Genomic DNA, 119799 nt, shown 5'->3' with positions numbered 1-119799 from the left:
TCTTTTGTCCTCCTGCCTGTCACCGATGGCTTCACAGTGGGGTGATGAACACACTCCAAATCTCATTAAAAAGTGAGAGAAGGGGGGAGAGGGCTTTTATGTCTGATGGGTTTGCAGGAAACACTGAACAGCAAGTCCAACTTGGTGCGAGCTTTGTTTAGCTTCAAATGGGTTTTAAAATCAGAATCATGTTTCATAGCTGCATGATACGGTGCTCATGAAACACAATCAGATTATAAAGATAAATCACAAACACACATCCCTTGAAGCGTTATTGATTTCGTGCTGTCGCCACTTTTGTTCATCTGATTTGATTGGGTACAGTGACGTGACACGTCCTGATAGAGAGGTCTCAAACCGAAGAGATAAAACAAGGACAACACTATCACCATCTGCCCTTTTGTTCTGCATTTAGAGCCCGGCAGAGGACACGCTCCTCACTACTAGAGCTGACCGCGGTGAATTCATTTTCTATTACAGTCATTTGTTAGATGATAACAACCCCCAAAATACATGGTAAGCAATCCTAATCTTCAAAACAGGCCTTTCATTATCTAAAGTTAAACCACTCGCTGTAATTGCCAGTGCGAATGGCACAACACCGAGCCCCCTTTGTAAACCCTGCAATTTACCCATTAGGGCTAGAAATTGGTTTGAAATTGCAGGCGATTACTTCTCATCTACAGCAGAAATCTCACGCAGTTGCTCCTCAACTGAAAAAACACCCTTAATGCTCCTCACACTCTCTGCTCTCCGCTGTCGACTTCCTGCAGCCACTTTTAATGAAAGCCTACCGCCACACATTTGCATTCATCTAATGGATTTTGTGTGTGTGTGTGTGTGTGTGTGTGATTGCAGTGATAAAATATTGATGCCCGGCACCTTTAAGAGGCGAACCCGTGTGACCAGACACCTTGGGACGAGTGTGTGGGAGGAAAGGGACAGACAATAAACAAATAGGATAAAACACACAGGAGACCCCGCCTCTGATGTTTGCTTCTGAAAGATCACGGTAAAAATTGTGCAGCTCATACAAAGTAGGGAACTAACGCTACATCTCCCCAGGGTTTCATATCACAGCCCATAAATTCAGGCCAATTTTACTGCTAGATTGTGTGAGTGTGTGTGTGAGTGTGTGCTCTTTATTAAGTGATTGATTTATCAGTGATGACTGTCAATCACATAAATTCATAAAGAGGGCTCCTCATCAGTAAAGAAAAGCAAACTAGTTCTTGATGTTCATGTAAGATATATAAATCAGTTCTCTGATTCTAACATGACATCTTCCTTTGTCATTAACACCATCTCTTACAGAAATGTACGGCATCATTTTGGACAGATGGTGAGAGCCTTGTTAAAACATCCATTAAAAGCAACACCTGTGAGTTCTGCATTAACACAATATCAGTCAGACCACTAGACTAGACCTGTCAGACCAAAGTGGTCTAAGTGAAGGCTGCAGAAAAGAATCAGATGAAAAGGATAAGATAATGTCATGATCTTTCTTTCATCATATCAGCTTCCTTTGTGATCTGCTCTGCTTCTTTTGGCTCTCTCTCCCTCCCCTGTTCTCTTCCTCGCTCTGTCACTGCTGCATGGTGACTCAGACACTGCAGAGATGCTACATCTGAATGATATACCAGATGAGTCACACACTGATCGGCCGCTGTCCGACTTTCAATGTTTTATTTTATTTATTTATTTTTTCACGCATACAAGCACCCACCGGTGGGTTATAACCTCTGGACCACTGCACAGGTTCAAAGTGCAAAGACAGGGAGCTGTCATGATGGACGTACCTGAGAATGCTTGTTTTCAGGCTCTCCTCTGCACCTACGCTCCACACTAAACAAGCAATCTGATTTTAATGGTGTTTCCTTCACACCGCCCTGACTGCTGTTGCAGGAGCAGCATGCACATAGTCGGTAAATCTGTCAATCCTCTGCTCCACAGAGGGGCAAGATTTCTGTTCATCCCTCGCTCTTTCTGTCCATCTGTCAGTCTTTCTCCCGTCTGCTCAAACGGTGAGTCGGCAGACTTGGCATTTAGGGTTTTAAACCACATACAGACTTTATTCTGTGCTCTGACACATAAAACATGAGAAAAAAGTTTTTGCTTTAACAAGTCAGTGAAGTTGAAAAACTCCCAGGAATCTGTCATGCAAAGTAGGGACACTTACTTACTGCACTTCTACTGGTCTCTTTAAGGGTCACCACAGTAGGTCATCTGCCTCCAACTCACCCCATCTCTAACATCCTCCTCTGTCACGCCAAACCTCTACATGTCCTCCTTCACCACATCCATAAATGTCGTCTGTTGTCTCCCTTGTCCAATATATCCACCGTCCTTCATTCAAGCTCATTCAGACCATGTCAGAATTTTTTTCTTTGTATTATTGTAGGGTCTTGCCTTACAGCTTAAAGCACCTTGAGGCACCTGTTGTTGTGATTTGATGCTATATAAATAAAAGTGAAGTAAACTAACTTTGTCTCCAAACTGCTCAATCTGTGCTGTCCCTCTGATGTACTCATCGTTTAAGCACTAAAGCTTCCAGCTCAGCCTCCCGTCTTTATGTCAGTGCCACCATCTCCAAACCATCCTCCATCATAGCAGTTTTTCCACTCAGTCGCCTTGTGACCACTTTTGATACTAAGGTGGTTGCACAGGTCACCTGGTGGAAGGCAACCTGCCTCCAAAACATCGGGTCAAACTTGGACTGACTGGATTCACTCTCAGACAGACTGGCAACACGTTGCAATCAGTCGGACTCAGTCTGAACCAAACTTCAGTCACAATAATTTTGTTTGTTTTGCAGTCTCCAGAGATGAGTGTAGCATTGACCAAACAGTAAGTGAAATTCAAAGTTAACAGCGCAGAAATAATACAAAACTAGTTCCACGTGGGACTTTAACCCATGTCTCCTGGATCAAAATCCCTCACACCACAAATTGAAATGTAGGATTTAAATCTGGGGCACTGAGTAAACTTGTTAGATCACTGCTTGCACATAACCTCTGTTTGAGGCTAGGATCCAGATCTACAAAAAAAAATCATATATTGTATCTGCTTCAGTGTAGCAAGTAATAAAGCAGTATAGCAAGTAGTTCCTACTGCTGATAGAGACTGAAAGAGTTAAGTTGAAGAGTGATCACAGAAAGGGTGAACAGAATTTAAGAGAAAGACATGTCGAACTACTGAAATGGCTCAGGGTCTTTTTTACAACAATAGAAGCAAATTCATTTTGTCAAGGCTTTATAAGCTCCATAAGCCTCAAAGACTGGAGTGATGTCCTATGTCAGTGACATGCACGCCTCATTGATGCTGATATTACATCCGCTGGTGACTAAAGAAGTAAAATCTAATAAAAAAAACCCTGACACTGTGAAACTTTTATTTTCTTATATCACAAAGAAACCATTTGTTAGAGCGGCTTTATGTGAGCTTATGCAAAACCTGAATCATGTGGTGAAAAGCATCCTTGCATTTCTGTTCCTAGGCTGTATTGATTAGCGCGTGGCTACATGTATTATACCTGTATGTCCTTGCCTATTTTGATTTTTTTCCTTTCTGTTTCTTTTGTCCATGTTTCTAAAACTGAGATGAGTTGCTATGGAGACCAGGATACATGTGTAAAAAGGAAGAGGCAAAAGAGCGAAATGTAGTGTTCAGGAGACACTTGAAGGACCATTCAAACTGAGGCTGAAAGAGCGAGCGTACATTGTACGCCCCTCACATTTCTTTTTCTTCGGCTTACTGTCTTCTTTTTGACTCATTATGCTTCAAAAACACAAAGGCACCATTTCATAAATGTGCAAATGATAATAAACAAATCAGCAGCTCTCCTCACGCACCTCTGAGTGTGAGTGACGGTCTGATCTTTCACGTGCTGACAGGGGTTAAGCGACTCGCCAGTGATAATACAGCCATTTCAGGCACTCCATCACTTGATAATTACATTACACCGGTACTCCATTGCTTCCACTCGCTTCCGGTAATCTTGTTAAAATCCCAGTGATTGGAATCGTGGTGACAGAGACAAATGACAGCGGGTTGGCCGCCGGTGGAGCCAAGCCCTCTCCATGTCTGACTGAAGGTTTTGAAGTGCATTAAGCCTTTGTCATGTAACCATGGAGCTGTATAGGCATACAAGCACTGAAAAGCAAAGGCAGACTCTTTAAGTTCTCTATTAAAATAAGTCCATTTGCTAATTTGCACTTTTAGGAAGAAGCATGTATCCACATTTCTTAAATGCGGATACATGGGTTTCCTACACAATGGCTACAGACCATGTCATTAAAAGTAAACATGGCTCCCCCTTTTTTTCCTTTTCACCTACTACCAAGGGCTTGTGATTGAGTTGCTATGCTGCCCTCTGGTGTCCATTTGTTAACACTCCACTGAAACCACTTTGGTGTTTAAGGATCCTGCATGCTGGTTTGCTTCATATGGAGTACAGACCTGTAAAAATGTATAGCTTTTTTTTTTTTTTAGGTTTCATTATTCCCCGCTGTAGACTCAAAGACAAAGTACAGTAATTTCCCAGCCCTGCTTATAGACCTGCTCCACATTTAGATGCTCAGTGTGACAGGTAGCTTAATTAAAGTAAAGGTCTGCCCTGCAGCTATTGACCGCCTGGCCTGCCAGCCTGAGCTGAGTTAACCAGCATTCATCTGTCATCTGCAGCACTGGCTGACATATTTTTTATTAGTCCTTTATATGAACGCCTCACAGCCTAATATCCACAGACAGGCTGTGACACTGAGACAGTATGAGGGTGATTGACATGATTTAAATCAGAGCAAATACCTGTGAGAGAGAAAAACGAGTGACAGACTTCAACATAAAACTTAACATTATGATTGCATTAGAAAAAAGGTGCACGGTCATTTAAAGGAGCTACATTTTCTTGTTTAGTTTGCAAAACTCTAAAAATATTTTATGAGAGCAAATGAAGGTTTTAAAAATTAAACAAAGAAAAAAACAATAAGACAACAATAAAATTGATTTAAAGGCTAATTTAGTTTTAGGAGATTTTTAGGATTTTTTTTTTTCAGGGGAATGTTAAGACCTCAAAATTGCAATCCAAAACACAGCTATCCTTTAAATTATTCAAGGGTGTAAATAATCACTATAAGGTGAATCCAACCATAGAAGACATCACGGAAATGCTTTCATTAGTTGAGAGTTTTACCACAACGAGTATACTGACTCTCCTTTCTTTCAATTTAAATGGCCTATAAAAATATACACAGGTGATGATTTGAATGGGAGGAAAACAGTGCATATGAAGTGAATAAAAAGCCAGTGTATTCATCTCAAATCAGAACAGAAAAAGAGCCATACACAAAAACATCTGCAGGACACACGCAAACAGATGCATTGAGTTATATGAAGGAACCTCATTCCACCTTAAAATGAAATCTGCTTTAATCTGACAGAATGATAAAACACTTGTGAGTCTCTAATAAGTGTGGCCCCATCTGATGGACCCCAGGTCCTTTTGACCCAGGGGACCAATTTGAGTGGTACACAGCACATGGTGCTGGGCTGAATTGTCGACCCCCACCTCCGCCACTAGCTCCACTAGCACCAAAAGGGAGCAGGATTAGGGTTCAGTTGTCTTGGCAACCTAAGATGCCATCTGTCATGTGTGTGCTGATCCACGTCGTGTAGCTGAGACATTGTTTTAATTCAATCATTTTTTCATTGCCAGGCAGACTTGTGTCAGCGTGTATTTAACTAGGGTGGAGTTAAAAGACGGGGTCTGTGTGGAAATCTCAAATGTGAAGCTGTAAGAAAAACAATCCAAGAAAACAAAGAAAGATGTAGAAGAACACGAGGCCAGATTCAGTTAGGGGGTCTTAAGAGAGGAAACAAAAACATGCTGTGAGTAGCTATGTTGTCTGGCTTTGTTTAACAATCCGGGCTGTGCTCCAGATGCTGATCGGAGGACTATTTATTAACTCTGTGGGTGCATCTGAGTCATTGTTAAATTGGTTTAACAGGTCTTTAAAATATCATCAGTAGTTCCGCTCTACTATACAAGCAATTCACAGATTCACACAGCCTCTCTGAAAACAACTGTTGGCTGTTGTAAGAACTACAAAATGGTTTTATATCTAATCTCATATGGGTGTAGCATGAAGTGAGACTAATGCACACCGTACACTCATTAAAATTCAATACAGCAAAGGTCAGCGAATGCTAACCAGTGCAAATGAGCAGAAGGGCAGCAGGGAGGTGTACTTATTGAGGGAAGGGGGAGTGTCTGATAGACGTAGCAACATGAGGGGGTTGTCCCCCTTGGGGCAGACTGCAAATGAACCAGCAGCCACACCTGAGACACACACACACACACACACACACACACACACACACACACACACACACACACACACACACACACACACACACACACACCAAACACACACACACAGTGGGGTTAGCTTGTAGCTACTTCCACCACCTACCTGACTGATTGACACCCCAGAGCTACAACTATTAAAACAAAACATCATCATCTGAGGAAGTGTAATTAACATCCATGCTGTCTTGGCAGCTTTAATTAACATATTATAATAAGAAAAAAATGTGTTACCACTGCAGAGTCCTTAGCAGAAACACTGCTGATGTTCATCTTCTTAACCCAGGTGGCAGAAGGGTAACACAAACAGTTCTAAATGCATATAAAAAAGCATAAATGCATCCAACTGTATGCAGAATCACCATGAATATTATATGCTTTCTATGTGTAAAAAAGAACAACTTATTTCGGTGTTTTGTGTCCTCATATTTATGACCATTTGAACTAAAAGTTTAACATTTTGATTAATCACTCCATACTACCTGGACTATCGAGTGAACTAGACTTTTCAGTCCAGTTCTTGAGTAATTTGGCATAGCTCAGCCATTTTTCTGTTCCCCTTCCTTAACAATTGCTTCTTGACAGTCACCCTTCAACTGAGACCATTTCTGATGAGGGCCAGATTCCTCTGTCAGGTCCTGTGCCAGGTCTTCGCTACACTTTTCTTCCTATTTCTTAAGGAAAAGACTTTTAGATACTGTGCATATGCTGTAGATACATTTTTAGGCCTGCCAGTTTTTCTTTTCTACTTCTCTTGTCCAGTTTCATCAATTTTCTTAAAGTCACATTGCACACTATGCTGAGATATGCCATATTTTTTTGCTAATAACTCACCATGCTGATGGTATTTTATGGCTGTCAAATGCTATTGTATGGCTTTGGTAAATTCAGCTAAAGAAATGGAAGCAAAGTATTTGTTTTTGCAACTGGCCAATGAACACACATGATCCTCTTTTCTGAAACACAGTATGACCAAAATTGACAAAATTACAGATTTTTGTTGTGAATATGACCGAAAATGAGTGACTGAGTCCATAAACTCAGCAGGAAAGTGTTTTCTGAGATGAGAAGACTTATCCATGGACTTATGGAAGCCTTTTTGCAAACACAGGGGACATTCAAAACACTACATTCAAGTCACTTCCTCACATGGCTCCACATTTAACATAAGTGGAAGATACATCCATATTTTATACTGTAGGGGTGCCAGCCTAAAACTAGGACAGCTAACCATTTAGCTAACTTGCATCAGACCAGTCATAAGCAAACGTAAGACTGTCCTCAAACTACAAAGCAGTCTGTAATCTCCACTCTTTAATTCTTTAATTTGACTGATTGTTTTAAGCATACATATCTGCAAGCACACTTAATTAAAACTATGATAGAGAAACAAAACTCCCAACTCTGAGGCGTTGAAAGAAGATGGCAACTTCATGATTCCTTACCCATAATGTCATTTTTAAAAAGGTTTTTGTTATATTAAACTGGAAACAGTCATGCAAACTAGATTTTTTAAAGGATCTTTGTTTTAAGCATTTTTAATATTCAGTATTCGACTGTAATTGTAAATGTGTTGCTATGGGAACCAAGTTTACTCTGTTAACAGCAGGAGGAGGAGAAAAATGTAATTTAATTAAGACACCCTGCTTGAATATATTTCTTTAAACATGGAGGGGGGAAAAAAAATCCCCGACAAAAAACGAGGGAACAACAGTATTTCCTTCTTTTCTCCCACGGTCTAACCTGTCTTCAGCGGTTGTAAGCTGACACCACAAAGTTGCAGGCGTTTAAAAGTGACGGCCCCCTTTATATACTTTAGTGTAAAGGGGGCCGTCACTTTTTACTCACATGTGGCGGACCTGAGGGCGCTGAACATCTGGTCGTGAGTGATGTGTGTACCAGAGGAAAAACACGGGTAAGAAGAAGACTGTGAATAAGAGACATCTGTGGAAGAATCCTACAGTTACTGTGAGCGTTTTGTAAGTATATTTTATATTTATGTGGAATTATTATTATTATTATTATTATTATTATTATTATTATTATTATTATAGCTGTGGTCATAACAATTTATTTCAAGAAAAAGAAAATGTATCAAAATTTACAAATTCAGAGTTGCTTGTGTATTTTACACTCGGGTTTAACACCTACCTCTACATTTATTTAACCATAACTTACCTTTTTTCTTTCAGAAGAAAAGGTGTCTTTAAATGTAAGCTTTGGAAACTTATTTTCACATAAGCACTTACAGAAGTTACTAAATGAACAGGCTGTTCTGAGAAGCTCATTGTTTGAACCAGTGGAAGATTAAAAATGAATATATTGGCACCAGAATTTGATTTGATTGGGTTTTACTGGAGCAAGAGCACGTGTTGTCGAAGGAGCATAAAGAGGTGCAGCAGGCGATAGACCTTCTCATCCTGTGTTGACATGGAGTTTATTTACTCTAGAAGCACCATAGGGTAGGTCGGTGAGTGAGAGCTGAAACCTCTTTTTCATTCAGTAGTTTTACATTACCTCTTCTACTTTCCAACAAGTCAAATGAGATGGACTCAGAGCTGATGGAGTAAGATGCTGCCAGCAGTGCAACTGCCGTCCAATATTTTATGGATAGTAATTTCAAATAGTTGCCACACAGAAAGCATCAGATTTTGTTGGAAGCTGAAGAGATGATTTCTACTTGTTTTAACCCCAAAGTAAACACCAAAGCTGTGCCTGCCATGTAGGAAAGGAATGTATTTGTGTAGGCTTTGATTTCATTTTATAGCAGAGCTGAGCTGAAGGTTGCCAGAATCCCATTCATAAATAACATCTTGTCTTACTTAGACACATTTAAATGAATGCTTTGGCTCAGGTCCATCATAATTCAGGTAGTCAGGTGTGTAACTTTACCAGTTTTCCTCTAATAACTTGTTTAGAAGTGAAGATGTAGGCTTTTATTTTGAAAACACATTAAAGGGTGTGAGATAACAGTGAAGCACATCTCTCTTTGGAAGCATTAAAGTTTGGGCAAAGTAAACAAGGTGTAAATCAGAGCTGCATGCACGGACCTGTGTGTTTGTTTATTCTGCACTGGTGTGTGTGTGTCTTACAGCCTTTACACTCAGCTCTGCAGGAATATAAAGGCTGCTAGTGTCTGAGAGCTGGGCCAGTGGTTGACCTCTGCCTTCCCTTCCCAGCAGAGCTCTCCTGTAGCAGAGGTGTGAATATTGCACCTGGATGTTTTGTTAGAGACAGAGGCTCCCATCTGTCAATCTGTAATCCAGCATCAGACTAGGCAGCCTCCACATATACCTTGCCTCCGTCCCACATCTGCATGAATGTTTAAAAATGATATTTTACACTGTGTCTATTCAGAGTGGTATTTTTACAACTTTCCCACATTCATCTCACACAACCCGAGGCCAGAATTCAGTGCAGCTTTGTCTGACATCTTTTGTGAACATGGTACAAAGGAGCTTGCTGCCAAGAGAAGTCAGCTTTACAGCAAACTACACCTGAACTTGTAGTGCTTATCTGCAACGTGAAGCTACAGGTACTTTGGTAGATAAAACACAGGTGGTATCAAAAAGCCAGCTGTGATCCTACCAATCTGGGTCCCTGACATCTGTCTCTCCAGGTGTGCATTTACTTCACTATTCTACTAAAGGCAATAAATATTGGGAGCGGGATTTCCCAGAGACAAGATTTTTATCAGTTATGTTAGAATCACGGCTCAAAGGACACCAATATTATTTTCTTTTTGTCTGGTGTGAAACAATTGGTATTATTATTATTATTATTAAAAATCTGACAGGTTGTCTAAGCAACACATCAATTTCCTTTGTTAGATGGCTACCACAGCATTTATGAGGGTCTCAGGATCACATACTGTATATAAAAGTGTGACATGGCCAATGTGGCATTACCTACTAGTTTACTGGTTTTGAACTCTGCATTCAATAGTACTGAAGCATAAATATGTGAACAAGCAGATGGTTTGGTAAATTCTTAAAATGCCAGCAATCTTTGTCATCAAGCTCAAACCATTTAGGTGCAACACACAGAAATACATATTTGTCTAATATTGGCAAATAACTGACTAATAAAATTCTAGCTTCAGTCATCATTAACATGAGTACAAACTTCTTGAATGGGCTGCAACACACAGCAGGCATATTTGTAAGGAAACTACATTTAAAAGTTCCTACATTAACAATGGGAACCAATCTCTCATTTGGTTCCTGTGTGACTGGTTTTAGTGGAAGTGAAAACTAGCAGACAGCAATCAGCTACAGCTCTTGGTAAAGTCCTGATGGTTGAGTTGTAAAACAAAAATCACCCGCCCTACACTGGTTATGAAGAGCCACTGGGAGCAAAACTATTTTTTCTGTCAGGCTTTTAATCCTGTAAAACTGTCTACCTTTAATATACAGGCCTACTGGTAGCCTCAGATGGCCACTATATGAGCAGCAGTTTTTGGTATTTCAGCGTTGGCTTAATTTTGTTGCTGCTGTGTCGTGACTTGTAGACTACGCTCAGAGAACCCACACATAAGCATGAATGGGGCTCGTTTCCTGGTGCAGCTGAGGTTGCTGCAGGAATGTGTAGTAAAAAAGATTAAATCTGTCTCTGCGTTTAATGAATGGCAATATATCAGGTTCCGCATTGGGTCAAAGATCTACAATAAGCATATCCTTATTCCAACTGTAATATTTCCACCCTCTGTGACGTGTTTTGGCATTTGAGAAGCCTTAAAATTAAGTGATTTTTTTGCCCATGCTGGACTGCTCAGATCTTATTTTACATCTCATCGGTAGCTTAGAAAAACACCCCCACCATCCAGAATGTTTTCTTGCCTTGTTACTTTATAGTGACACGTTAAAGTCAGTCAACTGGCTCAAAGTAATCATGTCTCTACTATATATCAGTCAGCACACCCACTGACCCACTGTACATGTTGTCATCTTAATTCTAGCTGATTAGCGAGAGCAAGCCTTTACGATCGTGACTGCTCTGGGAACAGGAGAAATGAGCCATGCAGCAGCACCAGGAGACTGGCTCGGGGCTGTGGCTGTACATCTTATTAAACACAAGCTGCCTGCAGTCAGTCAGTTTAATCCCTTTGATTAATGATTGTGTGGATTGTTTGGTTGTGAAAACAGAGTTTGCACATGAACACCAGTGCCGCAGCTTTTGGAGAAGGTTTCAACATGTATTGTTGTTTTTGTACATTCACTTTAAAGAACTTACAAATGTTACCCTTGAAAAACCATTATATTTTAAATTATGTATTTGGCTTTAGATGTATTATAATCTAATTAGATGTTTGCATCTTTACAACATTTAGAATATATAAGTATATGAGTTATTTTAACTGCTATTCATAGTTTTAATATGTCTGGTCTATTTTCACTTTCTTCATGGGTAACAGATATAAAATTAAGGCCCGCAGTTAGAGGAGGGATAGTGGATATATAGGACAGAGGATGTTGAATATGACAGGAGGGAAAGCGGAAGAAAAAAGATTCATTGATGTAGTGAAGGAGGACATGCAGAGGGTTGGTGTGGCAGAAGAGGAGTGAGATGGATCTCATCTGGTGATCCGTAAAGGGAGCAGAGGAAGTTAGGAGGTCAGCTGTGTGAATGTCATACCCTAATTTGAGACAACACTACTCTGCACACTACTGATGAAGAGCAGGTGTGCCTGAAATTACTTACTATCGAGATGCAATAAATGAATAAAAATTGGAGGACTGGAGTCATGTGCGGTCTTAAACTGTCTTCTTTTTAAATCCAGTTTCTCTGGACTAGTGGGATCCATCAAAGATCATTTGGTGCCGAAGCATGGACAGTGAAGTTGGAGCAACGAAAGCCACTCTTGGCAGTCCCATCACCCCGAGGCAGTTGACTGGATTGGGGGTGAATGGCTGTCTCTCACTAAGGTACAGACACTCTGGACCAGGCCTGGCCTGTCCCCAGGAGTACCACCAGTGGCTCCCCTACCGCCACGATGCCAGCCTTCTGCCCATGAAAGAAGACCTGGCCTTCTGGCTCAACACCATGATGGGTGAGACAACTTTTTATTTTGCAATAAACTGTATTGAATAATACTGTTTTTAGCCAATGATGATCAGATCTTGCAGACCTTAGAGACCTACTAGGTTTTTATCCATTAAACATCTCAGTTATATATTTAGGGCCCAAGCTATTTAACTATTTCTAAACAATAACTAATACTTTTTATTCTGTATTTGAATGGAAGCCAAAACAAGTAGCTGAGGATTAGAATATTATGCTCGTTTTTCCTGTTTCTTGCAGCAGAATTCTTAACTAACTGTAATAAAAAGCATTGCAAAAAAATATTGCAGTATTGCATTGCAGTACTCAACTGGATGATCCATAGATAAACTTTCAAAACATGGCTGCAAAAGCTTGAATTTAGTTTGGATTTTTTTCTAATCCACACAGTCACACCCCCAATAAATGTTATGCAAGTTGCACCTCAATCAGCCATCAACAAGCTTCTGGCTTAATTCTGGTTCAATATTTGATATTTGGTCGATATTACACAAATTTTCAATAAGACTGAGGTCTATTGATTTGAGGTGAAGTTGAAGAATTTGGAGGTCATCCTCCAGTCCTTGACAGCTGGTACAGTGTTCTTAAGTTTGAAAGCCTTACTCCTCCAAGCATACCTCTTGCTATTTTAGAAGGTCTCCAGGAGGTATTTGGCTTATCCATGTGAGCAGCTGCAAATTTCAGTCAAGCTTGAAGGCTTCAGTTCTGAGCAGACACTTCTTTCTTGGTCTTTGTTCTCTTAGTCCATTTCAGTGTAAAACTTGCTTCACTGTGGAAAATAATGCTGGTGTTCCTGCAGTTTCCAGTTCATTGCAGGGTTGAACTTTGGTGGTTCCTGAACATCAAAACCAATTTCCTTTCATCTGAGAGTGACGGTTTTGGCAAAGTGGTGACACATCTGAATAACTTGTACTTAAATGCATTATTTAAATTGATGATCTTAAAATGCAGTAGTTTAGAAATGTCTCCAAGAGACCTTCCTATTATGTGTGAATCTATAATCTTTTTAGCTCTTCGCTGAGTTTCTTGGACTTTCCCATTGCTCTGAGTCAATCCAATAAGTGCTGTCAAACAAATCCTTTTATGCTGACAGCGAGAAACTGATGGTTGTAGTCAATCATGATCACAACGTGTTACTAGATCTCGGTGTTGCCAACTTAAAAGAAATGTGTGGATTAGAGAAAACCCAAACTGAATTCAAAGTATTAAAAGATATTATTAACACTATTTACAAAGTGTGAACATATCAGTCATTATGTTTGGAATCAAATACAGTTTTAAACAGACTGCACCTCCTCATATTAAGAGTTGCAGTAGAGATGGAGATTATATTACGTTAATGTTTAGAATTTATATAAATTTGATTAAATTATTATTCTCATTTCAAAGTCACAGAGTCATAATTATAATGTGTAAACGCTGACGGGGTGTTTCTGGTTGTTTTTATATATTTTTTCAAACTCATAAATAATTAGAGGAAATTAGAATTCAAAGGTTAATACAGGAAAAAAAAACAGATGTAATCATGTCATTATTATGTCAAATATTGGTTCACCTATGTTCATTTTCACCGAACTACAGTATAATCCAGAATTATTGATTTCATATTGGATTATTCTGAGTGCATCTCATTGTTAAAGAATCCTTCTTATGAAAACAAATGGATAAGATCCTCTTGGTAAAACCAATAGAGGAACATATTTGATCGACTTCTAAGATCTTGTTTTTTTTTGAGTAAAGCAAAATGCAAAAAGCAAACAATCCTGAGTTACAGTTGTGAAATTTCTTTGTGTCATGTGCCCAGGAGTGGACCTCACAGCAGATAATCTGATGGAGAGTTTGGATAATGGCGTTCTGCTCTGTGAGCTGGCTCAGCTGCTGCAGGACAAGATGATACACAACAACAATGGCAAGGTGATGTGACAACACAAAGCAATGTGCACAATTATTTGCACACAAAAAAGAAAAGAAGATAAGACTAATGCAAAAAAAAAGTAATGTGAGTCATTTTAATAACAACATAATTAAAACAAAACAAATGAAGTCTAACTTATGAACAGTCAGAGTTCAGGTAGAAACTAGGTCAGGTCCTACATTGGCAGTGATAATGTCTGGCATTTCATTCAGTACTTGTCTATGTCTGTTATGTCTATTCATGTTTTCTTTCGGTAAGCCTCTCCTTACTACAGTTGTGTTTTGAAAAGATCTTACCCCTGATATACCCTCCTTGCACACAAAATGCTGGCATAATGCAAGTGGAAAGGAAGTTGTCTCTTCCACTCAGTGTGTTTATGCTCAAACTCACTAAAGAAGGCTTTTCTATTGTTGATCATTGGACAGGATCCATTGTGTACCCTGAAACACTGATCCGGGATAAAGCCAGTCAGTGTGCTTCTGTAGAAATGAGAGCTTATGTTTCCACTGCCTCTCTGTGAATGTGCTTGTTGAAAACAATCAATCACAGGTCTTCACAAGAAGAGTGATCCACTGGCGAGCTGATGCAACTTCTGGATCATTTTTCGCCAGAGACAACACGGCCAACTTCCTCTACTGGTGTCGAAAGATTGGCGTTGATGAGGCTTACCTTTTCGAGTCTGAGGATTTGGGTGAGTTGGGACCGGAGATTGAATTTTCCCTAATGGAGCAGAGAAATTCAGACCTTTGTTTCTTTTAACAATACATGGCTCAAGTGAATCATGCCTCACAGCACTTACAGCACATTACTGATTAAGGGTAAATAAATTTAGATTTAGGACTTATTCTAGTTTTTAGGTTTGTTTTTATCTGCCTAATCATGAGTCTGATGTTTATTCTTTCATAAAGCTCCTCAATCTTGTCATTGTCATTTTCTACTTTTCCGGCACTGGCCCTCTAGCTGTTGCTGAAGACACCTTTTATTTTCTTGATATTCCATGTATTATGGAAGTGTGAGTCCACCGTTGTTGAGGTCATGATGTGCTGCTACTAGCAAAACCTTAAAATTTTCCTTGAAAATACATTAAACCTTTTCTAAACATACAAAAACTCTTGAGCCACCCCTGACCTTCAGAGAGTTCATCTAAGAAACATCCAAGCATTAAAAGGCAACAAACTCAAGGGATGAACCAGTTTTGTGTTGATACACAAGAGACAACTTAACAAAGGAGCAATTTTAAAGAGGAGATTTTATACACTTTGTTACTATCAGCTAGTGGCAAAAATGCATAATTCGTTCCTATTTATTTGGTTGAATCTATTTAAAATATTATAGTAGTATAACTTAGTTTGACAGGCATAAAATAGTATTTTTTGCCTACAAGGTGAATCCCAAAGAGCTATTAGCTGACAACATGATATATCTCAGCATGGTGTGCAGAAGAAGAATGGTGAACAAAAGAAGAAGTGGTAGGCCTAAAAAAAAACTGTACAGCAGATGAACAGTATCTGAAAGTCATGTTCTGACCTTGACCTGACACAGGACCTAAGAGATACATCTGGACCTTTAGTTCCATCTACTGTTCACTGAAGTCATTCTTAAGAAAGGTAAACAGAAGGAAAAGGCTGGACTGAAAATCAAGTATAACAGGTCCTACGGAGTAACAAATCCAAATTTGAAATATTTAGTATGTGAGAGAGAGTTACAACACTGAGAGTCTATGAAACATGATGGAGGCCCAGTGATACTTTGAGGCTTCATTTTAGCCAGCCATGTCAGAGATCTTGTCAAAATTGATAGAATTATAACCACAAAAAAGTCACATCATATTTTGATCCACTATGCACTGAAAAGGTGTCTGACTGGCAATGGCTTCATTTTTCAGTATGATAGTGATCCAAAACACACTGCCAGTGCAGTAAAAGCATACCTCCATAGAGGTACACACAGTGGACACTGTCAGCCATGGACTGGCCTCCTCAGAGCCCAGACGTCAACATTATTGAAGCAGCGTTTGATCATCTTGACAGAGAACCGAACAAAAGGCTTCTACCATCCAAAGACGAGCTTTGAATTTCCTTCAAGAAGCCTGGAGAACTATTCATGAAGACTACTTAAAGAAATTCCAAGAAAGCTTGCTTGAGAGAGTTCAGGCTGTGTTGAAGTGGTCATACCAAATATTGACTTTCAAGCATGTACAAATCCTTTTTTTTGCCTTATATACTGTATGTTTACCCATGAAAGGTGACTATAAACATTTGCACAATACTATAGCAACAGTTGCAAAACTAGTAAACCAATTATTTCAAATTAAACATTAACAGTCCAGCGAGTTGGTGATAAAATATTTGTGACTCAGAAAAAGTGAAGTATACATATCTCACATCTCCCTCCAGTCAAGTCCAATTAAAGTACCAGTTTTAATCAAGTTAAATGCAGTAAGTAAGTCTAAGAAAGAACATTTTGCACATCTTGGATGGGCATGTCTCTGCAAGGTGGCAGATGCGTAGGAATGATAATGTACAGGCTAATCCCCACCAGCAACAATGAGTCTCCCCTGCAGGCAAAGTTACCCATTTCACTTGATTAATTGAGGGAAGTGGGAAAATACAGTTACCACAGTTTGACAGACTTAAGTTTACTTCATCAGTGACACAAAGGGGGGATGATATAAACTTCTTTCTTTTGTCAAAACAGATGAGTCAATAGAAACACAGCTGTTTGCTGATTTTATAACTTTTTTTTGCCATAAGTGAATGCTGTGGATAATGTGATGCTCTTGGACTCAAACGTTTGTCATCTTGACAAATAACAAATTAATAATACTGTTTTCTGACACAAACTGAGTGTAGAGCCATTTTTAAGTAAACCATAATGGACTGACGTGGTTTACTTGTCGATGACTTCATGCCTTCATGCCCTCAGCAGCACATCCAGGGCCCTGAGGAATTCCTGGTTCAAAGAGAGAGACGCACAATAGAGACAGAATACCTCCTGAAACATATCCTCTATGTTCAGGCTGCAGGTCCCGCTTTTTTTGATAAAAACAGAAGCTTATCTCTGGAAAGATCTTTCCTTTCAGATAAGTGACCTTTTTGTTATTCGTACCCCTGCATCCTCTTTGTCTGTACGTCATGCATGTGCTGCCTGAAGTCCTCCACAAACAGCCTCGGGAGGTGTGCCTGTGCCTGATGGAGCTGGGACGGATTGCAGCCAGGTAACTAGGAATAACCAACCGTTCATCCACAGAGCAGCTCCAAAAATAAAACTCTGATTGCATTACACTTAAATGAAATATATTATTTTTCTATAATTGTTTTCATTCTACTGCCAATAGCTGCATGTTTTCCTGTTTTGCTGTAAACTGGAGACCCAGTTTTCACAAAATCAATCATTTTGCTTTGGTATTTAATTTTCTTTTCTATATTTAATTTTCTTGTCATCTCATTTTCTATTTATCCTTTGATTTTCACTGCTATAGCAACTCTTTATTCATTACTTTTCACCTCTTAAGTTTTCATTTCTAGCTGCATTAGGTGCTCACTTTAAAGAAAACTAAGTGATAACTTCTTAAGTATCTCCAAGAGTTTAAGCACCTTGATGGTAAAATCACCATGTTCTCTCTCCTGTGTTGATTTGTTTGTGCAAATGCAAATTTTTTTGTTAAATATCACTTTCAGGTACGGCGTGGAGCCACCGGGGTTGGTTAAGTTGGAGAGCGAGATGCAGAGGGAGGAGGCAGGGAGCTTATCTCCATCATCCCCTCTTTTCATTTTTCCTCCTCGCTCATTGTATTCACCGTCCCAGCCATCCCTGCCACCTGCCCCTTCTCCCCCTCCCCCTGCACCCGCTCCCCTCACTCCAAGCGCAACCAGTCCATCTGAACCCCTCGCTGCTTCGCTTGCCTCTGATCTTCCATCAGCCACAACAAACCCAGTAACTATGTTTTCATCCCCTCCTCAGTCCTCCCTCTCATCCTGTAATCCTTATACAGCCACAGTCTCGACACAAACACCTTTGTTCCCTTCATCCTGCACCACTAACGCATCTGCCTCAACTCCGCTGTCAGCGCCTTCACCAGGCCAAACCCTGGAATCCACCACCAAAGTCTGCCTTACCGCAATAAACACCCGCCCTCCGACAGCTACACCTCCCACTAACTCCCCACCTGCAGCCCTGACTCCTCGTTCATCAAACAAGTCAACCATCAGGAGGAGCTCCTGCACCAGCATTTTGGATGACACTGTGCGTATTTTGTTTCCAGTGAAATTATCAGTGGTACACTGTTTAAAATACACTCTTTTTGAGTTTGTTTTCTCTGTGGAATCTGTAACAGGTAAGAAACATTATTGAAAATCCACCCTGCAGTTGTCCCGTCACCTTCCTGGTTGAGAAACAACCAAAGGGCTGTTACCGTGTTGGGGACAAAGTTCTTTATATACGAGTAAGTATGTTTCCGTTATCCCTTTCTCCTAAAAATTACTTGTATTTTGAAACATTCATGCAGTAACTTTGAGCTCCTCCACTGATCTCTTTAGATAATTTAGCCAACATAATAAAAGCAGTAAATACACTCTCTGACCCTTTGTTACGTACACCTTGCCAGTACTGAGTTGGACCCCCTTTAGTCTCCACAGTTATATTAATTCTTCATGATATAGATTTAACGAGGTGCTGGAAACATTCCTTAAAAATTGTGGTCCATATTGACGTGATAACTTCATGCAGTTGCTGCAGATTTATCAGATCCATGATATGAATCTCCTATTCCACAACATCTCGATCGATTGAGATCCAGTGGCTCTGGAGGCCATTTGAGGACAGTGGTTTTTGGTGACTTTGTGCAAAATATAGCAGCAATTTACTGTTCTTGGCTGACCACATAGCAGTGCCGTGGTACTCTATATAGTTTTCCACTGCTGTGCCTCATCTGCTTCAAGATTCAATGTGTTGCTTGCTCAGAGATGCTCTTCTGCATACCTTGGTTGTAACAAGTGGCTGTTTGAGTTACTGTTGCATTCCTTTCAGGTCAAAGTCTGGTCATTCTCCTCTGACCTCTAACATTAACAAGACTTTTTCACCCAGAAAACTGCTGGTCTCTGAATATTTTGTCTTCTCTGTAAAGATTGTGTGGGAAAATTCTAGTAGATCAACAGTTCCTGAAACACCCAGAGCACCCAGCCTAGCACCAACAACCACGCCACCTTCAAAATCACTTAAATCACCTTTTTATCTCATTCTGCTGCTCAGTGTGAACTCAGTAGGCTGTCTTGACCAAGTCTACATTCCTAAATACACCAAGTTTCTGCCATTTGATTGGCTGATATGTATTAGTGAGCAGGTGAATAGCTGTACCTAATAAAGTGGCTGGTAAGGGTATAAAAACATAATAAACAAATAAGTAGTATGTAAATATATATTTTTAATAGAAGTTTGGTTTACATTGCATTAGTTTGATGACAATGCTTTTAACTCGTTGTTTTTTTAAATAAAATATTAAAGTATGTTCACTACTAGGACATGAGGCTTTGTGATACCAAAAGACACAAATAATAAACCACACCTAATGTAAGCATTTGTCACAGATAACACATAATCACATATGAGGTGTGAATGTTTAATCAAGAGTCGAGTCAGCAACAAGTGCAATGTGTCAGAGGGACTGATTTGCATCACTTGGGATGGAGACGCTGATGTCTTTCAGCCTCCCTCAAACATCCTCCATCTGTATGCATGTGTTTTGAAGGCTCAAGGATGGGGAGGCAGGGTTGCTTGGCAACCAGTGGTCAGGATACGAATGGGCTCACAATGATTGTATTCAGTACATAGACCTTCAGTGAAGAGTTCAAACCTGGAAGAAAAATAAACATGTTTCTTTCAGGGTGATTCTGCAAAGATATGACCCTGGTGTGCATTTTAAATGGCAGCCCACTCGGGAGTGCATGTACGTGGGTACGGTTTTGAATACAAAGATGTACTTCAGTGTCTTTTATACATCCCTCCATCTATAAAAACAGAAAATGTGACCTTGATGCTTACTGTATGTTCTGAGTACACGATATATTGTTTTAACATAAAAATAATCACTGGGAATCTGAAAGCTGAGATCTCGATAAGGTTTCTCACAGGTTGGATCACAGTGTTTGTTCACGAGATGAAATTTATTAGATGCATAAGTTCTGTTGCAACAGTTACATTATGACATTAGTGTCAGATTGCATATTTCTTACTTCCCATTTAGAGAATCATATCTGTCATATCATAACAGATATAACATATGTTGGAACACCACTTCTTAGAAACCTGAGGAAGTACAGATGCATGATAGCCAAATCGTGGGCTGGCTAAATGCATATGCATAAGCAAGATTAAAGCTTTTCTATTCTATCAAAACTGCCTTGTGTGCTCACATTCTTTATGCAGTCTTTCAGATATAATGTCTGTCCTTGAACCTGCATCAAGTCCTCATCCCTAATTATTAGTTTGTAGATAAATTGCACTGCTTCCTTTTTTGCCGGTTGCTGAAAAGCAGACAAACATGAGCTGTTTGAGTAGAGTGATCAGTAAGCCATCCATTACCTTAAAACCCACAGCTGCCTACACGTGTGCGGGGAAACACACCATAAACCTCAATTACCATATACCGTGATAACCCCCGTGCCGCTCCTAGGGGAGTGTCCCCGTCAGTGTGTACAGACCTTTTTAAAGAGCAGATACTATTGATTAACAAGACAAAGTCATTAGTGATGGGTTGAATCAGACAGCTTGTTAATGAGCGGCTGAGCATGACCACCCCTCCTCACGTGTAAACTTTCGCCTCTCTCTCCCCTTCTCTCTCTATTCCCTCTGGACTCTATTCAATCACGCTGGCCCTGGAGTGCTTTGCCATTCTTTGGTGTTAAAAAAGAGGAAGGCTTCTCTTTCTTCTCTCTGCCCAATTAGGCTCTCGTTCAGCTTTGTAGCAGAGACCCCATCTGGCTGTGCTGATGGAAGGAAAAGAGATTTAAAGCACCTCACAATATTAAGACACATCATGCTAATATAGTGATGAACCTAAAAAGCACTCTGTTTTTTCATGATCACATATAGCTGATTAAAATTGTTTTCATAGAAACACTTCATCATCTTCCTTTCTCAAGTGCTCTCGAGAAAGACGTTGACTCAACAGAAGCCATGTGGTCTTTGTTCTATAGCCGACCTTTGACATAACAGTGGAACGGGAAAAAATGATGAACAAGGAACGTGTGAAATATTTATGAAACCTGTACTCAGACCAAATCTTTGTTGTCTTGGTTTTACCTGTTAGTAAGCTCAGATTTAGTAAACATTACAATGTAGCTGAGGCTTATGTGAGCGACGTTAGCTTTGTAGAGGTCAATTTAAGATTATGCAAATCTTCATCACCACAACTGTCCTCCAAATCATGAACGCGTGTCCAATCTGATGAATATCTTTACTGTAGTGGATTTTTCACTACAGGAAAGGTTCGGGGATAACTAAAGTCACTAAGCTTTATCTTCTGGTGAATGAGGAATTATTTTTAGCAAGATATCTCAATTTGACCTTTTAGTGCCATTCAGAATCTGCAATGGTCTAATCAATGTGCTGTCTTATAGGGTCTCTATTATACCGTCTGCACCTAGACATACACCCTGTATTTCATAAAGAGGTTTCACTGATATTGAGATCTCTAGTAAAGAGGAAACCGAGTACAACAGGCGAAACATATCAATGGCATTAGAACCGGTATGGCTCATCAATTTGTGTGTTTGCTGTCAAATTTAAGAACTGAGCGTGCTCACATCATCAAAATCAGCGCTTGTGGCTAAAACCTGCCTCCTACTGGCATGTGTACAGAGGACTCCTTTTCCCTGAGTACACTAATGCATCTTTCAGGAGGAGAAGGGGAGAGAGGGAATCGATGGAGGACACAAGGGAATCCAGACGTTAGTTTATGGGCTGCAGACATAGCAGAGAGGGGGAGGAGGGCGGGAGTTATAGAGACAGAAATAAAGGAGCCTGAAATAACAAAGAGGGCTTTGGTAGATCATCTCCTTCAGAAAGATGCTGATGCTCTATTTTTTGTATTTTCTTCTTAGATGATTAAGTTGGTCTTTTATTTGGCAACATTTGTCCATGTTTGAAAAATTACACCCAGAAAATAGTAGACTGCAGAAGCTATTTATAGTCTACATCAAATAACAAATCTAAGTTGGTCTTTTACTTTATTTAATACGTTTAAGCTTAGACAGTCCATTGTTAAGCATCTGGACTGAAACACGAGGTTTGCTAGTGACAGTAAATGAAGACAAAGAGAAAAACAACTGTGTTTAGACAGTTTTTAAAAAATTTTTTTATTGTGACTGACGTTTTGAGAATGAGCACCAGTCACACTGATATTCCCTGTGTGTGTGACGGGAGAGTGGTTTATTCAGGATGTCAGACTTGACCCCTGTCAACCTCAACATTTTAATCTGCAGGATAACAGCTGAGACGCACCACGTCTGGAGTTTCCTCTAAAGCCGCCCGTGTCTCCCGCCTGCGTGTGTGCGTGTGTCTGTGCTTGTACCATTGATTTTTTTTTCATCCCATACATGTGACACACACACACACACACTTCCATACATAAAGCGAGGAGATCTGCTTGTATTATCGCATTCTTAATGGCCCTGTAATGAAGGCTTTATTGCTGATAAGGCAGGAGGTGGGTGGGGGGGTTGCTGGCGCTGACAGAACAACGGATGGCTTTGCAGGGCCTCTTGGGAATGTTAATGTCTGCTGGGAGTTGAGGGACTGAGCCGAACTCATCTCAATTTCTCCTTCCATTGCTTTTTTTTCTCCAAGGCTCTATATTGTGGCATTAGTTGCCATGGCAGCAGTTGGTTTTCAGCTGTAAGGACGGCTGCCTGTGTACGATTTGTTGATTCAGACACGACTGACCTCACTGTAACTACTGTTAACAGACAGACTGGTAACGCTGTAATTATTATCATTTAAAATAGTTCTGCTAGGTGGCTTGTGCTTCAGATCTGTGTGGGTGCGCCATTGTGCGTCACTGTGTGTGTGTGCTCAGCTGGTTCCACAAGGAGCTGTTTCATTTGGCTTAATGAGATTTTGACAAAGCTTTCCAAGACATCATTTGCCTTTCATAGCCAGTGCTACACACACACACACGTGTGTGTGATTGTGTGTGATTGTGTGTGTGTGTGTGTGTGTGTGTGTGTGTGTGTGTGTGTGTGTGTGTGTGTGTGTGTGTGTGTGAGTGAAGCATTGCTTAACATATATTTGAGAGTTAAAAAACATCCTGGAAATGCATCAGCCAGACAACATATGCAAAGTTTATTACCCAGTATTCCCTCCCATGTCACCTTTGCAGATGCTGAATGAGCGTCACGTGATGGTACGAGTGGGTGGAGGATGGGAGACCTTTATGAGTTACCTGAAGAAACATGACCCCTGCAGAGGAGGGGAAGGAGGAGGAGGAGCAGTGCTGGCAGGTAAATCTGAGGTCAGGCTCTGTAAGGACAAACCAAAGCCACCCAACTTGAACATCTCACCTGACAGTTACATGGTGGTCGGAGCCCATTATCGTGGCAAGAAGTAACTGCCTCCGGCTTCAGGTGGCAGCGGGAACTCTCACCTAATCAGAGCAAAGTGTTCAAGGTCAGTGATTCAACACAGCTGACGTCCATTTTACCTCAAGTTAAAATACAATCCAACCTTTGCTCCTTATACACAGATGTGACTGTTCTTATAGCTGCGTGAAGTACGCAACTGACTGTGATTACAAGCTTACTTAACTCTGCGTATGCCACAGTCGGTTAGGAGGCAAATAACTGGCAACAATTTTATCAATTCACTCGCTTTCACCGCTTCCTGCTGCTTCAATTTGTGCTTCAGCAGCTTTATTTTGAGCTGTAAGAAATTGCAGCATAAATACTTTTGTCAGCGCACCAGCTTTTGGAGGTACTCTATGCAATAATGTGTCTGGTGTAAAGTCATCTGTTTAGATTTGTGCAGTTTCTCAAGCTCACAATGTGTTTATGTTTGTTTGAACTTTTTTTATTTTAGACATCCACATTCCTTAATCATCTGTGTATTTGGGTTTCATTGGATGTTTGCCTGTAATTAAACCTTTTTTTAAAATATATGTTTAAAATAATTGTAATTTTAAAAAAATATATAGACTTGATTGCTATTGTAAGGACTAAATAAAAGATTTCTTAATGCTGCATCATATTTACTTACTTCTCACGTTATTTGTATGTTTTGGGCCTTTTAACTCAGATTTGATCATTCAAGTCTTTTTTTTTTTAAAAGCAAAGACACAAAATGTTAAGTTCTCCCTCTAGGTGGCACCATGTCCTCAGTGACAATAGGCCAACCCCCGCCTTTGTGCTTAGTTGGGGAAGTAATGTGTCAACACTGGCGCTATGATCGTGTCCTACCTTCCTGGACATTCATCTCTTAGCTGGACTGTCTGTTTTCAGTTCAGCTCCAGAAAGCACCTCTACCCTACAGATTCAACACTACAAAACACCTTGCTGCCTCAGACAGACGAGGATGGTCACATATTAAATTTTTCAAGATAAAAGTGCTTTTTTTTGTCTTGCTTTTTAAAAACAGAGCGATTCACAGATAGCTCTGCAACTTTGGAGGGCAGAATTGCAGAATCCCGGCACAAACACAAAGACAGAGAGCAACGACATGTTAATAATTACATGTTTTATTTCAGTAAAATAAACTAATTAAAAATGGACACACTTTTTCATATATTGAAAGAAACTAACTGTAATGAGATCATGCAAGGCTGTAATGTCTGGTTTTTGTTTTTTGTTTTTTTTTTTATCCCCACGTAACATCTGCAGTGGATGGAACCAGTATAAATGTAGAAAATAATAGCTGTGCTACTGAAATGAGAGCCACTCTTAATGGTGGCATTTTCACGGGACATCTCTCATTGCACAGAGTACTTCTCTAAGTTCCTCATGAAAGTTGGATTATACAACAATTTCCAGTATCTTGTTACACGGTGCTCATCCGTCCTCTAACGTTCGTTGTTTTTTTGTAATGCTTTGTAAATCTTGCTACTGTGTGCTACTGTTCTTCTGTTTTGAGTTGATGACAAAACTTCAGCTTCAAAACACAGACACTGCTTTGTGTTGGTGTTCATGGAAATTTACTGTTTGAGACATGGGGGAGGGGTAGCTGTGTGCTTTCAAAATGTATCTTGTATTATGTTTTGACTGCACACGTGCAGTGGTGGCAAAAGTCTCATTCCTTTCCCTCCCACCCCCATAATACGCAAAAAAAGAGTTGTGTGCAGTTGTGCTTCAGTCAGAACAACACATTATACTTGCACCATGTACATATACATTACACTTCACTGCTTACAGTATATTACTGTGTTTCAGTTTAAGTGCAAACTTAAAACTTCATTAAAACACCACACAGCGTCGCATTCTGTCAGTTATCAGTGTAGCGAGCATAGATATAAAAAACTTCCATATTTATAGTATGCCCTACTTTCGGGTGGAAACATCTCCACATTAAGAGCCTCGGCCGATTGACCCTGACCTCCCAACACTGTATAAACGCGGACTCACAACAGGGTGCTTGTTACATGCTCTGATCATCTTTTGCTCCCTCGTGTGACCTTGCAAACAAATATAGTGCCACCTGCTTAAGACTTCAGGTTCACTAACTCATGAAACGCAGCAAAGTGCAAAGATTCAACAAGACACTGGCGATACAGTTTTCTATCATGCCTCAGTTCATTTCCTCATTGATGGTGATGGTGAAATGACTAAACATCACACACAGTGCTGTTAAGACACTATAACACCTTTTTTTTTCTAAGAGAGTTAATTGACATAGCTGATAGAATATCTCATGATTCATCTCAGGCAATCAACACTTATAAAAACATCATGGCTGTAATATTCTTGTATCATGTAGTCATGGATCGTGGAGGTGGTGAGTTTTGTCCTTTTAAAATATATTACCTCTAGTGAATCGGGAACAAAAAATTACAGCGTTACAAAAACCAAATGGCTTTTGGGGGTTATTCTCACCCAGTAGTGTTAACAGGGTGATCGTTTTTCCTTTTATATTTAACAGCTTTAAGTCCTACACTTTATTTTCAGACATTTTTACATTGTCCGACCCATGTTGCACACTGTGGAATATGTCATTTTCCAACTTAATACAGAAAACCTGGTGCATTTCAAATCAAAAATAAGTTTCCAAGAATGCATTCCTTAAATTTTACTTATTATGAATACTTGTCATGTCAAGTTTTCTCAGTGTTGTTATTTTCGATGTGTAAATTAAATAATTGAAGGTGTATTTGCAGTACAGCTTGAGACACATGTCTAGGCATATGTTGCTGTAGGTGCTTTGTTTCAACCTTGGATTTGTAGGTGTAAGACAAAAATGAAGAATTCCTCTGTTCCTCTCACACACAACAATGTGTAGTGTACTGTTTTGTTAGCTAGTACACAGTACATTTGCATTTCACTGGTACAAAATATATTTTTACTAAAATGATCAGTCATTGTGTGAATTTCAAGCATCACTGTCTTCAACGGGATTTTTTTCTACTTATAATTTTGTTGTTGTTGTTGTTTTCTAAAGATTAACATCCATATAAAAAAAATCTGTAAACAACTCTTAAATTCACAATATGCATTTGATTGCTGGACAGTGAGGTCCATCACAGAAATCATCTTTTATTGTGCTCCTTTCCTTATATTAAAACTAACATTGCAAGATATTAAATGATGATAGTTTGGCCTTCCACTAATGTTTGATATAGTCTGTTATTGTACTTAGTACAGATGAGAATTCTGTGTGCAGATTGTGCTTGTATTTTTAGTGGCATCACTGAAGTTGCATTTCTTTCTCTTCTAAAATTGCTTAATTCGCTTCTATTCAGAGAAAAAAAGGACTGGCCAATATGAGGTTAAACAGTGGAGCAACCAAATACTTCCTCCATAGTTTGGTTTAATTTTTCTTGCTGTCAGGTTATGATTCAGCCTTCAGCAAACACACCGGCCTGTCAGATCCATGACAGTGCAGCAGATGCTGTGTTTCTTTTACTCAGATTGACCTGCTTACTTGCATTACTTTCACTTGGTAATCGACTGAACTCTGCCGGCCATCACTGCCTCCGAGCAAACAGAAAACAAACATTCAAAATCTACTTTACACAAACAATGATCTGGATCTACACTGAGATGCATTTGTACATATATAATTGTCAAAGAAGCGTCAAACAATTTGCTCTTGAAGGCAAAAATGTTACTTCTGTGTATTTTATCATACTGACCACACTGCTAGACCCAGTATAGGCTGTAGACGTGTGCCCTGGGGCTCATGTTTGATATCAGTTAGTGTGCTATACTAAAGATAGGCAATGGGCAGTCAGTGCCAATTTTTTTCTTCTTCTTCTCTTTTTTTTCCATTACGAACAATAACACAGCACACTTCACTCGACTGACAGAGGAATGCTGACAGGATGTTCTGGCCTGATGTTTGTTCCTTTTGCTGGATATCTCTCATGATTCATCCATAGTAATTGAGCATGTGTGGAAAGGCTGGTGTGTGTCTGTCTTTGTCTCTGTGTGTGTGTGTGCGTGTATGTGTGTAAGTGTGTCTCTTCTGTGGGATTGTGTGTGGCTTTATGTATTTAAGAGAGCACCATTTTATGACAATTTCTCTTCAGAGAAAACAGTCACCATTAGATCACCATAAAGTCAGCATTTCAAAAATCAAAACCAAAAGAAAAAAAGTCTTATTTGTGCTATTAGAGCCATGCCCCAGTCAAACATTGCTGTGGGTGTCACTCTTGGCCTTACGGAGGTCCCTCGGGGATTTTCAAGATTAGGTGTGTGAAATTTGCCGTTACTTTGTTCCTTCTGTCACAACTCAGGCACACTGAACACTGAAGGGGGATGGCGATGCTGAGGGTGTTGTGAGATGGTGATCAGACAAAAACTGTTTCAGAGTTAAACATCAAGGTTGGAAGGGTGTGTTTGTGCGTTCGGTGGTTCAATCGCTTCACAACGCCCCTGTCACACGGTTCCGTTCTCCTGCCTCGGCTTGTGGATGGTTGTGCGAGCGGCAGGCGTACTCAGGGATGGAGCCAAGGTGCAGAGGAAGCCAGCCAGCAATGTGAGACCGAGGCCTCCCCAGGCACAAAACATGGACCAGCCATAGCCATGGCTAATGTCTTCAGGGAGGCCATACATGTAGCGAGGATAGCGGGATAACTCGAAGTTGATTCCTGCCACACATGTGCACAACGAGATGATGCAGCATGTTCCTGTGTGAGTGGAAGAGAACAGGACTGGTTTAAATGGTTCTCGATTGATTATTGAATTTTTACATGTACTCTGCATCTTACTGCAGCATGAGAATCATGTTACTGCGGGACATTGAACTGTTCTCTCATGTTAACACAAAGGTGCTCTCAAATAAATACAGAAAGTGAATAAAATTGCATGCTTGTGTGTGGATGTGAGCATATGTGCTTTCACAGTACCTCCCATGAGAAAGAGTAGCCCAGCTACATATTGCATGAGGTCATGCTGCTGGCAGCATCCCAGCACTCCGATGATCCATCCGAAAAGAATGATGGACACAGCCATGCCCACAAAGCCAGCTGTCATTCTTCTTAGATCTGCAAGCAGAAACGAAAACTTCACCAAGGGAATCGTAACTTACAGACACTGAATACTAAAGCAAAAGGCTAAAGTATTATTATTACTATTATTGAATTCCTTATGTAAACACGTTGCATCACTGAGAACAAGATCTCTTTTTCAAGACACACCTGTGTGCAATAACATAAGTGTAGACAGACTGCTAGACAGGCAGAAACCTAATACAAAGAGACATTATACATGGTCATAAATTATGAAAAGTATTTCCCAGGGTAGATGTAGACATGTAATGTTTTAAAATCATCCAATTAAACAAAAACAAAACAAAACATTGCTTTAATTGTTTGTTTGTTTATTTTGTTTGGTTGTTGTTGGTGGGGTTTTCCCTTTTTTAGGTAGCAAAGTCTTTCAGTTTTTCCAAACTGTGTGAATGGGAAGTACAGCTAATATTAAAATGTCATCAGACATCGTGCAGTAGAGCCTTGTAAATAAACTTCATACATTGCTGCTCTATTTGCTAGGCAGGAAAATCGCACAGTTAGCTGAAACATACAAGAAATACAGGTGCGTAAGAAAGAAACAACTACGCTGTGATAATAGTTAAGATACGCATGAATCAAGAGGCATGCATAGAAACAATATCACCATAATAGTGTAGACAAAACTATAGATTGTACAATGATGTTACTGGGAATACAAAAGTCGAATGCCTGGTGTTCCACAGCAGTCTTAAAAGTGAGGCTAGCACCTATCCAATCAACAGTTTCATGTAAACTAGGCTACATGCTAACTTAGAAATAAAGTTACAAATGAATGTTTACTTCTTGTATTATCAACGGCAAAGTTGTGACGGAACCAACTGGCTGTCCAGTTTCGTCTTTCAGAGGAACTAATATTGTAGTATGCTATGATATACTTACCCATGTGTCAAGGATTTAACTAATGCCAATAAAACAACTTAATATAGATCAATATAATATTCAAAGAGTTCAAAAATCAGTGAATTCAAAGCTCTACCTGAACTTTATTTTGTGCTAAATTATCTGCTTTTAGACAACTTTTTCTGCTTTTTCGTGTTGAAACAAGCTGCCCTGTTAGAAGAGGAAGTGTGTTAAGACATCATTACGTAGTTTCAATACACAGTTCTTTCTAAGAAATAGTCTTTTTTCCCTTATTTTCTAGATAGATCCACACAGTGAAATCAAATGAGGATCCAGTTGTATACATAAATAAAACTAATTCAATCTGTTAGTTAAAATGATTACATACATGATTAATTCAAAATAATTGTAATGCATTAAAATTATATCACTTTTACAGAAAACCTTTTTAAGCCAGAACCATAAAACAGTTGCCAGAAAATTCTAAACTTTGAAAAATGAAGTGTTCAGTGAGTCTTCTAATAGCTAATGTAAAGATTTAGTACTCGTGCAACAAAATACAACGAGAATAAAAATGTAAAAATATAGCAAGAATAAAAATAACAAGAATAAATGCAAGATAATGTTAATTTGTATCTTACTTAAAGTAAACACGCATTAGAAAAATCACAAAAAGTTCATTTTAAATCCAGGATGTATTTTTAACTCATCTTAACTGAACATCTCTGCATTACCAACACACTGTATCACCCGTACTGAATATAAAGCAGCACACCTACAGGCAATAAGATAAAAGTAGTGGAACATGATACTGGAAATCACTACTGATGGAATCTAAGGTCCGGCAACTCACTATCTCATGTTAACCCAAAGGTGCTCTCGGCTGTCATGAAGAACAGAAATTGAATAAAAGTTTATTTCGTCTGCAGGCTCGTGTGTGGATGTGCTTTCACAGTACCATGATACAAGGATACCAAGAAGTACAGGTCTATTCAAGGGTTTAAAGGAGAGGTTTAAGAAAAGAAGCCCCTGTGTTAATAACACTGATAACTGTGAGGTCAGCATAAGGTCAGCAACACGTTCACTATTGATAGGCAGCTATGTGTTAAAAGTGGTAAATATAGGTATTTTAATTATTCAGAAATGGAGAAGTATGCACTGTGACGGAGCAAGCATCTTGGTAAGGCTTATAGGTTTAAAAAAGACTGCAGGGAATGACAGCACAAGGAGATTATTTCACATAAACGTTTCCAGTAAGACTGAAAAAAGACGTGGATTTTGTAAATGCATTTGAAATAGTGAGGGAGAAAAAAGACAAAAACACATATTTATGTTTAATATTTCCACACTTATATCATCATATCTGTATTGTAAGGTATAAGAACAGTATTTTGATTTTGGTGTTATATGCAGTTGTACATTTTTGCCATTATTTAAATTGCATTTATAGAGTATGGGTACTTGTATGTATAGTTGTACCTTTTAATATTTGATGACATCTAGAAGGCAAATAACAATCACAATAAAATGTATTGACAGAAACAAAAATGTCTATTTTAATTTGTTGTCGAATGAGTTTTCACATAATATTTTAATAAAATCAGCAATTATTTAATAAAAGTTTATAAATAAAATTCACATTAGTCTCTGGAAGTGCTCAAGTTACCTTCATTTGTTAAAACTAATTAATTTTGTCACTGCCTCTCACATGAAAATAGTTTCAGACATGTTTGAGGCTGACAGGGAAGAGAACTGACAGGATGAAAACACTGTTATGTGAACATCTTTCATCTAGTGGATCAATTTTAGTTTAACAAGCAGAACTAATGGCAGTTACAGTAAAACTGTCTGTCGGTACAGTGTAAAGAATAAATAAGAGCACAATACAAAATATGTTTGTCTGTGTCCACCTGCCAAACTTATGTTCAACTTTTATTTCTGGTTTGGGTCTCCTCCACCTCCGGAGGGAAATATCTGGCTGATAAGCTGCTAAATGTTCCACTGCCTGTTCCTATTTTTGTCTGCTATTCAGTGCTGTGCAAGTAAGTCTAAAGTGGGTTCCTTTTTCTCTGAAAACAGTGACACTAAACAAGACAGGAAATGTGTGTTGATTCAAGTAGCAAAACAACGACTAAAACAGGGATAACTTTCATACCTAGCGTGGGTTAGTGGAAGCAGGTTTGCTGCTGTTTCTCTTTTTTTGATTAAATGTGCACACATCCTTTACTTTTTCATGCAGCTCTGATTTTTCATTGGTGTTTCACTGGTCAACAGTTTCAGGACTTAGTAGTAAATATAGCATGCTTGAGCTGTTTTTATGGATTGTATGATTAAGAGCCCGTACGTGATAGTTATGTAGATGCTAAGAGCAGTATGATAAATTCAGAGCACTAATAGTAAGACTAAAGCAATCCTGTTGTACAAACAATAATAAAAACACCACTTTCCCTTACACTACACATCATGTTGAGTATTGATATTCATTAAACAGAAGCAAATGTGATTTAATGTGAGAAAAAAGTTAGAAAGACTTCCAGCAGTTCTTTAACTGGCAACATCTTGTTGTTTTGATTTGGTAATAATAGAGACATTTGTTTGACGAAAAAAAAGACATAGGACCCTACACAGTGCCTTGGTGCACACCAATGTCACTCAAAAACAAAGCCCATTACTGTAAAAAAAGATTGTTATTTAATTTTCTCTTTTTATTTTTTAAATGATCATTAAGCTAGTCTATTAATGCTACGTTCACACTAGGAAAAACAGTGGCTGGAAACTGTGTGCAATAAACTTGCAATCTTCGTGCTTCAAAGATGTAGACTGCATGAGCAAACCACTCGCAGTCACTTGCTATCTTCAGAGTGACTTTGAACAGCAGTACAGTGGAATTAGCCTGCTATCAGATTGCGATTGAATGGGTCCAAATTGGCAACTACATGCAATCTGTTTGTGATAATGCAGCAAATAATTGTGATAAATCAGTTAAAATAACAAATCTGTTTGCATCTACATAAACAGAAATCCACATTAACTCCTTACATTCAGAGTCCAGCCAGAACCTCAGAGATTTAAAACAGAAATTTAGATTCCCTCCAAATAGTGAAATTGTTGCTGTAGACCAGAAATTTCAAGAATATAGCAAGAATGCCACCAGATGACAACCAGCTGAGTCGAGTCTCCAATACAAAGAGACACGTCACAGATGAGATGCACTTATCAGACTTGCTGAGTTTGACTGTAACGTTTTGGCAATCAGTCTGCCTGTATAGATCAGACAGCAATTATTTACAATGCCAAACTCTTGCCAGTCTGACCGAAATTGTTTGTAGAAAAAATACATGTGTATTAATGAATAACTCCAAAAACCAGATAATCAATCACCAAACACAAGCACAGCCAACACCAGCTCCATAAAGACAAAAACTTTAATACTTACGGAGTGCATGCCACTCATCCTGCCGTATAGTCTTTGTGATGTTGATGGGTAAATTTCGCGGTAAGATGGACGAAGAATAGTGATACTTGACTGGGATACATCTCTGAATTATGCCTGGCAGAAGAAAATGGAAACAGTTGTAACTGGAGGACAAATTCCTTTAATTCAAGTAAGTAAGAGGGTAACAAGCAAGAAAATTAAGTAAGAATTGCATTCTGAACCTTCGCCCTACTTCTGGGATTGTAAGATAATGTGTGTATGCAAACATGGTAGAAAAGCTTCTTATTTATTTTCCACCCTCACTGGGTTTTAATTTTCTGAGCTGGCCTTATTAACCTTGTTTTCCCAACCACTCCTACATTGTTATTAAGGGAGGGGATTAGGGAAACAATATGGAATATGGATTATTCCACCGACAGCAACGTAGAGAGCTTAACTGTTCTGCCTTTAAAGTGAATCTATTTCGATTTTTGCATTTGGTTTTGGGAACCCAAGTCTGTAATCCAGATCCTGCTTTTCATATCAGATTTCATATTAAGGAAAATTGTGGATACCTGGCAAACCATTAAATGTCCCACACACCTATTGAAGATTAACATAAATTAATTCAGCTTCATGACTGGAGCTGTGATCAGTGAACCGGACTGTGCTTGACTGACGCCTCCCTGAGTCTCCTGTTTGCTTTGTTGTGAGTTCAAATGGGACAAATCAGACATTTATCACAGCTACGGTACAATGAGTTTGATAATTACTCGTAAGCATATCGGTGCCCGGCTTTAATCTGATAACGCAAGTGAAGGAATCTTTGAAGGTGTCACATATTGTGAAAGTCTAAGTCCAAACATCTATAGGGGTAAAGTCTGTTCCACATATGCTGAAAAACTATGTGAACAACTTAAGATTTTGAACTCCTAATACTCTGTATAGATCTGTAAATGCATTCAGAAATGTTTGCATTAATTAAGAAAATAATCTCCCAGATGAGACACAATCAACTATTAAAATGCTCTGCAGCTTTGATCTTTCTTTTTATCTGATTCCGAGTGCAGTTCTGTAAATTGTCTCACTTAAAATTTGTGCTATTATCATTTATTGTTTGCCTTCAAGCACGCTGACAGAGTTTAATTAAGGTCACTTTAAATCTGACAGACTGGTTGACGTCTGATTGCACAGTAATCACATTTCGGCTGCTTGAGCAGGAAGTAACAACGTTAGCACAATTATGATGTTCAATTACATACATTCGTGAGATCTAAATGTAATAACAGCGTACGAATCTGCGTAATGTTTCTGCTGTATATTCATTGTCACTGTAGTGAACATGCCAATGGCAAAGCAGAGCTACTGCAGCGAAGAAAGACATAGTTTGTTTTTACATGTCATTATTCTCCACATAATGCTGGTGCTTTATAGCCAGTGACCAATATAAATAATCAGTTTTCTTCTATGCCATCTGTACCACTCTTTGCACAAAACATGATAAATGAATGGGAAGCTATAAAACCTGAAGTTAAAGATGATCCTAAGACTCAGACCGGGCTATCTAAATGGAGTAATAAAATCTATTTACTTAGACTGCATACAGTATTTACTTCTGCAGGCGCTTATAGTAAATACTGTAAGTTCTATTATGCTTGAAATTGAGCCAATTCTAATCTGCACCTCCGTTCTTGCTGATAAGAGCTCAGTATGGTAAATATCCCAGAGGCACGGAGGCTAGTAGCAGCAAGAACTTTTAACAGAAGTTAAATGTGTTGTAGTCTGTCAACATGCATAGTGCAAGATGTGGACATGGTATCATGAACACGGCTCACAACCAACATAGTAGTGCTCGTTTAAAACTTAAATGTTTTTAAAAGGCATGCAGTCCAGTTAAATAATAATACAAAGTACAGCCTGAAATAACCACAACACTGAATCACAACCATTCAGAGACAAAATCTGAATAAGCTTCATCAGAGTTACTTGTGCTGCAAAAATTGCATCGCACTAATGTGTTTATGCCATAAAGTCAGCCTTTGCAGGACAATGGGGCAATCAGTGAAACATTAACAGAACACTGAAGTGATGTAAGTGCACTGTTCTTACAATATGATGATTTTTGAGAGCAGAAATGAAAATGCACTGTAAATTATTCATTAGAGAGCCTGAAATCTTGTGTTATTCGTGCAATTAAATGGTTTTTAATTGTAACATAAGTGGCAGTACTTATAGTAGTTTGGGGGGGGGGGAGTGGGAGGTATTATGTAACAGAATTACTGCAAGGTATCTAAAAGGCTGCTAGATTTGGTGTGAACTGATTTCAATACAGCATGCTGTGGCTAAATGAATGTTATTTACTGGTCTGTTTTTGCCATGCTGATCTACTTTTATTGTGACACTAATCAACAACAACAACAACAACAACAAGCACCACAAAAACAACTTCTGTCACTTGCTTTTTCTATAGAGTGACACCTTTTTGTGCATGTCCCCCAGTTTCAGGACCTTACTCTTTTCCAGGTATGGCATCAGGCCTGATACAAAGCTTCTCATTGTTGTTCACTGAAGGAAGGCTGTGCACTGAGTTGTTTCTACTGTAGCCTAATATTTAAAGCATTTGCATTAAAGATTCAGCTTCTGGTGCACACTGAAATTGTTTTATTTATCATATTGACTATTACGAGACCGCTTAGGCTCTTATAGACAAGACTATCCTCTTGTTATAATAACATTATCCGAGAGCGAGAGAGAGAGAGAGAGAGAGAGAGGGAGACTTAGCACCATGGACAGCGAAATTACCCGCTAAATTAAAAGACACAATAGATTCCAAAAGGTCATCTTCATGTTTTATAAAATGTCAAAGGAGAGACATGCTGATGTGAGAGGCCTCTGGATGATATTGTGTGTGTGTGTGTGTGTGTGTGTGTGTGTATGTCAGGCTAGGTGAGCTCATCGCTGAGCATCACGGCCTGGTGGTGCACACAAGAAAAGCCAGGCTCCAGACTGCTCGTGTTTACCTTTGTAAATGAGGTCCTCGGTCTCCGGGTCGAATCCTTCCCGGTGACATTTCCTCCAGAGACCAGAGATAGTGGAGTTAAACTGCCGGCTGCAGTGAGACTCCATGGCAGACGCCCCGGCCAGAAAGTGCCGCTTCCTCCTGAAGACAGGAGCAGCATCTGGGCCGTTACCTTCCCTCTCCAGGCTCTTTGGAGGCATCTGGAGGGGGAGGTTGTGGCTCGAAATGTAGATGTAACCCGGGTCGTTTCGCTTACTGGCATAGTTTTTACACCTCTCTCGATGTCTCCTCGCGTCGGTCTCGTACCAATAATCGGTGCAAATCGCCATGGCGAGCAGCCCCAGCGCGCAGAGAGCCAAGAAGAGCCCCGTGCCCGTTAATATTTTCATAGCGGCCATCTTCCCCACTCGATGGAGAGCCCAAACAGTCGCAAGAAGGTTCCTCCGTGGCCGTGGTGATACCGCGTGAAATAAATCACGACGGCACTCACAACCTCGCGCAGTCCCGCGCTGGGAGCATGGTGCTGAAAGGCCAGTGATGTCCGGACTGGATGCTGCCGTCTATTGTTGTGGTACCCGGTGAATGCAATGTTGTTCCCACCATCTGTTATGGTACAGGAGGAGAGGGGATGGATGGCGACCAACGCTGTGAGGAGGAGGCAGGGGCAGTGATGTAGTTGCGCTCTCTCTCCTCCAGGTTGTTGCGGGATGGGGGAGCAGACAGAAAGCAGCTCTGTTGTGGGGGAGTGCTGGTTTTTAATGCTCGAATGGTCACCTTTTGCACTAAACGTGTAAAACACAGGTGCTGTGCAGTCACAGCTGAGCAGTGTGCAACTGATCCTTCAGACCAAGAATCATCTATTTTTTTTCATGTGTGTATTTATTGTTATTTATCTCCCACAACTGCGTTCCTGAACAGCAGCAGAAACGATGCACAGTGTAGAAATGCTTTTGTGACATGCTTTAAGTGATAATTGTTCTATACTGGGCTTAATAACTCAATGTTCACGAGATGGCTGCCAGCTGAATCACATTTGTGTTTCAGAAGCAAGTTCTAACACAATTAAATTTGTTTCAATATAAAGGTACAAATAGAGCTATAAATATTTGTGTGTCTGTGTATATAGATATGTATACTTGTGTGTATATATATACACAAGTACTGCATTTATGTATAATGGTCCAGCGAGAGTAAATCTGTTAAATATTCATTTACTCTATGTTGGGCCCGTGTTTTGTTACAGAATAGTTTAAAACATTACTTCCCAGGACAAGCACATATGTTAATCTGGGCACCCCAGGAGAAGACATGTCTTAATGACATGATGACTTTGGTAGACTGAACATAGATTGAATTCCCTTAAGACCTTTATGAATAAATATATATAATTTAAGTTGTAAGGCTCATTTTTTTCCCCTCTATGTACATAGCTACACTATAGTGTGCAGTAAGCAGAAACGTCATTTTACATTTTACTACACAACTACCGATAATGTCGCATGTGCATGCCTCTTTTCCCTTCAGAATTCTCTTAATACTTCATGACATAGATTCAGCAAGATGTTGGAGGCATACATCAGAAATTTTGGCTCACATCAACATGATAGTATGACCCAGTTGCTGCACATCCACGAGGCGAATCTCCAGTTCCACCAGGAGGCCATTTGAGTAAACTCATTTTTGAGTTCAAGAAGCTAGTTTGAGATGATTTGAGCTTTGTGACATGTGACTGGAAGCAACCATCAGAAGATGGATGTGGTCATAAAGGCATGGACATGATCAGCAAACAGTATTCATGTAGTCTGTGGAGTTACTCAGTTGGTGCCAAGGGGCCGAAAATGTGCCAAGAAAATATCCCCGACACCATTACATCCCCACCAACAACCTGAACTGCTGACCAGGCAGGATGGATTAGTGCTTTCATGCTGTTTACACTAAATTCTAACCCTGATTTCTAAATGTCACAGCACAGAAATCGAGACTCACCATCATCACCTGAGCAACACTGTCCAATTTGGCGAGCCTGTGTGAACTCCCTTTTCTTAGCTGACAGGTGTGGCATCTGCTATGCTCTAGCTCATCTGCGTCAAGGTTTGATGTGCATTCATAGATGCTCTCACACATGAAACCCTTGGTTCACTGGTTGTTTCAGTTACTGCTGCCTTCCCGTCACTTCGAGGAAGCCTTGGCCATTCTCATCTGACCTCTGACATCAACAAGGCATTTTCACCCAGAGAAACTGCTGCTCACTGGATATTTTCTCTTTTTCAGAGATGTCCCCAGAGACATTCATGTGGGAAAATTTGAGCAGATCAGCAGTTTATGAAACACTTGGACCAGCCCCTCTGTCACTACCAAACACGCCAAGTTGAAAGTCACTTCATTTATTCCTCTGATGCTCAGCTTGAACTTCAGCAGGTCATCTTGACCATGTCTTTTCCTAAATTCTTTGAGTTGCTGCCATGTCACTGTCTAACTGGATACTGTATTAACAAGTAGAACAAGTGTGCCTTACAAAGTGGCTGGTGAGTGGATGCAGAAAAAAAATCTCAGTGTATAAAGTCATGAAATACAAAAGCTTTTGCAGAGCTTCATGTTTTGGTTTGTTTTTTGTTTTTGTTTTTTTAAACACTAAACAGTTAAATCCACTCGGAAAAGTGAAATTATTAAGAGGACGGTGTAAATATCATCAAAAAAATTATGATTAACATCCATCTGTCACATATTCCAACCCCCCAACTCCAGGAAATAAACTCTTGGACTAAACTACGCAAGGATGGGAATAAGAATGAAAGATTTGTTTGTACCATTTGCCAGTGAAACCTCTTCCACTACAGAGTAAACAGTGGTTGTTGGTTGTCCTTCTGTGCTGTGACTTAGGAAGGCTCCCACAGACAATAAGCTGCTCACAGGCTGATGACTAAGGAAGGCAACCCGTGGAGGAGTCGTTATGGCAACAGAAGCTTGCCAAATAGACTGTGTTGAAATTGGACAAGTGTGAACACACAATCAATACCCCCCCACACTGCCATATGACATTTTAGGCAAAGGACCTTTTGCAGTAAAATTATGCTCACGGTGGACAACAAGGTCAGCTGAACACGTCGCGCTGTCTCAGCACCCGCGTACAACTCTATCAGTCAAAATATCCCCTAATCCACTGAATCATGTGTCCCAGTGCTTCCTCTTGTCTGCTAAAGCATGGAGCTTAAAGTTAAAAATAAAATGGCTTCTTTAAACAGAGATGCTGGAAATTTACTGGTGACTTTATTCAGTGGTGGAAACTTTATATTAACAACATGACATGAACATCTGGATGGTTAACTTTCTAAAAATCTGTCTTTAGCATTACAAAACTGTTAGTGAAAACTAAATATTAAACCATACCAATCATCTTCTTCCTCGTGAACTAATTTCAACTTTGTCAGAGTCAAGTATACGGCGCCGGCACAGCTTTGTAACGAGCCCCGACTTCTGCTCGACAAAAGGTGCAGCCTGTGTTGTGTGAGGGAGATAAAAGCATATCGAGTGTACTTTGGTGAGGAGCCGACTCTAAAGCGTTAAACCGTCCTGATTTCTTGGCACTTATTTCTGAACAAGGCAAAATGACAACGTGGTGCACGTCTAATGAATCCGTTTTCTCGTTTTCAATAAATACGCAGCAGCTACATGAGAAACAGAAGATGGGCAGCAGTAACAACACACAAAACATTTAAACAATTTAGCTCTGAATACACTATAAAGAGGGAGGTCCTTGTACAGGGCCGGTAATACTTGTTCTGACCAGGTACGTCAGGCGTACCCGTGTAAAGATACATGTGCAAAACATCATGATTATCTGATCAACGAAAGACAATTTGGTAACAGAACTCCAAACGATCCAAGTACGGCACATTTTAAAGTGTCCACACCATTTGTTCCGTCGACAGTCGTCCATCCGTAAGGTGCCAATCCTCTGTCAGACTTTGTTTTTTTAAGCATCACACAAAAGTTTCTATGAAGATATATGACAGGTAAACGATATGAGGAGAATAGGATGTTGCTCCGCTATTGAGTTTTAGTGTTTGGTAAGGCCAAAAAGGGTGTTTCCGCCATTAGCAGTCGAGAATGGCAGAGAGCAGAGCCATGACAGCCACGCCACAGAAAATGAGCAGTACCTGCATCAGGGAGTGTCTGGAAAAGCAAACAAAAAGATAATAAAAGGTTACACATTGAGACTGATTCGAGCACATTAAAGGAAACCATCTGCCCTTTTTGAAACCACAGAACCAGTTTTACATTCCTTGCTAAGTTTTATTCTACTAAATGATCGGTCACAAACTACACACGGGCTCTTTCAGCCATCTCCAATGGCTCCCCCTGTGGCCTCGAGCAAAAACTAGATTAATATGGAGCATGGGAATAAACAATGGCCATTTCTTTTTAAGGTTGTGCAACCAAAGGACTGATAAGCTCATGCCATGGCAACGAGTCCATTACCCATCATAAGAATGACTACTACTCCTACAATCCTCTATTTTGATTCCTTTGCACAAACACAGGTAGGACTCAAACTGTCCTGCAGAGCTTTATATAGCTGCTTTGTTATAAAGCTAGCCTAACCTCCCCCCAAAAAAGGCTAATAAATGCTTTTCCTTTTACTTCACACTTATAATAAAAATAAAGTCATTTGTTATTTCAGTTCTATAATTTCATAAACGCAACAAAAGCAAGATGTTGCTATAATAAAAATGCTACTGCAACTAAAATCAGTTACGCGTGTCAAAAGATTTCAATATTTAAACCTATTTGTGATGTTGATAGGCTTCTTTATATTAGGCTGAAGCATGTTTTCCATACAGGTTTTTTTTTGGTTAAACAACAAATAAACAAACAAACAAAACCCCACTCTGGCTGCTTTGATAGTAAATGCTGCTGTCCCATGTATTAATTCATCTTGGCTCACATTATTGCCACAGAACACATAAAGATGTTAAAATATACACGTGGTGTGAGTTAAAGCCAGACGTTCTGTTTCCGGCTGTACTAATCACCGCTGAACATCTAGTTGTGAAAACATGCAAATTATTAAAACAGATAAAAATAAACAAACATGTGATTTAAAATAATTATTCTTGTTGAAATCCATTCGACATGCTGGTTAGACCCCAAGAATAATGCCGCTGATTTCCTAAGTAGCAGTAAAAACACTTTAATAAAGGACTTCTTTAATAAACATCCATCATACCTAAAACTGGATTCCTCCAGAAGGTCAGGCACTACATTCACCAGGGCTATATAGAGGAAGCCTCCAGACGTGAAAGGCAATATCCAGCTACTGGCATTTTCTAGGCACAATATGAAAGTCTTGTTACTGAATATGGCGACTGTAAAATGCACTCCAGTTATTAATAATGCGTTTGCTTGTGTGTTGTGTATTGGCCCCATCCTACCTGTGCCTTTTGGTGACTGAGCGCACAGAGCGAAGAAAGCTCCGAGGACCCCAACCAGCGCTGTAGACAGCTGCATGCGAGCAGCACTCCATCTATCAAACCCGGCCCTCAGCAAAATGGCAAAGTCCCCCACCTGCAGATGATGATGTTTCCCACATAAAAAAAAAAAAAGGGTAAACATTCAGCGTGTTTACAAACACTAGAGCACTTCCATTCTTCCGATACGCCTTAAGCAAAGTAAACTGTACAATTTAGCAGCAACTCTGATCCTCACCTCGTGTGGGATTTCATGGAGCAGGATTGCGAAGGTGGTGAGGAACCCAACCTGCAAGAAATGTATCATTAGTGCTGCTTTGTCCTACACAAAGAGCCTAAAGAAAACCACTACTGAGTCAGGAGTATAGCTATGCATCCATTATTTATTGTTTTGTTTTTAGCATAAATTAGGGAAGACAAAATCTTAACAGATCACTATAAGTGAGCTTAAATTTTTTTTAGCCATAGTCAAGGAAAAGAAAACCTGAAAATGTCATGAAACCAAAAATGTAGTTCATACATCAGTAAGGTCAAGTGACAGTGAAGGTAACTTAAGGTGGTTCAGGCTGTAAAAAGCTAAAGTGATAGCAGCAATGACCACCTGCTTTTCAAACAAGACTTCACTGATCTGAGGGAAGCTGACAAATTTATAAAGTCCTGATTATTTAATTCTCAAAATAAACAAAATAAATATTTTTCAAGCACGATCATAGACCAGTGTGAATGAAAAAAATGCTAATTTTACATTGTGCTAAATGCACAACGAGTAAACAGAAGACACTGGTGAGATGTCTTGTATGTGCATGTTTGAAACATCGAGTTAACTTCCTCTCTGGCACACGGATCCATAGTTCACGCTGCTTGCCTTATGTCTCTCCAGCTGGACTCCCATCCCACTGCTACAAATATACAATAACTTACTGAAGCGATACAAATTCATGTTACTGCAGTTTGGAGTGCAGATTTTTTCAATAAGACCGTAATGCACCAAACAGAAATAATGTTTCAAACTCCAAGCTGCTCCCACAAGGCGAGACCGTATATTTCTTCAATTTCAGACACTGTTTTCATAGTTTGGAATAATTATTATTGTACTTTGTATTAAAGTATTTATTATTCAACCTTTTGAAGTGCAAACAACCAAATTTGTATTCACACCTACCCACACTCAGTGGACATTATGTTACTCAGTCTGATGTTTCCTCCTCTGAGGTTGCAGTAACAAACCACTGACATGCACTTACAGTGCTGTGAAAAAGTATTTGCCCCTTTCTGACTTCTTTTTTTTTTGGTGCATTTTTGTCACACTTGCATGTTTGAGATCAGATACATTTGAGAAAGATAAGCTGAGTAAAAACAAAACACTTTGTAGACGATGATTTTATTCATGTAAGTGGGGAAAAAAGCTACGAGGTGGTTGAATTATTTGTGATTATGCACTTAGTTTCACTTGCCATACCTGCAAAGTGAAGCAGGTTAAAAGATCACTAAAAGCAACATATCATACCTCAATCATGTAAGTGCGACACATTAAGAAATCGTGAAGGGGAAAATATTTCAGTGCATTGTATAGTTTGTATAGTATACATTATACTTGTATAGTGTAAAACATAAGGCCCGAGGGCCAGAATCAGCCCAACAAAGACTCCAATCTGGCCCACTGGAAGGAGTGAATAGACTATGATGTTTAAGCTTTTTTCCCCCTACTTATATTAATCACTCAGGAATTAAATGTTTAGTTAAATGTTTTTACACTGACAGAAACTGCACTTTCACTTGTCAGGCCCACTTAAGCTCAAAGCGGGCTTTATGTGGCCCACAATGTAAAATGAATTTGACATCCCTGTTCTGTACAGTTCAATGAAAACAGAGTAAAATGTGTGTCTTCTCACAAATATTGCTTCTTGTTCAAGAAACATAATTTGAGGGGCTGCTACTCGACAGTCAACATTCAAATACAGTATCTGAAAAGCATCAGCTACTGTACTGTATTTACAGTCACCAACTGTCAGTATGTGACTGCAACTTCAGGGAACACCGGCAATTATATTATAAAACCAGGAGTTCTTTCATGAATATGCATGCTGGAGACTAATTGTGAATAATCACACTCTCACAAAACTACTTTGCTGAATCAGTGTGGTTTTGCATTTGCATATTTTCAGCACAAAACTATCCAGATACACTACAACAAGGCGCCGCCACTGTTTTAAAGCACACTTCTGAGACCGCCACAGCTCTGTTGCTATATTGGTTAGCTGGCATAAAGCACACATAGAGCTTCAGTTATTACTGGACCCAAAATATCAACTGCATCTGAAACCAAGAGAAAAATAAAGAGCAAGCACCTGAGCTTGACAAAGCAAAGCTGCTAATATTACATGCAGAGTACTTTAGATGTAGGACAAGCTGTTGGCTTTTGTGTGTAAACTACAAAAGAGGTGTCACCTTATCTTACCTTTTTGCTAACCAGGAAGCTCCCAGATACTGCCAGCCCATGGGTGAAGTTGTCAATGCAGTTGGCCAGTAGGTTTAGGTATCCACTCATCTGTGACACAGAACACATGACAAACATGTCACTGTTAGTCACATTACCGCATATTAGTCAGAACTGAGAAAACAGCAGGAATGGATCACTTCTGTTACAGCACAGCCTCGGCTGAACTCCACCGCAACATTACATCCATGACGTAAAGTGTAGATGTTGCAATTTTAATTACTGAGTCTTTTGATGTTAACGAAGATTGCTTTCAGTTTTTTAAAAAGGCACAACGTCAAATATCAGTTTACTTTGTGGACCACATACAACTAAAAAAAAAACCTATTCTGGAAAACAAAAGTAGTTTCTATTTGACTAAATGCTCGAGACATCTAGAAAATAATTAGCACAATTTCAATGTCTTTAATGTCTCAGTGTTTTTCCACATTTAGTCAGTCTAATCTCATCATAAACAAACATATGAACAGGCCTTGGGTTATGTCCAGATGTCTCCAAATCTGCCTTTGATGAAATTTTTCCATGATGCGACTTATTCTTGCAACACTTTTTTTTAAAACGGTGCAATAAAGCAGATTAAAAAAATCTGGAGCTCTGGCCCACCAAAGTTCAGTCTTATCTAACGCATGTTTGACACCCACGCCACTGCGAACGAAGAAACTAAACATAATAACACATAAAAAGATTTTGGTGATTAACTCTTGATTTTCTCTGCCAACTTTCTTGTTACTGTCTCCAAAATAAACTGTTTATTATGCTGTCACTAAACACTTCCTGGTTCGAAAAACTCAATGTTCCAAGCATGATATGTGGGGAAAGTGGAACAGCTTTGTTTTTTCAGTAAGCTCCTGCTTTGTCTTTTCCAGGATCCCAGTATTTATTTGCACATACACAAATCGTGTGTAAATGCAAAAGCAATGTGGTCCGATTCCCAGCTTGTATACCACCAAACAAACTCTATATACAAAATGGAAAACAACATTGAAAAAAATGAGTTACAAAAAGTTATGACTTCATACTTTTAGCTCAGTTGTGATCAACCCATTTTCACAAATCAGGGTAGGCTAAATATACACACAAAAACAGACAGACAGACAGACAGACAGACACCTCCCCACTGTATTCATCAGACTGGTCATATACTGGTGGAAACCCTTATGTATGGGATCACATTTGATCAGATGTTAAATTGGTGTCACTAACCTTTAATTCATACACATTTTCCTTTAAAATCTTTAATACATATGCTATATGTGTAAACAGCAGCAGAATCTGCTTGGTGTAACTATACAAGCTGCGAATGGCACCACATTGCTTTTGCATTTACGCACAATTTGTGTATGTGCAAATAAATATTTACATCCTTGAAAAGGGTAGAGAAGAATCTTATTGAAAAAGGAAAGAAAAAAAGAAAACTGGTCAACTTTCCCTACGTGTCATTCTTGTTGCATTCAGTTTTTAAACGATAGAATTGGATAGGGCGCACCATGTCCAATACAGGGTTGTGAATGAGGGTGAAGTCATATCCCAGCTGTCACAGGACAGGGCAAGGTACACCTAAGTCACCGGTCTATCACAAAGCTAACAAAGAAAGACTGATAACCTTTCACACTCCACCTACAGCCAATTTAGAATCATCACTTGGCTGAATATTAGTAGTTATACCTAAATTATTACAATTAGTAGAGCAAATTAATAAGAAAACACACCCCAAGCCATCCTAAGAATTCCTCTATACACACCTCGTGAGGTCAGGACAACCATGTAATTTAAGACACTTTCACTGCAATTCCAATAGGGGTTACAAGAGGCCATAACACCCCCTTAAAAATGGTTTCTTTAGGAGAAAAATACATTTTTTAATAATTATACCTGTTATCATAGTTGGTGCTGGTGCATTACTGAGGACCAGCTTTGAGGCAACTATGAATGCTATAGCCATGAGCAAGGATATGGTCCACTCAGCAAACCCCAGCTGGGAAACCCACCCAAAACTAACTTGTATTAGCTACGCTTCATTGCCCCCTTCTTAAATAAGGATCTGAATTTCATGTCATCAAAAACCTAAATAATCAAGTCCCATCATACTTCAAATACCTGAAAGTAGGGCAGGGCAACATGGCCAAAAATATTTATCACAATATATATATGAAAATTTGCGATAACGATATAACTGACGATGTAATTGATGTGAGACAAAATACTTCACAACTCCACAACTTTATAAGTGCAAAAAAAGAACCCATCAATTTATTTTCACTTAAACAAGCAGCTGTTTTTTTTAACAGTGCAAATGTCTTGCTGACAGTTTAACCAAAAGGCATTTCCAGTGGAATATATGGACATATCCTGAGCATAACCATGTATAATAGCCACAAAAGTTAAAAAGAGGTGCTTTGCAACATGAAACTGCAGTGTGCCAAATAAATAAGTCAAATACGTATTTTTCAGACCATAAGGTGCACGGGATTATAAGGCGCATTAAGCAAAATAAAGCAGTCAGATAAGTCTAACTTTACTCAACTCATTCTTCTTGCTTCCTCCACTTCTGTTGACTCATTAATGCTGAATTCTCTCGCGGCTGCTCTGTTCCCATATTCTACTGCGTGACTGACAGCCTTGAGTTTAAAATCCGCTTCATACGCATGTCTCTTAACAGGTGCCATTTTGGGGTCCTTATACACACACAATACGGTAATATTATGTTGAAGCACAGTACGTATTACTCCGCGAGGCTCCTGACTACGGTAGCCGTAATGCTCCGACAGTCCATCAATCAGTGTGGCTTCGTAGCTTACCAAAGTCGTACTAAAACATTTTTGACAGATTTTTGAGCGCTGTGTACAACATAAAATCGGTTTGAGGTCAGTAAGCACAACCAGAATTCATACATAAGGCCCACCGGATTATAAGGTGCACTGTCGATTTTTGAGAAAATTAAAGGCTTTTAAGAGTGCCTTATAGTCTGAAAAATACGGTAACAACGACACTCCGCTTGCATGTTCTACAAAAAAAAAAAAAAGTGCTTTGGTGGCTATTTCACGGACAAAAACCAAACCAGTTCCACATCACTGAAGTTGCACGTTTTTAAAAACCAATTCTGGTTCATCGGTTTCATTCAATGATCTGCTTTTGCTATGCTTTTTCCGCCATGTGCGTATGAAAATAAGATAAAGCTGGGCATACGCTGTGCGATTTTTCCAGTCGCGTTATTCAGCTTCAGCTCAAACTGCACGATTGACTCGCAGGGGTAATGAAGTTCGTCGGTCACGATGCAGGGTCTCACACTATACGGCCCGATGCTCTGATGCGACCTGAGTGCTCACACTGTGCGTCCATAAAAATGAAGGTTATAACAGAAAATCTGTCGCTCGCTCTCCCTCTCTGTCTTTCACTCACACAGACTCACGCCACCACCATCAACTTGATCAACATTGATCAGGCAGCTGTGATTGAGCAGTGGTGTAGTTCCAACTATTTTCACGGTTGTTGTGGTCGTGATAATTTTGTGATGCCACATCGAAAAGACTCAGATGAGCTTTCCAAAGTTCTACAAGTGCCTCCTTCGCTTGTGTCCAGATCACACGCTGCACTGCTGTGCTACTCCGTCTTTTTCACCGACATTTATGTGTTTGCGCGTGCGCAGTGTGAGCGGCTGCGATGACACCCTCACGACCAAGCGATTGATGATCGGGAGCTGGTCGTGAGGTGTTAATCGCTTCTCGTTACCCCATGTATACTACACGATGAACGACGCACGATGAAGGCCAAACTCGGGCCGATCAACAAAACGGTCGCACGACTGAAAAATCGGCTCAAAATGGGCCAAAAATCGCACAGTGTAAGCCCAGCACAAGCCTGTGAACTTTCCTTTGTAATAGAATTTATTTTTAGGGCTGTATCCGGTGACCCTGAGCCAGTTTATAAACCCCTACTGCATGTCATTAACTTGTATCCTCTCTCACCCATAGAATGACCCTCACTCAGCCTGGCTCTGGCAGAGATCTCAAAAACGGAGTTCTTCATCCCCACTGTCGCCAAGTGTTTTGCTCATAAGGAATCGTTACACGCTTGAGGTTGTGCATCTTTACAATCCATTGCACGATGAGATAATTATTGTTGTGAACGGGCACTACATGGAAATTTTTATATTGAATTAACCCATTATTTATGTTACCACCCAGCTTATGAGACATTTTAAAATGTAGTCTATACCCTAAAAAATAAAATGTTAGAGAAAAAAGCATTGCAAAGGACTCACAAAAAACAAGGCAGATATATAGGGGTGTGAAGGGAAGATGTTCAAAAATAATAAAAAATGAAATAAAAATACATTGAAATTTTTTAACAGCACAACTGATTATGCAAGTCTCTCTTCCTCGTTTCACTGAACCAACTAAGTTGCTATTTATTACTCGGAGGAAGTAAAATATATTCAAACCATGTCAAATTCTTACCCCAAGTGATGCCCCCACCTTTCATCATTTTCTGTCTTTTTGTTAACCGGGATATGTTTTGGTTGTCAGCCTTACCTTGATTTTCTCTGATCCTTCCTGCAAACTCTGCTTGGAGGATTTCCATGACTCAGCATGGTGCCCGTTACTGAGTGATACCACTGCTTTTCCACTGAAAACTGAATTAGGCTGTGTCTGTGGAGGGGAAAAAAGGAAGGGGGGGAGAAGGCACAAATGAACACGTCTTCTCAACAAGAACTTTTAAAAAAAAAACTCATTTAAAATACAGTTATGGTCAAAACAGTAAGGAAATGGTAATGCCTGAATCCCACGGTGCGGTAAACAGTCATGTTACTGCTGCTCCTGCCGTGTGTCAAACGGTTCACCCACCGGCAGCTTAACAGCTGGTAAAACATTCTCATTATTTTTTGACCTTCCTACATTTGCACTAATAAGCAGTCGTTTGTAGTTTTCATTTGTTTTCTCAGATACAACGAAATCTCCTTTAAATTCGACTGCTGCTCCATCATGTTTACATTTTCATATTAAAAACAAAACAGAACGAGAGAGCGAGAACCATTCGTCTTAGGCTATAGGGTCTGTTTTCCGAGAACAGCCAGCTTCCTTGTCCCATTATTCAGAAACCACTTATGCTGCCATTTAAACTGATAGTCAAATTAAACGAGAGGGAAATAGGCTGCTGACTGCTGGTCGCCGAAAGGAAATGTTTGCTCCATGTGTACGATTGAAGCATGAGGAAGTAATAAAGCGTGATGAATTTTGGGGGGTTATCAATCTCCTCCAACAGATTGGAGCTAAACTGTTGGTGCCAAATGCTCTGAGTTTTGCCTAATGAGAAATTCAAAATGACCTAAGAAGCCAGAAAGTGATAAAAATCCTATCTTGACATTTTCCATTTGACTCTTAAACACTGACCCAATTAGAGTAAAGAAAATTAGTTCAGCTTGTTATACTTTTTGCTTCCTATGGAAAAATTTGCCACACAATATTATCAGAGAAAACACCTATAACCACCTTCTCGTTCTCTCATTCTCCGTCTCTTGCTGCCTGTGTCTATAAGTTGAGTGTTATCCTTTGGACACTCAAATGGCTAAAGCAGCTGCTACACCCCAGCGCTATAAATAGACACCATGGAGGAGCTGAGCCATGGATTCCAATCTTCTCCCTCAATAGCAATAGAAAGATAAGAAAGGGAATGAGTCTGTCTTTACAAACATACTGCTATCAGCCAGTGTGTTTGTCACTGTATTTATGTTACACTATCTATATTATCTCTATCTAACCCCTAAACAATAAACTTAAACAACTAAGAATGCTACATAATTTATAGTTAATAGTTCATTTATAGATATTTAAATAATAACTATAAATAGGTGTTTTTTAAACCAGTGCACATAAACGCCACGTCTCATGTAAATGAGGTTGTTCATGGGTAAACTTATATATGTTTACCTACAGGGGATGGTAAAGGCAGAATTCAGATGAATACACATATACGGTGTTGTGAAAATGTGTTTGCCTCCTTCCTGATTTCCTACTTTGTTGTATGTTTGTCACTGAAATGTTTTAGATCATCAAACAAATTTAAATATTAGACAAAGATAACACAAGTAAACACAAAGTGCAGTTTCTAAATGACGGTGTTTATTATAAAAGGGGAAAAAAATCCAAAGCTACCTTTTTCCCCCACAAAGACAGAGCAGACACTCGCTTTGCTTTCATGCACATATGCCCAAATTTATCACCCCAGATACATTGGTATCTGTATTGTCTGATTTCTGCAAATGATTTCTGATGAGATGACTCAGCAGGGGTGGGTTATTTTTATCCTCCCATGAGGCACTGTGGCATCGCCAACGGCCAACAGTGTTGTGAAAAAGTATTTGCCCCCTTCCTCATTTCTTGTTTTTTGCACATTTGTCATGCTTACATATTTAAGATCATTACATTTTAATATTAGGCAAAAATAACCAAAGTAAATACAATAATGCAGTTTTAAAATTACTATTTCGATTATTAGGGGAAAAAGCTATCCAAACCTGATCTCCCTTGTTAAATTATTGATTCTGACTAACCACATTTTGTGGAAAGTTGATTTCAACTCCACTAGGCCCCACCCATCACTTGTATAGATGCTGTGTGACAAAATAGCTCAAAAAGCAGCTGAGAAAGAAAATCATTGACATCTTTCAGTCTGGAAAGAGTTACAAAGCCATTGCACAATAACTAGAGAACTGCAGGCCTCACTTGGCTCAGTTAAGGTCAGAGGTCATGACTGAACAATAAGAAAGAGACTGAGCAAAAATGGCATCCACAGGAAAGTTCTAAGCCAAAAAAAACCCTGCTGGGCAAAAAGAACACAAAGGCTCATGTCACATTTGAAGCTGGAATAACTTTGGAATAACCTGGATGACTTGTCATAAATACTGGAACCATGAATTCTGCTCTCCACCTGAAAGTCCTGAAGGAGAATCTCCGAACATCAGTTCATGCCCTGAAGCTCAAGCACTTGGGTTATGCAGCAGTACAATGATCTGAAACACACGAGCAAGTTTACCTCTGTATAGCTCAAAAAAAGTGACCTAGTCAAAATCTTGGACTTAAATCCAATTGAGATGCTTTGGTGTGACCTTAAAAATGCCGTTCATGGTCCAATACCCTCCAGTGTGGCTGAAATAAAACAATTCTGTAGAGTGAGCCAGAATTCCTCATTGCTATTTATCACAAACACTTGATTGCAGTTCTTGTTGCCAAGGGCGGCAGAACCAGTTATCAGGAGCACATACTTTTTCACAGCACCGTTTGGCATTGCAGCCAGACACCAGAGGAACATATCATTATAGTAGTGCTATCCAACCTCTGAAAAAATGTGCGGCCCAGACGTGCAAATAAAAAAGTGCACGGATGAAAGCGGGACACACACACACACACACACAACAGGACTTTATTTCTCACGTCCAGCGTGAAGAAATGTTTGCACAGTGATATAAGCTGAGGGATTTACCCAACCATAATAATAAACGATAATTAGTGAACATAAGTAGCTGGATATCAGATGAAGACCTATAACGTTAAGTCACGATATTTGTCTGCTATTTAATTAGGGGTCCAGATACACAAGTGTAGGTGCAAGTACAACCTTATGCTCTAATTTGAAAATCAGTCCAAAAGTCAGTTTTATCCTCCTGTTGTCTCTCATTTGATGATAGGTATGAGGGATCAGTGTAGCTGCACCACATACACACCAATTTCAAAGCGCGCAGAAGTCCAGACCAAGTCACATCTGCTGGAAGCGTCACTTACATGTAAAAGTGCGGCACGAAACCATAGCTTGGCAGATTAAATTGATCATGAATCTCAAGATAATCACAATATCAATATAAAGCATCAATTTGGAAATGAGATAAAAATCGACCTGACTGTCGCGCTACCCCAAATCACTTCGATCATCATAACCCTATTACTCAGCTGTACGACACGTAGCCGTCCTCCCCTCTGTGCTGATGGTAGTGCAGAGATGAGCAGTGTCTGTGTAATTTGTTAGCCTGTTAAATACAACACTGGAAAACTGGCAACAATGACCCTGTCCAATATACAAATCCTTACAAATGAGCAAATTAAAGCGAAGACATAAAAATCCATCTCTGACAGCACAGTGATGCTGTTAGCATCGTTAGCTTTCTGTGTGGACTTTGCTTGCTCTTTCTGTGGCTGTGGGGGTTCTTCCCAGATCCTCCAGGGTGAAATGATGCTTCTAAATTGGCTATAGATGTGAATTTGGATATGAATGGTAGTTTCTGTGCAGTATCTGCCCCTGATTTGGTCAAATAGCTCACAAAATGGATAGATGGCTATTTCTCTCTCACTGAACAAGAATGCCGATGTGCATATTTCCCAAAACGTTAAGCTGTTGGTGAAAGTGTCATGTGATGTTTCAGTGATAGAAAAAAACTGGCAGAATTATGCTGACTGAACACAAATGCTTTCTGCACCAAGCATACCAATGAAAAGATAAAGATGTGAAGGCTTGTATTGACATGCGTGTGCGCAGCACTGAGCATATTCTTCTGAAAACGGAGCATTTCAGCAGAAATACTTACAGCCGAGTTAAAATTCAGGTCAGAAACTGAAGTGGAGTTCTCGGGGCTGTCTTGGTCTGGGAACATTTTCTCCAGGAGCAGGAAGGCCAGCAGACCGATGATTACCCACAAGCCTTGTGTCATGTAGTGGTTTTGTTTACCAGCTGGAAGGGTAGCAAACAGACTGCAAATAAGGCTGAGAGAGCAAATACACTTTATAAGCTGCTTCAGGAGAAGCAGACTGTTAACAGTGAAAGCAAGCTGGTGTCTAAATATTACAATGATAGTAAACATTATTAGCTATTATAGAAGAATAGGTCAAATTGAATACAGAGGTGGTGAGGGCACTGGTGGAAAGGAGACCCACCTGAAGAGCCAGAGAGCTCCCAAGCCTCAGGAAGGAGGTGAAGGAATACATCACCCAGGAGACCACCAATAGCAAAGCTCAAGAGCTGTTTAAGCTTATGGCATCCAGCTGACAAAACACACACACAAAATATCAAGGTAACAATTATTTTGCAGAGTAAAAGTTATAAAAAAATGTATACAATTTTCATGTTTTTGGTTTACAATTACAAGCACAAACTGATTCCACTTTCCACTCATCAACTAATCATTTTGTCACAAGAGACACAAGAGAATCTCTGGCTCACCTTACTAATATTAACCATGCTTACTCACGCGCCACGTTTTTATTCCTGAGGAGTTTCCTTGGTAATGACTAACCTCGGCTCACGACTGCACTTGAAAGCTCACAGCTTAAAATACACATTTGGCCTGCCACGTTCTTTAGGGTGGGGCACCTGAAAGAGGCCTCAGACTGACCTACAATAACACGTCTAGTTACTGAAGCTCAACAGCAAAAACCTCTTTTTCACTCTTCAACCATATGTTAACTGGTTAAAATTACAGGCAGGTAGTGTAAGGGTACATTACTGCCTGCCAGGGATGGGTACTAATGCCTGGTACTAAACAGGCAATGGGGTGAAATGTTAAATAATGAATAAGCTCTGACGTAATTGGTTCTGCTCTCAGGACTGGGGGAGGATGTAATGCAATGTCACCATTTCCAATCCAGAAACTTCTCTTGTAGACTGTGCGCGAGGCCCACTGGCACCATGCTGCACATGTATCGAGACCCTTCGTTTAATAACAACCACAAAAGAGAATGAAACATACAAAAATGTGTCTATAATTCAACACCACTCACTGCCACAAGAGCTGCAAGTCTTTTCTTGTCAGGGCAGAAATGACTAATATCTTGAAATATCTAGCGGACATCACTTACTGATAATGTAGTTTTCCACTGCCATGCCCAAAAGAAGGAAAATACTTTGTGACTGCACAACTCGGTATTTCTAATTGAAAATCCACTGCACAAGTAGTGCCAGATCTATTAGTCTCAGATGTACAAAATTTTGTTTACAATAAGAAAATGATGGTAAACGAATAAGTTAGACTAAGGTGCTAAACATCACAGTGCTTCAGTGCACCCTCACAAAGCTGTTGGTCTGGCTTTCGTTTTCCCCCCATCGGGGATTTCTCCTTTCATTTTTATTTGGTGTGGAACTGGGTGACCTTTTGACTGACAGCTTGAGAGTCTTTCTGTTCAGTATGGTATTTTAATGCCTCGTGGGAGGGGAGTGGAATCACTGTCATGAGGTCACCACAGAAGGCAATCTGTTTACCAGGAAGCAGCAGTTTTCCAAAGAGTTCGAGTACCCTTCACGTTAAACCGGGAGGAATGTGCAGCTGGATTTAGGAGAGGCTGACCATAACTACTTGTTGATCATACCGGACTGGGATTTATTACTCAACAGCTGGAAAGCTGGAGTTTTTAGCTATATCGTTGTAAGAAGCTTTGAGAATCAGGTCAGACTTCTGTAACAGTAACGTACTTTCTTGATTCACTATTACTTCTCCTTTAAAACACTGCCATCTCGGTTTATGTTGACTATTGACTATACTATTGTTAAATGGATTTGAGCATGAATTTGAATTTGAGCATGTAAAAAAGATTATAACCCTAAAGGTTTTGGCCAATTGGTGAGCCCTAGGGACAAATAACCCTCTAGGGAAATCCCAGACTGGTCGGCAAATTGTTATGAGAATACACATACTTTGTGACCATGGTTGGCAGATGGTCACCAAGCAGTCTCTACACCTGTGTGACTGAGGTCCTCCATATTTACATCACCAAGTAACAACGCAATGCCATAAAGCCCTGCGGAGCAACTATTTAGTGTGCCCTCAAACAAAGAATGATCAAACTAAATGTTCTCTTGTTGGCTGCAAGACCAAACACAAGACTGCTCATGCATTCCTGACATCAGAGGAACTGAAGACTCAGTGAATGACTTTTACTGTAAGAGCTATGTTAGCTCAAGAAAAAACTGAACATGAAACAGTGACACAAACGCAGCCCTATAAAACAGGTGTAACTTAGCTTGTGTCATGCCAAATGACCCTCACAGCAGTGTCCATTGTTTCACCTACACAAATGTGTGTGATTGACTTCTCTTGCATAGAGTTGCATATTGCATAAATGTCTATGCAGCTTTAACATTACAGTTATAAAGTAAATGTTAAATGAATAATGTGCAGGCATACTGATGTTACACATTGTCTCTCTTACCTTCTGTTTTGAGGGCTGCTCCAGCTTCAATGGGAATGACAAGCAGGGGGAAAATCCCACTGAGGCCTACAGCAACAGAGCCCACCAGAGACAGGAGCCAAATATGAGCGCGCTCACTGGCTAAGAAGTCTGCTACTGCCTGGAGGCCTGGGAGGTCATCTGTCAGGCTGGGGCCTGGTCCTGCAGCTGTAGCCGTTGTATGAGCCATAACCGTTTGTGTTATCTTCTGGATGCTCGATGCCCCCCTGGAGGTCAGCATCAGCAGGGCAACCGGGATAAACAGAGCCGCTACAGCCCAGCTGGGCCTCCAGTAACGTCCACCTTTCATCCGTTCCAAGGTCCAAAAAATACTTGCAACCAGTAATTCTGTAAAGGGAGGAAACTATAACACAAACAGGTCTTCTCTGCATCTTATAAACATACTTTTTAAAATAAACATTTAATTAAACTGAAAACTTTTAAAACCTTTCAAAACAGTTCATCTTTGCAGCTGAGTAGATGGAATTGGTGTTTCTGCTGCAGTTTATTTTTACAATAAAAGAAAAACAAAAGTGATAAAGTTGGTAATTTATACAAATGAAAAGGACAATGCTGGAAAATGAACAGATAGAAAGTGAAACACAATCTGCAAACATCCTTCTGAAGAACAGCGATTACTTCCATGGAACAATTTCTTAAAAGTTATAAATCACACACAGTACTGTGAAAAAGTCTTGAGTCACCCCTCATTTCTTTTTATTTTGCTTAAAGGAAGCCAGGCTCTCCGAAGCTCTTTCAAAATGTGTCCACTCATTTTTCAGTCCAGTTCTTAAACCTTAACATTTTCACAGGACTTATTTTTGGAGCCAATTAACACCGACCTATGAAGCATAAAAAGCTCAAGAGATTAACAAGTGTTCTGTTTACACATATCCGGCAACTTTTAACCAGAAGTAATTTTAAATTATGTCTTAAGTCAGTTCCAAAAAAAGATAATTTGTTCCAGTTTTTTTTTTTTTAAACAGAATCTAAAAACAACTAAGATTTCACAGTTTGCCAAGCATAAAAAGTTTGGTTTTTTGCAGTAACAAGGTGATTCCCACAGACCTAATAGCTGAAAACTTAGCATATCTCAGTATGGTGTGAAGTGTATCATTAACAATTTGAGGAAACTGGACAAGTGGAGGACAAAAGAATAAGTGGGAGGCCTAAAAACTGTCTACAAGAGATGGAACAGTATCTAAAAGTCATGTCCTCAAGAAAAAAAAGAAAGAAATGAATTTACTTTAGTTTCTCCGTTATTCCCAAGGAGTCATGTCTTTAACATACAGAAAAAAAAAACCACACACGAAAGACCTGACACAGTACCTAAGATGATCCCAGTACTGTTCACTGAAGGCTCAACAGAAACGATCTCAGTGGAAAGGAAACGGAACACATTAACTGGCCGGACAAATAGTGACAGTAAAATATAGCAATGAATCCAAATTTTTACGTTTCGGTTCAAATCGTCATCAGGAGAGAGTGTGACACTAAACAGAGAGAGTCTATACCCAACTGTAAAACACTGTCATAGTTTGGGACTGCGTTTCAGTGGTGCTGCGAGTCAAAATTGATGGAATTATGAACGCAGAGAAGTACCATCTGATTTTGACCCATCACACAATGCCGCTGGAAAGCGTCTGTTTTGCAACATCATCCATTTTTTTCAGCATGACAATGACGTCAAACACACTGCCAATGCAGTAACACCTGGATAGAAAAAAAACACAAACAGAACAAATAGCAGCAACATTCAAAGAAGAGCTTTGAATGTCTTTCGGGAAGCCTGGGGAACCATTCCTATATTTCCATTTGTGTTAGTATTTAACTGGAAAAATATTTTGAAATAAAGGGTGACTTTAGACTTTTGCCCAGCACTGTAAACCAGGACCAGTTTACAGTATATACTGTGTATGTAAGTATTGGGGGATGACACAGTTTTATTATTGGCGCTGTACGCCACCACAACAGATCTGAAATTAGACATGTCAAGATGAAACAAGTGCAGGTTTTAAGAGTTCAAATAAAAAGTAAATAAAAATATACATCAAACATGCACTATGAACTGTCTGAACTGTGTTGACTGCCATGTCTATTGTATTTATAACCTATTGAACTTTTAAACAAAAGAAGCTGACCTGCTTTAGAGCATTTACAAAAGAATCCCACTTTTAATATGCATGAAAAGATGAAAGGTGTGTTTTGATACCAAATTATTGTGAAATGTGAGGGAAAAAAAATCACACGTTCTCCAATTTGCTATGATGATACTTTATCTCATAAGTCATAACACACTTATGACCACTCCATAAGTTGCCTTGTAGGCTAAAAATATCAGTATTTATATTGATATCAGCAATACCTGCACTGTATTTACTTGGTATTGGATTGATACCAAAATTTGCAATCTGGCACAGCACTATTTACAGCATTTACAGCCTGTATCTGTCCACAGCTTTTGTCCACTAACAAAAAAGAGACTATAAATTATAGAGCTGTAATTCATAAACCCTTTCTATAATTTATATATACACAAGAATACCCACAAACATAAGCCAAGAGTCTGCACTTTATCCCTGTATTTATTAGGATAAACTGTAACTTAAATATGGTTTTAGGTAACAGTATCACTACACATACTGGTCCCATTAAAACATCGATGGATTTGATTTTTACTCAACCTGCATCGATAAACAGAAACTTTGTAAACTCTTGGTAAACACTGAAAAAGACTTTGGCTCACATGTGACAAAAGTTCAGCTGTGTTGGAGGAAGAAAGTTCCAGAAATAGCAGACAGACTTCCTCCTGGTATTTTTGTCCAAGCCTTTTTTTAACAGTGACTGCGAAAAGTTTAAGTGCCTTTAATTTATTATCGATTAATCACATTTTTGCAAGGGGGAAAAAAATGTGTAACACGTTTAAGTCGCTGTTAAACGTCCAGTTTGACACTTCCCTGCTTGGGATTTCCCAGGAATTGCAGATTTAAGCAGCACGTAACACACGCAGTTGCGCTGTGATATTAACCGCAGGGAAAATGCAAAGACGGTGGTGAAAAAGTCGCAAACAGTGCGGCAACTTTTAAAAAAGCGGTTCACTCAAAGTTGTGCCAGCCAAGCTTACACTTGGGGTCTGGTTAGCAGGCTAACGTTAGCCTGTAAAGACCCGCAGACGGGTACAGCTACAGAGATTAGCCTCTCTGACACGCAGTCACTTCACATTAAAGCTAACCCTGCTATAGCTAGCACCAGTTTCACAAACTTACTGATGGCGTCAGCGGCCAGGAAATCAAAACAAATAGCAGTCTGCATGTGGCTTTTTTTTTTTTTTTTTTATCTCTAATACCTTGTGATTTCGGCAATCTTTGCACCAGTGTGTCCCTGCCATCCAGGCCGGCTTGATAAAATGCAGGCTGAGTTCCTCCAGACTCCAGCTGCTGCTGCTCCTGCAGGCAGGGATCCGCTAGCTGCAGCGCACCAGAAACTGCGGGTCAACGCGGCTTCCCCAGTCTCCAGACCATACGCTGCTCCAGACAGCCACGTATCAGGATCATGGAGGGGAAACATAAACAACAGAGGAGAGGCACAGCATGGATCCCGCCCCACCAAAACACTCCAGGAAGTAACTTTATTGCCCCCCTCCCTTCTTTCATTCAGGACCCTTAAGCTCTCTAAATCAAGGCCAAATATCAGCACACTTTTCTTGCTCAGGGCATTTTCAACTTCAGTGAAATGGCGGGATGTAACTAGATAGCACTAGCACACAAAATCAAATCCTAACGCAAAAGAAAGAATTCATGTGGAATATTTTTAGTATATGAGGGATTTTTTTGGCCTAACATCACTGCAAAACTAAACAAACCAGAGTGTGAAAAAAAAAACCCAAAACAAAATAGAATAATGGTCAGAAAGAGAGATGCATACTGCCATTATCATCCTCAAAGGTCCCATTATAGTACACTGTTGCTGTTAGATACAGTATGACTGTAAGTGTCATTACACAATGCAGGTCGTATTGCAGACAGTGTTACTTAATATAAATAAGGAAGAGAGTGGAACCTACAAGGAATTTACTCCTTTGCTGCTTTCGTTGTATTTATTTACAGGAATCAAAATCACTGAAGTTCTGGCTTGTCTTCATATTTCAAAGTTGGTACAATTTTATCTTTAAATTCAGTTAACAAAAGTGTTAGAAAATGAACATGGTATACTGTTAACCTTTATGTCCATTTTGTGTTTTATTATGAAATCAAAGCTAAGTAGTCAAGCAGGTCTTATTATCACTGTGACAGGTTCCCTGTGCAGTTTCCTGCTTCTATTAATGCAATAGAGGAACATTTTAATGTGTGGGTTCCTGTTTTGTTTGTTCTTGGACACATCTAGGTGGTCATGACTTATCAGCAACTGTGGGTAGGCCTATGTTTTTACTTTTGTCCACTATAATAAGGGAGGAACTAAAGTTTTTAATTGCAGTGGGTCACAAATAAATAAGTTCCTTGTTGCTGTTCTGGATATTATTAAAACTCAAAACCAGTTTGAGAAGATTATAAAATACATTGTTAACAATTAAACCAATGCTTTACAACTTTCAAGCTTTATGACCTCTTAAAAACAATAACTGGTCAAGTTTCAGAAGTTTTGCAGTAGCCCACAGCTCCTGAAAGACAGAGTTCCCCTGTGATGTTTAAATAATGTGTGATTCGATTAATTGCCTGAGAACTAAAGAGGTAAAATTGGGCTTCACAATATCGCGCACAAAAGGCAAAGATAAGAGAAAAGTGAGTGTATGAAAGAAGACCTGACAGACCTGAGTTTGGGAGATGCTGAGCTACATCTCTGTAATGAAATATGTAGTTAAAACTGGATGCAGCTCAATCAGTAGCTAAAACAAAATTTGGCTTAACTTATTGCGTTACTTCTTTCTGATTTTTGGTTTCTTCTTTATGTTTTTTAGTGTTTTGTTTGTTTTAAATGTACACATTAGAGTTATTTCTACCATATATGGATCTCTAAGGGGGTCCACTTCCTCATCTTTCCTTCAGTGGAGCTGTTCAAGAAGTTCTCTTTATAAACTGCCTGACCACCAGGTGGTGCATGTGACAGGAGTTTACTTTTTAAATTACAGTGTGACATTTGACCTGACAGTCAAGAAAATGGCCATTGTATGCCGACAAGATTTTAATTTATGGCTTGACGCATGTGGAAACTACATTTAAAAAACTATAAGAAGTCCTCATTCCCTCCAACTTTAGCATTTTTGCAATGCAGCATCATTGATTCATTCTTAAATCTTTTGATTCTGTTGTATTGGAAAATGTGGAAGAAGCCAATCTCATGAGTAATGCGTACTATTTATGACAAATCAGTCTTATGAGACGTACAATCCATAAAACACATGTTTTTCTTTTCCTATTTCTTTTCCTGCTTTTCTATTCTTTTCCTATTTCTTTTTGTGTGCAATGACTTTAAACTTGTTTTTCAAAGGTAATAACATTTCAGTGGGCCAGCTTATCCACCACTGTTTCCCCCATTATGTGTTTGGATCAATTCCTAAAAAAGTAAGACTTTTTTTATTAATCCTTTAAAATCAGAATATGGACAAGCTGCAGAATGAGCGCTAATATACGTTTTCTGGCATACGTGCCGTTACAGTCACCAATAAAATAAAAGGACTGCGCAAACAGTCTTAGCCCCTGTCAAGGGCATGTTTTTGAAGTCAAATTGACAACATGCTCTGAGGTTGTTTTTAACATTTGAAGTCTAACCAGAGTTTAAGTTCTCAGATTTTTAAAAATAACTGTGGCTCTGACAGGCGGACTTAGCAGAGTGAGATGTGAAGATAACAAAAAAAACATGATTAATGTCCGCACTGAGTCATCCTTGTCTGACTTGAGCAATACATTAAGAAAGAGGAACTTGGTTTTTGGTGGGATAGAGGACCACAGCCTTATATGGTTATCTATGGGTTTCTGTGCTTGTATAGCAACGAAGAGTTTCAAAAAAGAGTTAAATTTAAAAGTTGTTAAACAGACCGTGATGATAGATTAGTCTTGTTGTGCTAAATAGAAAAAGGTGAAACAGAGGAAAATAAAGTAACTTTCCACTGTGAACGGTTGCGTGTGTCCGTGTGCGTGCATCTGGGTGCGTGTGCGCATGTCCGCTTGCCTTGTGATTCACCCTTGTCTAATAATACCCACAGCCAAGTCTAATAGCTGATGCTTGTGGAGTCCAGAGAAAATGAGGAATCAGGAATAAGAAGTGAGAGGGCTGGATGTCCCCTTACACGCTTGTCAAGCGACCGTTCCATGTCATTGTGAAACACATGATGGCCACTGAAACCTCTGGGGACTGTCAGCCAGGAAATGTAGGCCTTCGTTGTGGAGTGTCCACCCACAGAACTGAAATATTCGGTGTGTTTTTCCACGATTCTTGAGAAAATTGCAAGTGAAACAGAATGCATTTTGTCCAAAACCCACCTGCTGACACGAATCACAAACTGGGGGGCCCAGTTTTCTGTAGGCTAATACAACCCTTGCACATAAATGCTGGATTGCTTGCCAGTCAGTGTTGATGTTTTGTCGGGTGTGGGCTCAGATCGCATTGTGCAAAACTGCATTGCACGGCAAAGTGACAGTATCTGGTAGTAAATCGTGGCTGTAATTAGCCCTGCAAGAGTGTCAGTATACAAAAAAAATGTCTCGCGTATATTTCTATTCTTGTAAATAAATATACTTTGCTGTTTTTGCAGATAGCAGGCCATGATGCATGTGCATACACTGTAGATCTTTACACGCTGTCACACCATTAATCGAATTTAGCCAAATTTAACATGCATGCAACAAACACACTTGTTTAAAAAGTTGCTTTGTCTTATTTACATGGTGACTTCTTCATCGCAATTTTTATGTTAGATGTGTGAAATAATGTGTTTAGCCCTTGGTATAACCTGGCAACAGCCTGGTAACAGATGCTTTAAATGCTTCTTGCAATCATTCTGTGAGAACAAGTACAAATCAAAATGCATCTATCTAACTTCACGCTGTCTTTTTTCCTCCTGCCACCCTGCTTTGCCACTGATTTAATTCAAAGGGGAAGCATCTATTGTTTTAGCCATGCTGATTACCATTCAGTTCATATTCTCAGAAGACTTCTGTTTAAGCTGTTTTTTGCGCTTACATGCATCGCAACCCCGTCACGGAGGTGTGGTGGGTAAAATAGACAAGCTTAAAGCAAAATTGCTTAAAACTCCAGTCAAAGGTCACTTGTCGCCTTTCTTTCATTCTTTGCAACAAATACAAATAAAACTGATAAGAAATAATAATAAGAGGTTTGAAACTGGATTGCTGATGTGGCCGAATGAGTTGTACTCATCATCTTTAGGAGTTCGCGCTGGATTCACAGCTGTAACAACTTGTCTTGTAGGAAGTTTGTCACCTTCTTGTTTTAATAGGGAAGAAGAAGAAGGAGAAGAAGAAGAAGCCTTATGGTACCAACCTAAATTGGTAGATTTAAGGAAGTTTTTAGTTCCCCTGCTAATTCAGAGATATATAGAAAGCCTGCATTTTTCAACCACCTTTGGCAATTTGCTTCCAGTAGTTCAGCAACTCCCGTGTAGAGAATTTACAGCTGGATGCTGTACATCGAGTGATGGTAAGACCCAAGCAGTATTTTTTGTTTGTTTGTTTTCTCTGAGTGAGAATGTGGGCGTTTCTTGACTGATACGAGTTCACTGTTGCGTTTTTGTACAGGTTTTTAAAAGTGCAGTTTAGAACCAAATATATTCAAGCATTTAGCCAACATAGTTTACATTTTTTTACATTTTTACTTTAGTAATTTGTTTTTTTTTATTTGGATGTGTTTAATTTGTTTTGTTAACAGTAAATATAAGTGCAGATAGATATTCGTCTGTTTTAAAACTTTACTGTTTGCCTTTTTGCATGTAACATCACTGTATTTACTCAGAATGCACAATTTTGTGCAAGAAGTGTATGCAACTGTTTGTTTATTCGTTTTTATTTATTTTCTTTTTTTTGTTAGTTGGTTAGTATTACAGTGTTAATCTTTAATAAAAGCCTGCAGAATATGTTTGTATCCAAATATTTATGCTTTACTTTCATAGCTTTGATATTTTCTGCTGCACAGAGTTAACCAAAGTTTATATCTACAAGCATCTGCTATGAAGAAAGTGTAGTGTGCCTGGGGACTTTCTTTTAAGGGTGGGGGTTAAAACCTTTTTTTTTTTTTTTAACTGAATTACTCAACTGGCTCAGAGAAATGGTGAGCGAAGACGATTACGAAATTCAAATACTGCCACAGGAGTTACAGAGTGTGGACATCAACCTGCAGTCATTCTGGTCAAACTGATGTTCTGTGCAGGGGGAGTGCAACACTTCCTGTTGCGACGTACCCTGTATCCTGTTTTCCACAGTCAGTGGTCATGCATATCATTCCTCTCAGCAAGGCTGTGTGGGCACAATCTCGTGACCATGCGTTGTGAATTTTCTGAGACTGAATCAAGGGAGACTCCACATGTCTGAGAAAAACTCTAAATGTCAGCAGAAAAAAACAAAACAATCTGCAGGCCTACGACAGCACGATGAATTTATGCACGTCTGTTAAGAAAAGACTAAAAGTCTAAAATATGTTTGACTTCAGTGAAGGACTGTATAATCCCTGTGTTTTGCAGTGTTAAGTAAGCTGTAACAGTATCATTTGATAAGCAGCAGATTACTTCCCTCAAAATATTAGTAATGCCTTAAAATAAGTACATAAGCACATACAGGCCGTGATGAGAACACTAACACCTCCACACTGCTGGCCTTGACAAGACATGAGGGGCCACACTACGCGACCGTGAATTAAGAGGTGCCAATTTAACTGTTTGCCTACATGTGTGGACTTGCAGATATGTATCTTGTGACTGTATTCAGACTGAAAACTGTGAAGTGCTCAGTTACACCCTGTATTGCGGCCAAACCAGAATGCAGTCCTTGGTCTGAGCTGCTGCAGGTCACAAGTATGTAATTTCACAGTGTGTCACTTACACTTACACTTAAATTTATCAACGCTCAGGGCCTTATTTTATATCTCACTGGACTTGTTTGCCTTAGAATAAGCAGGCTCTATTTAGGTACAAGACATCTCATGCTGCATGCCCTGTTACTGGGTGTGCATTTTTAATGTGCAGCAGCAGGGACAGCGCAGGTATGTTAGCAGAAGTCCTGCTGTTGTGTATGTTGGTTAACGGCTGTGGCTTATTGGGGCAATGTTATGGAAGTTAATATCTATGGAACTTATTCAGTCCACCTCCACTTTTTACTCTTTGATTGTTGTTGTCGAAATGGGGCAGCTAAAGATTTGCAATTGGTTTGCTGCCATTGGTTATTCTTATTAATAATAAAATGTTATTATTGTTAGCTGACTCAACACCCAGGAAATCAATGAACAAAAGAAAAGTAGGTCAAGTCCCTAGAAAACATGGACCCTCCCAACAAAGTTGGTTCTGTTGACAAAATCTTTTACCACGAGCTTTTCCTCGACACATTCACGTTATACATGAAATTACAGACAGGTTTTGCTCCCAGAGTCCCACACCCACTGATTGTACAGCAGCTTTTAAATAAATCCCCTCAGAGTGCAGGGTGCCACGACTAAAATGTTTTTTTTTTGGATTGAATTGTACAAGATAATAAAGCAGAAACTCATTGTGCTATGCCAACCATCCACTGACTGCAGCTTTCAATTTACCCTAATTAAGGAAATAATATTGATACGTGTAATTCTCGGTGAGCAAGTGGTAGTAAAACACCCAGAAGTAAAACAGGATTTAAAAGTATTCAAGCAATGATATGGGACTTTTTAACGAAGCCACTAAAGGAAGAAGGACTATTAGGAATGAATTACCATGAATGGACCAGCCTCTTTAATATTTACATTCAAAAAGGAGGTTCATTTGCATTCAGCATTAGTAAACTATAGAAATGAATTAATGATATTGAAACTTAGGCAGCTGCCTTGTATTTTGATACTGAGTTGAGGTTAATGCCTTGCTCAGTAACCCTTAAATGTCATTAAGAGTGGGAACTGTACAAACACGTACATTGCTGCAGGTGGAAGAGTAAATATGGAGCTCTCTGAGTACCTTTAATTTATACTATTCCAGTCTGCTTAGATTCTTTCGTGGTCATTTTTTTTTCTTCACATCTGCAATGTGGGAGTATCTGTGACAACGGAGATAAGTACAAACAATTCTGGCACAGCGATCACGCTAAAACTGGACATTAGCAGCACCTGTTTGAAGAGCAACTGTGCTGGGCCTCAATAGGTTTTTGCAATATGTCTGCCAGTGGTATAACAGAGCCCTAAGACATAAACACATGCACACAGTCTTAAGTAAAGGGGATACCTTTCCAAAGGTTGCAAAGAGGTTTTCAGATTGCATTACAGTTCACAGATGTACCTAATAAAGTGACCTCTGACTGTATATCAGCAATATCTTAGTCAAAGTCACTGTAAAATCATACACACATGACAAGTGGAAGGCTCTCAGAGAAACGCTGTGTTGCATGTGATGTGTTGTGGTAATGGTTTTTATGTTGTGTTTTTGATGTTGCAACCTTTCTGCATGATGTTGGAATAAAAATAAAAATAAAGGTTTTACTGAACACTAAATAAGTTGCCAGTATTTCTTTCTTAAAGCAATACGACTACTGAGTTTGTGACTGTACTTGCAATAAGTTTCAAACCTGTGTGGAAACTAGTTTGTTTTCAGACATCTGTTTACTGCCGTTTCTGTTATGTTGCACAATCCGAATTACGTGTTAACGGTCAGCTCTGTTTTATTATTTACGCCGGCATGGCCACTCTTTTAATGATGCCTTTATGTCTTATTATAAACTGTATAGAAGGGCCTCATCTGGAGCTGGTCTGCATTAAACCTGCTGAACCGACCAGAAGATAACACGCAAATTAAAATAAAAATGCAGCAGAGAGGTGACCGGCTCTTATCGAGACCTGGACCATCCGGACCGTATGACACGTAAAAGGATTCATTTAAAGTCAGCCTTCAAGGAACTGAATCTGAAACAAGAGTTCCCAGTTCCTCATTTAATAATATAATACTGCTGTTGTGCATGTAATGTACTTCATCACTCAGGCCACAAGGAAAACAAACTAAGACTGTAAAACCAAAAAGAAGCGACGATTAAAACACTGACGTCGAGTGCAGTTTTAAAAACTTTGATGCTCACGGATAAAAACATTAAATGTTAATCTCGTTTTTCTGTCTTAACCTACTTTGGACACAGTGTTGATGCAACTGTTACGACAGAAATGAAACCACAGACTGAAAATGCAGTTTTATGTTACACTTAAGCAAGTTCAACAGGGATAGTTTGACTTATTTTTTTAGTCAGCATGTTCACACTCACTCGGCACAGTACTGCATTTTATTTACTGCATTACATATATTAGAGGGCTGATAAAATCAGAGACAAGCCTGACACATTTTAATTCCTTTTAAGCTTCCTATGCGGGAACCTGCTTGTAACATAATTGGGAATATCAGGTCACTTTACCTGTGAGGACTGTTAGGTTTATTTTCTTTGGTCACCACAACATTTATCATGACTCTCTGATTCAAGATGGTGTTGCTAAAACAAAACAAAACAAAAAACCCCATAATGTAGTACAATTACTCACAGTATTTGAGTATAGCAGTTCAGAGGAAAATACTGTAAACTTTTATTAAAGCTCAAGTCACTGATTATGCCTATAGTACGAACTATAGTACAAACAGCATTAAAATGAAGAACAATTTTGTATCAATAATTATCATAAAATAATATAATAAATATGATCTAGGAATGTGTTATTGTGCATAATGAGCACTCTTACTATGAGACCTTTGCGTACACATTGATGGTGAATCTATGAATACAACAATTCTTTGGTATTTGTTCTGTGTACCAATACTACTTTTACAAAAGTAACACATTAAAGTATTTCTCCCACCTCTGAAAATGATGACACATAACTTCTATTATGAAATGATTTATTAATTTTATTATATTTTTTATGATATAGAACACATAATGGAGTAATCTTTACTCTTATCTTATATTTAAATGATCTTATTTGAGATAACTTAAATGGAAGTTGAATGTTATGCCAAAAATGGTCATTTTGTTGCTTAGTGAGGGGGGGAAAAAGAACCAATCATTATCTTTTGGCGTCACTGAAAATAGTTGTGATAGAAATAGTTCCGGTCTTGCTGCAGCTCACTCTGTGTATTAATACTCCTGGAAAATGCTACTGTACATATGGTCGGTTCAGCTCAGGCAGCTGTGATTCAGAGGGGGGCCGGTTTAGGGGTAGGCCTCCGTCTGTGTGTTTTTAACAGCTCCCTAAAGTGAGACAATTATGATCCCTCATCAGTTCAGGGGGAAAACAGGTCACCCGAAGGATTAAAAGCATTTGAAATTACAAAAAACCCTGAGGTGGCTCTATCTCTGTGACGGACTGTAACATGCCAGCTTCCGTAAAGAGATAAATCCATATCTGCACTCCATATGACTAATACTGTGCATTTGCTATGATGTCTATGCATGTGTATTATTTTAAAATGAAGTTTGACCAACTGATCGATGTATAGCTGAAATCTCTGAATTTGTGTGACCCGTGTTCGAAGATAAAGATAAACTTGGTGTTTTGATCGTATGCCGGACTTTATTTTCAGCACAATGCCTTATCACAATACTGCATTCTTCCTCTTAAGCAGGCAGGTCTAACAATATGCACTCAGATTTATCCTACACTGTTACTGTATTATTTATCAGTTATTTCAGCATCTGGAAAATACGCATTTATTTTCAGATGTTACAGTTGACATGATATGTTTCGAAACTGGCAACCAATGCAGCTACAGGGCTCAGCCACAACATTAAAACCACTGACAGGTGAGGTGAATAATATCATCCTGTTACATCTCAATATTTTGGGGCACTGGGAATCATGAGGATGAAACTCTGACATGTACCATCCACCTAAAGGTAAAGATAAGGCAGACCATTGCCATGACAGACCTGGGAGGCAGTGCCAATAAGCCTGCCATACTGCAAAAAATGCTCTACAACTTCAGAGAATACTCCAGATAGATATCTAGATGGGAATCTGTAGATAAACCTGATTCACTGAGGACCCACATCGCAATGCTCACGACCGAAAGCATCCACCGTCATCTCAGTGCACGCCAAGAGAAGAGGTCAAAGCTGTTCTGTTAGAGTGAGAGCGAGCTACACATTAATAGTCAGGTGTTTTTATATATATCTATATCTATATATCTATATATCTATATATCTATATATATCTATATATATATATATCTATATATATCTATATATATATATATATATCTTTGGCCAATCATCTAACATCTAAATTTGATGGCAGCCCGATGTCTTCCTAAACAATGAACATGTTGGCCAAAACAATTAGTTTAATATATGGCATAACAATGCATTAGTGAATTAAAAACAAACAGGTGTTTTCTCAGTTTCATAGACTGCCATTACTGTTTGGCAACAGAGGTACTCACTTCCCCCTCAGGAATTATTCCAACCGTATCTTCTCTGTGTGATAATCATAATCTCCATTTACCTCGGTGAGGTTACAGCACAGACACTGTACCTTCATCTTATCTTACAGCTGTGCATTGCATGTGTTGTGTGTGTGGGCCACATTTTCCTCAGCAAGCCACTGTTTACGTGACCAAAACAAATGCAGTAGTCATTTTGCTACAAAAGCACTCCTTCAGTCTCTCAGTTTCAGGTCCGCAGTCAGGATCCAGGCACATGGTTGCCATTTACATACTAAACATAGCAAGGTTGGTAAAATAGCATGGAATTTTTACTTGAGCCCTTGAGACAAAGCAGCTGAGCATTTATAAGCACCATATAGCCATGTAATACATGCTTTATAACACGTTGTTGTCTATTTGTAAACTGCAAGCGATAGTTGACATCATTTCAAGGGTTGATTTTAAAGCTTAAAAACAAAACATGATGTAGCAGTTGTGAAAAAAATAGAAATGTTTATTTTAAATCTGCATGATTTAAAAATGCATTATAATGTGCAGAAAGAATTTTAAAACGTATATGTTTATATATGCTAGTCCATCTGCTTAAATATGACACATGTTGCAAAAGCGCAGACAAAGAGCACAAACAACAACACGTTAAACGCTTGCAAACACTGTTGCCCACATTTATCACCTCACACACTTGATGGGGGGAGAAACTGACAGTGAGGAAAGCCCTCGATGATGATTGGCTGCCAAGGCATGGGACAGCATATAGACCCTGATAAATGTGAAGTTTCATGGTCTCCCCTGACAAATCATCAAATGGCCAGGAACCTTTTGCAGACACACTCTATTGCTCCCACCCACACTAAATTTACAGAAGTCAAAAGTTCCTTTTTCATTTTACAGTTAAACAGTGGGCTTTGTTTATTTAATTTTATCTGATGCAGTTGAAAGGCCTGTTTGAGCAGTTAGTGCTATAAGCTTGTGCTATATAACAAGAGAGGGAGACAATTTTTGGTTTTCGTTGACTGAGAGGAAATTTTGAAACATTGTGCAATGGTGCCGCAAAAGTTTTGAAAGGTTGAGAGAGCATTTTGCCAGCAAAGCATCTGAGAGTCGGTCTTGGAGAAGAGGTATCCATGTTCCATCCATACAGAATGGAGAGCTATCTCATTCAGCCTGTAAGTATAATTTATTTTATTACAAATATCTAAACTCTGAGGAGACTTTCTAGCTTTTGAAGCTTAAACAGAGCTGCCGGACTAGTTCTTTTTTTACCGCAGGACTAAACAGAGAAACACTCTTAAGAATGGATGACATACATTTTTTTTAAAGTTAGATGAGTTAATGTGGTTTTACTACAATTTGAATACAGGGATTACAAACTCTAAGAGTGTATTATACGATGAGGTACATGAAATTGAAACTCAAAAGTTCTGAGAGTTTCAGAACTGTTGGGCAAAGAAGAGAAAAGAAATCGTCATTATTGTAGCAACACTTGAAGCTAATTTAAATGTGTATACGTTTACAGGCGACTTAAACGGGTGTTTAAAATGTTACAAATAATTTACAAATCCATTGGATAAAATGCAGATAAGGAATCTATTTTCTGCATAGTCCACATACACCATTGACTTAAAGCTTTTCATTCATGATATATACGTTTTGTTGTTGTTGCTTTTGTTTTTCCAGCAGCACACAGATGAAATTTACGACCCTGAGATCTACAGACATCAAATTCCAGAATATTCATATCCATATGTCCTAGATCCAGAAAGCCAGGCAGGTGAGTTTTACTTCAACGTTGATTTTCTCTAATCTTTTACTGTTTAAAGAAATTCAATGTAAATTAATGATGAAAAAAAGTTTGGACTGTGAAAATCCACTCGGGGATATTTAAATGTAAATAACTTTACAATAAAAAAACAAAGCATGGAGATTGTATTTAAAGATACTGATGTCATTAACTAAACTATATTTTTAATTACATAAAAAGATTGATATTAAACATAATTTAGTCACCTTTCAAAATTTTTTTTGGCCATGGCTTAATGTGGTAACACAGACTTTTCTGGTTTGTTGTACATAAAAAGACTGCAGTGTGTGCAGCTGGAGCACACTGGAACACAGGAAACAGATGCCATTTCTTTTTTGCCGCTATAACTACAGACATAGAACAACTTTCGCCCCATGGGGTTTTGTTAATATAAGAAAGGTGCTTTACTTTCTCTTGTAATCAACTGTTTTGAATGTTGCACTAAAACAAGTTGAAAATGGGCTGGCTGTGGAGGCATCACTTGTCATTTTGATATGCTCTAACCTGACGTCGAAAGATGTCACATCTTTATCTACACCCAGAAATGTTTAAATTAATATATACCGATCAAGGTAATAGATATTAATTACTGTTGTAGTGATAGAGTTGACGTGGGACATGCTCTTTTTTTTTTTTTTAACTATTTTTGTTTATTAGTGATAAGACTGCACTTTGCATTTAAAATATTTGCATATTTGCAATATTAACACTTTAAAAAACTTGTACTTTTCAAGCTAGCTTATCTATCTTTTGTTTTTTTTCTAAACAACTAAATAAGTTTAAAAAACAACTTGGGAAATTTTTTTTTTAAAAGAAAATTGCAAATTAAAGACAGTCAGTGGCTGTGGTAATAGTGCTAGTGTGGCAACAAACAGGAAAGAGCTTCATGCTGAATTCTCTTTTATTCTCGTCATTTCACACTGTTGATGCAAACTCAGGCACTTTCAGAAAGTCAGTTTTTGTCAAGTCCACTTGTTGTTTGTTTAATTTCTTTAAATATCTCCAAATATGGAGTTTCACAGAAATACATTGTGGCTTTTGTTATGTCTCCACTGTCATTTGTGCATTTGTACAGACATTTTCCCAAGTTTAGATTGGTCTAAAATCAGTCTGACAGGGTTTAATTTCTTTCCATTTTTTGTAACTTCACATGTTACAAATTCTGTGGTAGCAAAATAGTTATTACTGTAGAAAAAGAAGAGCAAAGGTTGTGGCCATTATGCTGTTTTTCACCTTCTCTATTTAGAACACTGGGACTACCATGCTCACCCTCATGTGCACCCTGCAGAGTTTGACAATCTCCAAGAGAGCAACTTCACAGAGCTCCAGAATGTGCAGGCTCTCCACCCATCTGGGCTCTTACGACATGACACTCTACGATACGAAGCTGAAAACCTGCTCGATCCAAATCTAGCGGCTCATTCGCATGTGTTACAGCAACCAGTAAGTCCTCAAACCCACAAAACACAAGCAGTCATTAGTAGTCAGAGGCTACAATGACAGTGATGCTGACTACTAAAGGGAATAATTAAGTACAAATGAAACTTTTAAAAAGAACAAGTGCTGGCAGCTAGTTTTAAACTGTTGGTCTGCAGTGTGCATACTATAAACTAAGACTTTCAGTCCATCATCGCCAACACCTTTAAATTAGTTATTTGAAATCAAACATTTACCTACCAGTGAGTATGATAACACATTAAACCACTTTGATGTTATTTTTTTAATCTATTTAAAGCCACTGACATTTACACTATTCAACTGTGCAAGTATGAAGCATAACTATACTCTGCTCTCTGTGGTGGAGTGGAAAAAGCATTCACTAGAAACTGATATCTGTCAGCTGATTGACACCTAAGCCGATTTTGCTACAGTGCACCATATATTTTTAGTTCTATGCAGACATCTTCAGAATCTACATAATTCAAGGCTGTTATTGAAATCACAGAGAAGATTTCGGGAGCTTGAGGCCCTTTAAGGTCCTGTTACAAAAATCAGGAAGTGAATCTTTTGAGTTACAAGAAACACTTTTATTTTAGTGCTTTTTTCTTCTTTCTTCCCGGTGTTAAAGGAAAAATTACTTTGAATAGGCTCTGTAGACTCAGCTAAACTCAAAGTCACATCTGCATGCTTCAAACCTCCAGTTATGAACCAGTGAACTAGAACAGAGATCTCTGGTTTTGGAAAACAGTATGTCTAACCGCTTCAGCGTCGTCAGTTTCAAACCCCATGCATTTTGTTGCCTACCTCAGTATGAACTTGTGTTATGCAAGCATGTGCGTGTGTGCCTGTTTTCTTGTATATTCACATGTTTCAGAGGAGAAAACCCCCCACAAAAATTCTAGACACAATCTTCAGCACATGTGAGATCATGTCCATCACAATAAAAAGGACTTGCTTTGATGAAGATCACAGACTTTCCCCCAATCTTACCATGTATGTACCATGTATAGTGAAATTTTGGGCTACATGCAAAGTTCATGTTCCCTATTTTAGGTGATGTTAAGTCCAGAGATGTCATAACAATAAACATTTCACTCAGTAGTGTGAAGATGTAAAGTCCTGAAACAAGCAGATACAGTTGACGTGTAGCATAAAAGCACAAGGGATTTTTCATGTTGTAAAACATCTTTTGAGTAACCTTAAACTTCATACACCAAAATACTCACCTCATAAAGAGCAACTTGTGCTTTTGCTGTTAACAATCGCACAAAAAAACCCTCACGGAGCATGTGTGCCTATAGGTCACATGACAGTTTTCACTTGTTGCGAGTGAAATTTCCCTTTTAAAAAAAACATCTGCCATTTTTTACGAGAGGAAAATGTTTGTGTGCTTGGAAAAAAAAGAGACAGAGCTAGATAAGGTGTTGATAAAGAAATTTAAATGTAACAGGAAAGTACAATGTGAAAACCACTCTTCACACATGGAAATTCACATGTAGGTATCCGTACCGACCGTTGCCTCAAAAGATGCTATGAATACATTGACAGCTATGGCCTGTCACACGCACAGGAGCATCCACACATCACAGCTCATGCAGAGAGAAATTTTGTTTTACGCTTTCACTTGCAGTGAGAACATCTTAGTGGAAACCCACACTTCACTGTACGTGTTTGATATAGAGTACAGTACAACAGCACCCAACGACCATAGCGAATAGCTGTGCCATAAATTCTACTTTTGCGAAGCTTATACATCGGCATTGTGAAGATGACAAGTCTACTGTTACAGTGAAATGCTATACCGGTAAAAGTGTAATATGTTGTGGTCTTGCAGCACTACCCACTCAGGACTTCAGTTTTCATACTTATGATAGAGCTGTTGGATGGCTTTAGATTTCACAGGCGTTTCTGATAAAGTGGTCACAGAGTGCATTTCAGAGTGGCACTATCATCTCTATCTGCACTTTATATTAGTATCATAGTTTAAAACTTTCCAAAAGTCTTTAGCTGTCAAACATGGTGGTTTAAAAATGATATTATAACTAAACCCATGCACACATACATACATGAAATAGATAAATAGATGCATACATAAATAAATAAAACCTGTGTGAAACTGTGTCTGAAAAAACAAGATAAGGGCTAAATACCATACTTGAAAACATTTTACATTGCAAGGAAAATTTCTTTTCTCAATTAAAATGGCAGACCTCTTAGGAAATTAAGTACAGCTACAAATACAAATTAAAAGATGGATTACATCATTAAGCTCTGTAGCCCTTGGTAGTTGGATTGGGTCACTCTGAACATGGCAGTATCTAAATGTCATATTTAGTTACAGCGGAGTTCAGTTAAACTCCTGTACTGTATATATATATATATATATATATATATATATATATATATATATATATATATATATATATATATATATATATATATATATATATATATATATATATTTTTTTTTTTTTTTTTTTACAATAAATGCTTAGTGCAGTTTTGCATTCTTTAGCCAGCTTTGGTGCTAATCATTGTTTAATATCATTCACAAGAAGAAGCTCTTTTCTATGAAATGATACATCATTGTTTCATTATTATCATTGTTTCTCTTCAACTCTGGGGAAACCTGGAGATGAAAATAATTTGATAGACAGTCTACAAGTTAAATCATTACAAACATTTTATTTAAAACTAACTTTGATTTGTACGCTACAGGTAACGTTCTTCCCTCGGGCGTTGTATCAACCACATATATCCCAGCGCAGCTCTGATGAAGAGGACCATGGGGCACGAAGTCCGCCACTGGAAGTGTCTGACGAGGAGTGCTTGAGGGATCGAGTTTCTTACATCCCAGCAGGAGAGCTGGGTAAGGAGCTAGATTTACTGTACTCTGTCTGTGGCAGTTAGCATGGATACTTTAGGAAGCACCAACTGTTCTGACCATGTTCACATTCTCAGTCTTAACACGGTCTTAAGATTCTCAGGTCGTTGTATATCTAGAAGTTCTACGTCAGTACACTTTCTATAGGTTTCTGAGTCCTGGGAACTAAAGGAACTCTCTATAATATCTGATTATTCTGTATAAACACCATGTGGCCGTGGTCAGAGTTACTCCATGAATGCGATGACCAAGACAAGGGGCATGTTCATTTGCTGCGTTTTATGTCATGTATGAATCAGAGGTGCTTCAAGAGTCTCTGTCTGACTTACGGATGAGTTTTGTTTTCGGTGCACTTGGGTAGTGGACATTTGTCAATAAGACATGTCAGCTTTGTGTTCTGCTGACAACTTAAATTGTGCTTTTAGGATCAGCTACAAGTTGCACAACTGCTGGTCTTGCATCTTCTCCGGAAATTGGCCACAAAAAGACAGGGAGTGTTTTTTTCTGTTATGAATTATCATGAATTTGGTCTCCAAGAATGGAATTCAGTTCAACTCATTCACCCATCCACCCAGCCTGTCATTAGGCAAGAGGTGGGGTACTCTGAAAACAGGTCAATTCAGTTCAGTTCAGTTAATAGCAAAAGTATTCTGTCTCTCTACACTGAATTTTGGAAAACATGCAGTCTGTAGAGTGGGAAAGCTTGCTACCTCGCTGGCCTTCTAATGAGTTATCTACATGTCAGAGATCTGTCAGTCTTTGGGGCATTTTTTTCTGCTGTGACGAAGTTCTGTATAAAAGTGGTAGACAGCAGCATGTTTGTTGAATAGCCATTTTTTCCAACACAGCAGGATTGACTCACACACCAGAGTCAGAGACTCTGTGTTAGTGGACGTTCTGGATCATGTCCAATTCCTTTCACAGTTGACCATTGTTCTCTGGCTTAACCAAAAGTAGTATGCACTTCCTCTTTTATGTTATTTAGGATGTGACAGAACCTGAGTAGTGTCTGGTGCCCAGTGTCAGTAGTACCTGTAGTCAAGTGGCTTATGCTTTATGCAGTGTTTTGGGGTTTTTTTGTTTTTTGTTTTTTAAACCAAGCACCAAGGTGAGGATTTCAGTGGAAGTGAATGTGCGTCATACTAAACCGGTACCATGTAAAATGCTTTTCCCCCCCCATCGGCTTTACAGAGTCCCTTTACTTTTGGATTGTGTATGAGTGGAAGTGAAAGGAGAAAAAAAACGCCGTATTTCTCTGACTATAGAGACATTTTGTCCAAGGAGTAAATAGTTTGGTCGCATGTGTAACTGTCAGCTACACTCCTGATCAGGTGGCTGTAAAAATAACTCTTTTAAACTAGAAATTAGATTTTTATTTCATTATTTTGTTAACAAATTAGTCACAATATTCTTAGAGTGTAAATTAATTATTTTTAAATGTCTCAAAAAACTCCAGTATGATGATATTAGAAAAAGATATGTGTCGTGTTCCCATGTAACATAAAGCATAAACAGTCTTTATCTTGTTTTTGATGCGTACAGGAGTCAGTTGTCCTCAGTTTTGTTGTATGGCTACAGGCAGCCATGTGTAAAGTGATATAAATTAACAACCGACCTCCTGCATCATTAATGTGAGATCTAAGCATTGGTTAACCTACTTCAGATACAGTGAACTGTGCCTCAAGCTGGGTTTATTTCATTACAACAGAATGATTGCGTAAAAAACATGATGAATCATGGACGGTTATCTGCAGGAAAAACATTTTCCATTGCTTCTTAGAACTTAAAAGCGTTTTAGTGCAGAGTCATTGCAGTGTCCTGTACTCCGTGTAACGTTGACGCCCATAAAACAGATATTTTATATTGTAAAGTCAACTTCTGCTCTGCTGAAACAATTTTCTTACTAATTTTCTCAGTGACCGATCTTTGACTGTGTGTAATTTGTAGAAAGTTATACATTTCTTTATTTAATCTTTTATGATTTATATTCATATATATATAAAGAAGATTTTCTAATCTGTAAGTAAAACAAAAAAATGATAATACGTCACTTCTAATGATGCAACTCTTTTGTTTCCAAAGGTAATAAAAAGAAGATCCGCTTGTACCAGTTTCTGTTGGACCTTTTAAGGAACGGCGACATGAAGGACAGTATCTGGTGGGTGGACAGAGATAAAGGGACATTCCAGTTTTCTTCCAAACACAAGGAGGCTCTCGCACACCGCTGGGGAATCCAGAAGGGAAACCGCAAGAAAATGACCTACCAGAAGATGGCTCGTGCTCTGCGCAACTATGGCAAAACCGGAGAGGTGAAAAAGATCAAAAAGAAGCTGACGTACCAGTTTAGTGATGAGGTGCTGGGCAAGAGTCATCTAGACAGAAAAGCATACATATAGGCAGGAGGAATGCTCAAATACTAGCACTGAATAATGTATAGATTTAATCAGTCTTTCTGATGAGTACTGCTGCACAGTGTGACCGGGTCTTTGAAGGTACTAGTAAATGCAGCATAAAGCTATGGACCACAACCTTCCTTCTAAGACATGCTGGGGGACCACTTATTAAGTACAGAAGAATCACCATAGAAAGCTCAGTTTGGCTTGTCTGTCTGAAATATTTGGAAGGCAAAATACTCCAAATTATCATGATGAAAATAAAGTCAGGGCCGAACACAATTATGTGTAAGATGTTGTTTGTAAATGGGTATAGAGATTTGTGAATGAATACTTTTGAAAAGCTGTTATTGCTGGTGTTCCTTGTTGAGGTGGCCAGAGTTGGAAGTGAAAGTCATGTGATACCGTGGTTTAGAGAGACCTTTGATACACACAAACACACACCTAACAGACAAAGTCAATATCAGGAACTAAAAAGAATTCCTGATTACAACTACCCTTGGGCCATTTTAGCCAAAATAGCTTTAAAATGTGCAGTTTATTACAGATTAAAGTTTATTCCAAGCTTAAAGTAATACAGTTTAATGACTTTAGCTCAGTCTCTCAAAAACTGCAGACAACTCTTGTCTGACCCCTAACTCTTGTGAATGAAATACAGACAAACAACATGTACAAAGCAACCATAAAGTTGAACTTCACCTCTGAAACCACAAAACCACTACCAGCCACGGGGAACAATCATGTACGATCATCAAACTCTACAACATCATTTTCAAATGTGCAAACACATTCATAATTTTTGTTCTTAATTTTTCTTGTAGAATTTCTTTTTTGTCATTCTGGTTTATTGTGTCTTTTTGATAGAAAGTATGATAGTTTTCCTGTGTACGCAACACAAATATGAAAAACAAACCCATAGTTTTTACATTAAGACTTTAAATCCATGGGTAAACAGATTGACTGCTTCTTTTCAAAGGTACCAAAGTCAGTCAGATGAACTTAGTGATAGAAATTGCATCTCTGAAATGTAAAAGCAAGCTGGGATTTTTTCAGCTATTTGGAATCTGGAGCAATAAGTTCCAGCAGGTTACATCTGCTTTTGTTTTGTAGCTTCATATTAAATGTACAAGCAGCAGCTGTATGACTCTTTTCTTCGAGCTCATGGTATGAGAGGGATTTGACTTGTTCGCTGCCTGTTTAGTAGATATGATTAAAAGCATTAAGGAAAAGAAACAGAGCCCTCTCTTGGGTGGGGTGGATGTAGGCATGTTGACATCCCCTATGCAATTTTAAGTGTGGGTGCACAAATATATGGTAGACGTTCACACTCTGTTTGGAAATATCTGATATATTTTCAAAACTAAATTCTGCTTCATGTCATTCAACCGCAGCAATGACATTCAACTTCTTTGTCATGCTGAACATGTACAAGTTCTCTTGTAATGTTTTTACTACTGTTTGTATATATTTAAACTGGATTTTTTAACAATATATTTAAAACAGAATATTAGGTTTGATATGATGGTTTAGAAGACCATATATGAAACGCTGTATGTTACAATTGCAAATCGCATGTACAAAGTAAATAAATTGTCCGTCACCTTATCTGTATTGTGCTTCTTGCAAAGATAATTGTGATGTGATTTGGGCAAACACTGGAGATAAAACACAAAGAAGAAGAAACACAAAGTCTATATAAAGTTGAATTGTGTTAGACACAGAGATTAAGTGACATCTCTCATTACAACTGAAAAGATAATCGTTCAACTATGAGGAACTATGAGGTTAATATGGGGCTGGGGAGGTGAAGTCACTTGTCACCAAGTACTTATATCTGCGTGTGTATACTGACACACCGCAGCCACCAGTTCCCCTGTTCATAGAGGGTATAAAGAACCCACTATGCTGAAAGTTACACAACTACAATTTTTATGTTATATCACTGAGTGGGCAATGCAGTCCTCTGTTCATGTGTTTTCTCTTTGTTTTTCATTTCCTAGAACAAAACATTTTTTAGCAAACTGTCTAAAGTCAACCTATAAAATGCTTACTGACTTCTCCGTTTCCACACACATCCTTTTTTAACTGAGAAAATAGGAACTAAATTTATTTATCATGTCAGAATCAAGTATGTCAAAGGCAAATTTTGTCATAGATAGATGCTCCTGTATGTGAAATATTAACATATGTAATGTGTTACTGAGGGTAGCAGATTTAAATATGTATAATGTGTGAAATTAGATATTTAGAAACTGTGTTTTATGGCATATTAAAAATTTGTATTGACGTTGTACTGTTGAAGCTTCATCGTGGGCCAGAGAAAAACACTTTGAGAGTTATTTTTCATTTAAAGTGCACAGCGTCTGTGTATTGGTCTCACAGTTGCCTTCCAGTTACGATGGCCATGAGTCTTTGGCATTATGGGAGTAGCCAACCTGCAACATTTACTACTGTAATCTGCAATATGTAAATATATAGTTACCACAGCACCTGGTGTCTCAAGAGCCAACAGCTCCCCACAATGGTTGAGCTATAATTAATATCAATAACAAGTATGTGTTAAAATGTCCTTCAGTCAAATACAGTAATTTAGAGCTCATGCAAGAGAAAGAGAACTGTGTACATGAGATGCATAAAAGCACCAGATTAGAGTATAGTATAGTACAATATAGTTAGTGTAATATAGTATAAACCTTTTTATAGACACAAATCCCTTTGGGGTGCATCAGGAAGGGCATCTGGTGTGAAAACGTTGCTAAATCAAACATGTAGAGCTACACGATGTGGCGACTCTTGTGAATAAGCGAGCTGCTGATGGTAGCTTTAGTATAGCATAGACAAAAAAGGAGAAGGTCTGTTAGGCGGTAACAAGAGAGAACGAAAGGCGGGAGTGTAGAGTAACATTTAATTTCGGGACTGTGGCTGTCAAAGAGAGAGCTGGCTGATTCACAAAATCATGGGTTTGAAGCTGGAAATCAAAGGCATGATGCTGAATGTTGTCACTGTGTATGCCACACAGGCTGGATGTCAGTGAGAAGAGAAACAGGACTTCTGGAGTAAGCTGGATGAAGAGGTAGAGAGTGTCCCCGAGGGGAGAGAGAGTGGTGACAGACTCCAAAGTTCATGAGGGTGAAGATAACATAAGGGATTAGGAGGTGTTAGTTAGGTATGATACTGAAGAGAGAAATGCAGAATGATAGACAGTAGCGGATTTTGTGAAAAGGATGGAAAAGGCTGTGGTGAAAATGTGCTTCAAGAAGAGGGGGAGCACAGGGTAACATATAAGAACGGAGGTGAAAAGAACAAGTACATGAAACTATTCAAAGGAGGATGTTAGCAAAGAAAAAGTGAGATAATCAGAGACATGAGCGCAGGGAGGGTATACATACGGCAAAAACTGAGTTGAAAAGGAAAAGGCTCATTGTGAGTTGTATGTAAGGCTGAACATTAAAGAAGGAGAAGATTAGAGAGGAAGTGTGCTGATGCCAGTTTTCAAGATGATGTACAGAGCTGTAGTAACTGCACAGGGATAAAGTTGAAGAGCCATATCATAAAGATGTAGGAAAGAGTTAGTTTAAGAAGAGAGGTAATGACCAGTGAGCAGCAGCGTGGCTTAATGCTGTGAAAGAGAAGTAGAGATGTGATGTTTACTTTGAGAATGTTGATGAAGAAATGGTCAGACCGGGGCATCACTGAATGAATCTGCAGAAAGCATGCAGTAGGAAAGAGTAACAGAGAAGCAAGAAAGGAACTGTAGTACTGCATGAGGAAGTCAGGGTTGCAGAAAAGTATGTGAGGGTGGTGCAGGGCACCATGAAGATAGTGAGTCTGTAGTGAGGTGTGCAGTAAGAGTGACAGATGGGTTCAAGGTGTGGGTGGAATTACATTACAGGAGCTATGATGTTTGCAGTTGAGATTTTGATCTGTAGTGGGAGTAGGGTGCAGGTGAAAGAGAACCTGGGTAGGTGGAGGTATGCTGTGGAGAAAAGAGGAATGAAAGTCAGTAGAAGCAGGACAGGGAGAAAGGTGTAACAGCAACACTTCGAGGGGTAGAAGTGTGGTATGATGTATGTGGCATTAACAAAAAGGAGGCAGAGCTGAAGATTGTCAATGAGAGTGATGGGAACAGACAGGATTAGAAATAAGTACATCAGAGGGACAGTTCAGGGTGAGCAGTTTAGAGATGAAGTTAAAGAGACAAGGCTTTGATGGTTTGGACTTGTGCAAAGGAGAGATAGTGAATATATTCGACACAGCATGTTGAAGATGGAGCTGAAAAGGGAAGAACACAGTGAAGATTCATGGATGTAGTCAAGGAGAACATGTAGAGGGTTGGTGTGACAAAGGAAGATGCTAGAGATAGGATGAAATGGAGGCAGATGATCCACCTTGGTGGCCCCTAAAGGGATCAAGCAACTTTGTATTTGCTCAACAACCTCACGGTTCAGTTGCTGCCAAAAAACAACAAGATTGCCATGCATGTGTCTCCAAGACACAGACAAGTTAAAGACCTCATCCATAAGAAAAACAAACAAACTAGAGTTTGTCTCTCTTTTTGTAGTTTTAACTCTTAGACATACAGGGTAACAGGAGGCAGAACAGATGTGGGGAGAGGAGACTTTTTTTTGGAATCAAAGTGCTAAATATAAACTGCTGCCTTACATCTCTTCCCCTCCCTCTCAAGGCCTATCATTCAGCCGAGGTGCTGGAGGAAAGGATGGTTGAAATATAGCCCTTGGTCAGACGTGACCGGTGACAGGCGGTGGGCTGGGAAGTGGGGGCTGGGTCACTGCTGGAATGGGCTGTAGGAGTGGAGTGGTGTCTGCGGACACTGGCTTAGGACTAGCAAAAATGGCACAAGAGGTGGGATGGTTCATGGAAGGAGGGGAGTCATTTTTGGAAAGAGGCCCACTATTAAAGGCAGGGGGTGTTGAGACAGACAGCAGACTGTTTGGGAGCAAAGAGTCACACAATTTGAAGAGAGGAGATTGATCAGGATGCCAGAGCCAGTCAAAAAACCAAGTAAGTGGACTTATTCGACTACCTTAGCAAACAAAGATGGAGCAATTTATTTCTCATCTTATTTAATGTTCCTGCTGCTCTGCCACGTCTGCTTTGAGCAAACTAATCCATGAATCAAAAAGTTTGCCATACATATGAGTTCTCTTAATAACTGTAAACTTTTAGATACACTCTTTACTGTGATATTAGCACGTTCTACCTTAATATCTAGTCAGAAGAACAACAATATGGCAAGACATGTGTAAAAAGTACATGTGAGAAAAAGCTGAGATGGGCCACACCCCTCTTAAGCGAGCAATGAACCACAACCAAACTGCCTTCCTAATACCTGCATATTATTTTCGTTATAGACAGTGAGACAGCCTTTATTTTTTATTCATAGTGTTTTAATGTGAAAAGTTTTCTAAACAGACTTAAAACATCATTTTAAATATAAAGTTTATTTATTCCCATGCAATGACTGTAACCTGTGTAACTGAGAAACTACATTTGGAAAACATAAAGAAAATGTAGCTCTTCCTTTTCATGGTTATTAAATGAAAGGTGGTTCAATATGTTCACTTTGTACAGCTTAAAGATGTGTAATGCAGTTGACCAGGTAAATTAGCAGTATTCTTCTTCTATCCCCTCAAATTTAAATATTTTCCATGGCTTATTAAGGTGCCACAAGTGCCTTTATTAAAATGCTTTATCAGCCATCATGTAGCCGGGAGCCAAAATCAGAACCTACTACATTCATGTGCACGCAGTTGTTGTTTCTCATCAGAAAACACTTTGAACTCGAAGCCCTTTTTGGTCACGTCAGTAGCTCACTTACACATCTCGCGGCGCAGGTGGAAACATCGTCTGATGTGAAATCGACACTGTTACATTTCCAGCATCACTGCATTCACAAAATGATTCACTGATCCAAAAATGCCCCGCAGGATTCCAACTTGACAAATGACTTTCCACAGTTTTCTTTGCGCTCTTGAGTGGGAAATGAATGGCCGATTGAGGAGTGAGAAGCCCGACATGTCACATATCCGATGACAAAGAGTGCAGCCCAAATGGCCGAGCTTGTGTGTGTGTGTGTGTGTGTGTTAAGACCTTTAGTGTCAAGGATTTGTTCAGGACAAATTGTCTTGAGCCTGTAACATTACTGACAGTTACTATCAGTACAGTGCGGTCAATAAGATTGTTTTCAGTCAGAAATTGGAGACGTTGGACTAGGAAAAATATATAAAGACAAGAATAAATACAGTAACAACATTAATAAAAACTGAATTAATATATAAATGAACACATTTGGCTGCAGGAGGTGCATTCAGCTCAATCCTAACCTTTAACACTAATCACTCGCTAATGTGATTGAATTAAACAGAGAGTAAACTGTAAATGCCGACACTTAACCCGGTCCTCATGAGATTCAGCTGAAATAATTTGCTAAACATATCCAAAACTAAGGTGAAATTAGGTTTAAAAGACCACTAATCAGCTTTACAATTACTAAAATTCTCTAAAAATAAAACTCAAGGGAGTCTATTTGACCTTAAAGCCAGACAGCAGTATGAAAATTAGAACAGCACAGATGACTGACAACATGACAAGAAGGGCACATTATTCTTCCTGTCCCTTTAAAGTCACAAAAATAGCATCCAGCTAATCCCTCAACTATGATACCTGCAACCCCTGTTGCAGCTTAAGCCTGCCAGCCTCATTTATTAGTCCAGTACATATGCATCCTATATTTACACTCATACTTGCAGGGCCATCTGTTAACATGTGGAGGGCTTTTTTTTCTTTTTTGGTTTGTGTGTGGTTTGGTGAGGACTCGCTGAGGACTGTCCGCCTGCATTACGCCAGCACAAAGTGTGCGATTCATAACCGTTAAACCATTAGACATGTCAGAGTCAGTCATGTCAGTCACGCTCACTGTTCTTAGGCCTCTTGTAAAGATGACAAGCACTTAAGACTTGCTGAAGAAATTTTTTCAGTCTTTCAGATTAAAAGTGTTTATCTTGTACACATACAGTACAGCACTGTTAATGCTGATCTATCCTTTGTGTGAAGTCTTGTTCACGTTCCACGATGTGCTCTGGATTCATTTTTGTCTTCTAACTTGATGTTTGTGCTCTGACAGGATCTGTGTGGAGTGGCAAAAGGCAAATTTATTGGTTTTCAGTTAGCCCCACCCAGTGTGCTGTGGACTGTACAACATTTTTCACCCTGGGCAGCCAAGCTGAGCTCATGACTCTTCTTGCTTTGCTGACATATTCATACTCATTGTTGCCCCCATATGTCTTTTTCTTTCTTCAGAATTTCTTCAGGCATGATCTTTGTTTTTTGAGCAGACAGAAATTACCCAGATGAAGTACCAAAAAAAAAAAGTTTAAATAATGTCTCTCACAGATATTTGTCATTTAATGTTTTTACAGCATGATCACATTCTAATCACTGAATGCTCGGTGAGATGATGGTATCTGTGTTCACTGCTGGCCTGGCAGCATATGAGCTTTAAAGAAAGAAAGTTAAAGGTTTGCTTTTAATTTCCAACCCACCCTCCCCAGTTTCAGCATTTGCCAGGAAACCAAAGACTCAGGAGGCAGAAGAGGGGTCATCTGTGATCTTTGAGGCAGAGACCGAAAAGCCGGACGCTAAAGTAAAATGGCAGTGCAACTCAAAGGACATTGCCAGCGACAGCAAATACATTATCGCAGCCGACGGGAACAAGCACTCGCTCACTATAAAAGCTATTACCAAAGAAGACGCCAGTGTCTATGCGGTGATCGCTGGGGGCTCAAAGGTCAAATTTGAATTGAAGGTGGTGTCTCAACCAGGTGGGAGATTGCGATGCCGCTGCTGTGCATTTGAGGTCTCTGTGTGCTCACCTACGGGCTGTAATGTCATCACTGTGCACAAAGCAAAATGGAGCACTCGATGCAGAAAACCACTGAAGCAGTAAACAGTTGACACACTGCATGCACTTGATGTTTCTGCACATTCTGACAGCACCCTCTGACAGCTGCTCAAAACCAGATCTCTGAAACAGCTCTGTATGCTGTGCATTTGAGAGATGTTTGCTTTAAAAGGATCAGTTTGACATTTTGGGAAATGCATCATTTCTTTTCCTGTCGAGAATTAAGTTAGAAGATTGATGAAACTCTCGTATTTGACAGCTAGATTCAAGGTTATAGTCAGCAGACAGCTGGCTTAGCATATAACTCATACTGTATTAAGGGCAGCTACCTTGACTCGGTCCAAAGATTTAAAAAAAAACATCAGACCACCTGTGCATGAAAGGGCACCTCTATGGCTCACTGTGAAGTTGCTGGGGAACCAGAAATGACTGTGTCGAACTTCGTCTAGACCTTTTTTTAAAAGAGGCATCTATAAAGGTTTAGACCCTCAGAAGTGGCCAATTGTTATGTGGTTAAATATGTTTTATAGTTGTGCATACAAACTTAGGAGAGGCATTTTTATGGGGCTAGAGTAATCAACTTAAAAACATTTTGTTTTGTGTTCTGTTGGACCTCAGTAACCCTGCTGCCCCCGTCCCTGCTGGAGTCACAAGGTGATCAGTTGTTGGCTTATTAGAACAAATCTATGACATGCAAGCCTGGTTCCCTGAACGGAAAGCTCTGTATCAAGGGACTTTAACAGCTTGAGTGTCATCACACTGTGTTTTCCCCAAACATGACATTGTGATTTTTTAACACATCAAAAAATCCTACTGAAACTACATGAGAACCTACATGGTCCACTAAATCAAAAATAATTGTCCCAGAAGGGACTTGAACACTAGTCAGCTGGCGCAAAGGTCTGTGACATTTGGCTTTGTCGCTATAACTGGAAACAGGCCTTCATGTTGTTTCAGTAAGACTTAAACTGTACATAACAGATGGTGGAGAGAGAGAGAGAAGTCATCCAACCCAGTGGTCGGATGACTCGTTGTAACGTGACTTGAAATTACACAGCTTCCTTCAGTTAGTTGCATGCCTGTGTCCTGGGGACTGTTGTCTCTAAATACAAATGATATTACAACAGCAAGTTTATTTCCCAAAAAGTCCAGCTCTTCATCTGAGGCCGTGAACACACCTACTCACTCGTTTAACTTCACTTGTATTTTATCGGACCTGCACAGCACTCTAATGTACACTGAGACGATTGCCAAGTGTGTCACGGAGCAACATTTGTGCTATTAGTTTATCGGTGTGACCCTTTGGCTTTAGTAAGATGTAAACAAATGTCAAAGAAAGACAGCGGCCAAAGTGGCCAGTGTGCTATAAGGGACTGGCCACAGCTGTCTGGGGCTCATGTCATGGCCACCTTTACTCTGTTTGCATGACGACCTTGACCCACACCAGTGCATTATTTCCTCATGAGTAACCACCACTTGACTGGCGCTGAGGAAAGGCATGAGAGGCAGCTGATAACACATGGAAAGTCAGTGGGCCTTTAAAAAATGATAAGACAAAAATATTTAGGTGATAAATGTTGGCCAGAGAGGTTTTGTTGACAAAACACAAAAATGTTTTCACCTCTCGTATTATATATGTTGTTTCACAGACTGAAAACTCACTGTTTGGAGCTGATTCTTTGTTAAGAGGGGAACAGTGAATGGACTAAACGTATGATTGTTGTTTCTCTGTGCCTCTCAAATGTTGCTTGCTATCTTCAGCTGAGGACCCTGCTGATGGAAAACCAGAAGAAGCCTCTTCTCAGCCTGCAGTAGCGCCAGTACAAGAAGAAACTCCTGCCCCAGCACAAGCTGGGGGTAAGTTCATTTTTATCACTCAGTGATTCCTTCATTCCCCGAATGCTCAAAAATGCCCCCAAATATCCCATAACTGTACATGTGTACTCCACAAAGACTTCAAAAACAGCTGCCATTTGTAAGAAAAGGCATTGCCTGGATGCTATTTTAAGTTTTGCATATGCTATGTTTAAAAAAAAAAAGGTCTCCAAGGTCCTGTAAATCCGTGCAGCAGGGTAGATAAATACAGGACCCCTCAGACTTTTTAATGGCTTTCATTTAAAGAGGATTTCAGATTTATTTTTATTCTAGTAGAGTAATGTCAGGCCAAGAATTTTCATATTCTATTTAACAATGTTTCTTAAACAGCAGAAAGTTGAATAGTGTATGTCATGTGCTGCTATGTGACAAGTGCGTTAAGGAGCCAAATACAGGACACAGGAAATAACCTCAAAAAATTTGCAAACCCAAACATTTGCCAGTGAAACTTGGTTGCCAGAAAACATTAAAATGAACCTCAAAGACAGTGAGCAAGTTTACTCAACAAAGGGCATGAGGAGAGTCAGACACAGAGACAAGACAGACACAGAGGGATGATTGGGGCAAAGAGGAGATACAGCTGAACTGGACAAGACAAGAGATGAGAGACTACCAAAATAAAACAGGAAGTAACAGAGGCACAACAACAGCCACACACAGAGACTTGACAACCTGACATGAGGAACAAGAAGGGAATACAGTGACCACAACAGTAACTGAAACTAAAAACCCAAGCCTGAACACGAAATGACATACACAAAGGTGAAAAACAAAAAAATAATAAACAATGTAGGAATGACCCTGATGGTCATAAACAGAACACAAGGGACCGAAATATACAAAAAAGTGGGTCAGCGGCCCAGAACCATGATAGGTTTGTCTTAACTCTCATAGCTAAGCTAATAATGTTCTATTTTCAACATCATAAAAAACCCAAACAAAGTTTATGCTGTAGCATTGTACTTTAATCCTGTTGGCTTTTCAGATGCACATCCTCCAGACACCAGACAGGACCTGACTGGACTCTTCACAGAAAAACCTCAGAGTGGAGAAGTCACTGTAGGTGAGTGGCTTCAAAATACAGGATATAAGAGGTTAATTTAATCTTTAATCTAATCCCACAGAATTAACCAGCTATGTATAAGAATGGTGGACACACAAAAGCAAAGATACTTGTAATGAAAATACTTAAAAACAAAAATATTGTATCCTTTTAATTAAAAAAAAAAGCTATATCACACAATAAATGCAATGTGTATAATGTTCACTCAATAAGCTGATAATTTGTAGAAAAAGTAAAAATGCCATCAGATATGAGAATCAAATCCAAGCCTTTCTTTTCACACAGGTGAAAACATCACATTTGTGGCTAAAGTGAACGCTGAGTCGCTGCTGAAGAAACCCACAGTCAAATGGTTCAAAGGGAAGTGGATGGACCTTGCCAGCAAGTCTGGTAAACACCTGCAACTGAAGGAGACATATGACCGTAACACCAAGGTGGGCTAATGCTAAAAAGACATCACAACAAGCAACACTAGAAGAAATCTGGATTAACATATGTTAAAAGTTATGCTTCCTCTCAAGGAGCACACAAATGCAAGGGCTCAGGTTGTTTGTCACTAAAATGACCTTAAGGCTGGAATATGTAGCATTTCACGCTGAAGCAACCGACGTGTTTTGCAAGTCCTGCCCTTCTCACTCTCAGTTGGGCAACGTCTTGCCTCAGGCATTTATCCTGAAAGCACGACAAACCACAGGCACGCTATCTTCGAGGTAATGACACGGCAGTGACACATCAAACCTGCTAAGATAAGTTCAGAAAACTAGAACTTCAAGGAAACTGAGAGATTTCAAAGGAAGGGAGGAAGGGAAAATCAGTGGACACCTTCCTAAAAACATCCCAGATACACACAGCAAAACACATTAAATCTCCAAACACATTAAATCTCACATCTCTTTGCACACATGTGATTGCAGGTCTACACATTTGAGATGCATATCATTGCTGCCAAGGCTAACTTTGCCGGAGGTTATAGATGTGAGGTTTCATCCAAGGATAAGTTTGACAGCTGCAATTTTGACCTCACTGTTCATGGTGAGTGTCCTTATTTTATTAATGTGACCCTCTTTTTATAATCCTGCACCACAGTGATTTATGATATTGGACACTTTCTTTCAGAGGCTCGCGCTCCAGAGGGCCTGGATATAAGAGCAGCTTTCAGACGCACGTAAGTTTTATTTGAAAAAATAAAATAAAATAATAATATATGTCATTCCAAGAATAAACAAAGTGATGTGAGATTTTTAAAAAGATTTTTTTTTTAAATTGTTTATATGAGTTGTTCATTGAGAGTTTAACTTCCTCATCTCATTTCTTTAATATCACAGCTATAAAATTCACATTCCCTTTATAAAACTATTTCTAATCCATTAATCAATCACACTTTTACTTCAATTTTGAGCTGATTATTATTGTGAATGGATGATGTCTGTTCACTTCAGCTGATATTATTGAAAAAAAACAAAAAAAATCATCGTAATCCGGTTAACTTAGAAAAAAGTGCTTCAAACTTTAATATTTATAGTTATATGTAAACATACAAGCTCAATTGAACCGAACTGAATACCAGGCTGACTACGTTTTAATAAAACTGAAATATTGTCATATGTGAAGGATACATTTTGATACATTTCTTGTGATCTGTTTTCTGTAATCTCTTTTTATAATCAGAAAACCATTAAAAAATGAGGGGTCTTTTCATTTATATTTAAGGCATGGTGCAATAAAATAAACACACATGAATTCCTTTCTCGAATGCTCTGTAAGGAGAATCGACTGAACTATTTTGTTTCATTTCAAGTATTTTTAAATCTCACTAACTTTGGGGCACTTTACTTTGGATTTGTTGCATATGAACAAACCAGTTTTTGCCCTCTGTAGAAAAATACAGAATATTTCTAAAGAGTCTAAAGATGACTATTTAAAATGTGAAGGAAGGACTGAATTATTTCATTAGATGAGCTGGAGTAATTACTTCTGCATGTTTTCGGTAGATAACAGAAACACTGAAAACCACTTAAGTACCCATAGGCAGATATATTTTTGCACACGCTTTAAATCAGAGTCAATGGGGAACAAAACTGCAGCCATCAGTTTGCCGTCAGCTTTGTGTATGATAACGAGGACTCGGTAGATTATAAAGTCAATGCACAAGTACAGTTGCTAATAAACTGCAGTGGATTATTGCTGTCTGTGAAAAATAACTGTGGAAATGCTAACCTGTCAGGAGTGAAGGCGGTAAGAAGAGAAGTGGACCGGGAGCAAGGTAGTAAAGGTGTTTGTTGCAACAATGGAGGCACGTATTCAAACTCTGAGGACTTTGTTAAAGAACAGAGAAATCAGGATGCAGATCAGAGACTCCTCTCTCTCTTCTGCGGCCCGCCTTTTCTCTGCCAAACAAACCCAGTGTTGTGAATGGTTCGGCCTCCCTTTTGCCAAGTTTTGAGAACGACAACAGAAGGAAGACCTTGAGAGAGAGCTAAGTGTGGGACTCTAATTCAAAATCCAGAATACAACTGCTAATTATAGCTGCGATTGTGTTAATCTTCGGCTCTCCATATGTGGAGATTTGAGCTATTAAACTGTTAAGTGACATGCCGCTAGTTGCATCTGTCAGCTCCCTCTGATCTCCTCCTGGGTCTTCATCAAAACACCAAAGCCAGCTGCACAAACAGCTACACGGCAGAGTGAAATTGGACGGTGGTTTGATCATACTGAAAGTGCAGGATGTGCTAAGACACAGGGCTTTTCAGTAGCCGAGCTCTTCCATAAGGGGTTGCCACACAGAGGAAGTGCAGCTATGGTGTGTTGTAACTCCACCGCATAAACCAGAGACTCACCTTCTAATCCTGCTGCCGGGTCACAGGCAGGAGACAAACACACAGTCACATCTACTATGCCCTTGTTTTTATCTGTTATCTCACTCATGAGCAGCAAACAGAGCCTATACAGTACGGTGACTTGTGTTTTCTTTAACCTCGAGTGTTTTGCGTGAATGAATGCTGTTGCTCATGGCTTGAAGAACAGTTCTACACTTTTGGGAAATACAACTATTTGACTTTGTTTCCAGAAATGAAGTAAAAGGTTGCTTACATTGAAATGGGAACAGTTATCCTAATGTAACGAGAATGGAAGGAGATGTAAATGCCTCAATGCCTTAAGCATGACTGGCTTTGTTCTTGCAGGGTTTCATTCTGGTGTTTGTTAAAAGATACAGTCATTCCTCAAAAACAAGAACACTGTCTTACTTTGTGTACTTTTTTAGTAAACTTCCATGTAGTAAATTATTTGAGTTTCAGCAGGGATTATAGTCACATTCAGAAGCACACTGACAGCTGTGGGCACCACAGATGAGCAGTTATTCCTGTTAAACTTTTCCAAGTCTGCTTCGAGTCCGGCTGGACATGTGAAGCTGTATTTTTTGGAGCTTAGTGGATAAGTTTCCACCTACATTAACTGGACCAAACAGACCCCGACCCCCCTGATTGCACCAGCATAAATAAATGTGTATTTCCCAAAACGAAAGCTGCTTCCTTAAACATGGCAACATCTGTCACTCCAGACAAAAACATCTGCCTGCACTTCACATCTTTCCATTCGTTTTCTTTTAGTTTCGGCGTGTCCGATCCAGTTTTTTTTTCTTCCAACACTTTGATATGCAAGCATGTCTCTCCCTTGCATATTGGAGTAAACAGGAAATGATTTACAGAGTCTGGGAATGTGGATTTGTTTTATTTAAAATAAACTATATCTGTTTAGTAATAACATTTACTTATTGAAGAAATGAGAAAAAGGCAACCTACTGGGCTGTTGATGTTTTCTGATTCCTGCAGTAGCACAGACGGAAATGATGACTCAGGAGAGCTGGACTTCAGTACTCTATTAAAAAAGAGGTAAGCAATTACAAACTAATAAACAAAAAAATTCTAATTATTTATAGTCTTTCAGCTTTTTTGTTGGTTTTTTGGGGGGGTTTGCCCTTTGTAATCTAAAACTCTCACGCTTTCATTCCTTCTGGATCTCCTTGCGTCTTCAGAGAGTAAGCTACTTCTGCATTTGCAAACTAAAAGTTGGAATGATCACGGATCTGCAAGCAAATAAGCCTGAACACAAACTAACAATGCACAGTGATAATTTAAGGTGGCATGATGTGTTCATTATCTCGGAGCTTTTATATTTGTCTGTCACGCAGAATAGAAAAAAGTGTTACCATTTTTTAAACGTATACACGTGATTTTCCATCACATAACATCCTGAACATCGAGTCACTTTGTCAGATCTCACTTTTTTTCCTCACACTTTAAATGAATCCCCTGCTCACCACTGTCACAGCCCTGAAGATCATTTCACTCAGTCTATAATAAGTCTGACAATACTTCCACCTCAGTGCACCTCAGTCTTCGGGGTTAACACATGTCACATCCCTAAAATCCGCATATATGCCTCGCTATAAGCAGACCCTGTGTTAAAATCCAAACAATGCATGCTTTATTAGCATATGAGTCATTTTTGACTGACGTTGTAACTCAGGTTTAGCGTGCGCACGATTGCTTCAGTGCATTTTAACCATTGTAATGATATTTAATGTGCTTTAAAAGCATATTTTTAATTTGCTGAGTGCATTGCTTTTGAAATGCTGTGTTTTAACTTTTCTGGTTTGTTTTGCCATATTTGCCTCTTGGGTTCTACCTCTGAATGAGCAGCAGTTTCTTAAAACCCTCAAATCGGTAAGAAACTGCTGACACGTTGTCTGGATGTCACTGGGAAACTTTTTGTTGTTCTGTGTTACTTGGTTTTTTTTTTCCCCATGACAGCAAACATTTGACTGCAATAATTAATAGTAATGCTGAAATCACGATCATTCTTAGCTGATTAAGTGACAGTGCTTGTCTATTACAGAAACATAAGCAAGAGTCAGTCATTTTTACAGTATGTAAAACAAATGCATCAGGTTGTTCACTCAAGTTCAAATAATTCCCCATAATGTGATGCACAGAGCAGGCAGATGGAGTTAAACAAAACTTTAATCAGGAGGCAGTCTCACACCAAACAAGACATCAGCAGCAAGTAAGCAACAAGAAAACAGATGACAGGTACACAGAGGTACACAAGCAGTGTGCACAGCTTAGATAATCCAATGTATAAAAAGGAGACATTATCATTTGTAGTGAATCTGCTCTAAAGAAAATGCACATTTTATTATTATTATTTTTATTTTGATATAAATATGTTGATATTAATGTTTAATAGGGATCATATTTGCTAGGAAAATTTAAGCATCTCATAGTTTTTCACATCTATAACTTTTATTAACAATGACACTCTCATCTGGAAGGTGAGCAGCTCAACTGGACTGTATAAAAATAATGAATTTCAGGCCTCAACTATGGTGTGAGGGAAAGCTGTTTTCTCTATTTTTTATCTATATTCTTTCTGTCTCTTTTCTGGCAGCCTGTTGTGTATTTAATGGGGTTAGGCAAGTAGTTTAGATGCCTAAACATAACCAAATTAATTAATTAATTAACATAAAATTAAAAAAAGTAAAAAAAGAAGACGAAGAAATACAAAGTAGGTACATATGGAAATATAGTACTACAAGTAAGCCAAACTCTTGCCATGCCTTCACCACCACTTTAACCTTTTTTTTTTTTGGGATCTTTTCAATCATAAAGTTTTTTGTTGTTTTTACTACCAAATGTAATTTAGTAGTGAAGGGAATACATTTTTATGAAGCAGGGGTACAGTGCTGTGGTTCAGGAGGTAGAGCAAGTCATCGACTAATCGGAAGGTTGGTCATAAAATCCCTGGCTGTTCCAGTTTGATATTGAACCCCGAGTTGAAGAATGAACATGAGAGAGAAAGCATTTAGGTGAGGGAAAAAATGCTCGTTTAAATGTGTATGTAAATGAGACATGTTGTACAATGCACTTTGAATGCCTAAGTAGAACAAAAAAGTGCTATATGAGAAACTGTCCATTAACAGCAGCACAAAAAATGTGTATGGGGAGCTTCATAGAAAGCCTTTCTCAGGTGGCTCAGTCATTTTGTTCATGTAGTTTGTAATACTCCTAAATTCTTGAAATTAGCTTTACAGTAACTACAAAATGAGATCAAGCCCATAATGACATAACAGGAGATTACAAAAACAATCTAATGTCAATCTGTTTAAACTAATCGTTAGCTACAAGTTTGTAAACAATCTACTAAAATGACTCTTGAGCGGTTGCTTGTTAGTTTTTCAGTATCGAATAATGAACTGATGCATGCGATAACAGTGAATCTGATGGTATCAGTTTTGCCAGCGTGTTTCAGTGACTGTACCTGTTTTAACAGCCTGCTTCTTTTCACTCATTCGTGTCACCCGAGTAGTTTTAACATCTCTGTCTTTGTGTGTTAGAACCGTGCAGGTGCACACGGAGACCGATGTGGATGTGTGGAACATTCTCAGCCAGGCTCCTCCTTCTGAATATGAAAAGATTGCTTTTCAGTACGGAATCACTGACCTGAGGGGCATGCTCAAGAGACTGAAGAAGATGAAGAAAGAAGAAAAGAAAAGTGAAGGTTGGTGCGCTGAGCTTGTAGCAAAACTAAAACAATTTAAATGAAAACCTAACAGAGACTGATTATTTTTATTTTCTTTATGCTCTGAAACACAGCTTTCCTCAAAAAGCTGGATCCTGCCTACCAAGTGTCAAAGGGCCACAAAATAAAACTGGCTGTTGAGGTTGCCAATTCAGATATTGAGGTGAAGTGGCTGAAAAATGGGCAAGAAATTCAACCAACTGGAAGGTCTGAATACACCCTACCTGTGCACCTTTGCTAAGTTTTATTTTTATAGACGCAAGTATTTTATCTGAATCAGGGCCTTGTGCCTCAGTTTGCAGGGTGAGCTGAGGAATACTTAAAATGCATGCAGCCTTCTGAATGAGAAAGTAAACCCTGTTTTATGTCTAAAGTTTTAAATATCTCTACAAAAAAATAATCTGGTTTTTAGCAGGTCTTAAAATTAGCTAAATACAATTAAACTCAGATGAACAACAGCACATATTATATATTACACTGTGTCATTATTTATGTAACAAAGACTAAGGTGCGATGGAAGAGGAGTGTGTGGAAAAACTAAGTAACACTTCCACAGGAATTTGATTGATTGATCATCGGTAAATGTGAGCCGCTTTATAAAAGCAGATGTTTTGGCAGTCTCTAGATCTGGAGCATTCAGATATGTTTTAACACCATGAGAAGCAGGAAAGAAAACATCAGTGATCTTAGAAAAGCAATTGTTGTTGCACATCAATCTTCATCATCAAACAGTTTGAAGTCTGTCATTCTGCAGTGGGGAAGATTATATTCAGTTGTAAAACATTTAAAACAGCTGCCGATCTTCCCATGAGTGGACATCCCATCAAATTCACCCCAGGGCAGAAAATTTGGAAAAACCCAACAACTACAACTCAGACTCTTACATGTTAAATGTTAAAGGTCGTTATAGTACAATTAGAAAAAGACTGAACAAGGCTGGCTTGCTTGGAAGGGTTGCCAGGAGAAAGTCTCTTCTCTCTAAAAAGATCTTGGCAGCATGGATTAGGCTGCATAGTTGCATCTGAACAAACCACGAGACTTCTGCAACAATGTCCTCTGGACAGACGAGACCAAAGTGAAGATGTTTGGCCAGAATTTGTCTAAAACCAAAAACAGCATATGAACACAAACACCTCATAGCAACTTTCAAGCACGGTGGTGGAGGGGTGATGATTTAGGGTTGTTTTGCAGCCGCGGGAATTTCAGTCACTGAGTCGACCATAAACTCCTCTGTGTATCAAAGTGTTGTAGAGTCAAATATGTCAAAATTGCCAAAACTGGGCCATGCAAAAGGACAATGATCAGCAAAAGAATCAAGGTGTTGCAGTAATCCAATCAAAGTCCAGACCTCACGTTGATTGAAATGCTGTGGTGGGAACCTAAAGACAGCTCTGCACAAATAAATGCCCACAAGCCTTAATGACCTGTAGCAATATTGCAAAAAAAGTGGGTCAAAATTCCTCCACAGCAATGTGAAAGCCTGATAAAGTCATACCGAAAATGATTACTTCACATTATTGCAACTAATGGTGTTTCCACAAGATATTGAATCATGGGCAGTGCTTAGTTTTCACATACTGCTTCTGCATTTTGACTTAGGTTCTTTTTTAATGTGTTGTTGTTCATCTGAAGTTCTATTTAAATCATTTTAGAAGATGCTCAGGGTGGCTTTTTATTATATTCTGTTGCGCAAAACTTTAGGAAGAACATACTTAACTATATTACTGATTGTTTTTCATTTCTCTCTTTTGCCTCTCCATGACCAACTTCCCTAATTTGTGCCTTTATTGCGTCATTTGGTTAAATCGATAGCAAGTAAGTGTCATAAGTAATACAAAAACATTTCCTTTCCTTCTCACACGCTATATTGTGGTTTTAAAAAACAAATGAAAACAGTGTTTTCATTGTGTGATAATCTTCCTCCCTGTCAAGGTACATATTTGAGAGTGTTGGCAACATGCGGTACCTCACCATCAACCACTGCTCGCTGGCAGATGATGCAGCGTATTCCTGTAAAGTGGGAGATGAGAAGTGCACCACTGAGCTCTTTGTTAAAGGTATTTGATGTTTAGAGAACATTCACAACATACCAGTTCCAGCACAGGTATGCAAAAACAAAGATGTTCAGCTTAATCACATGTTCTTATCTGTTTTGTGCAGAGCCTCCTGTCCTGATAGTGAAAAATCTGGAAGATCAGATGGTCATGAAGGGTGAGCGGGTGGAGCTAGAGTGTGAAGTCTCGGAGGAAGGAGCAAATGTTAAATGGTTAGATGTTTTTCTTTACACTCATGGCTAAGCAGCCAGTAACTGATCATCCATGTCCTAATTTATAAAAAAGTGTTCCATCATGGCTAAATAAACATTATTAAATAAAATAAATGAATCATGAGTGGATAAAAAAGTATTCAAAGTGCCATCTACCATTAAATTATATTTAATCAGGTTAAATTTAGGCTCTCTTTTAATTTGCTGGATCCTTAACAGTTGCTCAGACACCCCACAGGTGGCATCTGAGGATGTCATGTCTGCAGATAGATACCAGGCCTCAGAGACTGTGAAGTGTCGCTACAAGCTGTGAATTATCACCTCAATGAAAAGGTTGCATGAGCCATTCAGTATGTCCCTCATGACCTTTACCTGAAGAAGAAAGTTGCTGCTACAAATGTATACAAGCTGTTATTGTCTGGCCAGTGTAGGTTTGTTGAAACAAAGTACAAAGATTAAATGTATCAGATATGCCACCTCTGTAGGGTATTACAGTTCTGTGTGGTTCTATGTATTCCTGAATTACCTGTTAAGCTGAAAGGTCACCTTGTGTATTTAATGGAGTGACGCAAGTAGACCTAAACCTGCCAGTAAATTGAGCTAAGGAAGTGTGTGATTGTGTAACTAAAATGCAAAAAAAAAAAAAACCCAAAAAACAGGTGGTTGTAACAAAGTGAGAATAATCTGAAAGTTCCAACTTTTGCTAAAGTGATAAAATAAGTGTATAACACAGGACTGCAGCCAAAATGCTTCAAACAAATAGTCAACCCTGAATTCTTTTGCTAAAACGGCCCAAACTGACATGTGTATTAATTTGTACATGGTCCATCTAACTAAATGATATATCCCATTTGTTGAAGTTGGGCTCATGTGAATTCAAATTAGATCAATTCGGAAATGCAATGTAAAATTTCTAATCTTATGATATTGTCTTTATCTGACCTATTGACCTGTACTCTGACCTTGGATTCTGGAAGCAGGAAATCTGTAATGTTGCAATGTAAAGTTACATGTTGTGTATCACCCAGAATAACATTTTAAATTTTGTTCCACTGCACACTATGAAAAGTACACAAAAACTCACCAATGAAATGCACTGAACCATAAACAGACATGTTGCTAAGTGATGAAATCAAAATGTGTGTCATAATATTTTTTAAGTGATGAAACAGATGAAATTTCTAAATGTCACAACATCCCACAGGTCAGTGCTAAACCACTTAACATTGAAATATTAATCGTTCAAGCTCTTTTATCTCAAGGGATGACTCAGTTGTGTGTCTAAACATAGCAGGCAATTAAGCAAAGAAGTAATTTTAACTGTAACTCTTTAAGCTTTTTGTTACTAGCAGCCTGTTGCTAAAACAAGTAGTTTGTGGTGCGTGGTGTGCAGTGTGTCCTTAAAAAAATCTGAGGAATTTGGGCAAGTGGAGGACAAAAGAAAAAGTACCTGACTTAAAAAATATCTGCAGTAGATGAACAATATCTGACAGTCATGCCCTTAAGATACAGGGGAAATGTCAGCTAAGCCCTGACACTGGCCTTTCAGTTGATCGATCTAGTGTTGATCAAATCCTCATCACAAATGGTCTCGGTGGAAGTTTGGCTGACAAGAAGTCATTCTTGAGGAAGTGAAACAGGAAAAAAAGAAGTCTGAGATTAGTGAGTTTACCTCAGTTGGACAGAAAGTAAGGTCTGATGAAGTGATGAATCCATATTAACATTTCTGGATACAAATAATCATCAGTGCATATGGAGGAGGTCAGGAGAGAGCTTCAACAGTGAGTATCTGCAGCCATCTGTAAAGCACGGTGGAGGCTCTGTCATGGTTTTGGGACTGCATTTCAGCCAGTGGTGTTGAGGATCTTGTCAAAATGGAGAAAGATTGATGAATTAAATACAGATTAAATACAGAAAAGTATCCTCAGATTTTGATTTAGTGTGCAGTGCCAACTTACTTACTGTGATTTTGCCTTATGCTACATTTCCACATATGCTGGCACATGGTTTAGTAACATGGTTCAGCACCTATTTACCATTTTCCTAGCAACATATTATGTGTACATAATATGACGCAAAATGTAACAAAAATCTAACGTCTAGACAATTAGCTGTTTTAATTGTCATACTGGGATTCAGTGACATCAAAATCCACAAGAAGTAGTGCATTTTACCTCAAAAGTAGACAACCTCTGAAAAATGGTTGAGCAGTGTAACTAGCTTTTTTTATCTGAAACTCTCACCATGTTTGTTTATCATATTAATTTTAGATGTGGTTTTAATTTCTGTTCAGGGAGAAAGATGGTGTGGAGCTGACAAGAGACGAATCTTTCAAGTATCGCTTCAAGAAAGACGGCTGCAAGCACGTGCTGATCATTAACGAGGCCACCAAAGAAGACTGTGGCCACTACAAGGTTAAAACAAACGGTGGCGAATCTATGGCAGAAGTCCTGGTGCAGGGTGAGTGTCAGTTACGCCGTACGAACCATATGAACCATTTTTGTCAGTGATGAATTCTTCAAGTAGACATTCTCATACCTTACCAATAGCTCCGTGGCCTTGCCACTCTTGGTATGTGGTCTATCTTTAGGATATAGCACCTATCATTGTGCCAAGGTTGCTCCACAGATGTAAGAGCACATGCAAGCTAAAGTTAGAAGACATATATTTCACCTAAAGGGCAAAGAGTACTTTGTGGTTTCAAAGTATGTTTTATTACTAGATGGTAGATTTTCCTTTAGTACCAAGTCACAGCAGCTCGGTGATGCTGATGTAGGATCCCTGCTGGGCACAACTGAATTTTGTAAGTCTCCTTTTGAGAAATTAGTTAGATTTGGGGTTTTTTTTTTCAATAACATGATGGTCTTTGGTATATTTAAGACAAGTGTCTCTTTGAAGGTGATTAGATGTTTTATTTTGAATTCCACAGGTGATCTAGAAATAATGGATGCAGACTGTTCAAACTCATCCATACACGGATGTAGGCAAAATTAATTTTAAAAAAAATCTAGTTAGTTTTCCCTGTAACCATCTTAGCACCATTATCTCACAGAACAAAACATTCATCAAAATCCCTCTAAAAGAAAAGATTATCACACAATGGTCATCAACATCTGTTTAAAATTTCTTTGCTTTATATTGAATATGTATGCTCTCTCCTTTGCATATGTATTCATATGTTTTTTGTGTGTGTGTGTGTTTTTCAGAGGTGTTGTGTGTAGATATAAACTTGATCTTTGCTCTTTGTTGGCCTTTTAATCGAACAGCGAGCCTGCCAAGAATTACCAGCTGCTATCGTGCTGCAGGGATCAACACCTCAGTCCACAGTAGAGCTCCCATTATAATGCCATTGGCCATTCCCATCATGTATGCCCTGCCTAGCAGTGAGCTGACGTGAAACTCTTGTAACCTTTAAAAGGAGCGCGGTGTGAGATATCTCACCCAGACAACAATTTCTCTGGGACAACTTTAATAACCCCCTTGTACATTATTTCATCTGATATACAGTAATAACCCGAAGCTCCTGCATATGGTCCTCATATCCTCATATCTTGCCACTTTATTTTCTACTATAAATCTAATTAACTATTCCTCTTGTGTCTGTAGCTAAGATACAACACACAGAGGAGACCCTCGTGCTCAAAATCATTACCACATTATCCACGCGTACAGTCGCTCGAGCTTTTATTTTTTTTAATCATATTATCCTCACACGCTATCAACTAATCCTGGCGTCTCATAAAGCAGAAGGCCTGCTATTATCTGCACTCTGAGCCTGTGTTTTCCGAACATGCAGAGAAAGAGCTGGAAGTCTACCAGAGCATCGCAGACCTCACAGTGAAGGCAAAAGATCAGGCGGTTTTTAAGTGCGAGGTGTCAGATGAGAACGTGAGGGGAACCTGGTACAAGAATGGCGTCGAAGTCAAGCCTGATGCCAGAGTGAACATCACGCATATTGGCAGGTGAGGACATGTTTGCATGTAGTAATGCATGTTCGGTATGCTGCCTGCACTCCATGACGTCACAAGCTAAAGTTTTTGACCGCGTAGGATCCACAAACTGACCATTGATGACGTCAAACCGGAGGATGAGGGGGACTACACATTTGTGCCAGATGGCTATGCTTTCAACCTCTCTGCTAAACTAAATTTCTTGGGTAAAATTTGTGCTTTTATATTCTTTCACTTTAAAATTACAGTCTCTTTAGAGACTCACATGTTCAAATTTTACTTAAATAACTTATTTAATTGTTTTTTTTCTGGATTTCCAAGAGGTGAAGATTGATTATGTGCCACGCCAAGGTACACAGCAACAAACTTACTCTTTTTGCAGATTGTACCGGTCATAGTACAAAATATTTTTCCATTTTAACCATTTACATTACATTCACAGATCCTCCTAAGATCCACCTAGACTGTTTGGGTCGCACCGCCGAGTCAACCATTGTGGTGGTGGCTGGAAACAAACTACGTCTGGACGTCCCCATTACTGGAGACCCTGCTCCAACAGTGATCTGGACCAAAGGAGAAAAGGTAAGATAAATGGAAGGCTTGCGCTATTAATCAATAATTAAGACATGTGCCACCAGTCCAGAGTTATATAGGTAAGATCTGAAATCTGAAAAAACCCCACTTCATTCATTACCAAAAACACACTGATCCACCACAACATTAAGTCACCTATGTGACAGCCTGCAGGTCACTGTTGTGCCACCAAAACTGTTCTGACCCAGGTGGGACTTCCGAGGTTGTCTCATTATCCACCCAAGACATGGATAGCGGAGCCTACAAGCTCAATTTGATTGAGATATGGGGATCTCAGAAGCCAGGAAAAAAGTTCTTTTTGTTTGGTCTTGCTGGGTGAGGTGGCTGGCTGCCATCGGGGAGTGCTATCATCATGGGGTGCATGTCCTTAAAGAATGTAACTGCAGTGCAATGAGAAGATGAATGTTGTTCATTTTACCTGTCTGCAGTTTCAGTGTTGTAGCTGATTAGTTTATATTTGAAAGACATACTAATACTGCAAATGTTAAAGGAGTAATGCAACTATATGTTACATGCTTCCAATATTAAACAAGCCAAGGAGATATATTTTCATCAAATCGCATTTGATAATCTAAAGTGTCACAGGCTAGTTCTTCCATATTGATATCATGCAAACTAATACATTTCTCCCTGCTTTGGCTTGTAAACTTTGATGCTTTCACTAAGCTGAGTAAGCACAGTGCTGCTAATGGCTTCCAACAGTGATGCTAGCTATAGTTTGCAAATCTTTGATATGAGGGGACCCTCTCTGTCCTCTTCGGCTTTTAAGGCTTTGCTCTGCTCAAATGTAGGCTAGTTCTGTAAAACCCGGTGGAGATGACAAAGGAGGGCACACAACCTCTTGGACCACAAAGGATGGGGAAGTAAGTGCACATTTCATGATATGCTTATTTTTTGTTTGTTTTTGTTTTTTTCACTCACGCCAGCACTGCCAGCGCGTGCCTCAGTTTCTACTCATGTGCACCTGCTGACCTTTGCAAGCTCTTGTGACACATAAACAGTAAAGTCACATGTCATGCATTTAGATTTACAAATGTATTGTAGAAATGTGCTGTAAACTTGCTGTCTTACAGCTTGAGCTTTGAAAAGACTTTAACAATAAAACCTCAAAACCTCAAAGAGCAGAAGTAACAACTGTAAACTAATACATGGATTTTCTTAAAAACACTTTCTCCAGTGAATACCATGTTTTTTTCCTTCTTCTGTGTCAGTTTTAAACACTAAGAACAGGATAAAACTGCATGCAGAGTTCATCCATGTCACTAAGGTAAGAGCATGTTCTGACTCTTCTCTAAGACAGACAGAGGGCACAGGAGGCTGAGCAGCAAGTACAATGTGTACAGTATGGAAAAGGTATAAACCATAAGGTTAAAATACATTATCTAATGACAATGAAAGCTACATTTGGCAGCTCTCTTGCCACAAGGGGTCACGACAGCAGGTAGTTCTACATTTCTGATTTGGCAGAGTTTTTTGCCTGATGCAACTCCAATGGGGATATTTGTATCTAGTTGAAAATGAGCTAGCAACCTTTTGTTTGGCAAGCAAATGTGTTACCTGCTACACAACTGAGATCAAATATACAACTAAATACTAGATTCCAACATTAAATGTGGTAATTGAGAAATATTGTCAAGGTATAATATTAATTTTGTCATAAAGGAAGCAAGAGCAGCATCACCCCAATCCGGCATTGGTCAAGAAAAAAATTCAAATGGTTAAAAATATCTTAATATTGGAATACTGTCAGCCAGACCAGTATATTATATTAGTATTTTAAAGTTCACCTACTCTGAGACTTAATCTTAAGGATTTTTACTTTCTGTTTAAAAAAAATAAGGAGAATTAATTAGCTCATGAAATTAGATTTCAAATTAGATCTTCAAGTAGTAAAGCAGGAGACTGACATGCTAAATTGTATATTCATCGAAATATTAATGAAAGCATTCAGTATCTGCATTTATAAAAGCCGATAAATGACTTCAACAAAGTCAAGAAGAAAGGGGAGAAACACCCTTCAAATACGTTATGAGAGTTGAATTTGCATGGTTTGACCACCAGAGGACACTCTGCAACTTCCTTGTTAGCGACACGTTTGGAACACTACAAACAACCAGCACATGTGAGCAGAGTGAGGCAAAGTGTAAAAAAAATGAATTTTAACAAATATTAACTACACAAATGTCAGTGTAAAATATAAGCTGATACACTTGGATTTTTTTTTAAATCAGCAAATATTGTTATTTGTATTGGTCTTGAGAAGAGATATTTTACTGTTATTTAGACTGTTGGTCTAAAAAATCATAATTGATCAAGCTCCAACCATCATTTTTAAGAAAGTGCAGCACAAATTCCCAAAAGCAACTTTGCTCAATATAATCGAGTAACTTTGATGGTTGTCCTCATGTAGGTCGTCACAGAGGGAGATGGTAGGGTCCATGTGGAAACCACCAAGGGCCACTGTGTCTTCACTATTGAGTGTGCTGAAAGGCAGGATGAGGGAATCTACTCTGTTGTGGTTCGAAACCCTGCTGGGGAAGATACAGCAGATATCCACGTGAAAGTTGTCGGTAAGACATCTTTCATCATTATTCTCCCTACCAAAGCCCCAGCAATGCCAACTAACACACACCAACAGCCATCAAAGTTGTAAATTTACCTCAACTATGAATGTCAAACTTTCTTCTGACAAAAAAGAAGAGTAACATTTCTCCTCCAGATGTTCCTGATCCTCCCATGGCTCCCACAATCCTCAGTGTGGGTGAGGATTCCTGTGTCGTTCAATGGGAACCCCCTCTGTTTGACGGTGGCCAGCCAATAATTGGTAAAAATAACTTCTAATGGGCTTTATTTCATAATAATATGAGCCATTTTCTTTTTGCATCTTCCTTTACAACAAGCCAATGGCAACACACATTTGAATTTGCAGGTTATGTGCTGGAGAGAAAGAAGCTGAAGAGCTACAGGTGGATGAGACTGAACTTTGACCCCTACCCTGAAACCACCTATGAAGCCAAGCGTATGATAGAAGGTGTGCCGTATGAGATGCGAGTCTATGCTGTGAACAGCATTGGTATGTCTCGTCACAGTCCGGCCTCTCAGCCATTTGTGCCAATCGGTGAGTCCGTGAATTTCTCTTTAGATTAAATAAACAAAAATAATTGCAACACTGAAATGGATAAGTGGATGATCCATTTTCATTCAGGTCACTTTCATGAAAAGGTTGATTGATGAGTTGTCTTGGGTGTAAAGACAGATTGTGATAACATTGGCATGTCTGACTTGAAAAAGTTGGGTCATGCAAGTTCCAGTGACTTAGTCAGTCTAAGGTTTCACTCAGGTCACAGGGCTAGGGTGACCTGTGGTCATGTGCAGTCTGTGAAATTAAAAAACAAAAACATGATGATGCAAAGATCATGTCTGAGTTAACTCAGGAGTACAGAGCATGTCTGTTGGCTATAAGGAAGAAGTGGAATTTCTGTGGTATAACGCAAACATGACTAAATAGTCACTGAGACACCGAACACATGTCAGGCTCCTATGATATTGATTTAAAATGGACTTTTAATTAAAACAATTAATAGTCTATGACTAGTTCATCAATAGTCTACTGGGCTGCAGGCACACCAGTTCAGCTCCTGGGCTCCTCTTCTCCAGATCTATGCTGCTGTACTAGATGCAGTATGCAGTTTAGCATTGTGTTACTGAAATACATGAATAATCTGGATGGGAGCATGTGTAGCTCTAAAATCTGTATATACAGACTTTAGAGGCATTGATGGCGCCTTGCCACATATGCAAGCGCCCAGTTCCACAGCCAAACAAGGTTTGGAGTTGGATGCACTCTTTATCACTGTCACTTTTCATTCAGCAGCTCAGGTTTTAGTGGTCTTTTATTGATGCACTAATTTATCTAAACTGCAATCTTATCCAACACTTGTTGATTTAAGAGGGAGCATCAGTGTATCCAGATGGTCAGTCACTCTTAAGACAGCTGATTAGGAAACTATCCATGGCATCCCTCTCTATAAATAATGGCCTGGAAGCCCTTGACTCTGCTGGGACCAGCTGCTTAACACACAGGGGGGTCACTGCTTCTGTGGAGGCTGCTGCAGAACAAGCATCGTTATTACTACAACAAAGACAGCAGGACGAGAAGGGAAGACTGTCAATGAGAGAAAGAAAAAGAGCACATTGAAGAAGCAGATAAAACCACCAGTTTAAATTAACAGCAGGACGTCTATGCACTGAGGAAAAATATGACAAAGCCTAAGCTCTCAAAGACGGCTGAGAAGAAGCCAGTGGAAGATAAGAAGTCTTTGGAACCTGTGGAAGAAACCTCAGCTGGGGCTCCAGAGAATGCACAAGCAAACTGTGAACACAGTAAAGCTGAGACAGAGGCACCTCCACCTCCTGATGCAGAACAGGAACCTGGAGCCAGTAGTGCAGAGGCAGCACCCAGTGGAGAAGAGGGAGCACCAGCTGAGGATGAAACACCAGCAAAAGGTGTCACTCTGACAGAAAGTGGTCCTCCTGCAGAGGAAGCTGCAGCCCCAGCAGTGCAGACCCCCATGGAGCCTGCTGCTGCCGCTGAGCCAGAGCCACAGCCTGTCTGCAGTAGGCATTGTTTGATTTAGGATTTTAGGATGTGATTTTTATTTGATTTTATTTTTTGTTGGATTATCATGCAGGTTGTAGAAAAAGAAATCACATTTTTCTATGTGTGTATAACATTTAAAAGTGTTAAATGTGGTTATTATCAAACAAGGCAGTCCTTGCTAAGGTGACTTTTTACAGTTTTTCTACTTTGATACTTTAACCGTTGACCTTGGACAGAGTCTACCAACTTTTGCTTGCACTGTATATTTAACCCGTGTCCTGACAAACTGCCACGGCCTTTGTCATGTCAAGAGTTTAAAAAAATGCATGCTGTCAACAGGCCAAAACATAAAAATATATGGCTGACTAAATATAACCTCACAAGCAGAGTGAGATGCTATTTTCTTATTCAGACTTCTGAGACTCTGACTTTCTTAGCTTGTACTCTGACTGTGTACTGTGGTCAGTGGAGAAACACACTTTGCTTCACTGCATTAAAAGCAAAGGTTCAATCCACACTGGCAAAATTATTATGGTCATAGCTGACTGTATATTTAGGTCATGTTGGCAGTGAATTTTGATTAAGTAAATATTTGTCAGTGCACTGACTGCTCAGCAAATCATTCCCTAACACGTTTACTGGCTGTGCAACACACACAGAAATAGTCACACATATTTAAAACTTTACACATTTGGTTTCTACGTGTTTAAGGGCAAGATGGAGTAGCGATTCAGTTTGTTCACAGCTCCGCATATGCTTTCAGTTTGTCCTCAGAGTGATAACAATAGGGCTAAACTAGCCACTAAATCAGTTCCTCCTCTGTTTCACACAAATTCTAATTAACCCATTGAGGATGTTGTTCTTAATGTCCTCCTAAAAGAAAAGATTCAATCATTGATCGCTCCAAAGATGTAAAGCCGAAAATCGACCATCTTGGTCTCTATGGATGAGAAACTCCCATTTAGAGGAAGGTAGGCAAAAGAGCTGTATAGCGCTCCAGAGCCACAGGTCTGAAATCACGCGTGACACAAAGTATCGCAGCCACTTGGACTTCAGCCTGGCAAGTCGAGGTCAGTCATATTCACTGACTCATATTTCACTGGATGGAAAATGATGCCTAAATCTGGCTTATGGGCTAAACGGCCGTTTGATAACTAATAACATTTAATATTTAATTAATATGTCTTTGTTGTTCAAGTTAGGACAGGATTAGGCAACCTGACGCTGAATTTCATTATTGGAGATGAAGATTGTGCTAAACCCTGTGGACTATATAAGACCAATAGCTCATCTCCACATATCTCCCACTAAAGCTGCCTGAGTATGATCTGTGTATGCCAGCATGTGAAATCACTGCTCATCAGACCAAATTCCAGGATGACTGACAACTTTCACAAGTGCATACTGAATTTAACTTGACGGTCTACCGCTGCTTATTAAACACAGAAATGTAATAAATACTGTAGATCATCATCTTATTTGATGTAGTCAAGCTTATACTAGCAAGCCATATATACAGTTATAGAGTGTAGAGGAACACTGCAGGAAAGAAAGATGCAAATTAGCCCAGATATCTATACAAAATTCATCAAAACTGCAGCACAGGCAATCCTGGATGGTCTGTTAGTAAAATTACTGCAAGGCAAACAGCATTATTTGTCAGATAATTCAATTAAAATGCTCTAAAACCTGCTTTTTAACTAAGTGTAGATCTTTACCTTAAAAATAAATTAATTTAAAAACAAGATGAGGGAAAATAGTGATTTTCTTTTCTCAGTCATTGCTTACCCAGCATGTTCTCCTTAAATTCTCTTTACATTAGAGTTTTAAATATATTTATTCAGCCCTAAACTGACACACAAAATAGGACCCAGTGAGATCCCCTAAGATAGATTTTGGTGATTTCTGATGCAAAAGGTATCTGGGGTCATGGAGATTTTACATTTTAAATGTACAATCGAGAGCATTTAATGACATTCACAGTATGTAGAGCCTATATTCAAAATCTCACATTATACTGCATTTAGCAACACAACATTCATCTTCACTCGAATGTTAACATCATCTCTAAAAAAAAATATCAGCTACGAAAGGCCTTTTTTTCATCAGTGTGATCAATTGTAAGACGACAAAAAGTTAAAAAGATTGTGCATTAATATATAATATATATGATCCCTAAATTCTACAGCTTTCTGTCACTGTCCTGACACTGATGACAGACTGATTGTGAAAGAATTTATTTTAAATAAAATGAATGACAAACTAGCATCCACTTGGGGTTTCAAGAAAGACGTAATGTGCGGCAAAAGTGGAGGAAATGGAGAGAAGACCTGTTCCTCATAACTAACCTGAGGTTTGAGTTAGCTCTCTGGCTTTGAGCTTTTCCTCATTACAGGGTTCACAAATTTTACTAGGCCTCCTTTTTTGGAACAGGACCCTAAAGTGTAAAGAAATGCAATTTATTAGGTAGACTTTAAGAAAGGAGATTTTTTTTTCTTACTGTCTGTATGACTTGGAGCTTGCTTACTTGACCTGGTGTGGAACAAAAGAAAAGTAAAGCTGCAGTGTAATGTGATGATGGCTCTGAAGACCTGTTTGCTCTTACTTTAAATAATCTTGTACTGATTATTCTCATCCACTTGTCGAGTAATTAATTAAAGTAATGTATTGCTTTAAACTGACTCAAAGGGACATTTATGTGCTCTCTGCCTCTTCCTCAGCTCCTACAAGCGAGCCCCTCGGACTGTGCGTCGACGACGTCAGTGACACTTCTATCACGCTGAAGTGGCGGCGGCCTGAGAGGATCGGCTCAGCTGACCTTGAGGGTTATGGGATTGAGTACTGCAAGGAGGGCAGTAAGTACCGGAGCAAGCTGCATTTATGCTAATTTCCACATCATAACTCTGTCTGTGATTTGAGTTCATTTGAATTTTTTTGTGGTTTCTGGCAACAGCTGATGAATGGATACCAGCAATGGAGGGTCTGACAGAGAGGACGTCGATGGTGATCAAAGGCCTCACCACCGGAGACAAGCTGCAGTTCCGTGTGCGAGCCTACAACATGGCGGGACCCAGTGCTCCCGCCACTCTGGCTCAGCCCATCACCATCAGAGAGATTATGCGTGAGTAATTATAGATTACACGCTTCATTATTCGCTTACATCCTTTAGTTCCCTACGTGGAGGTGATACAAAATGCTCAGCCGTTTTTTAATACTCTTATTTTGTGTTTTATTTTCACAGAACGCCCTAAAATTTGGCTTCCCAGAAATCTCCGTCAGACTCTTATGAAGAAAGTTGGAGACACCATGAACATCGTGATTCCATTTCAGGTGGCTTAGGCATGAACACATGAAACACAACAAGGGGCCCTACCTATGTTTGATACCTAAGTAAAACATGACTGATGTCTTTATCATTATTGGTCATATCTGGTGGTCATATCAGTGTGACTGGATGGATAAAAAGGTAGGATTATTTCACCTTTCCCAGCACGGACATAAAAAAATGTAAACCTTGGTCTGAAGACGGCGCCAGGTCAAAAGTCACTTTCATGTTAACATGTAGTCTGTCAGTAATTAAGAATCTGGCCACTTAAGAATCTGCTCTTTGGAATCTGGAAACTTCACCTGTAAGGTCAGATAATTGCTTCATTAGGATTTGTCCTTGGAAAACTTGTTTGTGGGAAAATTCACATTAGTTTCCTCAAAAGTATTTAAGATTTTTAACTCTGGATCAAAGCAGTGTAGTGATGCCCCTTGATCTCAACCACTTTTAAAATGAGGTGCCTTTGATATTGACCATAGACTGTATATAAAGGATGGATGTTGCAGGTCCAGGTCTGAAAAGTGAAGCCACAGTAGAAATGTTTTGAACCCACACTCCAATGGACCAGCAGGGGGTGAGTCCTGAGTTTGTAAAAAGAAGACAGGTTGTATTGAAGTCTATAGAGAACTGCTTCTCATCTCCCTCACTCTATCACCTCAGCACTGACTGTGTTCAAAGATGGAGTTTGCAGTTTTGTTTTGACAAGCTGACCAACTGTGGCAACGCTGAGCAATGTTTAGTTTATGAGCTGCTGTTTGAACTTGTAAGCATGACGGGAGAGAGCTGAAAGGTTGCTTTTCTTGTCTCTGATTTGCAGACAAACACAGGAGCAATCTGAGTTACAGCCATTCCTTTTTCTTTTCTTGTGATGCAGGGGAAACCCAGACCAAAAGTCACATGGAGCAAAGATGGGGAGCCCCTAGATCCCACATTAGCTAGTGTTAGGAACAGTGAAGTTGACACGATCCTCTTCATCCGCAAAACAGAGAGAAAACATTCTGGGAAGTATGAGCTCCAGGTGCAGATTGAAAACGTGGAGGACAAAGCAGCAGTAACACTGCAGGTCGTTGGTAAGCAGAACTGAACAAATGGGGAGCTACTTCTGACTTCTAATCGGAATATAAAAAAACACTGCATTAAAAGGGCACCACAGATGTTTTGTCAGTGGGCACTGAATGAGACATCCTATTTTTTTTCCTTCTACAGACCTCCCAGGCCCTCCTGAGGCTCTAAAGATTGTTGATACCTGGGGTTTTAATGTGGCGCTTGAGTGGAAGCCTCCAAAGGACAACGGAAACTGTGAAATAACCGGTTACACCATTCAGAAAGCCGACAAGAAGACCATGGTGAGGCTGCGCTAGAAAGCTTTTTGGAGTCCAGCTGGATCCAAACACTAGTTCTCACTTTTGCTGTTAGCATGTTTTTCCATGTTTTTCCACCCAATAATAAGCAGCTAAATTCAATAAAAGTAGAGATTAATTGAATGTTTTATTTTACCTAATACTTTCCTGTCCCTTTTTCCACCTTTCAGTACCAAAAGTTACATAGAGCAGACGTTCAGGTTAGGAAAATCCTGCTGGACAGAATCTATTGGAAGCACTTTGGCTCAGCTTTCTTGTGGTACAATGCCCGTGCCAACTTTATAGTACCTGTGCCAGTAATAGAAATGTGTGCAATATGTTCCACATGGGGAACCTTTGGTAATTTTTGTTGCTAGTGTGTTTCTCCAGTGGTCAAGTTAGGTAGAAGAGATAATAACACTCAAATATAAATTTCTTTCTCCCTGGCCCAACCGTGGTCTGTGGTCCTGGATGAGGTCAGATTAATATTTTAGTCTCCCTACTGAAACATATCCTCTAATTACAGCAGCTCATGCTGAGCATGCAGTTTCTGCTGGCACGTGGGAGAAGTTTGGTTTCAGGAATTTGTATTTGGAAACATCCATTCTAACACAAAGCATGAGCTTCCTAGACCTAACTGCATAGTTTTGTTACCTAAATGTAACCAAACTATTTTTTAAGTTAACAAAGTCTAAATATAAGTCAGCAGTTAACAAATAATTATTCAATCAATGAGGCTTGGGACTCTCAAGCAAGCCCTACTTATCCACCACAGCCTGCTCCCAGCACCAACTTAGTCAGTCAGTATATTACAGTTGTGGTCAGTTTACATACAGTTTTTAAGTTTACATAAACGCATCATGGGCATAACTGTCATAGTAATTTGTTTTTTAAATAATTTCTCTGAGCTGTTAACCTATGATATTTGCTTAATTGTCCCTTATCAAGTTGCACCTTGACCAGATACTTTTGGTGGCCATCAGCAAGCCTCTGGCATCACACAGACCCAATTTCTAAGGTGGCCTACACGTTTTCAGTAGGGTTGAGGTCGGAAAGTTTGCGAAAGAAGCTTAATGTTTTATCCATTGCAAAGCAGGTTTTGATGTGTGTTTGGGATCATTGTCTTTCTGGAACATCCATCTGTGTCCAAGTTTGATTACTCCGTCCACTTTGTGCAACGCAGCAGTACGACTGGCAGAAAAGCAGCCCCAAAGTATGATGTTACCACTTTGACCATGCTTAAGAGTTGGTACGTTTTACTCCTCCAAACATACCTCTTGTCATTTTGGCCAAACAGCTCAATTTTTGTCTCATCAAAACTTTTCTCTAGAAGTCATTTGGCCTGTTCATGTGGGCAGCTGCAAACTTCAGTCCACCTTGAAGGTGCTGATTTTGAAGCAAAGGCTTCTATTGTGGTCAATAACCTCTCAGTCTGTGGCGATTTAAACCTTATTGTGAACGGTAACACTGGTGTTCCAACAGTTTCCAGTTAGTGGTAGCTTTGAGCCTTGGTGGTTCTCATCTGATGTTTAAATTTCTTTCTGACCTTAGCAAAATGGTAGCAGATCTAAATAACTTGTATTTACGTACAATTGTGTAAACTCCTTATCTTGAAAACTGCAGTTGTTTAGAAACATCTCCAAGAGACCTTCCCAATTCTCAAATTGTGTAAATCTACAGTGTTGGTTACTCCAGTGAGTGCTTGTTAAGATATAAGGCAAAACCTTTCAAAACCACTTATTAAAAAATTAAAGTGACTTTATGTGTATATTTGAACCTTTTTGCCGACATTTGATCCTGTGTGGATTATAGAAAACTGCAAATAAATTTGATCTTGAGCACCCAATTCTTGTTTCTTAAAGTCAAATTCAGACTCTTCCCAGTAACTTTCCTCTGTGGGTCACTAGTGATGCAATATCTGGCCTCCTGGCAAGAGCTCCAACTGCCACCATCCTCCACCTCGAGCCGCCAGGAACAGTGTCAGCCAGGAATGTCCTAATCTTATCCTTGTAGCTTTGAGCTGGTCCAGATTGTCTGCACAGTGACGCAGGATCATTGTTCCCCTGCCAGCACAGCTGATGGCTCATGTTTCACTCTAGCCATTATTATTAGATCAAATTAAGTTTGCTTGCAACATAGTGAGGTAGGAGTGTTTATTATCACGTTACCAAAAACAGTGTACCTGTTATGTGGCATAGATAAAAGCACTTAGGGCAGGTGTCCTTTAAATAAACCCTTATCATGTGTTGCGAAATAAATAACCTGTGAGAAATTCCCCTTTGGGTGAGCACGTTTCTCTAATCAAATCAGTAAAATCTTTGCAATGTCTGAAACAGTTAACCTTGTAAATGTCTATCTATCTATCTATCTATCTATCTATCTATCTATCTATCTATCTATCTATCTATCTATCTATCTATCTATCTATCTATCTATCTATCTATCTATCTATCTATCTATCTATCTATCTGTCTCAGTGAACAAACAATATATCCTGTGTAACTTTATGTGGGCTGTGCCTTAATGTGCCTTAATGTAAAGATTAAATGTCATAAAATGAAATATTACCATAGCCATCCAGAGTAGCTTCGAGTGTCCTTAAGCTTAAAACTTAAATAAGTATGAAGGACACCATTCTGGACTCTAAATAAAACCAATTTATAAAAGTATGATGATTCATTCTTTTTCCTCACTATTCAGTTACATTTGTCTTTAAAGTGGTACTTAAACACTCAATCTGTCTTTTTTTTTCTTTTTTTAATTAATGTGAAGGAATGGTATACAGTCCATGATCAGTACCGGCGAACCCATTGTGTTGTGTCCGACCTCATCATGGGGAATGAGTACGTGTTCCGAGTCTTTTCCATAAACCTTGTGGGCCTCGGCCCAGAGCCGTACTGCACAAAAGACAGTGTTTACATTCAGAAAACAGGTGAGCAAATATAGCCAGTGTGACGCACTTGTGGTTATGATTATATGCTCTTTGGAACTGAAAGGAAAATATCCAATTGTCTGTCCTCTCAGGTATCATATACAAGCCACCCAGCTACAAAGATCATGACTTCACAGAGGCTCCCAAGTTCACACGCCCTTTAGTGGACCGTTCTGTCATAGCAGGATACAACGCCACCCTCAGCTGTGCCGTGCGAGGAATACCAAAGGTCTGTAGGGTGTGAATTAAATGTTTCAAAGATATTTATTTTATTCACTTTTGCTAGAATTAAACCTTGTTAAACCTTTTCCTTTGCTTATATACAGTGCTTAACAATTTTTTTAGACCATATATATATGGTCTATATATGGTATATATATATATATATATATATATATATATTATAACTCTATCAGAAAAACTTCAGGAATGGAAATAAATAAGCGTCATTTTTTTAAAAAAAAAGGCACTTTACATATCCTACACTAGTACAGAGAAAACCCCACCATCAGATGACCCCCTATGAGCAAGACGAAGATTAATAATAACTAATAATTAAATGCAAAGTGGTGTATAAACACCTGGTACACCTCAGACATCACCCCAGTAATAGACAGGAGGAGTACAGAGCACTAGTGGATGAATTTGTGGAGTGGTCTGCGAGGAATCATCTGCTTTTGAAAGTGAGTAAAATGTGAGATGATGATCGACTGCACACATACCTGCATAGCCACGACAACAGGCTAAATTGGAAGCCCAAGACAGAGGTTGTGTAAATAAAGGGGGATGAGTAGAATCTATTTCCTAAAGAAGCTGAGGGAGCAGCATCAGAGCTGGTGACTCCAGCAAAGAACAAATCAGCAAAGCTGGCTCTGTGATTGGCTACAAACTGGAAACTTTTGGTGGAGAGGAAGTCACTGAACAAACTGTAATCATTATAATCTTGACCACCCTGAAATCTTTATTATTATTATTAGTAGTAGTAGTATTAATAGTATCATCATTATTATTATTATTCAATCAACATTTAAACTGCTTTCCAAAATCTTTCCCCAAAAATGTATAATTACATAATTCTACTTTTCCTCCCTTATTAGCCCAGAGTAACATGGTACAAAAACAAAATGGACATCTCAAATGAAGCCAAGTACAGGATGATCAGTAAGCAAGGTGTCCTGACGCTGGAGATCCGTAAGCCCTGTCCGTTTGATGGGGGAGTGTATACGTGCAAAGCGGTCAACGACAGCGGTGAAGACATAGTGGAGTGTAAACTGGAGGTTCGCCGTAAGTAGTTCATGAAATGCATGTGTCCTCTTTTTCATGCCCCACTTAGACTGCACTTTTTCTCCAGCATCCTCCTTTAACACCCCCTTCCACCTCCCATGTTTGTTCTTAAAGAAAAACATTCACGCACACAGCAACTCATCAAATAATTAAAGAAAAATATATAAATATATTTTAGTGTTAATAGGAGAATACAAAAAAAACGTCCACATTTGATGTGAAATGGTTTCTTGGAAAGTACTAGGTGACCACACCTCAAAAAAAATCCTCGATACAAGAGTCTTGGGGGCGGGGTTTTTTTTTTGCAGAGCTTTCCACAGTTCCATAGTTCCTCAGATTAGTAGAGTAACTCAGTTTAAGAAGATGTGATTGAAAGCCTCCTAGTAAATTGAATCGTGTTGTGTGTGTTTTTTCTGTTTATTTCATGAGTAAAATTGGACATTCATTAACAAAGAAAGAAAAAGAAACCCATTCAGTTTGATATTTCCCCACGCCCTGAATTGGCTCTCAGGCTGCACACTTACTGAGAGATAAACAAGTTTCTGCCGAAGTCCTTTGAGTCCAACTAACAATTCATTTAAATTATGAATTAAACCCGCTGAGCCTTTTCTCTGTTTTTTCTGTTAAATACTAACATTTTATGAAGTTCTTTCTGAGATAACGTCTTGGGGATTATTGGGAAATTACAGAGCTCTAAATTCTGCTGCAGAAAAATAATCCTTTAAAAAATGATTTGCAATTTCTGTCATAACTGCAAACATAAAAATAAAATCACATTTGCACACAGTAAAAGTTGGCATTTTTAATTGTCATAATTTACCCTGTCAAGCTCCAAAATAACCTGTAATATGATGATAATATGATAAGTTCTTAGGAGGGATTTGACAGAGAATTATGGACATTAAAGCTTTATTACAGTCTCCACATTTATGAGGTTTTAAATGTCCACAGAGAATGTTTAAACAGTTCAGCTGTAATCATTTATTTTTAATTCAACAGTAACTATTAATTGAATCTACAGACAATCATCACCGAGCTGTGCAACTCTCCTCAGTTATGTGGAGGTGTGACTTACAGTGAACTACAGTTCTGCTTCAGCATTTTTTAAAAACCAACAAAACAGTAAAAACACACTACAGACATGAATGTTACCCACTCAGCACCTAACAGATTAAGTAATTTTTTGTTTTGTTTTTACTGAATATAAATCCCTTCTGTCTTGCAGCTCAAATTACTAGAGAAGATAAGAAGGAGCCCAAGAAGGAAAAAATTCAAGAAGCCAACTGAAGAGAAGATGGCATCTCAGAGTTCAGCCCGACATCCTTTTTATGTTTATGTGCTGCTTTCCTCTCCTGCAGTCATCTCACATCATGTTATCCTCACTGTTATATTAGTGTCATGTAAACCACTGGATGACTGAACTGACTGGGGCTCACTGAATTTGCTGTCCCTTTATTTTCATTTTGCTATCAGTATTTATTATTAATTATCCCAAACAAGGATCTTTATTTCAGTCTAGTTCTTGCTAGAAACAACAGAGATAACAGTGTTTAGTAAATAGTATCAATATTTAGGAAACTACCTTGTGATTTGCTGCTTGTCTGGGCTGATTTGTGTGCATAAAAATGACTTGAAAACAGAATTACTAAGTGATTTTTTTGGGGGGGGTCATGTAGTGTACAGAGCTGTGAGGACTATGTATTTGCTGTCTTTCTACTTTAATTTTTTTTTTCATATTTACATTTAAGATGATCAAAGTTTACACAATATTAGACAAAAATAACCTGACTAAATTCAAAACAGACTTACAACCACCGTATTAAATCATGAATTAACTATGATTAATCACATTGTTTTTGGAAAAAAGAAAAAAAAAACTACAGACTTCAGTCCTCAGTTAAGGTCAGAGTTCTTCATTCAACAATATGAAAGAGACTGGGGAAAAAATGACATCTATAGGGGAGCTCCAAGGAGAAAACCACTGCTGACCAAAAAGAATACAAAGACTCATCTCAAATTTGCCCCAAAAAACCTCTTTTTGATCCCCAAGACTTTTGGGAAAATATTCTGTGGACTAATGAGACAAAAGCTGAACTTTATGGAAAGTTTGAGTCCTGTTACATCTGGCATTAAAACTTCATAGAAAGAACATCAACAGTCAAACATGGTGGTGGTAGTGTGATGTTCTGGGGCTGCTTTGCTGCTTCAGGACCTGGACAAATTGCCATAGTTGATGGAACCATGAATTCTCTCTCTACCAGTAAAGGAGAACATCCGGAGGTAAAGAGTTCTTGACTTACGCAGCAGGGCAATGATCAGAAACACACCAGCAAGTCCACCTCTGCATGGCATGAATGCAGGTGTTGGATTGGCCTAGTCAAAGTCTGGACTTAAATCCAACAGACTAGTTTTTGCATGACCTTAAACAGGCTGTTCATGCTCAAAAACCCTCCAATGTGTCTGAATTAAAGCAATTCTACAGAGAAGAGTGGGCCAAAATTCATCCACAGTAATGTGAAATATGATAAAACTAAGAAATCAAGAAGTGGGCAAATACTTTTTCACAGCACTGTATATGTAGGTGGTATTACATTATAGTGCAGCCAGGATTTTTTGAAAACCCCAAAAGCCTGCCACTGATACTCAGAAGTCTGGTGCAATTGATATGAGTTTCTGAGAGCTTAGTTTTATTGTAACAAAGCCTTTTTAAAGCCAGAGCTGTAAGGCATGTGCCTGAACTATGTGAAGGGCTAGAATAGCTGGGATGTGATTAAATGTAGAGTAGAGCACATGCTGGCTTTGCTCCATAGTGGGCTGCTGTAAGATCACTCAACAGTTATTCCTTTGATGCCTTGAATGTAAATATTTCCTGTGCCCTCTCAGCGTACAGCTGCAAAAGATCCAGAGAGCCTTGTATGCGTCACAGGGTCACCCGGAGCATACTTGATCAATGCTTTAGAGCATCTCTGTTTTTTGCAAGGTGTTTTGACATTGGACTTCACCAAAATCCACAAATGACGAGGGTAAAGGGTAACATGGCTGAAAGTTAAACCAAACACATCAAATTTCATGTCTGTAACAATTCCACATGACATTTTTCACTCATCACCTTGTTACAATTCATGAGCTACACCACAGAAAGGAGACAGCTGTGGTGGCTGGAAGTGGAAAGAAACTGAATGCCACAAAGAGTGTGAAATACATTCACTGCTTGTTAATGTAAATATCTAATCAGCCGAACACAGTACAGCATCTTAATGCATGTAGACATAATCAAAATGATCTGCTTAACTTTAAACTGAGCGTCACAACCAGGAAGGTTTTAGTATTTCTGAATGGTTGCTGGTGCCATGTTCAGATATCTAAGTATGTCTACGTACTTCCAAACCTGTTGAACTGCTGGGATTTTTCCACATAACCATCTCGAGGCTTTACAGATAATAGACAGAAAATGAAAAAGTATCCAGTGTGTGGCGGTTCTCTGGGTAAAAATGCGGTCAGAGAAGAATGGCCAGACTGCTTTGAACTAACAGAAAGGAAACAATAACTCACATAAACATCTGTTGCAACTCAGGTATGCAGAAAAACATCTCTGAATTCACAGCACATCAAACCTTGAAGCGAATGGGCTACAGCAGCAGAAGACCACACCAGGTTCACCAAAATTGGACCATTTAAAAGACTGGAAAAATACTGCCTGGTTTAATGAGTCTCTACTTCCACTGCCACATTCAGATCATTGTGTGCTAACAAGATAAAAGCATGGATCCATCTTGCCTTGTATCAGTGGTTTAGGCTGATTTTGTATTGGTGTGGGAACAGTTTCAGGGAATGTAGCATCTTCTGATGGCTACACTGTGGGCGCAAAGGGATGGACATGGTCATGTCACAAAGCTCAGATTAAATAAATTAAATAAAAACAAATACAGCACCTCTGAGATTTGGTTGAATGGGAGACTTGCATCATGGATGAGCAGCAACTGTGACACTATCATGCCAGTATGGACCAAAAATCTCTGAGGAATGTTTCTGTGTCTTGAAGAATTAAGGCGGTTCTGAGAGCAAAAGTGGCTCCAAGTATAGACAGAATAGAGGATAAATGTGACTATCTTGACTTTAACCTTTATTGCAAAACAATAAATGTGCTGAGGAAGGGTGGGTCTAGCTTTAAAACCTCAGTAACTCACTGCCTACTGACTAGTGACTGATATCTCTTTAGCCAATGAGCGTGCGGTTTCATACCACATAAAATTCCACCATTTTGAAACAGAATATCTTGAAGAGTTACAAAACAGAATTACATTTCATTCAGCATGACCCAAAATGGTTAACTGAGTCCATAAACTCAGCAGGAAAGTCTTCAGAGAGGTCAAGACAGAGAGCAATTTTCCCATAGACCTCTACAGGACCGGCAGTCTTTTTGCAACCACAACTATCGCCATCTGGTGGCCTTCAGAGAGACT

General features: G+C 39.1%; 5 protein-coding genes across 12 annotated transcripts; 3 read left to right on the top strand and 2 right to left on the bottom strand.

The window, feature by feature from the left end:
• Positions 1 to 12190: 12190 nt before the first annotated feature.
• Positions 12191 to 24095, top strand: gas2b (growth arrest-specific 2b). Its single transcript, XM_039613366.1, has 8 exons — positions 12191 to 12413; positions 14229 to 14338; positions 14889 to 15030; positions 17493 to 17556; positions 18020 to 18097; positions 18521 to 18584; positions 18676 to 18783; positions 23716 to 24095. The coding sequence occupies exons 1-8, from the start codon at positions 12191 to 12193 to the stop codon at positions 23941 to 23943; spliced, it is 1017 nt and encodes a 338-aa protein (XP_039469300.1). The 3' UTR covers positions 23944 to 24095.
• Positions 24096 to 25106: 1011 nt separating this feature from the next.
• On the bottom strand, positions 25107 to 37269 carry tmem276b (transmembrane protein 276b). Its single transcript, XM_031748669.2, has 4 exons — positions 36322 to 37269; positions 33323 to 33436; positions 28885 to 29022; positions 25107 to 28665 (listed from the first exon to the last, which is right to left on the bottom strand). The coding sequence occupies exons 1-4, from the start codon at positions 36716 to 36718 to the stop codon at positions 28415 to 28417; spliced, it is 900 nt and encodes a 299-aa protein (XP_031604529.1). The 5' UTR covers positions 36719 to 37269; the 3' UTR covers positions 25107 to 28414.
• Positions 37270 to 39565: 2296 nt separating this feature from the next.
• Positions 39566 to 59170, bottom strand: slc39a13 (solute carrier family 39 member 13). Of its 2 annotated transcripts, none has more exons than XM_031748730.2 (10): positions 58839 to 59170; positions 55475 to 55856; positions 53207 to 53314; positions 52861 to 53003; positions 48818 to 48934; positions 44247 to 44336; positions 42027 to 42077; positions 41753 to 41885; positions 41548 to 41647; positions 39566 to 40493 (listed from the first exon to the last, which is right to left on the bottom strand). In XM_031748730.2, exons 1-10 carry the CDS (start codon positions 58878 to 58880, stop codon positions 40415 to 40417), a joined length of 1245 nt encoding a protein of 414 aa, XP_031604590.1. In that variant the 5' UTR covers positions 58881 to 59170; the 3' UTR covers positions 39566 to 40414. The 2 variants fall into 2 exon arrangements, with proteins under 2 accessions (XP_031604590.1, XP_031604591.1); XM_031748731.2 differs by having other exon boundaries at positions 55475 to 55840; positions 58839 to 59167.
• Positions 59171 to 69885: 10715 nt separating this feature from the next.
• spi1b (Spi-1 proto-oncogene b) lies at positions 69886 to 79898 on the top strand. 4 transcript variants are annotated; one of them, XM_039609966.1, is made up of 5 exons: positions 69886 to 70255; positions 70770 to 70860; positions 72179 to 72333; positions 75049 to 75199; positions 77297 to 79898. In XM_039609966.1, exons 1-5 carry the CDS (start codon positions 70214 to 70216, stop codon positions 77608 to 77610), a joined length of 753 nt encoding a protein of 250 aa, XP_039465900.1. In that variant the 5' UTR covers positions 69886 to 70213; the 3' UTR covers positions 77611 to 79898. The 4 variants fall into 4 exon arrangements, with proteins under 4 accessions (XP_039465900.1, XP_031604575.1, XP_039465895.1 ...); XM_031748715.2 differs by having other exon boundaries at positions 72137 to 72333; XM_039609961.1 differs by having other exon boundaries at positions 70767 to 70860.
• A 2672-nt stretch (positions 79899 to 82570) lies between these two features.
• mybpc3 (myosin binding protein C3) lies at positions 82571 to 116978 on the top strand. 4 transcript variants are annotated; one of them, XM_039609927.1, is made up of 34 exons: positions 82571 to 82629; positions 85179 to 85448; positions 87290 to 87385; positions 88389 to 88466; positions 88752 to 88900; positions 89381 to 89498; positions 89583 to 89631; positions 90691 to 90729; positions 92297 to 92356; positions 92500 to 92502; positions 93167 to 93190; positions 94861 to 95024; positions 95120 to 95252; positions 96858 to 96860; positions 96978 to 97102; positions 97206 to 97311; positions 99605 to 99771; positions 101108 to 101273; positions 101361 to 101467; positions 101583 to 101612; positions 101704 to 101843; positions 102647 to 102718; positions 104266 to 104425; positions 104575 to 104679; positions 104785 to 104973; positions 109176 to 109310; positions 109409 to 109576; positions 109697 to 109785; positions 110655 to 110850; positions 110987 to 111126; positions 113893 to 114052; positions 114145 to 114281; positions 115150 to 115336; positions 116562 to 116978. In XM_039609927.1, the coding sequence occupies exons 1-34, from the start codon at positions 82605 to 82607 to the stop codon at positions 116621 to 116623; spliced, it is 3852 nt and encodes a 1283-aa protein (XP_039465861.1). In that variant the 5' UTR covers positions 82571 to 82604; the 3' UTR covers positions 116624 to 116978. The 4 variants fall into 4 exon arrangements, with proteins under 4 accessions (XP_039465861.1, XP_031604596.1, XP_031604598.1 ...); XM_031748736.2 differs by lacking the exon at positions 90691 to 90729; XM_031748738.2 differs by lacking the exons at positions 90691 to 90729; positions 102647 to 102718.
• Positions 116979 to 119799: the final 2821 nt, after the last annotated feature.

The sequence above is a fragment of the Oreochromis aureus genome, linkage group 1 (assembly GCF_013358895.1).
Source record: "Oreochromis aureus strain Israel breed Guangdong linkage group 1, ZZ_aureus, whole genome shotgun sequence".
In the NCBI taxonomy this organism is placed as follows: Eukaryota; Metazoa; Chordata; class Actinopteri; order Cichliformes; family Cichlidae; genus Oreochromis; species Oreochromis aureus.
This window is presented reverse-complemented; position numbering and strand designations above follow the sequence as displayed.

Coding starts and splice junctions, on each gene's coding strand:
- mybpc3 (XM_039609927.1), top strand. CDS start 82,605: ATGCCAGAGCCAGTCAAAAAACCAA. Junction 88,901..89,380: donor CATATGACCGTAACACCAAG/GTGGGCTAATGC, acceptor ATGTGATTGCAG/GTCTACACATTTGAGATGCA. Junction 110,851..110,986: donor AGTAACACTGCAGGTCGTTG/GTAAGCAGAACT, acceptor TTCCTTCTACAG/ACCTCCCAGGCCCTCCTGAG.
- slc39a13 (XM_031748730.2), bottom strand. CDS start 58,880: ATGGCAGGGACACACTGGTGCAAAGATTGCCGAAATCACAAG. Junction 53,004..53,206: donor GGAGCTCTCTGGCTCTTCAG/GTGGGTCTCCTT, acceptor CTACCCTTCCAG/CTGGTAAACAAAACCACTAC. Junction 41,886..42,026: donor TCCATGAAATCCCACACGAG/GTGAGGATCAGA, acceptor CATCATCTGCAG/GTGGGGGACTTTGCCATTTT.
- gas2b (XM_039613366.1), top strand. CDS start 12,191: ATGGACAGTGAAGTTGGAGCAACGAAAGCCACTCTTGGCAGTCCCATC. Junction 14,339..14,888: donor TACACAACAACAATGGCAAG/GTGATGTGACAA, acceptor AATCAATCACAG/GTCTTCACAAGAAGAGTGAT. Junction 18,585..18,675: donor CCAGCATTTTGGATGACACT/GTGCGTATTTTG, acceptor AATCTGTAACAG/GTAAGAAACATTATTGAAAA.
- tmem276b (XM_031748669.2), bottom strand. CDS start 36,718: ATGGCCGCTATGAAAATATTAACGGGCACGGGGCTCTTCTTGGCTCTC. Junction 33,437..36,321: donor CGAGGACCTCATTTACAAAG/GTAAACACGAGC, acceptor TTCTTCTGCCAG/GCATAATTCAGAGATGTATC. Junction 29,023..33,322: donor GGATGAGTGGCATGCACTCC/GTAAGTATTAAA, acceptor TTCTGCTTGCAG/ATCTAAGAAGAATGACAGCT.
- spi1b (XM_031748714.2), top strand. CDS start 70,214: ATGTTCCATCCATACAGAATGGAGAGCTATCTCATTCAGCCT. Junction 70,256..70,766: donor AGAGCTATCTCATTCAGCCT/GTAAGTATAATT, acceptor TTGTTTTTCCAG/CAGCACACAGATGAAATTTA. Junction 75,200..77,296: donor CATCCCAGCAGGAGAGCTGG/GTAAGGAGCTAG, acceptor TTGTTTCCAAAG/GTAATAAAAAGAAGATCCGC.